Here is a 144,179-nt window from a genome sequence, read left to right as displayed (position 1 = left end):
AAGGAGTAAATTTTTACCATGGAGCATCGTACAAATCTAGTAGGCAATCAATTTAAACAAAATATACATTAGACATCAAGTATGCATTAAACAAAAAGTAATAGTACTTGAAAAAATATTTTTTAATATCGCGCAAAATTTTACTTTCAACGGGTTTTAAAAGTTTTACATTTTTTAATATAAAGTAATAAATTTTATATATATTTTTAACAAAACGTTCTCTGGTTAACTTTTATCAAGTTATATATTGTAAATACAAATTTTAAGAAATTTATAAATAATAAGTGAATATGTAAAGTGGAGATGATCTACCATGTTTGGGTATGGTGATATTCGTCTTGAAGTGTTACTATAAGTGAGTATTTATAATTTATTAATAATTTATTCCAAATTCTGAATCTATGCGGCTAATAGCTCTGTAGCCTTGCCCATTGTCTTAACTATTCTAAACTAATTTTTATCTAATTTACCAAACATTTGTTACTATAACAAACTACTAACTGGCTGCATCATTGTCCGAGTTATCTTGCCTGGATTAAATAGATGATTGATAGATGCCATTATCGATTTTTAGGCTTTAAAGATAGAGTTCTGATAATGCAAAATATCATTTCAACTATATTCAATGGTACTTTATTGAATTTTCTTACAGTTACACATTTATTTACAGATAATCTGTACGTTTTTTCGACTTTCAAATGGATGGTTGTCTGATTCAAGTCAAACTGCGGCCAAGTCCAAAAGAGTTACCAGCAGCAAGTTGCGCCAAACCAGGGTGGAGATACCATCCAAATTTTGTGACTAGTTCCCAATTTGACTGGGAGATTGCGCTGGAGAGCGAGAGCAAGTGAACCTGGTGTCGGTCTTTGTATATTAATTTTATGATTTGTCCTTAGAATAAATTTCACGTTTATGTCCTCTAACACTGCTCTACAGTGCATTGAGGAATACCGCTATATGTCTTTCGTACTGCTTTTCCAAGTAGGATAACCAGGCGATTGACATGGGCGGAATTTGTCAATGCATTGCAGGGCAGTGTTTCAGGACAATGTGAGATTTATGACAGGGATAAGTTATGAAGTTAGTATATCGGGGATTGAACCTAGGTTCACTTGCTCTACTTCCAGCTGGTGCTAACTCCCGGTCAATTGTGAATTAGTTTGTATGCATAACATCTGTACAATGGCGCCTTCTGCAATTTACATCTTCGTGTCAAACCCTGCCAGACCTTAATATCGCAGATTCTGGGACAACCCTCATGTGCCATCCCCTTAAGAATTTAAATGTCTGTCGCACTAGTATTACGCTATGGAAGCTTTACGAGGTCTTTCGCAAGAACTACCACTTCTTAAGAAGTATGAAGACTTCTTCTTGAAGTTTGAGACTTGAATTAAAATATGTATGATATTCTACTGAGTTATCAAGTTTCTACGTTAAACTCTAGATTTTTTTATTATTAGACGAGGCATTTCATCCAGTCGTTGTGCATAATTTTCCCAATATAACTTCCTTACGAGGATCCCCGAAGACGGACGGATTTTTCAACCTCTCAAAGCAGTCATCAAGAAGCAAACATTAAACTTATACATTGAATCATTCATTCTTTTTTATAAATAAACCTCCAATCAAACCAGTGTAATGTATCATTTCTGTTCTACAAATTAAGTTCTCAATTATCTATTCACGCTTTTGGCACAACACAGTGAATAATACACTATTTTTACAGAACATTTCATTTGTGTAAAGAATGAATTTTAATGTTCACAACTGATTCAATATTTTATTGACTTATCTCTAACATGCAAACGACATAACTATAAACTTGGAAAATTTTTACAGTAATACTATATTCTAAACAACTAACAATATTCAAAAAAGTAAAATTACTACATTTAGTATCAGATACTTTTTTGCACAAAGTCAAGTTTTATGTCTAAGATATAAAGATACCCAAAATCACAAGAAGTGAAAACGTAGAATTATTCAATCCACATTCCTTATAGCCGAATTAAGAAATTGTAAGATAAAAAATCTTGCTTATACGAAAATAGGGCTGTAAGTTTTCTTTTGCAAAACTTTCACAACTAAAATATTAATTTTTGTTCATTCGATTTTGCAGTAAAGTAAAAGACCAACATATGTAAATACAGACTGATTTAAAAATGATACTTATGTCGATATTGAAATTAAATTAACTTAATTAGGCAGGTATAAGGATTGTAAAATCATTATTAGAAAATATTGGAAAAAATTAAATATTGCAAGTTATGAGTTGCAAAAATTGCTGATTAGCTTCAGGCAAAATATCGGCACTGCCATTTCTTCTTCGTAATTAATTGTTGGATATTAGTTCAATTCAAATATATTTCATTACATAAATGAGGTATATTTACATAAGATATTAAACAACTCTAATATTTGTTTTTATTGCGATAAATAAAATTAATTGAAATAACATGTACAGGTAAGAAAAAAAAACGATAGTAGTTAGTAATTGATGGATTCGTTTTCGACGATATTAATGAAATTTTAAATAATGTGATAAAAGTTCGTAGTCTTAATGAACATCTTAAAATATTGTAGACCTAAGAAAAGTGATTTAATTATCAAAATGTAAGATATACAACGTAAATGCAATAAGCGCGTGTTCAATTTTCGTTGAATGATTCATAACATTGAAATTATTCATCGAAAATAACTAGTATGTTTGATGAATTTATATAAAATTTAATTAAGATCAATTGCTTTTAACATTATAAAGTCATACATCCACGCAAAACAGTTATAAATCATCCTTGTACTAAGTCTATTTTTTCTGTTTGCACATATTGGGAAGGTCATGCAACTTGCCTTGAGGCAAAGTGCCACTTACACCTGGCTTATTTATATACGTACTCAAATCTTTCTGAAACAGACGTAAATACAAACAGATGAGTAAAAAAACATTTGTATGTATTTTCCATACATCATTAAAATACTAAACAAAAATTCTCGTCATTTACATCGTCACCTGTAGTAATAACTGTACAAAATTCCTCGCAACTATAAATATTTAGACGTTTTAATTCAGCGTCTAATGAAAAAAATCTTTTCTCTTCCAATTCGAATTAATTATAAGAAAACAATGAATTTTTTTCCGCCTCTTTTGTTTGAAAATCAAAAGAATGATGACTGATGATGATGCTTGGCGTTCGGCGTAGACAATGTTGTGAATAATTGTCTTGTACGCTTATTAATCACTCAAAAAGCCATTTGGAATTTTCGAGATTTTTTTTTCATTTCATTTGTTGCTTTTTTTATTCTAAATGTGAATATTATGAGCGTTGAAAATGTGTGAATGAACTTGTAGAAGACGAAACAAGCGCCGGAATAAATTTTGTATGAGATGTAATAGGTTCTGGATAAATAAGCCCATAATAAGAATAAGAATTATATCAGATGCAAATTTGATGGGTGTCAAAAATGTGCTAAAAACTTGCCCAGTGGGATAATGCAACCTACAAAGTAATCTAAATCCAATTTTGACATAAATAGTTAAAACTAACAGTTGTGTCATTTTGATTTTAAATAAGTTTCCCGAAATTCCCGATATGTGCAAGTAATTGGCTTAATATTGTGAGTCATTTACAAGTGTACGCTATTTTATCTTACAACTTTTTTGAAAATAACTCATAATTTTAGATTTTGTCGTCTTGTAATTTAGGGTCCCTCGTTTCTTTTATGAAAATAGTCATATTGTTAGACATAAGACTAGTCATTGATTTTGCAAGAAGTTCAACGTATTGAATAATGGGTCTGTTAATATGTTGCCTACTTATTTTGTTTGTTTGAGATACTTTGACATTGGACAAAGTGTGAAATTTTAGCAAATGATTATTATAAGCAAGCAATTGCAAAGCAAATAGACCTATCAATGGTCCACAACAAATTTTAAGTCATTTTTATAGTAAATAAGAAAAAGCATGGGAAAAATGAGTTTATACCAAATAAAATATTTTTTTTATTGTTTTGCTTAATATTTGAATTTTGTATATACTATCTGCAATAAAATTACTAAATCAATAATAAAAACATATACAGTGAAATTTAAGGAGCTTCTCTTGTCAAAAACCACTTGACATATCACTTATTATTGATGCGAAGCTAATTTCGCAAAATTTGTGCATATTATATAAAATTTAATACAAATGAACTATAATTCCTTTAATTAAAAATATATTTAAATCTTTAAAATTTAAAATATAAAACTTTAATGCGTAAAACCATTTTTAAGTAAACATTTTCATGATATAAAAAATATTTGTTTTAAATTGAGTTACGATTTTGTTTAAAAAAAACGCCTTCTAGATTTTAAGCATGTACTATCACTAGAGGTTTGTGGATCAAGTAATCTGAAAACAAAAACGCTACTAGTATTCATGATATTATTTTCATACCAAAATTTTGCGTGAAAAATATTTTTTTATAAAAAGTTTTTAAAATTATTTTTTAAAATTCAAACCTTTTCTATAATTATTTTTCTATAACTTTCTAATAAGTAGGGAAGTTTTGAACTGTGGGCATTACGAAAATAGAACAATATATTTTTTGAAAAAATAAAATATGACATTTGGAAATGTCACTTGAGAAGATTGCAGTAAATTTATGAGATGTAAGTATTCATTTTTTTATCTTCAAATAATTTATACAGCATTTAAACCAATTGTCGAAAATATCGAAAATATATGGAAAATTTGTTCGAATTGAATAACTTGCATAATTCACTCACAAACTAGTGGTGCATGGCATCGTGCCTTAAGGCAAATTGCTTTTGATAAATTTTTTATTTTTTTTTTCAAAAATTTGAAAGTTTTTTAAAAGTTCGCATATTTTGATGAAAAATCTTTGAAAAATTTAGAAATTTTTGAAAATATACCGTTTTTAAAAAGTTTCGAAATATTCTCAAATTTTTGTAAAGAATTGTTTTTTTTTAAATTTTGATATTTTTCGAAATTTAACAAAACTAATAAATTTTTTGTAAAACCATTTTTTGTTCACACAAGCAAAAGCTTATTTTATGAATTAATCTAATCGGCTCCGTTCTCGCAAAAACTAACATAACATGTTTGGCACTTTTTGCCCCGTATCTCCAAAATGGCTAGACCTGCCTTTGCCAAAATCTAATCACCACGTCTCCTTTTCAGTAGAAATCGAATGTTTGTTGAATTATTTAAATCGGTTAATCCGTGTTCGCGAAATCGTTGACGAAAATTTGTACACACACACACACACACACACATCCATTCTAAGGTATGCCAGAATTTTCAAAAACTTCTGAAACGTACAGATATATAAGAATTATCATTTTCGATTTTTTTGCATTACTATAACTTTACATTAAAAACATTTTACTTGTTTAGACAAAATGAACAACTAATAAAATTCTTGTAAAGACAGGTCCAGCGTCTCCGAAGATCCAAGAAAAAAAATGCCATTTGGCGTTCAAAAATGAACATTAGACATATGTACATCGTATTATCAGATATTTTATAAAGATTATAATAATAAGTCTATTTATATGGGTTCCGTACCAATGTTTACACGTTAGACGACTACGCGGCGCTTATGCGCTTTGATATTTCGACTCCAAATCAGCTATGCAGCGCGATTGCTTTAGAAAAATGTTCAAAATAAATCGAAATACAATAAAAAAATTAAAATATAAAAAAAATCTAATTTTTCAAGAAAGTCAATTTTTCAAAAATTTCAAAATTTCTTAAAAATCCATTTTTTTTCAAAGTTTTGCAGATTTTTTTTTTAATTTCAAATATTTAGTTTTTGGTATGAAAAGTTCCAGCAACTTGCCTTAAGGCACAATATCATGCACCACTAGTAATTGATTAATTCGGTTATATACACATGTCGGAAACTTCATGCAACTTTCCTTAACACAAACTTCCACTTACACCTAGTTGACAATTATTTCAGCATAAGGCACTCCTCTCCATCCGCATATCTCTCGCCCACGCACCGAGTTGGCAGTTGGCAGTCAAAACCATTGACAACAGTTTTTGATTCTCCTGATCAGTTATTGTGATGTATTCAGTTACCTTGCAGCTGATTTGTGACGAAAGATAAAAAATGATTGTGATCGCGATTGTGCGATTGTGACTTTTCGATGAATGGGTCTGTCAAAACAATCAGGAGATCTTCACGCCAACAGAAGATGGAAGATGGAAGATCTCTTGGTGAATGTTATGGATGGTGAGTCAGTGCAGAGACAGTAGTCGGTGGAACAATTGGACGAGGTGGAGGACTTCTCAACATTTGGTAAGTTGACTAAAATTGATATATATATATATATATATATATATATATACATATATATATATACATACACACATATTAGGGTGATCCTTAATATGGATGTTGTCGAATTTCCTTGCTCTTAATCTTAAGGGCCCAAATCCTTAAATATGTATATTTTCGAATTGTTTTGCTCCCAGGGGTTCAAATGCTTCAAAATTGATAAAGAAAAACTCTCTGAAAGTTTTAGCCCTTAATATTAACTTTCAGAAAGTCCGCACTCCAATTAAAGTTTCTTGGTTCTTCTTCCTAAGTAAATACTTTTTTTTATAAAACATATCAAATTTTTCTTGCAAATTTTTTATTTATAATTAAAATTAGCAAATACAATTTTATGCTCTTAATTTTGATTTACTTGTCGCTAAGTTATAAAATTCTAAAAAACAAATGGATTTTTACCCATGTTATTTCCATAAGAAGCTTTGGTTGGTATCTTAAATTTAATATTAAGAGTTAAAACTTTCAGAGAATTGTTTTTTATCAATTTGGAAGCATTTGAGCTCCTGGAAGCAGAGAGAATCGAAAATATCTTTATTAACAACCACCCTAAAATATATATTAATTAGGTATAAGAGGCATAAAGAACTTTCCTTGAATGTGTAAAAATCGACATATTTTTTGAAACCGATATATAAACTTATGAGTAAGTAAGTAAGTAAACAATTGCAGACAATTGCAATTTTGTTCAAATTTGCCTAATTGATTAATAATTTTAACAAATAGATTAAATATTATACATTGATTAAGAAAAACCAAAGTAATGTCTAATACTACATACGCACTTGGTGTATTTTCTAAACCCGCGGTCCATTCTCTCAACTTTAATATAATTTTATAATTTTGGGTTTTTTTTTTCAAATAATCTTTACCAAAGTTTCATTAAAATCGCCGATTCAGATAATCTTGAACAAAGTTTCACTAAAATCGCAAAAACTATAATTAACAATCAATTACAAAAATAATCAGCAATATTCCTAACTTGTTTTTCAAACAGTTTTTGTATTCTCTAAATCGGTTCAGAACTTTTTTAATAAATTAATACGAATCAAATGTTCTTTAAAGTATTCAAATCAGTCATTCCATACTGTCGAAAATGTCGTGAAATTTAAAATTAGAAATCTTGGTACGGAACCCGAAAAAAATTACACAAAATGTGTACACAATATTAAAATCTCTATAAAATATCTGATAATTTGATGTATTATATGATTTGATTATTATATGTCCAATGAACATTTTTGACCGCCTTTTTGAACTTATTTTATTGAGAGTCTATAACCGCTAGACCTGCCTTCCCAACAATTCAATCATTTGTTCAGCTTGTGAATACAAGTAAAATGTTTTTCGAATTTTTAAAATCGGACGCTCCGTTCTATTAAAAACTGTTACCGTTTTTGGCACTTTTTGTCCCGTATCTTCGGAACGGCTAGACCTGCCTCCGCCAAAAAGTAATCAGCACGTCTCCTTATCAGTACGAATCGAATGTTTTTGAATTATTTAAATCGGTTGATCGGTTGATCGGTGTTCCCGAAATCGTCGACGTAAATCTGTACCCGCGCGCGCACACACACACATACACACATACACACACGCACACACACATACATCCACTTTTTCTAAGGTATGCCAAAATATTCAGAAACCTTTAAAACGTAAAGATATATAAAAATTCATTTTCGATTTTTTTGCGATTACTATAACTTACTCTACGGGAAGTTAAAAAGGGTGAAGCGTACTGCCTTGTGTGGATAACCAGATGCCACTTTTTGCTATAAAGTATTGAAAAAAATTATGTTACCGATTGGAAATAAGCTTATTTTAGGCACTGCGGTGCAAAATGGCAATGGAAAATCTCCCATACTGTTCTTCCCTTAATCGAGTTTGAATTCAACTTAGCTCAGGGACCTGCCTTAAGGCAGTACTACCCATTATTAATAAACAAGAGATTGTAAATGGTAATTTCTTTTATAGCTTTTGTCCACAGTATGTGTATTTCACTTTATTTTTTACCTTTCAATTTAAAAGCACTGTTCTCTGACAATCCCAAAATAAAAAGTCAGTCATTTGTCAAAATATTGTTGCATTGTCAAAGAAATTAGCATACGTCGTTTGGCTACTGTCAGCCGGTCAGGTGTTCAACAATAAAGTAACATTATACCACGAGCTAAAGATCCATATTTAAGATTATTTATGAAGTCTGTGTGGTTTATTTGTTTGTCTCCAGAAGTATTGTCAATTTCGGTACTAAAAAATTCACTTAATTGATATTTATAGTAGTAGAAGGAAAATTAGACTAATTTCGGCGAGTGGTCTCAGGAAACATGTTTTCCTAATTTGGGTTGACCCTATTTTCTTCAATTTAGTGACATATTTCAATTTTCAGAAGTTTACGTTCGTTGATTTTATGTTTTCTCGATCTCGATCTTTTACATTACTTCATCATTAACTTCCTGAAGAAAAAGTTATTTTTTTGCCAGAAAATCCGATTTTTCAATTTTATGTTTTCTCTACAGTTAAAGTAGTTATGAATTGTATGACCCTAAATTTGGAAGAAGTATGTAGGTGTCCATGTGAGCCGATTTTTGACGTGTCATTGATGTTTTGGCAAAAACAACTGAACTGATTTTGAATATTAAAAGCCATTCGATAAACTCGATAAGCACTAAAAAGAAGTAAAATTTTCACCAGAAATAGATTTTTCAATAATACGTTTTCTCAAGGTTGAAGTAATTGTGAATTGTTTGACCCCAAATTGGAAGAAGTATGTAGGTGTCCATGTGAGCCGATTTTTGACGTGTCATTGATGTTTTTGGCAAAAACAACTGAACTGATTTTGAATATTAAAAGCCATTCGATAAAACTCGATAAGCACTAAAAAAGAAGTAAATTTTTTTCACCAGAAAATAAGATTTTTCAATAATACGTTTTCTCAAAGGTTGAGGTGATTGTGAATTGTTTGACCACAACTATGGAATATATATCTGTGTATGAAGCAAATTGCTGGAGCCAGAAATTACATTACATTATGTATTAGAAAAAACTTCAACTTTTGAAAACTTTGAAAAAATGAGATTTTTGAAAATGGAGTTTTTTTAGAATTATTTTTATGAAAAATTTCAATTTTCTTTTTTATTTTAAAAATTTTACAAAAATTTTGAACTTTTCAACTTTTGTTAATCAACACGCCTCCTTAGCAACAGGAATTGATTGTTTTTTGAATCTGTGAAGTGCCATTGACATTTAGTCATATATCATGTTATCAGAAAACAAAAAAGCATCTAAAGTTTAATAATTTTGTACCAAAATTTTATGTGGAAAATATATTTTCATGTTGAAATATTTTCTTTATTTTAAATATATTTTAAAAATTCAAACCTTTACTATAATTATTTTTGTACAACATTTTATAAAGTATGCAATCATTTAAATTGCGGGGCACAAAAATTTTGACATTTTTGGATAAAATAAAACATGACAGTGGAAATTTTGTTTGACAACTTTACTATGTGAGTATTTGTTTTTTTTATTTAGTATTTATTCTGAAAAATTAATACGGCTTATGCACTATACAACTGTAGCTCAACTTGGCCTATGTCTCACTATTTTATATAAATTTTGGGCGTACTTTTGACAAACAATTATTACTAGGTAGCTACATCATTATCTGAGCTCTTGCCTAAAAAAAATAAAGTATTGATAGATGCCATTTCCAATTTGTCTGAAGTTCAAGCAAAGTTCTTAACATGCACATCAATTCAACATTCAAAGCTATATTATAGGATTTGCTTACAGTCACACATTTATTTACAGTTACACAGACTGGACGACAAACAATTATTACTAGGTAGCTACATCATTATCTGAGCTCTTGCCTAAAAAAAATAAAGTATTGATAGATGCCATTTCCAATTTGTCTGAAGTTCAAGCAAAGTTCTTAACATGCACATCAATTCAACATTCAAAGCTATATTATAGGATTTGCTTACAGTCACACATTTATTTACAGTTACACAGACTGGACGCTTTTTCGATTTCGAAATGGAAGTTTGCCCAAATCAAGTCCAATCGAAGCCAAGTCCAAAACGGTCAACAGCAGTTGCCCAGCGGTCACAGCAAGTGGTTACATTGCCAACAATATACTATCAAATCAAGTCTAATTGCAACCAAGCCCAAAATGGTCAACAGCAGTTGCTCAGCTGTCACAGCAAGTTGCATTGTTACATTGTCAACAATAAACTATCAACTCGAAGTCCAATCGCAGCCAAGTCGGAAACTCTCAACAGCAGTTGCCCAGCTGTCACAGCAAGTTGTTACATCCTTCTTAATAAAGTATCAAATCGAGTCTAATTGCATCCAAGCCCAAAATGGTCAATAGCTGTTGCCCAGCTGCCATAGTTACATCATCAATAATAAACCACCAATCAAGTCCAAATCAGCAGAAAAGATGCGCTGGACGGAGGGAATCGGAGACCCAGGTTTCGATCTTAATGTCACCATTAGATGATTTGTTCCTACAAACGAATTTAAGTTGAAGTGCCAAACACCCTGCACTTGAGAAAATGCTCTACCCGAATATTATGGCTGTAATCCATCCATACGGGACATCATTTTGTGCAAATGCGAAACCGGTGATTCAGGTTAATGCAAATTCGATTGTAGGGACAAATCATCAAATCGCGTTATTATTAAAACCTGACTCAGTTGCTCTCCTCTAGCAGTTGCGACATCAGAATAAAATATTTAAAATACTAACAGGGGATTTGGAATTATGTTCGATAACGAAATGAAACCCAATTGTGAGGTTTGTATAAGATTTAAATAATCTAAATATTTTAAATAGCAAAAATCAGTTGGAAGTCGTGCTAATTAGTTCAGGCAAAGATAAGCCAGGCCCCGTTTCTGAATCGAATGGAAAATGCCCAAGGCAAGTCCAATCGCAGCCAAGTCGAAAACGGTCAACAGCAGTTGCCCAGCTGCCATAGCAAATAGTTATATCATCAATAATAAACCCCAATCAAGTCAAGTCCAAATCAGAGAGAATGCGCAGGACGGAGGAATCGGAGACCCAGGTTTCGATCTTAATGTCACCATTAGATGATTTGTTCTACTACAAACGAATTTAAGTTGAAGTCCCAAACACCCTGCACTTGAGAAAATGCTCTACCCGAATATTATGGCTGTAAACCATACGGGACATCATTTTTGCAAATGCGAAACCGGTGATTCAGGTTAATGCAAATTCGATTGTAGGGACAAATCATCAAATCGCGTTTATTATTGAAACCTGACTCAGTTGCTCTCCCATCCAGCAGTTGCGACATCAGAATAAAATATTTAAAATACTAACAGGCGGATTTGGAATTATGTTCGATAACGAAATGAAACCCAATTTGTGAGGTTGTATAAGATTTAAATAATCTAAATCATTTTAAATAGCAAAAATCAGTTGGAAGTCGTGCTAATTAGTTTCAGGCAAAGATAAGCCAGGCCCCGTTTCTGAAATAGTATAGTAATAGTATTTTTTTTAAGTTTAATTTTCAGAGATACACCTACTTGTCCATTATAATCTTCTTCTGTTTGCTTCCTTTTGCGAAACTTAAACGCGTTTTTTCTCCAAACTGTCTTTTTCAATAAATGTCCACGATTCTTGAATTTTACTGAACGGATTCAACAGAAAATTTCGAGAATCTTTTTTATAGATTTCTCTCTGACATATAGAAGCCTCATCCCCAAATTTATATATTTCCTATTTTTTAAAAAATATGTTTTTTCTCATTCGAATTACAAGGAGGAAAATTGCAATCGTGGACACGGTTACACCTACACGGTAATTGTTTGTGACCCAACACTTAAACAACTGCTAATTTCAAAATTATTAACTTTGTTTATTTTAATTTTTTCTGTATCTCATAACGCTGTTGAATGAGTTTGTATAAGATTTAAATAATCTAAATCATTTTAAATAGCAAAAATCAGTTGGAAGTCGTGCTAATTAGTTTCAGGCAAAGATAAGCCAGGCCCCGTTTCTGAAATAGTATAGTAATAGTATTTTTTTAAAGTTTAATTTTCGAGATACACCTACTTGTCCATTATAATCTTCTTCTGTTTGCTTCCTTTTGCGAAACTTTAAACGCGTTTTTCTCCCAAACTGTCTTTTTCAATAAAATGTCCACGATTTCTTGAATTTTACTGAACGGATTCAACAGAAAATTTCGGAGAATCTTTTTTATAGATTTCTCTCTGACATATAGAAGCCTCATCCCCAAATTTATATATTTCCTATTTTTTAAAATATATGTTTTTTCTTTCATATCGAATTACAAGGAAAATTGCAATCGTGGACACGGTTACACCTACACGGTAATTGTTTGTGACCCAACACTTAAACAACTGCTAATTTTCAAAATTATTAACTTTGTTTATTTTAATTTTTTTCTGTATTCTCATAACGCTTTTGAATGAGTTATAATCAAATCCAAGTAAAAAAAATGTATTGCCTAATAAATGATTTAAAATTCATGGCTTTCACTAGAATACCCCTTTGAGAAACAAGTCGAGAATACCAATATTTTTCAAAACTTATATTAAAACCAAATTCACAAATTATTTTAATGAATTAAATTCATAATTTCAAGAAGTATCGCATATGCATATCATTATCTATTTTCCCGACAGAGATTGAATTACCACCGAAGTCCAGTTCTGAAGAGAAGCCACGAAGAGTGAAGAATATATATAAGATGATGAGAAGATGGAAAGATGAGAATATGAAAATATAGAAGAAGCACAGCAAGATCTTCTCAGAAATAACATCAAAATTATTCGCGGCATAATTACAAGGCCGCGGCGGCAAAACGCACGAAGCCAAACCACCACGTAGGACGAGGACGAGGAACAGGTTGGTAGAAGGTAGATGATGATCCTGAATTTTCAACGATGGATGTTGATTCCTGATTATTTTAAAATTTGTGTTTTTTTAATGCTCTTTCAAAAATTTAAATCATTCTGGTTATCTATTATATAAAAATAAGTCGGGTTTTCCTTCCTGACGATACAACTTCAGAACGCACAAACCGATTTCGACAATTTTGCATTTTGCCGTGAGGTTTACAGCCAAGAAAATTGAAGAAAGATTTGAACAGAAGAGCAGAAAACACTTTTTTTTCACATACAGCGTCATCTTTGATACTTAGCATGCGCTACAAACTAATATTTTTTGTTTGACTGCTACTCATTTTTTGACAGCTACTCATTGTTCTCTGCTCAGTTAATTTTATGTGAAACCGTCATTGTGTTCACTGTAAAATTGTGCAAAAAAGAACATACAAAATAGTTTATTCGTTTCCTAACATTTCAATTGAAAACCATCAAATAAAACACGTGTATTGTGCAAATTTTTATTCAATTTAAACAGCAGACAATTTTTTTTCTTATGTTTTAATCACCAAACGAATGTTACTTAAAATGAAACCATCTGGTGGTGAAACGGAGTTCGCCCGGTTTGCTAGTTTTGGAATAAAAATGTATCGAAAATATCTTTTTCATAATCCATCTAGATGATCATCACAATGCTTTTAAAAACGAATAAAGTTTTTGTTTAAAAAACTCAGTAGAAAAATAAGTGAATAAAAATTATGGTTAATTATTTATGAGTAAACTAAAGAATATTTTTACAAAATATTTTTAATTAAAGTTTGAATTATTTTTGACACAGAACAGAAGATTATAAAGTACAAAGGCAACTATAAACGAGGGAAAAAGATTGAAGATGTATATTAAATGCTGCTCTCACACCACGGTCGGACTTTTGAGGAAAATAGAGGTAAACCTGAGAAGAATTTTTTTTTGTAAAAGGACAAACATCAGAAAGTCCAGGATATATGTAAATTACATGAATTGGAAATAACCAACTACAATTCGTAACAACCAAGGAGATAATTGGAGAAACTGATCATCAAATTAGATGCGGATCAACAAAGATTTTCTCATCTGAAGGTCAACATCAAGAATATCCAAAAGCTCCTTGGCTAGTATAAACACATGCAAAATGTGAAGAACAAGTTGGATCCAAATAGAGAAAATGGTTTCAAAGAAAATCAACAAGTTTTTCGGAGCTTACATGGTTATTAGACAAAGGGCAATAGAGTTAAGTTCTTTAAACCTTAAAGTGAACACCTGTTTTTCCAACATATATTCTATCAACATTGGTATCTGATGTTGACCAAAAGATGAAATTCTTTAGAAAATATCAACATCATTGAACAATCGATGACCAAAATAGAGTAGACCAATAGAAGTGGATTTATTCTGAGGAATTACATCCAAAAGCCTCTAGATTGGAGTAAACGTAAAGAATCTGAGAAAAAGTGAGATCTGTATTTCAAGGAAACCAACAAGTTTTTCAGACCTCATATAAATATTAGACAAAGGATAACAGGGTAAAAATTTTAAAACACTAAGTTACCATCAAAGTTTTCTGTCCAACACATGTTATATCAACATTGAATCTGCTTTGGCAAATTTTTTCTCTTGGCCAACATCAAAGTGTTAAAAGTCTCACCTTCAACACATCCATTGCTTTGAAATGGATGACCAAATAAAGTATAAATTCTTCATCATTAATTTGAGGAACAGCTTCGAAAACATCCAAAAACTTCAAGTTTGGTGTGAACATATATAATAAGAACAAATTGGACTCGTGATTAGAAGCTAATTTCAGACAAACACCAAAGGGGTGAACATTGAAGCAAATCATAAAATAAACTGCCTGTAATTCCTAATTAAGACTATCATGGTTAATACGATTTCTTGTATACGTCACTTTAAACCAGTTCCTGCTGTTTGAATCACATTGTTTCAATCCAGCCTGAAAATCGTCTAAACGGGATTATATGTTAAAATATATTTTTAAGTAATAAATAAAGTAAAGATTGTAATATTAATTAGTTTTATTTATCTTAATATTAAATTAATAGAATGGTCTTTTTAAGTGATAAGTGAAATGCTGTACAAAAAAATGCCATTGCAAATTAATTAATAGGTTAATATTTAAATTACATTTTTTCTAAGCTAGCAGTAATTAGTCAAAACATTGTTCTCGCCGCCTGCCCTAAGCATTTTAGTTTGAATCAGCAAATACGTCTTTTCAAATCATTTTCGTTACAATTTATAATATCCAGAACAACGTTCATTTGGCGTCAAGATTTCTAGTATATTTATCTTTTATTTAAGACATTTTCCGGAAAATCTTCATTGAAAGAAACGACGGTCATTCTAGGTATCTGATGGCGTAAAGTGGATTCTACGCCAGGATCTGCTTTTCTGAGATAACATCTACTTTGCGAATGGAGAATGATTTGGTAACCAAACAAGCGGTGCATGGCATCGTGCCTTAAGGCAAATTTCTGGAACTTCCCGAATCGCAATTTAAAAATTTAAAATTTTCAGAAAAAAAAGATTATAAATTTTAATTATGAGGAATTTTTGAAAAAAATGACATTTATTATTGTTTTTTGATCAATTTGAAAATACTGATAATTGTTGAAAAAAAAAATTGTAAAAACTGAGCTAATTATTTCTTTATTTTATAAATTTTGTAATTTTTAGAAAGTTTTTGATTCACATTCACGTCAGTTGATCCGAAATCCTAATCTGCCTTTTTTAAAAAAATGTCATTTTTTTTTTTACGCCTTTGCAAGATATGTTTTTAAACCATTCAAATTGGATGCTCCGTTGCCTCACAAACTTAGTTGCCATTTGCTGCACATTTTGCTCCGTATCGCCGAAATGGCTGGACCTGTCTTAGTCAAAAACTAATCAGCACGTCTCCTTATCAAAGAGAATCGAATGTTTTTCGAATTACTTAAATAGGTTGTTCTGTGCGGCCGAAATCGTGGATAAAGACACACACTCACACCTTTCTTTTAGGGTATGGCAAAATGTTCAGAAACCTCAGAAACCTCAGATTCACGTTTCTGAGATATGCAAAAAATTTCATTATCGATTTTTGGCCCACTATTATAACTCACGCTACAAACAGTGAGAAAGACAAAATAATGAAATAAATGAATTATAGACACATTGTATAAATGCTTTAGTTTTAACATAAAATAGTATTTTAAATTGCATTTAACAAAATTCAAATAACTATTCAGGAGCACTCGGGTGAACGAAAATATAGCTTTAACCACGTGAACTCTTGCACTTTTTAATGTTAATTCTAATTTGATCAGATTGTCTTGAAACATGGTAACTACAAAATTACTTGCGATTTGAAGAAACTCGGTTGACTTAGGTCTTTGGAAAATAAATCGATGCATATATATATATATATATATATATATATATATATATATATATATATATGATACATATATGTCCAAATCTTTGATCTTTTATCATAAGGGACATCATGATATATGCTAGTGCAGGAGACGCACCCCATCAGACTAGCTATTCACCACGATCTGATAAAATTGCGACTCAATATATATATATATATATATATATATATCTCATATATATATATATATATATATATATTATAGTATATCTTATATTATGTATATTATATTCTGGCAATGTTGAAAGCCGAGCCAACGTAATAGTATCATATTTTAAGAAGTTTGTTCGTTTAGTCAATAATCATCCCTATCAATGAGCAAGGTTGGACAAAAATGGATAGAAACAAAAATCCAGCTAATAATTACAAAGAAATGACCCGGCAGATCCTTATCAAAAGTTAAAACAAACATAAAAAAATAACTAGAAAATTATGCTATAGAAAACTACCCATATTACAGTATACCATTTTCTTACAGAATCTAAATTCCAGTACAGTACAAAAATATAATTGTTTTCGAATTCTTATTTTATTAGAGTGATTCTTTTTCTAATTATCTGTTGTTTTATTTATCATACTTTTAACTAAAATCAGTCATACTAAGACATTCAGTAATTGTTCTGATAATTATGACATTTTGGATAGATGGCAACCCAGTAGTTGCCCAATCCAATTGTGACTGATTAACTATGGAAATAATTAAATATATAAAAAAATATTTCCATGTATAAAAATATTATTAAATTTTGTTGATTATATACTTTACAAGATGTCATGACTTGATTCCCACATAACTAACTCAGTATTTGTTGACATTTTATGTTCATGTATACATGCAGCCAATTTTGCTGTCTATTACCTTATGTGGAAAGTTGACATCAAAGCTGCCTGATGTCGGACTTGGCCCTGGCTAAAATCGAACTAGAAAACTTGGGACTAGTTTGGGCTAGCCCTTGACCGATTTACTACCCATGTACTCACAAATACCTACTTTAAATATTCTGAAATTTACCAGAATTGTATTCATGTACAAAATGCTAATAAAAATTGGAACAATAAATTGAAGGAACGTAATTTGGGTATTAGAATTGAAAGAATATCATTTTGATTGTCGCAAGCCACTTCTCCTCATCATTACAAATAAACTGTTTTTTGATCATTTAAATCGGATAGTCTGTTTTCTCAAAAACTTAATATCTGTTTTCTGCACTTTTTGCTCAGTATCTCCGAAACCACTGGACCTGACCTTGGCAAAATTAATCAGTATGTTTCTCCATAAGTAGGAATTTGAATTATTCAAATTGGTTGATCCGTGCGCCCCATATCGTAGACAAAAAATTATATCCATACATACATATACCTACACACAAATCCATTTTTGGTAAATATTTCAAAACGTTCAAAACGTTTGAAAGGTAAAGATATGCAAAACACAAATATTTTCGATTTTTGGATAATTACTATAACTGACCCCATGGAAATTCTCTACAGGAATGTCACTGATGATTATAAAGTTGATCTTATTGATTGATTTATTTATTTTCTGTTCGAATTGAAATTAAGAAACCAATTGAATTTAAGGTCACAACTAAAATTAAATAATAATAATGATAAGAATAATATAAATAATTTAGTCTTTTTCCCATACATCTTCTGCTATTCAATACAAATGAAAAGTAATCAAAAAAACAGCAAAACAGTCATTAACATCATGACGCCTGGCGCCTAGAATTAAAACAAGAATTTATTATCAGCATTAACTCATGCAAGTTCGTTTATTTCGGTAAAATACGAAATGGTCATTTATTTTCGTTTAAGGAATTAACTACTGATTACACACAGACGAGCAGTTAAAATCGTTTTTAGCGATTTTTTTTTTCGATTATAAAAACCGACTTATAAAATCAAGATTTATAGCGCCATTTGATGAAATTGCTTTCGGTTCAATTTCAGGAAATGAAGTACATGTAAGATGATATTAAAGATCTGGGAATGATATGGAGACTTTGTGAGTATAATCTCATTAGTTGTGTGTTTGGTAAAAGCGCGTGAGCGCCGCTTAGTCGTTTAACGTGTAAACAATGGTACGGAACCCACATAAATGTACACAAAATTTGTAATTATTATAAAACCTCTAAGTCCTGACAAGCAACCTGATAGTTTGATATGCACGTTCTAATGAGACTTTAGACCGCCCCATGGCATTTTCGTCTCCGAAATCGCTAGACCTGCCTTCCCAAAATTAAACCAGTTTTCATTCTGTCAATACAAGTAAAATGTTTTATGAATTATTTGAATCGGATGCTTCCTTATCTCAAAAACTAAAATACCAATTTTGGCACTTTATGCCCCGTATCTCCGAAACGGCTAGACCTGCCTTTGCCAAAAACTAAACAACATGTCTCCTTATCAGTAGAAATCGTCGACGAGTTTTTTTGAATTATTTAAATCGGTTTATTCGTGTTCGCGAAATCGTCGACGAAAATTTGTATCCGTACACACACACGCACGCACACACATACATCCTTTTTTTTAAGGTATGCGAAACTTTTCGAAATCTTCAAAACGTGTATATATGCAAAAAAAAATAATTTTGGTTTATGGACGATTTATGGACAAGTTAAAATTTTTTTTTCACAAAATTATAATTAAATTATCTACTCTATTGCAAAGAGGTTCCATAAGCTTTGTTTTAAAAAAAACTATAGAATTTTCCAAAGGTAAAAATAAGGTTTTGTCAGGCGTACGGTTGTGATTTATCGTCCAACAGGAGCGCAGTTGTTAAAGTTAAAGACAATAACATCAAATGCAAAACTGCATACAAGGCGGCAGATTTTTACGACGCGTCATTTTAGTTTTGCACGCGCATTTTCACTCAAGAGAAAGCAATAACAATAAAGATTTTAAGAGGACGAACGGCCGACATCTCTAAATGCATTCGCTGATCCAAAAACGAGGAGGAGTACCACGACTCACGAGGCGACACACCTGGCCGGAACGTGGGAAAAATTCACAAGAAGGGAAAATTGTTGGTTGAAACAGTTTTCCGACGCACAAATTGAAAAATGGAATCGACATAAACCTGATCATTTTTAGGGTTAGTTATGGTATATGAAAATAATATCTTAGTCTAAAATATTAGTCTATAATAATATCTTAGTCTAAAACAGTATTTTCCAATTTAGAGCCCAATATGGAGAGACGATTCAAAGAATGACTTCATATGAACTCAATTCTACACTTACGTTTATTTAAATGCTGTTTCAAACTAGTGGGGCGCATGGCATCGTGCCTTAAGGCAAATTGCTGAAACTTCCCGTACCGTAACGGAATGTTCTAGAAATATTGAATGTTTTCAAATAAATTTTTATAAATACTGTAAGTTAAGTGCTCAATCGATCACATTTAAAATGGAGGGCATTGTCTAATATTTATAAGAATTATATAAACTGAATTACATAGTCAAAATTATTTCCTTCATGTATATAAGCGAGCTTCAGAAATTTAGCCAGAATTTAAATTGAAATCTGAATTATTCTAGTTAACAAAATGAAAATTAAAAATAAATAGTTTTTTTCTAAAAGCAATCGTTTAACAAACACATGCGAAAAGCTTTTTGAATCATTCAAATCGGATGCTTAGTTCCCTCGAAAACAGCCACTTTTGCACATTTTCTCGGTATAACCCAAACGACTCAGTCTGCCTTTGCCAAATCTGATCACCACTTTTCCCCATCATTACAAATTAAATGTTTTTGAATCATTCAAATCGGATGCTACGTTCTCTCAAACACTAAATTTCTATTTTCTGCACTTTTTGTTTCGTATCTCTGTAATGGCTGGACCTGACTTTGCCAAAAACTAATCAGCATATATCCCTATCAATAGGATTCGATGTTTTTTGAACCATTCAAATCGCTTGATCCGTGCGCCCGAAAACGTGGACAAAAATCACAAAAATCAATGGACACATCATTTTTTTGTGAGGTATGCCAAATTGTTCAGAAATCTTCAAAACGTAAAATGCGAAAATTTTCATTTTCAATTATCGCCCCTTATTATAACTTACCCTACGGGAAGTTAAAAAAAACGGTGAAGCTTTTGCCAAAACAATCTATATTTTTATACCTGAAAAATCCTATTTCTCTTAAAATTATGCCGATTGAACCTATTTGTAATAAATTTGGTAGGTACATTAACTATTTGAACACTTCGCAAAAAAAAAAAATTATGAACATTTTACCCAATTAATCAAAATCATCTAGTTGGAAACTCAGAAGTGTATTTTTCTTTCTAGAAAAAAAAAGATTTTTCCAATTCAGTATTTTATTTTGGAAAACTTTACTAAGAGCTATATAAATAAAATATAGTGTGGCAGATTACCGCAAAAAGAACCGTGGTTATGAACAATGCCAACATATAGAAGATTATTGTAAACCATATACATCATTGTAAAATGAGGATTTAGTCCTCTTTCTTATATTATGAAAGCTTCTTCTATTTGATCCATTCATTATTATTAGAAATAAATTAAATGAAATGCTGTTTATTTAAGTTCATATAGTAAGTTCTTCTTAGTAGTAAGTAGAAATTTTACCATGATAAAAAATAACAAATTTAATTATTTTGAATTACTATAATTTATTATAAAATCAAATTTTAATTTTGAATAAATATAATTAATTTACAATTTGAATTAGAGAAACAAGTAAATAACTCGCATGAAAAATTCATTTCGAAATTTTATGTTATATTTGAAAATTCAAATTTATTGACAAATGTATACGAATTTATTTTTGCAAAATTTTAGACCAATTTTTACGCTTCACGTACCCTCTTTTTTATTGATTTGCTTATTAAACACATCATATAAAATATGAGCTGAGGGCTTTATTTGAAAAAAAAAATCCTTAAAATTTGTCTTAAAAATAATCATTATTTTTAGTACTGACTTCTCAAACGAAATTTTGGAGATGGCAGGCCAACCGGTTGCCTTATTTCTATGTAAAAAAATTATTAATACAATAGTTGCAGTACTGATGAATTTTTCCTTGGAAATGACTATCACCAATTGGCAAACTATTGCTATCCAGGTTGTCAAGTAAAAAGCGACCAAAATAACACCAAACTCAGTTTTATTTTATGTGACTAAAAACTTTATTCAAGACAAGTAGTTCTGGCAATTTCCTCCAAGGCACAACATCATACACCACTAGTTCCCACCATCAACAGCCTTAACTTCAGTAACCATCAGACGCCTCGTTCCATTCCAGGTTATTACTATCAATCAACATTTATACGCTGTTTGTTGAATATACAATCGTTTCGTTGCGTAAATGGAAAAAATTACCTATCTTATTATTTCCAAATGAAAAAAAATTCATAATTAATTTTCCGAGAAACGAGAGGTCTCGGATTTGTTGCTTTTCTTAGAACTTCCATTTGCATCAAAATGCACTTGGGTTATATTACTACTTATAAATTGCTTCATGCTTACGTGCAGGAATATGTGGGACACTGATGTGTACTTACACATGAGAAAAGGACGAGAGGAATTGTTAAAAGATTGGGAACTAGTGGTGTATAGAAATTTTGAACAGTTAATACATAACACAGGTCCACAAAATAAAAAGTTGTCTGTATTGGGTGTGCAACATTTGTTTTCCATGTAGTAGTTTTTACTGCTGAAGACAAATCTAAAGCTTCATTTGGGATCAAATGGCAAAAAATTGAAAAAAAAACTGTGGGCGCATGGCATCGTGCCTTAAGGAAAATTGCTGGAACTTTCCGTACCGTAATTAAATATCCGAGGAATGAAAATAATCAATAATTGTTTGGAAGATTTTAAAATAGATTATTTATTATAAATACTATAAAATATTACTAAATATTATAAAATATTTTAAATTAAGCGACGAGCGTATTCTACAAACAACTTTGTGTAATTTGTTCATTTTTTTGCAAAATTTAAAAATGTTAGAAGTTTGAAATTTTTGAATTTTTTATTAAAAAACTTTTTTTTTAAATTTTTTTGAGAATTTGTAAATTTTGAAAATTTAAAATGTTCTCAAATTTTGGTAAGAAATCGTTTTTTTTAATTTGATATTTTTTGAAATTATTCAAAGTTTAGTTTTTTTCTGAAAATGATGAAAAATTTCGAAAATTTGAATTTTTTGAAATTTTGATTTTTTTTTTGAAATATTCCAAAATCACGAAAATTTCTGTAAAAGCATTTTTTGCACACCGTCTACTCAAGTAAAATGTTTTCTGAATTAATTTTAATCGGACGCTTCGTTCTCTCAAAAACTAAATTACCATTTTTGGTCCTTTTTGCCCTTCTAAATAGCTAGACCTGCCTTCGCCAAAAACTAATCAGCACGTTTCCTTATCAATACAAATCGAATGTTTTTTAAATTATTCAAATCGGTTGATCCTGGTTCCCAAAATCGTCGACGAAAATTTGCATCTGCACACACACACATACATCATTTTTCTAAGGTATGCCAAAATATTCAGAAACCTTTGAAACGTAAAGATATATACAAATTTTCATTTTCGTTTTTTTGCAATTACTATAACTTACCCTAAGGGACGTTCAAAATTAATTTCTGTACTCGCAAATAAATAAATTAGTTGATTAATCATCTACTAGGTAAGTGACATTTTACACTTAGGTAAGTGGCTTTTTGTAAAGACAAGTTGCAAAAACTTTCAGAGATGTATAAGCAATCAACTTAACTAATAAGAATTGAGATTTACTAACTTTTCTAAAAGTGACAAAAAATTTAGAAATTTGAGAAGTCAATTTTTCCGAATGTTGACGAACTTTTATAATTAAATTTTCGTTCGGCCTACATTATATTCGAATGTTTGAAGACAATCTCTATCATCATAAAAATTCTGACCAAAATCTGATTATCTTTGAATAAACGCCATTTCAATTTTTCATACACAATTTTTGAAGAAAAAAGAAGATGACAGTCCATAACACATACACACATATTATAATTTCCAATTTTAATGTCAAATGATTCAAAATGTCTTGAAACGCCAAAAAAAATGTAAATTTTCAAGTTAGCACATTGGTAAAATAAACCTCACCGACAAAAAGTTTAAAAAAATTCTGAAGTTTGTATTCAACAGAAACTCAAAATTGAAATTAGCCAATCAGATTCTTGGTCAAAACCAAGAACTACTCTTGAGGTAGATTGAAAAAAAAAAAATAACTGAAGTGCCCAATATTGAATGAAATGATGAAAATGACTTGAAACGCCAAAAAATAAAATAATTAGCACTTAGAATTTTTTGGCAAAAACAAACCTCACCAACGAGAAGTTAAAAAATAATCTAAAGTTTGCATAGAACGTAAAATTATAATTAACCAATCAGATTTTTGGTCAAAACAATAACTACTCCTGAGGTAGATTAAAAAAAAAACAACTGAAGCGCCCATGACAGCCACATATGTAAATATAAGGTGTGGTGGAACTCTTCCTGTAGATCTGTTATCTCGGCACGACATTATTATACGGTAGGACCCACAAAATTAACAAATAACCACGAAAATAATAAAAAAAATGAAGGAACCCAGGGGAAAAAAAATAATCACAACTGGCATTGTGTCGGTCGGTAGTCTCTGCGGTAGATTCTTTTGCGGTTTATCGAGACAGGAAATAAAAGTTTAGGACAATTTTAGGATTAAATTATAAAGATAGGAGCGTGCAAGCCTAAACAGACATCGGTATTTTCGAAACTAATCAGCACGTCTGCTCATTAATAGGAATCGAATGTTTTTTGAATCATGCAAGTTGGTTGATCCGTGAACTCGAAATAGTCGACGAAAAATTGTATCCGCACATACATATATTACATGCGATTTTTGCGATTACTATAACTTACCCTACGAAAGTTATCAAGAGGTGTATGGCATGATGCCTTAAGGACAATTGCTGAAACTTCACATACCTCTAAAATTTAAAATTGATTTTTTTGTTTTTGAGAAAAATAGACAATTTCGAAAAATTTGAAGTTTGACAAACTTGAAATTTTTATTAAAAATTTCAAATTTTTGAAAAAATCAATTTTTTGATAATTTTGAAATAAGAATGATAGAACTCTTTGTTTCAAATTTCTATTTATTTTTATCACTCTTTGTTCACATCTACTTTTTTTATAATTTTGTAATCAAGTTTCTACTAATTTTAAATTCCATAATGCGGAATTAAAAATGCATACAACTCTAATTTTTACCCTTCTCTCATAAATCTCTATTGCAAAAAAAAATTAAAACAGGCATTTTAGTATTCGAATAATTTTCACCAAGCTTGCAGTGTGTGTTTTTTTTACTGAAATTTATTTTTACTGAAATTTAATTCATATTTTTCGGACATTTTGATAAAGCATGAATTTTACTTAAAAAGAAAATAGTTTATTTTTATTAAGGGTTGTCCACCTCTCCCATTTTCCCATTGTACAAATATTTCCCAATGCGCACAAACAGTACGGTTGATAAACAGTTTGGATAAAGAGCAATTTTGCAAAGAAATAGAGAGAATAAATATTAAAATTAGTTTTGATAGGGATATATATATACATAATACTCTACAGAAAGTATCAAAAATAGAACCAAAATATTTTCAAGAAATGCTAATATTATGTCTAACAATAGTAAAATATAAATTTTTGTAATGTTTCCAAAATACACCATAAGCAAAATTGTGACAAACAATATCTTAGTACCAAATATTTACACCCATTAGAAAAACAACTATTTTTTGAAAGCTAGATTTACATCTAACATTTTAATTTTTAGACATTTTCACCACGCCTTAGAGGATTGTATGTCACACCTTTCCTAAAATTGAATGAAAAATACCTACACAGGATCTAAATAACACATCAGAAGTAGGAAGTTAGAAAATAATAAACTATTGTGTTTTGTTAAACGAGGCACATTTGTTTTACTAATCCATTTGAGGAGATTTTGAGGTAAGATATAGAAAGAATGATGTCCCAGGTGAGATTCGGGACCTTTGTAGTAAAAGAATGACGTTCTTCATTTAATATGGTTTTAAATTGTTACCATTTACGCAATTAAGTATAATATTATATATATATTTTTTTCTCTATATTTGTCTTTAGTTTTTTCTTTTTTATATATTAACTATAGTAGATACACCACTGGCCGTATGTACTAATTTGTAAACAACCAATTGTAAACACTTGTCAGCATTCTCTGCTAAATATAATTATTTTTATAGATTGCAGAATGAAAATAAAATAAAAAAAAAGTATAATATTCAAAAATGTGTAAAATATTCAAAATGTATAAGTGACTAATAGATGAATAAATCACTCGTTTCAGTCATTGCTCTAATAGTAAAAAAATATATTTTTCAAAAAAATATCAAATATTTTAAATATATAGGTAATAAAAGTTCAATATTTTTGAATAATTGAGATATTTCTAACGATTTTGAAATATTCTAGACGATTTGGAGAACGTTTAAAAAATTTGAAAAACATTTAAAGAATACAACTAAAAACATTTGAAATAACTGAATTTTCTTTATTGTATAGCAACTTTTACACCTGTGCTGAAATGCACTAGTAAAATTAAAACAAAAACGGTACAATTAATAAATGATATAACTACAAGATCTTCTGACTATTGTTTGAGCTAAAAACCAAAAACAAATTTGAACTGAAGAAAAGTTCAAAGAAAGATAAAATTTAAATCTACAATTTTCATTTTAAATTTCAGGTATTCCAGAGAAAAGTTGTACCAAAAAGTTGTATATTATATATATATATATATATATATATATATATATATTGTATATTATATATATATATATATATACATATATTGTGCCCTTATTGCAGACAGAGCCATCGATATTAAGTCGATTAACTTTTGTTTACCAAAAATAAATAATTATCGATCGGGGTCCCAAAGCGCCAACGATAATCGATATCCGTTGCTAATAATATCGATAAAATTACATATAAATATATGTATGGTGGGTAAATTCGAAACAAAAATAAAGGGATATGCCTTCGTGAAATACAAAAAATATATAAAAAAGCGGATACGGTAAGTTCCGTATTCAGGTGAAGAGGGTTTCTCAATATTTATGAAATATTAAAATTATCTATAGTTTTTATAAAACATTTTTTGTTTCCATTAAAACATTTTATAAAATTAAATATAGTTTCTTATTTGCTACTGTACAAGATGGCATTTAAGTAAAAATAAATACATTATATAACAATTTTGAATATTGTTTACTAGTAATATGGTAACACTCGTAATACACACGTTTATAGAGTGTCAACCATTATACATATTTATATAATGATAAATTATAAATTATATATTTATAATAGCATTAAAAATATGTATAATATTTAAAAACAATGAAATTAAAGTCATACTTCAAATATGACATGATCGGTTTGTCATTGTAATTAGCATTTAGAAATGAACCTTCATTAGAGAAATGAAGTAATTGCTGATTAATAAATTCTATAATATTCATTCACACAGTGGATTATTGTTTTCGCAAATTCAATCATTATATAATTGTGTTTGAAAAACTTCATGCAATTAAAATTAACATACATTTATTGACTGCTTGTATTTTCTTTACTTTTTCGCTGGCGACATAATCTCATTCTTCGAACACTTGTAATATCTGTCTTGCCTAAAATATTTTCCATTTTAATAACTTCAAAGATTTATAGAAACTACGAATAATATAGAAATAATTTCTAATCAATAAACTTACGTTTAGTTCACGGCACAAATGTTTAATTCGTTTTATTATTTTCAAGGAACAGGATAAAATATTCTTCTGATGCAGGCACTTTTTATTAAATCAAGATTAGTACTACAATGTAACTTCAAAATGTTTATTATATATAGTACGCATACAACGTTGGTGCCGTTACGCATACAACGACAGATCTCTATTCACATACACGACGACTAATCACAATCGACCCGTATTGAAATGATTACATCGAGAGCGAATGACGTACAGTTCTGCCGTAACGGGCTTCCGTTGCATTTGTACGGATTTACACCCTAGTCGCGCCTAAAAAAGTTTTACTTCGAAAATTAAATTAGATTTTTTGAAGTGAAAAAGTCAATCAGCCGTGTGGTTCTTCTAATAAATATTCATAAAATTACTACCAAGCAATCAATTTCGATTAATTTTCCTTTGACATATGCTAGAATGATCATTTCAAAATATTTTAGAATCGCTCATATAAAAATATAAACAACCCTATTATTATTTAAAACGTTGTAAGCATTAAAAATGAATTATTACTTTCAAATTTTATCAAAATTAGTTTTTACCAGAAACGCGTAAATGGGTTAAGGACGATTAGACACCGAACCATCAAAACCTTTTATTTTATTCCTGTAATTATAAGAGGCCGTTATAATTTGATTATATATATATAAATATTTTTTTTAAATTCTGAAGTGGTTTTTACGTTTATTTGTGTCCACAAATTATTGTCTATTTGAGTAGCAACTTTGTCCGCCGTATGGTCTTTAGAGGTTTATTTTCGAAAAAGCGCGAAATTTGAAAAAATATTAAAAAAGATTTATGAATTTATTCATTAATAGTAACATTTATTATAATTTGATTTGTTTAATTATATTATAAACGTAGGCATTTTTGTAACACATATATGCGGCAATTAAAAAATATTTGAAAAGCTAAAGATATTTTAAAAAAATCGGTAATTCGAACTATGAGAATCTTGGCATAACTATAAATTTGTCGAAAAAGATTCTGACAACTCTAAATATTTCACAGCATCTGCATCAATTGTAAAAATCTCAAAGAATCTCAAAAAATTGTAGATCTTAAGGGAAAAATCTCATAGAATATCAAAGAATGAGTAAGGATCTCAAACATTCCTCGACAAACATCTTCAAAAATTTTAATTAATTCCTTATATCAAAAAATTCTAGAAATTTGTATGTAAAAATGAAAATAATCAAACTGGAAATGAAATTCCTGGATACATGTTGAAAATGTAAGAATCTCAGAAATTCTTGGATAAATATTAAAATAGCCACAATAATTCCTGAATAAATGTAGAAATCAGAAAAAAATTCTGATTGTTAAGATCGATCGGATAATTGTTAAGGTCGAAATTTTTTTGGATAAATGTAAGGTTCTCAAAAATTTGTAATATCAAAAATTCCTGGATAGATGTGAGAAAATTCGGAATTACTGGATAAACGTCAAAACCTCAAAGAAATGTGAACTAGTAAGGTCAAAAATTTCTAAAAAAAATGTAGGAATGTCAAAAATTCCCGGATAAATGTAATCTCTAAATAAAAATCCTGTATAAATGCAAGAATCCTAAAAGTTTTTGGATAAATGTTAGGATCTCAATTTTTTTGGATAAATTGTAAGAAAGTAAAAAAAATCCTGAATAAATATTAGGACCACAAAAATTCCTGCATAAATATTAAGATCACTAAAATTTGTGGAAATGTATAGATCACAAAAATTGCTGGATAAACGTAAGAATATCTAAAATTCTTCTATAAATATAAGAAAATTCAAAATTCTTAAATAAAGATGTAAAGATCTCAAACATTTCTTGATAAATATAATAAGAAGTCGGAACTTCCTGGTAAAATATAAAAATACCAACAATTCCTGGATGACTAAATGTAAGAATGTTCAAAATTTCTATACAAATGGAAAGACTTAAAAAAAATGTTCAAAAATGTAAAAATCTCAAAAAACATGAACCATGCATTTCTTGAATATTCGTGGATAATTGTGAAAAAATTCATAAAATTTTGTAAAACTTCTAGTAGGTCTAAGGATCATTAAAATGTTTTTACGTTTCCACACCAATATGAGATAAAACTTAAAAATCAAAGTAGAATTTTTTAAAAATGATCAGTAAGCACTTCTACATTTTTATGCCATCACAAGAGTGTCAACTGAAGTGTATTGATGTTGAGAGAAAAAATGTAGACGATTGACGAAAAGAAAAAAGATTAAATGAATGAATAAATAAAAATTAAAAGATTAAATGAATAGATGAATTAATAAAGAATTGTAAATGACAAAATGAAAAACACTGAATATGCGACCTTTGAGATAAGTACTAATTATTTCTATATATATATATATATATATATATATATATATATATATATATATATATATATATATATATATATATATCCATATAATTTTGCAATCCAAATATAACCATACCATACCAGGTAAATCATCCGCCCAAATCTGACATTTCATTATTGTTCTGTTGTATTATATGTTTTGATATTTCATTTGTATTATTAGGTACATAATACCAAGTAATATCAAGTTTCTAATATGCATATCTTATATTTGGTGACAGTTCTCATTTCAGTTGGATTATTAAACCCATATAACACTGAATATGTAGAGAAATAATACTGAACTCCACGTGTATAAATTAAAATAATAACCAAAGGACTAAGGAACAAGGACTACATGAGGTGAGAAATTTATTTATAATTTTTAATATATTATTTATGGCTATGTATTTTGATGTCTTGGCGTCAAATTGAATTTACGTGTTCTGTTTTCTTTACATCTTTATACTTTATATTCAAGATTCATGTACACAAATTTTATAGGAGCTTTAAATACTTTAGTAAAACATTTTAATTTCTAAATTTTGAGTATCAGGCCTTTATATCCTCGGACCTTTAAGCCCCGCTCTACCCAATGAATTTTTGATGCACAAAATTGTACATAAATGTATATTTTTATACAATCTTGTTTTTTCTCAATCCATTCATACCAACTCAAATTTCTCATAAGTTGACCCCAAACTTCAAAACCCAATTTAAAAATTAACGTCAGTCGCGTACACGATTTTGTTTTTTAGAAAAAATAACATTATTATATAAATGATCGGTTAGGTAGGCGGTTTTGAGAATAAAATCAGGTTCGAGCTATTATCTTCGTAACAATTTTATGAAAGGTTTTGGTTTTCATTCATAATATGATGTGTTTAATAAATAAACTGAAAAGTATTGAAAATATTGTATGGTAACTCAGGTAATTTAAAGCACACCGCAGTCTGTGTAGAGAAATATTTAGATTTAGGAAACACTTTGAAAATAAAATTGATAACTTTACATAATTTTATTAATGCGAATATAAAAAAATAGTAGTTTCAATAGCCCGAAGTATGATCAATATTTCTTTTTTAGAAAAAAAAAATTTTGTACAATTTTCATAGAACATTAACTATTTTATATTAGTAAGAAATTAAGTTTAAAAAAACATTTTATACATAATAGAACTAATTTCAAAATTACAAATAAAAATTTTGGACTATTCCCTATTTTTCATAATTGAAAAATCTAGTTTTGAAATTCAATTTTTTTTTAAATATTGAAACGTTGAGGAGTTTCTATAAAACGTTGAATAAATCCATCAAATGCCTATTTATAGCCCTTGCACGGCATTGCTGCACCAATAAAATGTCAGCCCTATTAGATTAATTATAATAACAAAAATCATCAAAGATGGATGTATTAATCATTGGGTTACCATCTAAAAATACGAAGGAAGGAGAAGTTTCAGCCCAACAGCTCATAGGACGTAAGGTTCTGATTGCTGTTAAAAATATAAAAAAATGCCTATTTCATCAAAAAACTGATCAGATTTGTTGATAGATTGGATTGGATTGGATTGGATTAGATTTGTCAACAGTCGATAGATTGAATAAAAAGCAAATTAATTTCTCCGAGTTCTTCAGAAAACCGACCGATTTCTCCAAAAATCCAAAAGAGTCTTCTAGTAATCCAACAAACTCAGCTCATCGGAAATTCAAACGAATACCGCTCACCGGAAATCCAAACGAGCTCAGCTCACCGGAAATCCAAACGAGCTCAGCTCACCGGAAATTGAAACGAGCTCAGCTCACCGGAAATTGAAACGAACTCAGCTCACCGGAAATTGAAACGAACTCAGCTCACCGGAAATTGAAACGAACTCAGCTCACCGGAAATCCAAACGAGCTCAGATCATGAAAAATGCAAACAAACTCAGATCATCGGAAATGCATACAAACTCAGATCATCGAAAATGCAAACAAACTCAGATCATCGGAAATGCAAACAAACTCAGATCATCGCAAATGCAAACAAACTCAGATCATCGGAAATGCAAACAAACTCAACTCTTCAGAAAGCCAGCCGAGCTCTTCAAAAAGTCAACCGAACTCTTCAAAAATCTAAGCGAGTTTTTCAAAAATCTAACTAAGAAAGTATTTCAGAAATATTTTCAAGAAATACAAACGAAAGTTGTTAAAACAAGGGTGGCCAAATTCAAGTTTGCTTATCACCTAATATCAATTTGCAAAACTGCAAGTTCCAGCCTTAAAGCAAGAACGCCATACACCACTAGTTATTCTTTTTTTGGTACGGAACCTTAATAAACCGCAACAAAATAAAACTAAATATAAATCCCCGGCCATCCATCGTCGATACATGATTTCATATACGAAAACCTCCAGATTGGAAGATGATCGGTGTTTATATGTTATTTTCCTTCGACTGGAAGTCACGTAGCAGTTGCTAAACTCGGCGTCTGTTCGTCCGCGAAACGTATAAGTACGAAACCGACGTAATCGAGGCTATTAGGATAATTATAAATATTATTTTATTCCCGAACAGATTTGGCTTTTTGTAAAATTAGAAACGTTTATCGTCGGACAGCACAAGAGATTTTGTTGAAATAAAATCATAATAATAATCGTCGCTAATACGAGGTTTCGCAGGACGAAGAAAAATATTTTATTATTTTCTTTTACTGTTAAGTACAATCTGCCTATTTTATGAAATCAGTTAGAATTGCTAACTTGCCGAAGGGGAAATTTATGTTTTAGCCAAAATTCCGATTTGCTAACTTTAAATTTATAACACGTAGCTGATTTAATAATATCCATAATAATTGATTTCCATAACACAGTTACACAGTAACCATAATTGTTTTTCTTAATTGTTTAAAATAAATATCCAGAGAATCGTTACTTTGAGTTACGACAAGAACGAATAGCAGCGTTCATTCATAACAAAAAACTTGAAAATTATAATAATGATTGGATTAGTATTATGTAGGTATCTATTTAATTTATTTCTATAATTGCAATACACATTAAATCAAAATAATAATAATGTTTTATGATCTTATAATTAAAATACCAATAGATTTTGTGAAAGCCACTTATATCTTTCAACACATTCATTCTGATTGGCGATAATGTTATATGAAAACATACGAAAGGAAAAAATATTCATGTACGTATAGTGAATTTTTATTTCAGAAATATTTCATTAATATATATATATATATATATATATATATATATATATATATATAATTTACCTTACTATTTTGTGTCCATTACAGCAGCATAAATAAACCAACTCACCTGAAACAAATAATAAACTTTAATTAATGTGTAATTTGCAATTCATGTAATATGTATCGTTTTACTTTTAATTATAATCTAATCTACAAAGACTATCAGTAATTGTTTTTTTTTCTATTTATTTCTTATAACCCATCTGAACCTTATGTTCAATGAGGTTATTTGCTGATGGGTACAGGGCTTTTACAAATTACCCCAGTGGAGAATTTCCTTACATAAATATATTGATAGTTAATTTATTAAATCTTGCGACCACTTTAGTAATTGTTTTGACACAATTTTATGGTATTTTTTTGAATAGATGGCAACCCATAGAGGTGGTTTTGACTTAAGATTTTGTTTGAGATCTATGACCCGAAGTAAAAATTTGACATCAATGCTGCCTGATTCGTAATGATAAATCGTAAAAAGTAGTGAATTTTATTTTTTCCTGTAACTGGTTCCGATACAAATTGTCATGAAATTCTAGTCAAATTTCGAATTTAAATTTAGAAAATAATGTCATTTATTCAGAATGATTTTAAATAAAAATATGACTCGAACGAAAAGCTGAACATACGATGAGCATGTTCCTTTATTTACCACACGTCAAAACGTCAATCGTTTTCAAAGGGTCCAAGAAGGGGTCTAAGAGTCATGATTTTTTTCCAGGCTGGTAAAAAAGCGTGATGATTATACATTTAGTGAAATAATGATACAGTTTAAGATCTGAAACCGGCAATCCACGATGTAAACATTTGATCTTAATATCATACAATCTTAATATCGTACAATTACATGGGCCAGGGAATGCTGTAATTAGGCGCACGCAAAACACCGAACCATGAATATGTAATGATGGACAAATTATTAATATATCGGTATATATATATATATATATATATATATAAACATAAATGATAATATATAAATTAGAATTAATTACGATTAGTATGAGCATTATCAAGAAATTACATATAAAAATTCTTGAATATGTATGATAAAATGTATTTCGATATTCATTAAGGGGTCACTGGTATTTCAGTGCAGAGACAGGAATTTTAGATCATTTTAAATCATTTTATAAAAAAGCAATACAATTTTTACTGTCATGTTTATATAATTTATTTATCAACGCTACAAGAGTAGAAAAAATGTAAAAAACGACAATTTTAAAAATTAGTAGGATGTAGGATGATTAGGAAAAAAATGTTTTGCAAAATGACGATTGCTTAAAAAAAAAAAAACTAACCACTTTTTCGAGAGGTTCCAATTCTTTAGAAGCAGTAAAAATTTAAATTTGGAGATGAGGCTAGTATGTATATAAAGAAGTCTATAAAAAAAATCTCTGAAAATTTCAAGTAAATTGATTCAGTAGAACTCGAGAAATCGTTGTTTTGAAAAAAATGAGTTTAAAGTTTCGCAAATGAAAGGAAACAGTAGAGGATGATCATGATCAAATAGCAATATCTACAAAAATAATTTATATTTAAAAACATCTCGTACACATATTCTTGAACACTTAAGCTTTGAGAAAATATGAAAAAAAAACAAAAATTTGAACAAAATTGAACATTTCCTTTTATTATTATTTGAACAGCAATCAGAAATTAAAAGTCCTATAACCTGGTGTGCTGATTTGACATTATTGTACATAATGTTTTACTGACCCTAACAGTTGTTCCAGCTCTGTAGAATAAAATTTATTATTAAAATCACTGTAATACCAATGAATTTATTTTTTTGGTGTAGCAATGTCGGCTAAGAACTATTTTTACTTAGAAACATTGCTATATCTATATTTCTAGGTAAAAACTGATGTCACTACTGCTCGACATCAGGCTGCTCAAAGCCAAGTATGGAACCCGGAATCTATTTCATGTCCAGTCAAGAAAGGAATATACTAAAAAAAATTATGTATTTTAATACCAATACTATAACCTTTCTATAAATTTCATAATACGTAGAACTAGAAATAACAATACATATACCTTTATTTCCTTGAATTTCATTTATATATAAAAAACAGCGTACGATACTAAAATGTTAAATAATAAATAAATATTCGGATCATAGGTCAGAAATTATTGTTTTACCACAATATTAAATAAGGGTTGGTAAAGAGGCATGAACTTTCACGTGATCACCTCGATCGACTTGTGGCATTTATTAATTATTTAGGGAGCTTAGTTACTGGATCATGTGGCCGTAGAAATATATATATATATATATATATATATATATATATATATATTAATAAAGTCTAGTAATCGAGCATAACATCAATAAAGCATACATTTCTTTCAAAAATTTATGTTACATCCATACGTTTCGGCTATAATCCTAGCTTTCATTCAGTGGAAACTAAAAATAAAAATATCAGTTTAGGTTTTTGAGAAAACGTCGATCAAAGGTCTAATTTTGAATTCCAAAAAAAAAGATACTAATTTTTACAAACTTTGACGAATTTTTAAAATTAAACGACTTGTCGTAGGGCCGTAATATTTTAGTATGATCTATAGGACTATGGTATCTCCCGTCAAAAAAACTAAAAACTAAAACAATTGAATTGAAGTGAAAAGAAAAAAATAAAGACTAAATAGTACTTGGATTTAATAATCCAAAGGAAAAATATGAAAGCATAAGTATGGAATAGAAAATGCATAAAAGTGTATACATATATAAAAAAGTGAATAGTGGTATGAAATGTTATTGGAAATAAACAGAAAAGGTAAAGTCATTTATATGTAGTTTTCTAACACCATGGACCTGCCCTTCGAGTAGACTACAATTTATTATTTGTATGGTCTGTGTGCGTGAATGGGACAACTTTATATAAATGAGACACCGGTAAATATGAATATAAACACGAAAACAGTCCCCAATAATCTGCCCTCCTCGGCACCGTCCCCATAATATTTCTGTCACCGTTCGGGGCGACTGTTATCGCCGTGTGCGCGCATGTGCTTTCCGCAAAACTCCGACGAACTCCCGACTTCAACATTGGCTGAAAAATCGAGTTCGCAGTGTCGGTTTCGCGATGCAAAAATATTGTTTAGTCGAAGAGCTAGAAGTAAAATTAATTATACACTAATATACATTTTTGATAAACTAATTTATTTAATAGTTACTTTGGCTTAAAGAGCGAGGTAAGAACCTAGGCCTTTCTACCCTAAGGACTTATATCAAAGCAGTTCAATTTTTATTTACCAAACAGAACTAAATATGTTTGCACGTGGAAACAGCTTTTTGGCAAATTGCTGCGAAAAGCTCATCACATTTTTTATATACTTGTTAATTACAATTCACATACTAAGATATTCAGTAATTGTTTAGACATTATTAAATGGCTTTTTGGAGGTATGGTACCTCCAAAGTCCGCAGTACCTGTCCAACCCAGTTGTGACTAATCAACTATACTCTAAGTATTTGTTGATATTTTATAATTATATATGCAGCTATACTGCGATCAAAATATTTTAGAGGCATTTTTCTAAGGTCATAAGGAACCAACCTCGTGAATATGATCAAAATCTGACCAGTGGGTCATGGCATGATTTCAGTTTTTTTCACATGACAATTCACCTGATATTTAATTAAAGCTTCTACGTGCACGGGAAGTCTGTGTAAAATTAAAAAACTAACTTATTTTTTACCATTTTTAAGCATTCTTGACATATGAAATCCTTAAACGCTTAAAACTTTTGTTTGATTCATCATAGGTCTTTGATGTTTTCAAAAGAAATATTTTAAATCAAAATATCTGTAACCCAGTATAAGATTTTTATGATACCTTTCACAGTTTGCGAGATATTAACTTCAACCTCAAATGGAAATTTTACATCAAAACTGCTTGATGTTGAACTTAGCCGTGGCTAACCCAGGACTAGATTGGCTAGCCCACGTCCCAACTAATTACGTCACCGTTGAACCATTGAAAAGTAAGTGAAGTTAAAAGTTCATCTAAAAAAATCTACAGAAAAAACAACCAGTTCCACTTTGATTAGAGCTAGATAGTAAAAAAAAACTTCACAAATATAGTTATGTGCAAAGCCTAATCAACTTCAAAGAACATCGACATTGGTAATAATCTACAGACATTTTTTTAATAATTGATACTTTTACAATAATGTAATAACCTGCAGATTAGAAAAAATTATACTCTTCACACTAGCCGTAGTCTAAGATAGATAACCAGCCTAGATCAGCATACACTTAGGGCCTTAGTATATGCATCCATTTTTTTAAATGATTTTGGCAATTAGTACATAGATATTTTTAAGAACTACATTTGCATGAAAACCAAATCGATTTTTTTACAAAAATTACACAATTCCTTACGACTCCTACTTTTCTTAGTCAACTTATATCAACCGGATATAAATATGGAGATAATAAAAGAAAAGGCAATTTCTTAATTATTTGACAGAATTGTGATTTTTGGGAGCCCGATTTTTTCAAAAGGATGAAGACATCTTCATAATTGTTTATGGTCTCATGGCAAGAGCTCTGGTGTTGTAACAATAAGGTTCCAGGTTTAATTCCCATTTCAGGCATCTTAATGTCAAGCAATAGGAACATTAGTTTACATTTGAAAATATGAATCCAAATATGATTGAAGTATCAAGTAAAAGAAGCGTTTTGGGGTATCACTATACTATCTCAACACTATTAGAAATATATAATGATAATATTATCATAAAGAAATGAAAACCACTGGGTTCTAATTATGATTGGCTATACGAAATTTGAATCACAACAGCTTAAGGAATACTGAGAATAGTTTTGATTACTGTTTAGAAAAAAAAAAGAATGAGAAGATCAAAAAGGTAAAAATAATAGTCAAAACTAATCTCTGTTACCAATGAGAAGGAACGCCTATAAATACTACAAAAATATAACCTCAATAAGATATTGGAGATAAAAGAGATATTAGAGAAAAATGGCTTAAAATATTTACTGAAAGGAAACTGCCAGAGAAAAAGAGAGATGAACAACACAAGCACACTTGAGGAATTCTACAAAAATCTCTGAATAAATAATAACGAGAAATAATTTTATTAATTTAATAATTTTAATTATTAATTTTATTTATTAAAAATATTGCATATTATAACACAACCAAAAAAATTCAAATCCAATTCGTCTCTACAAAACAAAAACCTCTACTACTCCTCTACTATTATCACCACACCGATCAGACTCTCCACATCCCCAACACCAATTCACGTTGCCTCCACGTTGCCCATCCCTGCGATTCCCGTGGAATTGTCCTCTCCTGCCTCCCAACACCCTCTTAACCAGTTTTCACCCTTAACGTCATCGAGAGGTAGTAGCGCGTACCTACACCAGCCAACAACCCCTATATGTGTGGGAATTGATGGAAATGTATGCGGTCGTTGAACAGTAGAATTGGAACAGGGTAGCTATGGAGTTTGTATGAGGACGGCGAGTGTAAAAGGTGGGTTTATGGCCACGGACAAATCGGCTGTTCGTAAATAGGTAGGATATTATATATATATATATATATATATATATATATATATATATATGTAGTAGTATTTATATTTATATAAATATGAGTGGTTTGTCCGGAGGCAGGTTCATGATCTGAGTTGTGTCAGGAAAGTTTAAGTTCAGTAAGAGCAGATTCCGATGATAGATTCACGAGGGCATATTGTATAAAACAAAATATCAACACATTTGTTTGTGAAAAAAATAATTTTGTGCACACTTCACACGTGAAACAACTAACCAAAAATAAAACAATTGAGTAAATAGAAATTACTCCATTGATGGTGATAGAGATTTATATTCTAGTAGTAGAAAAATATAAGTACAAGATCAAACTTTCTTTTTTTATTTCAATAAAATAACCAATCTAGATACAATGAAATCTTAGAAGATATTGTTACATAAAAAAGAAAAGCAAAGTTAAAATAAAAGGAACAAATAATAATTCAGATTTAACACCCTGGAGAGAAGTCTAATGTTTCATTTAAGCCATTCATATTTTTTCGGTTTCATAATACATTTTCCTTTCTTCTTAGAAAAAAATTAAATGTTTTTTATAATAGTTAAAATATAAAATTTACTTGAAGATTATTAACAGTCGTTTCTGAAATTTTGATTGAAACTTTTTCTTTTTAATATAATTTTTACTACTATATAGATATAGCTATCTCTTTATTTACCATAATGACAAGCTAAACTTTTTACAAGTAACAACATTTTTTTATCTATATTTTTTAATGTTACTGCTGCCTGATATCAGGTTGCATAGAGAGCGTTAAACGGAATAGGTTTTCGTCGCCATAAGAAAAATACATTTCTAATTGCTCAGACTATATGTTTATTGTTTACTCCTAAATTTATTAAATTTATTGAATAATGTTCATGTACATTACAATACATTTATAAATAATTTGCAGTTTTGCTATTTTAATTCTCTAAATTTTACTTATTTGCGTTCAGAAAATTACAAAAGCCGCCTCAAGGATTATCCAAACCCACTTAAGTAGGGACACTTAATAGGAATTTCAACGATATTGAAATAAAAATTTATGTTACATTAAAATATATCAATTCTCAATATCTCAGAAGATTTTGTATTTTCAAAGTCATTTTTCTCTATGCTTTTGATTTTCATAATACGTGTCATAAACCTGGATTTTGACGATATAACCTTAAATGATAGCAAGGTCGACATTTGACATTTCGTAATTCACATGGTTGTCGTATAAGACGATACGTATACGAAGACGATCTCGACCAATCACATCAACTCGTTTCGAATTATCACATCGATAACCAATGATGAATCAGTATTTGTGGCGTAACGCATTTCCGTTGCATTTTTGCTGAGATCCTTCCTAGTCGCGCCTAAAGAAGTTTTACTTGAGAAAACAATTATCATTATTATTATTATCGATTATCATTATCAATATTATTGATGCCACATTATCTGACTATTAGTATATAATAGTCGGAAGATTTTGTATTTTAAAGTAATTTTTTCCTACGCTTTTGATTTCGTTAAATCTAGATTTCGACGATATAACCTTAAATGATAGCAAAGTTGACATTTGATTTTTCGCAATTCACATGGTTGTTGTATAGAACTTTACATACACGTGACAGAACGATCTTGACTAATCACATCAACTAGTTTAGAAGAATCAGATCGATGACCAATGATGAATCAGTATTTGTGGCGTAACGCATTTCCGTTGCATTTGAGCTGAGTTGGTTGCTAGTCGTCATAATCAACATCGAAACAGGATGACCGTCCGACTTTTTTTCCTTATATAATCAACCATTAAAAAAATTACTGAATCTTGTTCATAACGACAGATTGTAATCCATAAAAGCAAATAAAAAAATTTGAGTCGCACCTAAAGTTTTACTTCAGGAAATGAGTATAATTGTGGTGATCTAGTTAAAACGTTTTCATGAACTGTAGAGCATTAAATCCGTAATTTGAAGTTTCGCTAAGAAACCATAAAGATAGAATTCAGATAGAATTTGGAAAATTCTACACTTAACTAATTTAATACTGTACTGTACTAATTTAATTTGTATTTACAGTTTATTTTTTATTTACAAGTCAATCATTTCTCACTTTAGCTTTTATCGAAAAGTATAATAATGTAGTGTTTCCAAAATTTTATAACCACCCACACTATTTAAAATCTGTACCAGCAACAATTTTTTCAATTCATTTGTTTCATCCCCTAACGCAGCCAAATACGTATATGTGTGTGTTTATAGATGTATGTATATATAATATTTCGTAGGGGAAGAGGCACTCGTAGAAATGTTTTGATCGCTTTTTGATCGCATTTCAAATTCAAACACGGGAACAAGTGTAAACAGAGGATGGATGCCTGCCTGCGCCAACGCCAACGCCAACGCCAACGCCAACGCCAACGCCACGCCACCAATCGCTCTACTCTCTCTCACTCTCCGTATGGAATAGTATGAATGTAGTGAGGGTGCAATACAAATAAATTGACACTTTCAAGGTGGATATATATATATATATAATATATATATATATATATATGGGTCCAACGGTTAAGCTCACGGACTCGTGTGAACGGCATCGTGAGTTGGAACACCCGTTCTGAATAACCTTATATCGTGCTGTACCAATGTCCATTCTTACTTAAAAATATAGATCAAAAAATATGTCTCCAATTGAAAGTAGCCAATTTCGAGCAATGCAATGGAAAGTTTTCCAGGACTACTCTTTCCTCTACCAAGTTCGAATTTAACATTGCTCACGGACTTGCCCTATGAAAGTACTACTTTATGAAGAATTGCTATATAAAATGATAGTATTTTAGATTATTTAATAAATTGTTATATTTCTTTCTTAACAACAAACTCCAAAAAAATGAACAGAAAATTAATTAATTATTTATTCTCGACGTTTCTAGATGATGGATCGTATTTTATTCCGAAACTTCAAGATTAAGCAACTGAAAAACTTACATTTGAGATTGTGGGTGAAATGCACTAGCAAAAATTGTGTCATTTCTCGATTTTTATTCTTTTACGCAAGAATTTTTATCATGAAGCTAACAAGTACTACACGTGATCATATATACCAACTTTTGGTAGAACTTGCCAACACACCATAGTACATTATTTTTCAAAGAATGGCCTCTCAAAGTAGACCGATTTAAAAAAAATTGAATTCATAATTCAAGAAAGTCTGATTTCTTAAAACTTGAGGCATTTTTTTATTCTCTATTTTATTTACAACTGTCCAGTTAAGGTATTACCTTAAGGTAATTTGGGGAATTTACAATTGTCAGTCTTTACAGGACATTTTATACTATATTGACATGTTGGAAAAACAACTCAATAGTTCCCATTAGTTTCAATATTAATAGTTTAATAACAATAATGTAATCTCAACTATTTACTTATAAATAACTTCTTATAAATAGTTTATAAATTTATCAGTAAAATTGATGACTTAGATCATCTTGGGACATTTCTGTCATTATTTTTGACTGTGTACCTAGAAATGTTATTTACGAATACGGTTCCAAAGTTTAAATGAACAAAAGTAATAAAAATTAACCGCAATAATCAAAAAATTGTCATAATTTTACCAAAGCTCTAGGTTGCACTTAAAATCTCATAATTTCCAAACAACGTGAAATAATTTTTTTGTCTATTTTGTCCAGGACAGTTACAGTCAATACTGTCACCCCGTTTAGGCCTGGCTTTGAGTTCTGGGACACCCCGTACATCATTATAAACAATGGTTTTTTATGCAAGCACCCACCCATTTTGTAAAAAAAACTATGTTAAGTTTTAATTTTTATCGTATTGTTCATTATAATTTTCATTATTTAAAAGTTTATTATAGTTCTCTCTACATTTCACGACACTCAGAATCATTTACGAAAATTTGGAACAAGCCCAATAATTTTTCCATATTTTTTCTAATTTTTTTTAATCTATATTATTTTAACACTTTTCTTCCCCGAGTATTTTATCATTATCATTATTTTCATATTATATTCTTATCTTGATACTGCTCTTAATTATTATTTTCCAGATTTGGGACTTAAAAAAAATTGCGTAACTTAAATAAAAATTATCATCAGAAGAATCTCAAGATTTACTAGCGTCAAATAAACTACATATCTCAATATCATATTTTTATTCAAGTTTTTGCATTGAATAATACTAATGTTAGGCTTAGTATCATTATAGTATTGTATTTCACTGCAATTAATTTAATTAAGATAATTTATTTTCTAGTAATTACTAAATTTAATCCCGTATCCGGAATATAAATAAATTAATTAATTAATATAAAGACCACAGATATCCATCAATTTATCTTAAGCATAATGATCAGTCAAGCCGTTTATTTGTAACGATGAATTTTGGATTACGCTTTGGATTTCCCAAGAAGTCTTAAACCAAATTCTCAAAAAGAGTTCAAGTCATATTAGTACTCGTGCTAAACAGTTTAGGTCAGGTAAAAGTCAGCCAGGTTTAGGTTCCATAAATATTGGACACTTCAGTTATTTTTAATTTATATATATATATATATATATATATATATATATATATATATATATATACTATGTAGTTGTCCGTGTCAAACCGCCAGTCATTCGAAAATGCGATTAGTGGCAGCCGAAGGCAATTCCTATTTTCTCAAATTGAAAATCGATAAGCAATCACCCAGTCAACGAAATAGAAAAGAAAATGAATCCCAAAATAGAACGAAAGGATCGTGAAACGTGGTTGGGTCGGATCGGATTGTGTGCCATTCCTGTGACCACATGGTGCCAACACCATCTAATGTTAGGTAAAGGAAAAACTGATGGTGAATGGCTTTACATTCTCAGAAAATACTGAAAGTCGTCATTACTTGGCAAGTAAGTAATGACTTTTGGTCATCATTATACCACTATCTTCAAATATGTGGAATTTTTTATAGTTAAAATCTAAATCAGGTACAATTTGCCTGCATCATTATTGATTTTTTTAAATTAAAAGGTTTTGTAAAGATCGAAACAAAAACTTATCAAATAGTGTAAGGTCAGAAGAATTGCTAAAATATGCTAATATGTTTCTCTCGAGTGACCAAAAATATTTGATGTCAAAAACGGAATAAACCACTGATTAGATTTGCCAATGTATGCCAAAAATTGATCATTCAGTTGCTGATAACAGTTTATAGAAGACAATTTATTTTTGAAAAATTTTATGTATCCTTACATTTCAAATGCTCCTCTGATCATTTTGGCATGCCTTAGAAAAAATGGTTGTATGTGTGTGTGCGCGCGGATACAAATTTTTGTCGACGATTATGAGAACACGGATAAACTATTTTAAATAATTCAAAAAACAAAAACATTCGATCCGCATTGATGGGGAGACGTGCAAAAGCAAGTCCAACCGTTTTGAAGATATGCAGCATGCATGAAAGGCAGGTCCACCAGTTTTGGACATCCAATAAAAGAAGTGGAAAAATACTATTTGGCTGTCAAAAATGATCATTAGACATATGCACATCAAATTATCAGATATTTTATAGAGATTTTAATATTAAGTACAAATTTTGTTTACATTTCTACAATTCTTCGATATTCGGTCTCTGCGCGCGCAATTGCTTTGAGAAAAAGTTCAAAATTTTCAAAAAAAAAAATCAAAATTTGAAAAAAAAAATTCATTTTTTTATTAAAAATTCTAAATTTTCAAGTCTAGTTTTTTCAATATTTTCAAAAAATTTAATTTTCATTACAGAAAGTTCCAACAATTTGCCTTAAGGCACGATGGCAAGTACCATTAGATCTTATTCGATTCAGGATGACTGAAAACGTCGGAAAAAGAAAATTTCTTGAGAAAACTTATTACGAGAGCTATTAGAACAATTGGTTGGTAAATAAAACAGTTGGTGGTAATTAGGCCATTTTTCACCAATTTGCAACAATTTTACAAATGCTCTTTATATCTTTATATATTCAATTAGATATTCTGCGTAGTTTTAATACCCAATAGTTGCAAATTTAGTCTCATTCGATTCAGAATGACTTGAAACATCAAGAAAATATTAGCAATTTGGATTTTCTAGCAAAAATATTATGAACTTCCTAAGAAAACTCGTTTTGTCAATAAAAACAACAGTCGTCAATTAGCCTATTTTTCACCAATGTGTACCAATCGTCCTGTCCCCTCTTCAAACCGTGTCATCTCTCCTCTCTCCGCGTTATCGTATTCATATGCGCGTGTAATTTGTCGCGTTACACGTTACACGTTACACGCAGCGGGTGTAACGTGTACCTAGGCGACAGCGGTGGCGGTGGCGACGGCGGAAAACACAAAAGCATAAAGGCATAACATTAGTTACGCTAACTGGCCATATTACAATAATTTCATAATAACCGCACTAAACTAAACGCGGCCACTGCGACTAAACGAAACGTGCGCGAGGACGAGGATCTATGAACGGAGCGACGAGAGAGACGATGGGAGGATACGATGCTCATATGCTAGGTTTTCGGGAGGCATAGCTTCTAAATTTTGTGAGAATGGGATTTGGAGGATGTTGAGGTTTGAATTGCTAGTACGGAACTTTGCAAAAATATATAGTATAGGTTATTGAAAAAATGTGAAAAAAAATAAGAACAATTCTAAAATTATTGTCTAATTTGGTTTTATAAATTAATTTTTTTTCAATAATTTCGAAATTCTCAAAAATCTCAGTTTTTTCAAAGTTTTCAAATTTAGTTTATATATATATAAGTTCATAAATTTAAATTCTTAATATAAGTTTTTAAATTTAAATTTTCGGTACCGACCAGTTACCATTTCGGTAAGTTCCAGCAATTTGCCTCGAAGCCCGATGCCATGCACCATATATAAGATCTAAATCTGCTCTCATTCGATTCAGAATGACTGGACAAACGTCAAAAAAATATAAAAATAAGCAAATCGTTAAAATTAGCAATCGATTTTCCTGAAGAACTTTATTACGTCAATAAAAACACCAGTCGGAGAGTTCCAGCAATTTGCCTTAACGCCCGATACCATGCACCACTACTAGATTCAAATTTGCTCTCATTCAATTCAGAATGACTGGACGAACGTCAATAAAAAACATAAAATTAGCAAATTGGATTTTCTTGAATAAAGTCATTGGGACAATAAAAACAACAGTCGAAAAGCTCCAGCAATTTGCCTTAAGGCCCGATTCCATGCACCACTAGATCCATATTTGCTCTCATTCGATTCAGAATGACTGGACAAACGTCAATAAAAAACATAAAATTAGCAAATTGGATTTTCTTGAATAAAGTCATTACGACAATAAAAACAACAGTCGTTAGTTAGACGAATTTTCACCAATTTTATGAATTCTCTTTATTTCTTTACATATTCAGTTAGATATTCTGGATAGCTATTATATTATGATTTTATTTTTCTGAACTGAAAACGCCTCCTTTTTTTTAACTTCCCGTAGGTTAGGTTATAGCAATCAAAAATGAAAATTTTTATATACCTTTACGTTTCAGAGGTTTCTGAACACTTGGCATACCTTGGAAAAAATGACGATGTATGTATGTGTGTAGTATATGTATGTCAGTATGTAGCGGTTTTCATCCAAAAATCGATTCCTATTGTAAGTAGATTAGCTGATAAGTTTTTAGCAAAGGCAGGTCCAGCCGTTTTTCGCAAAAAGTGTCAAAAATGGTAATGGTATTTAAAAGAGCATATTGTGTGTTCGATTTGAACGATTCAAAAATATTTTGCTTGTATGAACGGAATGAGGCATTGATTACTTTTCCAGGAAGGCAGGTCTAGCGATTTAGGAGATCCAATGAAAAGTAAAACAATGCCATTTGGCGGATAAAAATGATCATTAAGCATGCGTACATTAAATTATCAATATTTGTTACATATTTTAATAATAAGCACAAATTTTGTTTCTATTTTTGAGTTCCGTACTAAGATTATTATAATACTATACTTTTGAAGTTTAGTTATGTGGTTGAAACGAATGTTCTTTACGTGGATCAGTCGACTGGAATGATTCAAAAAACATTTTGCTTGGGTTGCGATGCGAAGAAATGATGAAACAACATTTTAGGATTTTCAAAAAAATCCTATATCATAGGTTTTTTCTCAAAATTTTCGAAATATTGAAAAATTTCAAAAATTTCGAAAACTATCAAAAAGTTCAAAAAAAAATATTCTAAAAATTTCAAAAATAATATTTAAAAGAAAAATGAAACAAAAATTGATTCTCGAACAATTTCAACATATTCAAACTTTCAAAAAGATCGTATTTATTTAAAATTTCTGAATTAGTCAATATGACAAATTTAAATTTTTCAAGAAATTTCAGGTATGATTAGGTTTTATTAAAAAAAAAATTTGTATACATTTTTACACTTCCAATTATTTAAAAACTATAATAACACACATTTTATCATTGAAGTATTAGAATAAAAATAAAACATGTGACTCTCGCCTAAATTTCTGATAAATGGCCAAATCTCGGATAACAGAAAAATGGTATGGTTGTACGGGTCTATATTCGTATGATGGTTACAAACAAAACTTACTGTCAACAAGCTATGTATTTGTTCTGCGATCAGGTGTTTTACACATAAAATGTAACCTACAAAACGCAAACTTTTATGTCTCTTTGATAACACATACGTGAAGTATAATCAAAGTTCAAAATATGACGTTTGTGTCTTTTGAAGATTAGGTTTTATGTGTAAAACGCCTAATCGTTAAACAAACTTAATTTTTAAACTAAAACAAATTATCATAAGCAAACTTAAATACTTTCAAGTATCTGACTAGCTATGCATATTTAAGGACCAATTTTGCTTTCACATTTATTTCTATTTATGACAATAACCTGGTCAAACAATTTATTCAATACAATTTTCAAATTTGCGATGCATACTATTCTTCATTACGTAAAAATTTTATATTTGCTAAATTTTTTATATTAAAAAAGTAAAAAAAAATCCAGTAAATAATTTTATAAATTTTGCGTTTTAAAAATCTAGTTTATTTATATTTATCACATGAATCAGCTCAAACAATTTCAGTTTATCTTTAAACTTTTTCTCCTTGCGTTTGAGAATCTGTTCCATTAAGGGGTGATCGTCGAATTCTTGTCGAAAGCTATTCTTTTGTTGTAACATAACCAATTGATGTTACAATGAATCATTTCGAAAACATAGCAAACAGGGGGATGATATGATATTCCAAACCGCCAGTACCGCCGGTACCGCCGGGACCGCCCGCCGAGCACCGCCAAATCTAAATACCATCTGTTGTCTAATGCGGGATGATAAATAGAAATTTTTACGGGGTAAGTGTTACACTTGTTCAAATTAAGTGTAGTGGATACACTTGAACAAAGAGATAGGAAGGTTTTGGGTTCGTCCGTCTGTTATAAAATAAATCTGATTTGAAGTAATTCTGATGATTTGGAATTCAATACAGTCTTATTTATAAACTGTACATAGAGTGGAACGAGGCTTAAAGGTCCTCGGGTAATAAGGTCTACCATCAATATCTCAGTACAGAAAATTTTAATGATACTATTTTAAAGTAGGTGGCAAAAGATGTATAACCATCTATAACCCCTTAATTCTTACGACGTCACTATCAAGAGATAGAAGACTCGTATTTAGTTTATGATACCTGACTGAAAATAATTTTTATGTATACGTTATTTAAATGTTCTGCAAAATGTGTTGTTAATTTTATGTTGGATTCAAGAGTTTATCATATATAACCTGTATAAAAGCTTACAGAGGGCGGGGGATAACTCAGGTTGTTGGGTTATAATTTAACCCTTGTAGCTGTGAAATATATTAAACACTGATTTGTTTTGTATTTGTATGTATTTGTTGCAGTTCTTATTCCAATCACTGATTTGTTACTAAGTTATGATTGAAGAATAAATATTTATTTATTATTTTTTACACATATTTTGCGGACTTTACTTTTAAAAGTAAACAATTAGTCCCATTAAACTTTGCGCTACTCCCTCTACCAGGGGTAGCAAACACTCCGTGTAAAAGCTCAATGCCATGAAGATTGCCACCTTCCTGGCCAATAGAGTAAAACAAATATACGCCCAAACTTAAACCTTTACATTGGCATAGGTGTAAGCAATAACAATAGTAAATGAAAAATTTAATGAATTACAAGAGAAAAATTAAATTAATTGTTATTCCTACTCTGCTGATAAATATTTCCTACTAAATACCAGATCAAGGTTATACATAGCGTTATCGCTGTAAAAAATGAAGGTATCCCTAAAATTTATATTTTGCATTGGTTGAATAATCCAGCTATTATTTTATAAAATCCCTTTAAAATTGAAAATAAGACATTTGATCTGTTTGTGGCTGTCCCATCTTGTCTGCCTCCACTCACAAAGGGGCAAAAACAAACAGGAATTTTCAAATCATAGTTAAATTTAAATTCTTCAATAAAATTTAAGGTTTTCAAAAAAAACCAAGTTGTTTAAAAAATGGCCGTTTTGTCGGAAAATTAGATTCGCTATTTTTCGATTTTTCGATTTCTCGACGTTCCAAGTCACTCTGAATCGTTTGGCACATAAAATGTAAAAAGTATGAGTACGTGAGCCAAAATTTGACTTTATATAGAAGTTTTTTCAAAAACGGCTTTGAATTCAGATTTTAAAAATTTAAGACATTTGATGAAATTCAATAAGTATAATAGTTTACAAGGCAATTGGCCGAGCAGTTTATTTAAAATTAATAGATAAACGCAAAAGAAATCAAACAGTTTTTGCCAGAAATTAAAAATTGTTTAAGTGACTAAACATTAAAAATCATGCTCATTAATTTTCGGTTAAGATGGGTAGGACATTTTCCTCGTAATTAAATTGTGAACAAAGATCTTGGACCATTTTAATAAAACATTTATAATCTCGACAACAATATTACAAATTATCACGAGGATCATTTAAGGATGTAGTCTAACCATTTTTGGTGTGTAATCATTCATATAATTATTAATTTTTGATCGGTCAATAATTACCAAAGTCTGCCAGAATTGTGTATAAAAAATTATGAATGAAATAAAATTTTCTAGAAACTAGAGAACTTTTAAATACTATCCCTGCTTGATTCATTTACCAAAATACTTTTATTCTTGATGGAAATCATCTAACTTCAAGGAAGTAACAAGATAAAAAAAAACTTGTATGAGAAAATCGACTTATATAAGTAAATTATAATTCAAGAATGTTAGTTATAATTTTAGAATTTGTACCACATCCTTATTATTATTACAATCCATCATTATTAACTGTAATACAAACTGTAAATCTCGTCCAAAGATAGAACACACCACCTGAACTTTGAAAATAAGTACACTTGCAAATTCTTTTGATATCTCATTCGAAACTGAAGAAATATATATATATATATATATATATATATATATATATATTTTGTATATATATCCTACTTGAACATATTTGGGTATATGTATCACCCACTTCATGGAGACTTGCTTAGGAGGGCATTTCTAATTTCAAGGTTGAGTGATTTTGTTACCACATCAAGATGTACAGTAGTAGGTGAACGAATATCATATACATGTTTATACACACATTATATATATATATATATATATATATATATATATGTGTGTGTGTGTGTGTGTATATATTTATATAGAATATGCTGACATAGGTGCTTCTAGATTTGTGTGCAGTCATTAGTCAAATCAACAACACATTATACGGCAATCAATTGAATTCCACAGTATAAACAGAAACAACACTTTCTAAACATTGCAATTAATAAAATAACTAAATATATTTTTTGATATTATATGTTTTGAAAAATGGTTCAAATCTTTAACCATTGGGTCGAGCAGTAGTGACATCGGTTTTCCAAATGAAAATATATATTTGCCCTATTACAAAAATTGTAATAATAAAATTTATCACGCAAAGATGAAACAACTGTTCGGGTTGCCATCTGTAAAAACGACGTATTAAGCCAAATTAGATCAAAAGCTTGAAGAACTTTTCTCAAGTTCTGATCGCTGTTAAAAAAAGCGATAAAGGAAATAAAAATAAAATAACTGAAAGTGTAGGTACAGATTTTCAAAATCCAGAATCTTTATTTTTTGTGATATTTATTTTCTATTATAATTTTTCATCACAGTGTTCTACAATGTTCTAAGATATTTTCCCTATAAGGAAAGCGCTACATGTTTCCCTCCACATTACATTCCAATCGAAAATAGATTTTCAAGATAAACCCATTGAATTAATTAAAAGAAACTTAAAAGGCAATGATATATGCAACATGATAATACTTTTAGTCATTATTGATATAAGGTAGATGTATTGTATATTTATGATGACAAATAAAAACCAGCAACAAGTATTGAGGCGAAACTTTTGTGGCATTCATCATCCTAAATAGTGAGTAAACATAATTTTATAGTAAAATAAAAGTGCTTTTTATATTATTTTTTAATCTGATTTCTACCAGTATATGTAAAAATAAACTTGTAATCTCTACAAAAAACTAGAATTCTGGTCTGACTGTTAATAATATATGTAAGTCATTTTTTTTAATATATTAGTATGGCATCCTAATGAAAAAGTTTTTACACTTTACCTAACCCACAAGTTTTTAAGAACTTTAAGATTGGAAAAATTCGAAATTACGTTCCAATAGTAGAAATATATGTTAAAAAATCTTGTGCTTTATCAGTTTTGAAAAATCTCATATCTAGACAAAAAATACATTAAAACGTATGTATATAATATACTATCATCTTATAATTTTATAATTTAATAAAAATCTATACTTGTATGTCAAATGTTGATTTTTATAAAGTTTTCAAACAGCCATATTTGCACCTTATACTCTGTATTTCCAAAATCGCCAATAAAGCTAATGCTTTTTGCAAAAATTTCATTCAATGCTACCCCAAATGTTTGAATTGAATTATATAAATCGTTTTAAAGGTACAGAACTCAATCTGCAGAATTTTAAATACTAGAGGCTTGGAAAAATGATAAAACTATATACCATTATTAGAAATATATGTTTAAGAATCTTATTATCTATGTGAGTTTTAAGCATTATTAAAAATATATAATTTTTGTCTATTTCAATAATTTACTAAATGCGTTCTTTAAAATTTCGTTGCTTTAAAAAATGTCATATTACAAAACTAATCGACATCAATATTTTTCAGAATCGACTGCATTGGATGCCTAAGCCCTATAAAAGACGAAAACCATTCATGGTTCGTTTACCAAAAAACCTAAGTTCTTGTACCAAGAAAAACTGGTTTTGTAAGTAAAACATATCTGCTTCAATACTGAAAAAAAAATTGATCCCATACCAAGTAAAACCTGATCCTGCACCAACAAAAACCTGCAGTGGTTCAAAAACCTTCTTCACCCCGACACCCTAAGTTCCAATGTCTATTTTCTGATGTCGTTTTCATTTAACGATCACGCAGGGTGGCTAGTTCTATACCATACCATACCATTCCATTCCTTTCTCGTACATCATGGTGAAAATATTGTTCAGTCGTCGTCGTCGTCGTCCTCTGTTCTGTTCTGGTCGTGAAATCGTTTTGCCCACATTACATCCTCATTGCATCCTACACGCGTCCCACGAACGCACGACACGGCCCGGTGGGGAGTGTCAGAAACAGAAATGAGAAAAGTATATGACTGCTGGCAATGCCAACAACGGACGAACGAACGAACAACTCTCAGGGGGGGTCACAGGGCAGGATGGGGTAATCGGTGGGGTATGAAAAGATGCTCTTGCTTTCACAGGGGCACTTTTGTGTTTTTTGCAAGATTGTTTCATATGCACTCGATGGTGTATTGCATTTATAGGTGAATATTGTTCAGTAGTTCTATCAAGTTTTTTACTAGAGGGAGTATAAATAATATCAGTGTTTCCATTTGAAGACAGGACGTTAGAGACTGCTGCGTGAAATGGCAATGGAAAAAATGTCACACCAAACTGTAACAGGGTAACCCTGGTTCGAATAAAACTTTATTTTCACTAATGAACCATTGTCTTCCCTTGATTTTCAAATTCTAGCTGAAGCTAATATTTTTAACTTCCCGTAGGGCATACCTCAAAAAATGGATGTGTGTGTATGTATGTATGGATACAATTTTTCAGCAAGGAGATGTGCTGAGTAGTTTTTGGCAAAGGCAGGTCCAGCCGTTTTGGAGATACGGTGCTAAGAATGCAGAAAATAGAAACCGAGAATTCATTTATAATAATCTATTTGAAAACATTAATCTGACCCTTACTTTTCATAGAGCATACTTTCAATAAATACAATATTTCGAGATATTTTAAAAGAAAATTATGAACTATCTGTGTTCTTGACTATTAACTAAATACCCGTATACTGAAGCTAAAGTACGGTAACCTATCATATATGTAACAGTAAATATACTAAAATAAATTCGAGCGCCTTACTAATAAGAATTGAATTATAATAGTGTAATATATAGAAATATATTGGTTTAAAATTAAAAAAAAAATAGTATTTTTGGTCTAAAAGAAAGACAAATCGGTGGTACTGCCCCCTAGGGCAGATTGCGTGAGTTGAGCACTACTCGATTCAGAAAAGAATATTGTGTGAGATTTTTACGTTTGCCAATTCACACTGCAGTGCCCGAAATAGACTATTTTTAATTGGAACATATTTTTGATTTATATTAATATCAGAATATGTTCTATCCACCACCAAAAGAGTATTATTTTCTCTAATCCAAAGTACACAAACATTGAAAGTAAGCAATATTTATTGACTTTCCGTAGGGGAAGTTAATGTAATCGTACAAAAATCAAAATTGAAATTGTTTATATATCTTTCCGTTTCAAAAGTTTCTAAACATTCTTGGCATGCTTCAGAAAAAAATGGATGTATGTATCTATGTATGTATGTGTAGATACAATTTTTCGTCGACGTTTCTGTAAGCACCGCTTAACCGATTTGTGTGATTCAAAAAGCATTCGATTCCTACTTATGGGAAATAGTGCTGATTAGTTTTTGTGAAAGGTCGATTTAGCCGTTTCGGAGATACAAAGCTAAGAATGGAGAAAATAGAAATTAGTTTTTGAGAGTACAAAGCATCTGATTTGGATGGTTAAAAAACATGTAATTCATAATGATGAGAAAACGTGGTTAGTTTTTGGCAAAGACGAACCGAGCTGTTTCAGTGAAAAAGAGTTATAAGTGTAAAAATTAGCAGTTTTTGATAGAACAAAAAGCATTCGTTTTGAATGATTCAATTTTTTTTATTCTTTAACCCTTTCGCTACAAGAGTGTTTTCCGCAGGAGTGTCGCTGCTGTACGGAATAGTGTATTCCTTAATAGTGCTACTTAACGATACTTTTACTATTTTTGTCATTATCAATAAAAATTGTGTTGAAAAATAAAAATGCGCTTCTAATAAACTAAACATTACATTAAAAATTAGAATTACAATAAAAACTAGATTCACCAATGGTTTAACTTATAACACATAGTTATACAAATAAGTTTGAAGCAAAGACTCCGACATAGAACATGTCGTCCATGGACGATACTCATGCTGATGTCCTCCATGGACGACACTCGTAGCGAAAGGGTTAACAAAAGAACTTGCAACTGACTTAGGCCTAATTATTTAAAGCATATCTTTTATGAACGATTTCAAGATTCAATTTGTACTGATGAAAGAATGTACTTAAGAAATATATATTTTAAATATCATCTGCATCAAAATCTAAACTTAATAATAATTTCGAGTCTCGAATCGTTTTTCATGCGTGTCGCGATGGTTGTCTACTATCGGCTGGCTGTTATATGTGCGGTTACGGCGGTGGGCCGTGGGAGGAAAACTGCTGCCGCCGATGGAAATTCGGATGTCGTGTTACTGACGTGAACCGGAAGTGGCGCAGGCATCGCCGATGGCGACAGGTGCGTCGTTGCCTTCGCACAACGACCCAACACAACCGACGATGACGACGATGACGACGGTGAAAATGGTAAAGGTAAAGGTGATGCGGTCGTATTATGTAAGAGGATATATACATATACCTATACCTATACCTATACCTATACCTATATATATATATATATATATATATATATATATGTCTATTAGGGTGGTCCTTAATATGGAAATTTTCGAATTTTCTTGCTTCCAAGAGCTCAAATGGTTCCATATTGGTAAACAATTCTCTGAAAGTTTTAGCTCTTAATATTGTTTTTTAGATAGTGCGCAATTCGAACTTCGTATGGAAATAGCATGGAAAAAAAATTGAAAATTAAAAAAAAATGATATTGTATTAGCGACAAATTAATTATAAGTGAAAATTCGTGTTATTTTTTATTGAAAATTCGACGCTCTGCAAAACAGGTTTTTTTATAATTTGTTTTGTAGAGCGTCGAATTTTGAATAAAACTCATTCATTTGTTCGCTAAATTATATCTAAAAAACATTTTTAAAATTTTTGAAAAAATGTTCATGCTATTTCCATACGGAGTTTGATTGAATTGCACGCTATCTAAAAGTTAATATTAAGAGCTAAAATTTTCAGAATTGTTTTTTATCAATTTGGAACCATTTGAGCCCTTGGAAGCAAGGAAATTCGAAAATGTCCATATTAAGGACCACCCTAATACACACACACACACACACATTTGGAAGATGAGTCTTAAATATGTACTAATATTTTCATCTCTAGGACATATGTCAAAAAGTTAGATTTAAATTTCGAAAAATTTTATCATTTCTCCATTTCGTCAATACAAATAAAATGTGTTTTGAATCATTCAAATTGGACAATCAATCAACAAAACAATCAACATGTTTTCTCAAAAACGGAATTATTATTTTTAGCCCTTTTTGCCCCGTATCTCCAAAACGGCTAGATCTGCCTTTGCTAAAAACTAATCAACATGTTTTGCTCATCAATAGGAATGAAATGTTTTTGAATTATCCAAATCGGTTAATCCGTGTACACAAAATCGTCAACGAAAATTTGTTTCCGCACACATACAGACATTTTAAAGGTACGCCAAAATTTTTTTTACGCCAAGAACATTTTTATTTTCGATTTTTTTCCTATTGCTATAACTTACCCTACGAGAAGTTGTTTGAAAATTTTAAGCTTTTAAGTACAACTTTGGTGAAACCATGACCATTTTAAAGTTATTGTGGTTAATTTTTATAAATATTCTTTATTTAAACTTTGGAAACGGAAGCGTGAATACCATTTCTAAATCCACAATTAAAAACATTAACACAATTGCCTCAAGTTTGCAATTAAGAATTAACACTTTTTCTTGAACTATAAATTCAAAATCAATTCGAGAGATCCTACTTTCAAAAAAAAGTACTAAAGTGTATCGGCAAGTTCCAATATAAGTTAGCGCATTTAATGAAGATTGCAAAATGGTAAAATACTTAAATTTCGAGTAAAAAAGTAAAAACCAAATATTGACATGATTTTTGCTAGTACATTTTATTCACAATTTCTGGACCAAAATTTGCAAACTAGAATCGATACAAACCCGTTTAAAGACAAAAAAAATAAGACTTAAGCCATCAATTTTGCTGATGTTAAAAATGACTCCAAAAGCTTGAATCATAACTTGAATTCACGAAACAAATCTTACATATAATGAAAATTTTTAATTGAAATTGCCCGACCAGTCATTTTGACCGGTGTTATTTATCTATTGTTAAAAATTATAACAAAACGTTGAATTGGAAAAATTCAAATTCTCTAGGTTTGTTCAAATATGTGTCTCACAGATTGTGTTTTAACTGTGAATTTGAAATTATGCGAACTAGAAGCGATACTAGCATAATGGTGACCGAAAACAGTTTATGGTTAGAACTTAGGCTATATCTGATCATTTGCAAACCAAATTCAAATCAAATTTAACAAAATGCACGTGTGCTGCAAATAATACTCTTTGGAATCAAAATTTTGTAAACTAGATGAGATGCACTGGCACACATTCTAGTTGTCTACTGATGTAAGTAATCATGAACATTTAAATTTGATAAACTTAACGGTGTTACTGAAGTACATAGCACTTGCAATGCAAACATTTTCTCCATCCCCTGTCTTTTAATCGAGAGGAATCTGACAATCAGTGCAGCTCAATAATAAATAATGTTCCCCAGCGCATTCCTGTTGCTCATTGCTTATTGTGACTCGAACGGAGTCGAATCGAGTCATTAAGTGGACGCGAACGCGAACGCGACGCCGCGATTCAAATGACTCCTCCACCAGCAAAAGCATGTTATGTCATGACGCGGCCGTTTTGTCAAACACGATCAAGGGTCGGGATTTTTTAACATAAGAGGGGTGTGTGTTAATAAGGGCTGTTTATACGCATATGTGTTTTAAGCGTGGATAAATTAATCTTTATTATGAAATTACAATGGAAGTTATTATGATATAGTTGATTATGAATAGGAGACAAGTGTTTTTGAGAAATCATGAAGTTTTTTTTTTGAGATAATGTAATTTTTTTTTAATTAAACGTAAAGTTTTTGTTTGAGTAAATGTAAAGTTTTTCTTTGAGAAATCGAAGTGTTTCTGAAAAAATATAAAGTTCTTTAAAAAAACGTTAAGCTTATTGAAAAAATGTTAAGCTCGTTGAAAAAAAACGTTAAGTTCATTGAAAAAAAACATTAAGCTCATTTAGAAAGCGTTGCATATTTTTAGAAAAAAAATTCTTATGAAAACGTTAAAATTTTATTGATTTTTCAATGAACGTTACGGGGGTATTCTAGTATAGAAATTAAAAAAAAATCGATTTTTTTCTTATTTCATATTTTCAAAGTTTAACTATCTAAGAATATGGGTACAAGAAGGTTTTTGATAATTAGAATTATTTTCGGAGATTTAGGCATTTTACTGACTCGGTTTCCATACTGGTTTGGCTTCACGCAAAACTTTAAATGCGTTTTTCTCAGAACAGACTTTTTCCATACTGTTAACACGATTTCTCGAGTTTTAATCGACCGATTCACTTGAAATGTTCAGAGAGTCTTGTTTATAAACCTATCTATAGCCTGAACTATGATTATCTCAAATTCTAATTTTTACTATTTTTAAAATATTCGAGAAACTCAAAAAACAGTAAAAACACTTTTTGAACATTCGCCAATTTGTAAAAAAAAAAATGTTTACTCATCGCTAGTTCGGGCGATTGCGACGTCATTGTAGATTAATATTTTTTTTATTTTTTGCATTTCCGATGGCTAGGAGGGCTGAAATCTTGAAAGACTGAGGTGCCAATTTTTTGAGACCACCTACTTCATCAGCTACAAGTTTTTACAATTTTCAACTTTTTTAATTTTCATTGCTTTCTTTTACGACACTTTAAAAATTACCTAAAATTCATTGCTCTACACTAGAATACCTCCTTGAGTTTCTTGAGAAATCGTTAAATTTTGTCGTTAGAAGTACATCCTTTTATAAAAGGGAATAGTTTTTTGTAAGATTGAGTTCCTTATAGACTTTTCACTATTGCTCAATAAAAGTAAACAAATCAGTTTATTAGTAGTCGTCAATATAATGTTTGTAACTAAACGAATTTAACATTTTTTTTTGTAAAATATATGAATTAAAATTTACGGGAAAAATGTGATTGTTTAATATGATAAACACCCATTCTATAGCCAATGACGAAAACTTTACAACTTCTGCACAATCTGTTTCCAAAACAAATCAACAAAGCGTAATTGTAGTTTTGCCTTGGAGAATGATATTATTAACCCTTTCTACTCGGATACTTCCGCCGCTCCGGCGACAAAATACATGTTAATTTCGCATTTAGCGAGTGAAAAAGGGTAATAATCGACTTAATAAGAATTCAGACTTAAATTTAGGGAATTGTGATGATAATATTTTGAAGTTTTGACTTAGCTTATGCCAAACTTTAATGATTTTTTTCTAAGCACATTGCATATAATATTTTTGAATGTTCATTGAGACCATGACTTATCATATAAAGTTTTATCACCAATCAAAAAACATGTTTTAACAATTAGTTACCTAGAAACGACAAAGCCTATCTTTACCAAAGCCTAATCTGCTTGATCTCAACTCATATTTGAAACGGTTTTAAAATTTTCAAAATCAATTCAGGATTTTTTGCAAAAATGAGGATAAAAATGTTTGAACTTTTCTTCTAATCGTCTTGCAAAGCAAATCAATGTGAGTCTTTATCGAGTTTCATCAAATGGATTATTAACCCTCCGTCGGGCGCAGTCCAAGTATGTACAGAATCGGGCGCAGTGTATCTGACAGATACAGATTATAAATATATTGACAGGAAGCTTTTAGTTTTATATATTTTTATTTAATTTGCGCTTTTACAATGCTGAATATGTATATTATGTGTAAACAAAAACAAAATATATATTCGATCAATATTATTTTTATAATATAGCAAAATATAAAAATCCGTACATGCGCTCAAAATGCTAGACGCACAAACCTTACTTTTTCTGAAATGAATAATTTAATTAATTATATAAAAACAATTGTCAGATTCTGTTGGAATGTTTATACAAATACTATATAAACAATTAGGACAGTAAAAACTTAGTGTTTTTTGTCATTTTGTACGTCAAATAGAATTTGGCTTAGTGCGTTTTTTTTAACAAAATTGCTACTAGCAAAATATGCGAAGTTCAAAGACAATCTTATATGAACGAATAAATAGTAGACATAAAATAACGAGGCTACTGAGATATGGAGATCTCGATGACATCAAATTATGGAGAAACATGCTAAAATGTTGGCCCTGTATCTGTCAGATCGGCTGCGCCCGACGGAGGGTTAATATCCTAATAGGATAGTTATAGTAATGGGCCGAAAATCGAAAATGAAAATTTTTGCATTTCTCGACGTTTTGAAAGTTTCTGAACATTTTGGCATAGTTCAGAAAAAATCGATGTGTGTGTGTGTATGTATGTATGGAAACAAATTTCCAAACACGTTTTCGGGTGCACAGATCAACCGATTTGAATGGTTCAAAAAACATTCGACTCCTATTGATAGGGAGATGTGCTGATTCGTTTTTGGTAAAGGCAGGTCCAGCCGTTACGGAGATACGTAGCAAAGATTGCAGAAAATACAAATCGAGTTTTTGAGAGAACGAAGTATCCGATTTGAACGATCTAAATACATTCAATTTGTAATGATTGGGAGAAGAGGTGTTTAGTTTTTAGCAAAGGCAGGTCCAGCCATTTCGGAGATACAGAGCTAAATGTGCAAAAAATGGCAGTGTTCGAGAGAAATAAGCATTATTCGAAGAAACTGCTTGTTTCAACTAAATAATTGCTTCTGGACAAAAAATTTTTTGTTTCTAATTTTTATTTTCAAAAATTATTTTTTGTATATCGAAAATAATTCAGATTTTAATTTTAATTCTGTTCTAGTATATTTTAAACAAATAATTTCAACTTTGCAATTCAGTTTATTTAATTCTTATAAATATTAGACAATGTTACAATATTTATTAACAATCTATTTGAAAACATTTCATATTCCTCGATCATTTCGTTACGGCACGGAAAGTTCCAGCAATTTGCCTTAAGGCACGATGCACTAGTTTTTAAATAGATGTATCAGTTTTTGCGAAAACGTCAACAAAATATGAAATTTGGAGTCACTTATATTTGGGTGTCAAATTATTTGGAATAACTTAAAAATTCGAGAAAACAAAATTAGCGCGTCAGTCTTTTTATTTGTCTACAATGAATTTTTCCTTCTGCAAGTACCCACACAGAACACCTTACACTCGTCCTCGTATTTTCCGATTTTCCACATGGCCGTGTCGCCTTGTATTCCTCTCTCCGTAAATACCAAAAAGAGTAAATCTACGAACGCCCCTAAATTCGGATCTTAAAAACATTACATACACGAATTGCTCTCCTCCGCCCGGCATGCAAGTAGACGTATAAAGCAAAGTGAAGTGAAAGCTCCGAGGTTTTATGCGTCTGCGGGCCGCTCGGCTGCCTAACTCATTTCACGGTTGAAGGGAGGGACACGACGGAAAACTCACCCCGTCGCCCGTCGACGATCATCATCATGTTCTTATTCTGAGGTGGGAAATAAAGTAAACTGAGGTGGACACGTTTGCAGAATTTGCTGGTGTAGTTTGTATCAAGGTGTGGAAACTTGATTAAATCGAATTAAAATTCTACTGAAAAAATACATTTTCAAAAAAAAAAAAACGAGGGAACGAAAATAACACGACAAATCTAGTATTATAAGTTTACTTTTTTAAAAAGTTGTGAGATAAAATAGCGTACATTTATAATTCACTCATAATGTAAATTCAATTACTGGCACATATCGGGAATTTTGTGCCACTTGCCAACTTGGCTAAACGACATTTGCAACTAGTTAACTATTGATGTCAACATTAGATTAAAGCTGGTAAGTTTATCTCAGTGGCTAAATTTTTAGAACATTTTTGACACCCATCAAATTTGCATCTGATTTAATTCTTAGCATAGGCTTATTTATCCAGAAACTATTACAAGTTATTCGGCGCATTCAAAACTATTCAAAATTAAAATTTTAATGGATTTATGAATCAAAATATGTTTTCACAGACGGGTAAAAAGTTCAAGATGCTGCAAAACTCCACTGTTTATTTACGAACCGAAATCTAGTTACATGTACTTTGTGTTCTTCCAAAAAGACCCTTCACCATCATCTCTTACCACCATCATGTGCCAAACAAAATATTTCCCGATTATCCACACTAAATTTTCCACTTGCTCAAATGTGAGCAATGTGCTTTTATCGTCACTTACACGCAAAAATAGTTTATTAGTAAATTTTCTTTCCGATGAACTTGCGGAATTTTTCGGGACAATTGTTGGTCGCAATCGCCCCAAGGAGAAATCGTGCACGTGCGTGTGCCTCTGCTAGTTTTATGCGTTCTCTGTTCGTTCGAGTGAAAAATATAAATAACAGACGGAACCCGACAGGCATTTGCCAATATTGATCGGTCGAATTAAAAACATGAATTAGGAAGCTTTGATCCGTATTAAGCCAACACTTGGGAAAAATAATATTACTATCGTCTTGTGTTGAAACTTTTCAGTGGAATTAACACGACATTTTCGACACTTATGAATCTGCCAACTTAAATGGGTTTCAAAATTTTCTAAAAATTTTAAAATTTTCAAAAAACGTGGCAAGAGTTGTGCCTTGAGGCACAGTTTTATACACCAGTAGCTAAAATGTTTAAATGAGTTATCTACGTATTGATAATTATTTTAATTTGAAACTTCCATAGATATATTTTTGAGTAAAATTTTGATTCAATTTAATCAAGTTTCCACACCTTGATACATGCTGCACCAACAGTTTCTAAACGTGTGCACCTCAGTTTACTTTATTTCCCGCCTAAAAATAAAAACACGAAGTGCAAAACTGGTAAAATTTTTGAGAAGGCAAAGAGATCCAAAGAAAAGTAAAAACTAGTGGGGTGGGTGGCATCGTGCCTTAAGGCAAATTGCTGGAACTTCCCGTACCGTAACGAAATGTTCGAGGAATACTGAATGTTTCCAAATAGATTATTATAAATATTGTAACATTGTCTAATATTTATAAGAATTATATAAACTGAATTGCAAAGTTGAAATTATTTGTTTCAACAAAAAACTAAAAAAAAAAAAAGAAAAAAAAATCGAACAAAAATTTTTTTTTCCAAAATCAATTATTTTGTTAAGACAAGCAGAAAGTTTTTTGAATCATTCAAATCGGACGCTTAGTTCTCTCAAACACTGCCATTTTTTACATATTTAGCTCCGTATCTTTGAAATGGCTGGGCCTGCCTTTGCCAAAAACTAATAAACACTTCTCCCAATCATTACTAATTGAATGCTTTTTAGATCATTGAAATCGGATACTCCGTTCTCTCAAAAATTCGATTTCTATTTTCCGCACTCTTTGCTCCGTATCTCCGAAACGGCTGGACCTGCCTTTGCCAAAAACTAATCAGCTCTTTTCCCTATCAAGAGAAATCGAATGTATTCTGAACCATTCAAATCGATTGATCCGTGCGCCCTAAAACGTGACTGGAAATTTGTATCCACACATACATACATACACACACACACACACACACACACACATCCATTTTTTCTGAGGTATGCCAAAATGTTCAGAAACCTTCAAAACGTCGAGAAATGTAAAAATTTTCAATTCCGATTTTCGGCCCATTACAATAACTTACCCTACGGGAAGTTAAAAAATGCCATTTGGCGGTCAAAAATGATCATTAGACATATGCACATCAAATTATCAGATATTTTGTAGATTTTAATGATCAGTACAAATTTTGCTTTGAAAAAAAGTTACGAGAAAAAATGAAGTTTTTAAAAAAGTCGTTTTTTTCTCAACAATGTGAAAGTTTTCAAAAAATTTCAAATCTTTTAAAAAAATCAATTTTCAGTAGGAAAGTTCCAGCCATTTGCCTTGAGACACGATGCCACGCACCACCAGTTGAATTATTGAAATCGGACTCTCCAGTCTCTCAAAAACTGAATTTCCATTTTTGGATCTTTTTGCCCAGTATCTTCTAAACGGCAGGACCTGCTTTTGCAAAAATTTCAAAACTAGTTGGGCGCATGTCATCGTGCCTTAAGGCTAATTGCTGGAACTTTCCGTACCAAAAATTATTATTTTTTCAAAAACGATTAACATTTTTTAAAAAAAATTATTTCAAAAGAATTAGATTTTTAAGAAACTAAATTTGACAAAAAATTACTTTTTTTTCTTTATTTTGACATATTTTGGAAATTCTGAACTTTTCAAAGCAATCGTACTGCTTTAACTGCATTGAGACAAAATGTCGAAGCGCGTAAGCACCGCATCGCCGTCTAACGGATAAACATTGGTACAAAACCCATAGGAATGTAAACAAAATTTATGCTTATTGTTAAAATCTCTATAAAATATCTGATAATTTGATGTGCATAGATATATGATGATCATTTTTTGACCCCCAAAAGGCATTTTTTTAAATTATTTTTATTAAGAGTTCATAACCGCTAGTCCTGCCTTCATGAAAATTTATTCAGTTGTTCATCTTGTCAATACAAGTAAAACGTATTTTGAATTATCAAAATCGGACGCTCCGTTCTCTTAAAAACGGAGTTACCATTTTTGGCACTTCTTGTCCCGTACCTTCGGAACGGCTAGCCTTGCCTCCGCCAAAAACTAATCAGCACGTCTCCTTATCAATACGAATCGAATATTTTTTGAATTATTCAAATCGGTTGATCCGTGTTCCCGAAATCGTCGACGAAAATTTGTATCCGCACACACATACATACACGCACACACACACACATACACACACACACACACATACATCCATTTTTTCTAAGGTATGCCAAAATATTCAGAAACCTTCAGAAAAAAGTAATTTTTTTCGAAAATTTAAAATTTCTCCAAAAACCTAATTTTCAAAGTTGAAAAAAAATTTAATAGTTTTTCAAAAAAATCATTGGTACGGGAAGTTCCAGCAATTTGCCTTAATGCACAATGCCATGCACCTTTGGGTTTGATTTATCCATAGAAAGTATTTATCCGTGATCGAATCGAATACGATGAATACTAGGAAGTGTGTATAATCGTAATGTAACTATGATACTGTTATATTCACACGTATTTATGTATTTATTATTCACGACCGCGAGCGATCTTTCAGACGTTCCTGACAGGGCCTGACGTGCCTCTAACGAACGTCTGACAGCCAGCGGGACGTCATTCGTGGCGAACGACCGACGGACGGACGGAGCGGGCACGCGATGTCTACAACGCAACAAACACCACGAGAACACGACATTGCAGGGATGTATAAATGACACATACGCATTCTTGAAACTAGTGGTGTATGGAATCGTGCTTCAAGGCAAATTGCTGGAACTTTCTGTGCCGTAATTGAAAATCTTGGTATTAAATGTTTTCAAATAGATTATTAGCCCGGTCAATTTAAACTTAAAATCAGGGTAAAGGTTACAACAATTCATAATATGCTGTAGCTTGGTAAAATTGTTTAAAATACAATTACCTACGGCTCGCCCGTAGGTAAGCGGTTAAGAGCGACGGGACTTGTTTCAGAGGTCCCGGGTTCGATACCCACTTCGAGCAGCCTGTTGTCAGGCAACATTGACAACGATCTTCACTTGGAAATATAGATAGCAATATGTTTCCAAGTGAAAATAGCCCTCAGCCGGCATTGTTGCACCATACTTGCCCTATTACAGAGATTGTAATAAAAATTTATCATACAGAGATGTGACAACTGTTTGGGTTGCCATCTATATTAAAACAAACGTAGTTTGTAAGATATTAATCAAAACAGCTCATAGAACCCATAAGTTCTGATCTCTGTTCAAATAAAATTATATTAATATAAAAAAAAAACTTTTTTTGCTCAGAGCTACCGTTTTAAAGATATATCACTTTGAAAAGTACGTGTAAACGCCACCTACGAAGTAGTGTTCTTAGGGCGTTTTTTAATTTTACTTTTAGCTCCGTATTTCTGAAACAGCTGGACTTGTCTTTGCCCAAAACTAATCACCACTTCTCCCCATGAATACAAATTAAATATGGTTTAATCATTCTAATTGAATGCTCCGTGCTCGCAAAGACTTTATTTCTATTTTCTGCACTTTTGCTCTGTATTTGTGAAACAACTGAACCTGCCTTTGCCAAAAACTAATCAGCACGTCGCCTTATCAATAGGAATCGAATGCTTCTTGAATAATTCATATTTGTTGACCTGTGCTCCCGAAAACGACAAAAAATTGCATGCATGCATCATGCATACATACTACATATACCCATACATACATACACTTTTTCTAATTGTAAGATATGCCAAAATGTTCAAAAGCCTCTGAAGCGTGAAGATATAAAAAGATTCCATTTTCGATTTTTGGCTGATCCTACTTACCCTGAATAAGTTTCAATAGTAGATAATATAAATACTATCCTTTATTTTGTATTCTTTTTTATTTAAATTTATGTTATTGTTCATTATTGCTACTAGATGTTGAAATATTTAGCAGTTGTAACAAATATTGTAATAAAAAAAAATGTTTATGCACTGAAACAACTCAGAAATTTCCAGATTTCACTTTTTGGGCTTATTATATTTCAATTAGACTAATTTTAATTGGCCCTGAAAATGGCCAAGAGATATTTAATTATAAATAAATTAAAAAAATATATATTGAAAAATGGCAAGTAAAAATAGGGGCATGTTTTTGGGCGTTCTGTATTTATTTATCTATTAAGTTCCGGTAGTATAAGTTATAGTAATCATCCAAAAATCGAGAATGAAAAATTTTACATATCTTTATTTTTCAGAAGTTTCTAAACATTTTGGCACACCTTAGGATAAATGGAGGTGTGTGTGTGTGTATGTACGTATGTATGGACACAATTTTTGTCCGCAATTTCGGGCGCACGGATCAAACGATTTGAATTATTCAAAAAGCAGTCGATTCCTATTGATAGGGTGCTGATTTTTGGCAACGACAGGTGCAGCGTTTCGGAGATACGAAACAAAAAGTGAGGATAATGGAAACTTGGTTTTTGCGAGAACTGGGCATACGATTAGAATGATTCAAAAAATATTTGGTTCGTATTGATGGTGAGACGCTGATTAGTATTTTGTAAAGACAGATCCAACCGTTTTGGAGATATGGAGCAAAAAAAGCAGAAAATAGCAGTAATTGAGAGAACACATCATATAATTGGAAAAATAATTTACCAAACATTTTTTGGCTTGTGTTGGCAAAGTAAAAAAATTATTAGTTTTTGGAGAAAAGTAAAATTTTTGTTTCTTTCACAATTTCATCATTTATCATTTCATCATTTAAAGTTCAATCTCGAAAAATATTAGTTGGTTATTAGTTTTTGGAAAATCGGCAGGACTGTTTTGGTTTTATGGGCAAATATTGATAAAATACATCATAATAATACACAGGTTCCCAAACTATTTGACTCCTCGGGCATTTGCCATATCGATGTTTATCATGAATCTATTGAAATAGATTTTTTTTACTTTGTAGGTCCTTGTATAAAAAAAAAAACGGAAATGCAATTTGTATATGACTTTATTATAAGATAGGATAGTATCGATAATTATATATTAATGTTATGTGGTGATTTTATTATTTATTATTATAGTGCCTCATTTCAATTTGTAAACCCCAATTTTTTTTCTTACTGACGTGGAAATCTTGAAAGTTGCCATGAGCTCTTGAGGGTAAACCACTTCCGATATCACTGGTAAAAACAAAAATTGTAAAATATTATAGACCAAACAAGAATATAAGAATTCGATAATGTTTGGAATAATAAACTATGTTCTCGAAATCAAGTGTTAAAGTTTTTAATTTCAATTCTTATTGAGTGATTGTGAGTTTTTACCGCGTTCAGGGAATTCCAAGTAACTTGCCTTCAGGCAAAGTGCCACTTGCACCTAGTTACTTGGAAATATTTACGTGTATGTGTGTGCTTATGTATGCAATATAGTTAGTTTTCTGTACCTCTAACTCGTTGTTCCCGTGTGTGTTGGTATTATTATGGTTTGCCCGTGGATAATACGGTTTGAGGATCGGACGGACGTGAAATTTTATTCGTTTTTAATCCGAATTTTTATTGTTAATAAAATTCTCGGTTTTATTCTTATCCTTTATCGTTTTATTTCCATCTTTTCCTCCGTTCTTTCGGTTTTGTCTCGGGCTCACCGCAACCGACTCTAATCGCAGACATAACATATTTATTCCGATACTAAGAAATGTGTCATACGACAGAATTTATAGAAATGTTTGAGATTTTATGAGAAAAATGAATAGACGGAGAGCTGGGCGAAATTTGGTTACTCGGCTTAAAAAAATCGGTTTACGTACTTACTAGTGGGAAAGTGGCTAAAACGACTGAACGTGATCAGAGGTCTCGAGTTCGATCCCGCTTCGAAGACCCTGATGTCGAGCAGTAGCAACATTGGTTTTCACTTGGGAATATAGATAGTTTCAAGTGAAAATAGCCTTCATCCGAAATTGTAATAATAAAAGTTAGCACATAAAGATGATACAACTGTTTGATTTGCCATTTGTTTAGTTAAATTAGCTCAACAGCTTTTGGGTCTCCTAAATTCCGATTTCTGTGCAAAAACAATAAGAAAGTATACACATACTCATACACACACATAAAATGATTCAAAAAACGTTTTACTTGAATTGACAGTGAATAATTGATTACATTTTTGGAAAGGCAGGTCCAGGTATTTAAATTTAAGGTAAAACGATTCAAAATCACTTGAAAAGAGAAAAAATAAATTCAGAAAATCGGATTTTCGGATAAAAAATAAATATCAGGAAAATAAACAATTTCATCAAGCTTCAAAATTATTTCCTAAAATTAGATTTGCTTTTTTAGTTATTTCACGATCAAGTTATTTTGGATATTTTAGTATGAGAAGAATATATGTCAATATGCTGATTTTGAAAATCTTGAAATCATATTAATAAAACTTATTAAGTTCGCCATTTGTCTTTGTAATTTGGGGGCGTCCTTAATCACATAAGCGAGTTTTTAAGGATTTTTGGACCCCCCCTTCCCCTTGGTAAAAAACTGTATAAATTTTGATTTTTTTTGAAAATGTTCGAACTTTAAAAAAAAATAGTTAAAAAATAAATACACGTAATATCTTACCCCTCTCTCCCCCACGTGATCGTGATATTTCGTGATTTTCTGTCAAATAGTCATTATTTTTTCTGCAACCCTTCCAGCAAAAAATACTTTTCCTTAACAAGAATTTTATGCAACTTGCCCAAAGGCAAAATTACACATACACCTTATTTTTTATTTTCACCAACTGTTACATAAAATCCCGAATCAACCTCCGCATTCCATCTACTGTAACATATTTCCCTAACGACCTCTCCTGTCCGACTGATGGGCGTGCACGGACCACGCCTCCGATCCGGCCCTGGCCTAGGGCTACGACTACCTCTATTCCTACCAAATAATAACACTAATAATAAAAATAATGATAATAATACCGAATTTGAGGAGATTCGCCCTTTTCACGCCCACCGCACGCATTCGTGGAACAAATGTTGCCACTTATTAGCCGCATGTGTTCAACGAGAATTATGAGTTGGGGAAGGGACACATGATCCATAGAAATACAATTTGATAATAGTTATTTGTCGTAATATTGGGGAATCTTTGCAAACTTATTTTGTTGTTGCTTGGTAAAGGATTATTTAGCTGCATTTTTTTCATACAAGCCACATCAGTATTTTAGGTTCTGATGCCTAATTGATACTACGCAATAATTTGAGGTTGATATGGTTTTAGACAGAATAGTGCTAAAGCTTTGTATTTTTTTTAGTACAAAAGACATGATATTTAAACCAAAAAAGAATGCACTTATCTGTGCAAAATAATGTCAACAAATACTTCGAGTATAGGTAATTAGTCATAATTGGATTGGACAACTATTGGGTTACCATCTATCCAAAAATCCATATAATAAAGTCAAAACAATTACTGAATGTCCTAAGTGTGACAGATTGTAATTAAAATTAAAACAAAATAAATATATGCAAAATGTTGATATTTTGAATTGAAGATGCACCATGTTTTGAAAATCTTTTGTACAATCTGATGTCTAACCGATACTGTGCAATAATTTTGGATTAATTTTGTTTGAAAAATAATCATTATAATGGCAGCAAAATCAGGCCAATTCTTCACCTTTTTCGTTACTAAAGGTATAATATTCAAACCAGAAAAAATGCACTTTTTTGTGCAAAATGGTGATGTTGAAGATGCACCAAGTTTTGAAAGTGTGATTATTACAAAATGATGAATGATAAACGTCGAAAAATTAAAAATATTAGCGATTACAACCAGTTTCTTGAAAAAAAAACATAGAATAGTTTAGTATAAATGTGTACATTCTTTGTTGTACTTTTTAAACCTTGTAAAACTTTGGTTCTATTTTTCTGACTTTTATCAATTGTTTTATTTCGAATGTATATTTACCAGTTTTGTCATTGATGAATTGTCAGCACATCCCTAAATAAAACGAAACATTTTTTTTTCCAACTACAGAATATTAGTTAAGGTAAAACTAGCAGGTATATGCCCTATATCCAAAAAAACAATAAATTGGCAGTATGCTACTTGTATACTATCAACAACATATTTCTTTGTAATTAGGAAGATTAATTTCTGTTCTTTTTATAAAATGTGAAATGAAACAAGATACGTACTGCTACCATATTTAAAAAATGTACCAAATAACAAAAAACTGAAGTTTTCTCACATAAGACTTGCTACACATGTTTTCTGAACAAAACAGCTTACCAAACAAAATGTTTTAAAACAATAAAAAAAAAACAAAATTATTAACCTTAAGATGACTCTTCCTGACGATGACTCTGAATTTCACGTATCTGCGGAACATAGAAACCCAGCCTTACCAAGTTATATAATTGTAACGTTGTAATTTTCCAATGGGCGTGTTTTGGCAATTATTGTATGATCTTTGTTAACACAGATGTTAGATTTTTGAAAACTTATTTTATGGGTAATATCTACTGGTTTCACAGCCAAATATGAAATTATGCAATATAATATTAAATTATAAATTGTCATAGTTATCAAAAGTCATAGTACAAAAATAAATACAATCAATAAAATTTTATGAATAATTAAATCAAATATGGAATTTTTGTGCATAAAAGCGTTTTTTATTTACTTGCTAAATTGCCACCCAATGTAAGTTTAATTAAGGCATTAAAAGAAAACTCCAAAAATATTTTTTTAAATCTCCAAGTTCAAAAAAAAATTATAACCCAAATTGTCTTAATTATCCAAATTCCCCAAATTGACAAAACTGTATAAATTCCCCAAATTAACAAAACTGTCCAAATTCCTCAAATTGACAAAATTGTCTTAATTGCCCAAATTGGCAAAATTGACCGAATTGCCAAATTGACAAATTGACAAGATTTGCAAAATTCTCGAAATTGACAAAATTGACGATATTCTTCTAATTGGCGTATTCTTCAAAAAATTCAGAGTTTGTTACAAGATCGAGTTTGTAAAAAGGTAAATAAAAGTAGTAAAAATACAATAATTATAAAAAATTTGAAAAACGATAAAATATTATAAGCATATTGCAATGTCGAATTTTGACTAAACTTTGTCGATTCAATACATTAATATTATGTAACAGAAAAGAAATATCGATCAATGTATCTACAGACACAATGGCAAAAACATCGCGTTCATCATTCAACATTATTTATAAAGCACGCAAGACACGAACAAGCCTAATTTCTCCACATAAGGTATAACCTCGTTAAGACGATTTTCAAGCATCAAAAACGCGTCTTAAGGGAGAAAACATTATGCAAGATGGGAACAATATGTTTCGAAATTTCAAATATCTGAGATCGGCGTAATTATTTAAGAAATCGTATTAAGCATGATCGTCTTAGAAAAAGGACAATAAAAAAAACTCGTTTTCAAACATAGCGTAAAATGTCGTAAAACATCACTAGTTTCATTTAACCTCAATACAAAGCACGTGGCATACAACATTTCATTTGTACAAAGTCGACTTTTCATTCGTATTTTTTCGTGACGATTCTTCGTGAACTGACCGAAAAAAACGCGTCTTAAGCCAGGAACGAGTATTATGCAAAATAGGAGCAACGTTTCAAAATGCATAGATCTGCGTAAAGTAGCGTAATAAGCGAGAAAACGTATTAAGCATACTTAGAAAGTGCTTGGAATAGAGACATCTGAAACTTATCTTCAGACATTACTAGTTTCATTTAATCTTACATACAAAAGTACGTGGCATAAAAATGTCGACTTTATATTTTAAGCATTATTTCTCCATATACTGTAGAACCCCGTTTATACGACTCCACAGGAACCAAACATGAGAGAGAAATCGTATTATGCAAGATAGGATCAATATGCTAGAAAGTACAGGTGTAAAGTGACTTATTATAGAAGAAATCGTATTAAGCATAATCGTATTAACGGGGTTCTACTATACCTCAGGAACATAATTCATAACTCAATATGCTAGAAAATACAAGTGTAAAATGGCGTATTATAAAACAAATCGTATTAACGGGGTTGTACTATACATCAGGAATGTAACTCGTAACTTAATATACTAGAAAGTGCAGGTGTAAAATGGCGTATTATAGAAGAAATCATATTAAGCATAATCGTATTAACGGGGTTGCACCATACATCAGGAATTAACTCATAACTCAATATGCTAGAAAGTACAGGTGTAAAGTGGCGAATTGCAGAAAAAAACGTATTAAGCATGATCGTATTAACGGGGTTGTACTATACACCAGGAATGTAACTCATAACTCAATATGCTAGAAAGTACAGGTGTAAAATAGCGTATTATAGAAGAAATCGTATTAAGCATAATCGTATTAACGGGGTTGTACTATACATCAGGAATATAACTCATAACTCAATATGCTAAAAAGTACAGGTGTAAAATGTGGTATTATAGAAAGAATCGTATTAAGCATGATCGTATTAACGGGATTGTACAATACATCTAGAATATAACTCATAACTCAATGTGCTAGAAAGTACAGGTGTAAAATAGTGTAATATAAAAGAAATCGTATTAAGCATAATCGTATTAACGGGGTTCAACAATACATCACAAATATAACTCATAACTAGAATATGCTAGAAAATATGCTAGAAAATATAGGTAAAAAGTGGCGTATTATAGAAGAAATCGTATTAAGCATAATCGTATTAACGGGGTTGTACTAGAAATCAGGAATATAACTCATAACTCAATATGCTAGAAAGCACAGGTACAAAATGGTGTATTATAGAAGAAATCGTATTAACGGGGTTGTACTATACATCAGGAATATAACTCATAACTCAATATGCTAGAAAGCACAGGTGTAAAATGGCGTATTGTAAAAAAAGTCGTATTAAGCATAATCGTATTAACGGGGTTCTACTGTACATCAGGAATACAACTCATAACATAATATGCTAGAAAGTACAGGCGTAAATTGGCGTATTATAAATAAAATCGTATTAAGCATAATCGTATTAACGGGGTTGTACTATACATCAGGAATATAACTCACAACTTTACGATCGTAATATGTGGTGCATTTAGAAATAGTAAAAATGTTTTCGTACATCGATGCATTTTATCAAGGTCATCAATTTTAGAAAGACGTGTGTAATATAAAAATAGCTCACTCACCTTTATAACTGCAGCAATTGTTGTCTCCTGAATTAGCACAAAAACACCTGCACAAATATTATAAAAGTTCTTAAATTTATTAAACTAAAACCACAAAATTCTAACTACGTAATTAAATATTCGCACGAACGCTCGGCACTAGTTCCTTCAGGAATAACTGTAAACGGGTTCCTTCGTGCACGATTTATTCACATTGCGTAAAACCGATAGATATTTACTTACACGTGTTTACCCGACGAACGCCGACGACGAACTGAAAGAATTATTGCAAATTTACATTAAAATTTTTTTTATTTAATATGGTGGTTGGTACTGGTACACATAATCCTAGAACAAAGATATTGGAGATAACTTCACTTTGCAATTTTGACAGGTCATAAATTATTTTATGTCTTGTATTATTCAGAGCAAATTTTTTATATACATATTTATATTCAATCAACCCTCCGATAACGTGGTGAGTGCATACCGTGTAATATAGAAACCGTGCTATAAGAAACTCGGATTTTCATACAATCCAGAATAAAGTCCATCGTTGAAAAGGGCTCTGACACAAATGATGTGATTGTAATGTAAATCACTTCGACTAATGAGAAATCACAACTGCTTCTTGATACAATTATTTTTAATACAATAATTAATACATTAAAGTAAATGAAAAACGATAAAAATCTATATATATACAACTGGTATATTACTATATTGTTAAATTATTATAATTTTTTTTACGTAGAATATTAGACATTTTACTGTTTCTTTATCCTTATCTTTCTAAAAATCTGCGCTAACTGCTGTCGAGGTTGAAGTGACATTTCGTTCTTGCCAAATTCCAGTGCTTGAAGTGGGTTTTGTCCTTTTATAGCATAACTCTACTTGACTAGTAAAATTAATGGGCCAATTCTCCGATAAAATAGAAATGTTATGGTAACACTATGTTACAGATCTGGAAATATAATTAAAATTAAAATTAAATTATATGGAAACAGTGCTATAAGGAACTAGGTTTTTTGCACAATCCAGGATAAATAAAGTCCACTAATAAGAAATTACAACTGCTTTTTAGTACAATTATTTCATTAAAGTGAACGTAGAACGATGAAGATCTATTCAACTGGTATATTACTATATTATTAAATTATTATAAAATGTTTAACGTAGAATATTAAAAATTTTATTGTTTTTTTATCCTTTCGAAGTGGCAATTTGTCCTTGCCAAGTTCAAGTGCTCGAAGTGGATTTTGGTCCCTTTATATATGTAGCTGTCAGATGGCATACCCTTTCATATACCAATAAAGTTATTGGGCCAAATCTCCGATAAAATAGAAATGTTATGGTAACACTATGTCACTATACGGTAAATCTTCCGTCAACACGGCATTATAATTACACGGTTCTCATACTACGCAGAGCTAAAAATCCGACATCCCTCCGACTACACGGACTTCCTATTATACGGTTTTTGTTCACAGCCCACAAGTTCCTTGCGCAACCTATGAATGATTCTAGGAATTCGATATCAAAAGGGTATTAAGGTAAGTTTTGTTAGCGACTTTTATCATTTAGGCATGCCTGATTATATAATAGCTGTCTAAGAACACGTTCGAAGTGACTACTGCCTCGCGCCAATTTTTGGATAAGATGTCTATGTCATACATATCATTTTATCCGTATTACTCCTACTTCAAGTTGTATTCCTTGGTCTCCATACAACACGATAAATATGGTGCGATTTGTACTAATTCTGAGTCTCTCATAGCGCGGTTCCCATACTGCACTATGTAAGTTTCCATAAAACGCACTATGAATTAGCCTGAATTGTATGTTGAATACGAGTTTCTTATACCACGATCCCCACACTGCACTTGCCGCATTAACCAAGGGTTGACTGTATTCCAGAGGACCGCGTTGTAGGAGGGTTGACTATGTCAATTAAATTTGATTTTGTATTTAATTTTATTTTTTGTTCTGTTCCATAGATAAGGTAATTTTATGTTGTATTAATTTGATTTATTTGTTATTACTGTGAGAGCAAACAAAAAATGTTGTCAAATAATAATGTTCAAACACTTTCGTATAAAAAGTTGAAGCAGCTAGATAATTTAATAAACTCAGATAACCTGGAAATAATAAAAAATGCTATAAAAATATTTGAAAATTTTAAAGTTGTTCTAAAGTATTGGGAAGACGTGTATAAATTGAATCCTTAATGTAGAAAATCGTTAAAATTGTTTCAATTTTTAATTATTTATTTAATTTATCCAACCTCTGGTAAAGCCAAATTCTCAACTATGGACTATTTTTTTTGTTTTTTGAACAGAATTTATAATTTAAGAGCTATATAAGCTTTTGTGATCAGCAACCCAATGGTTGTCCTATCTAACATATTTTTATCAGAAGGCAACCCAGTGAATGGCAACCCTTTTTCTAGAAATGATGAAATTAACTTACGCCAGCAATACCCGCAAAAGCTATTTTTACTTGAAAACGTAATTGTGAACTTTATTATTAAATGAAAATCGATGTAACTACTGCTTGATATCAGGTTGTCTGAAGCACTAAGTGAAATTTATTCATATAGATATCATAAGATATTGACAAAAAAAAACAAAAAAACAGGAAATCTTGCAACTCAAAATATCAATTCATTTTTTATATTTTCTAATATAATTTTTAGACTGTGTATGAATTCAAACATTCTATAAGAGTCGTTCGTAGTACGGTGATAAGAGCATCGGCCTCGCAATCAGAAGTTGTAAGATACAATTTCAATTTTTTTTGTTATAATTTATTTTTGTTAATCAAGAATTTAATGTCTTTTTTACAAAATTGATATGTGCAAAAAAAAGAAAAATTACAAAAAAATAAATTGACAATTTCAATGATATAGTTTGAATCAAGCGATAGTGATATCCGTTTTTACTTCAAAACAAAGACCTAAATATGTTTCTAAGTAAAAAATAACCTCCATGGACATTTTTGCATCACTGTTTACAAGTGTACAAAATAATATTATGATCACAAAAAGGATAGAAAAGGTTTAAGATACGATTTCAATTATGCGATGTGAATCAAGCAGTAGTGATATCCGTTTTTACTTAAGAAGATAGACCGAAATATCCGTTTTAATTGAAAATAACGTTGAGGGACATTTTTGCAATATATCATATCACATTTTACAAGTGTATGAAATGAAGATGTCATCACAAAAAAATGGCAATGACAACCATTGGGTTGCCAATTATCAATACTGAGGAGTAGAAAAAACAACCATTGGGTTGCCATTTAAGATTGTTGACTAGTAGAAAATACATCACAACTATTTGTTTTTATAAAAACCCTGAAATGTTCACATAAAATCCAAACACATTTGTTATAATTCTTTCAGAAGTTATATTATTATAATTTATATAATATTTACACGAAAATGTACACATTGAAATATTTGCAATAATTTAGTTTTTATATTTCTATCTATATTTTTTGTATATATATAATTTATTTATAATTTGTGTTGTATGTAAAGTCTTTCTTTTAGCAATAATTAATAATGATAATAATAATAATATAATACTAACAATAATGTTTAATTCTATTATAATGGTTTAAAATGTAGAGGAAAATGTGGGCAAGTAATAAAGGAAATTTGAATATTTGAAATGATTTGTTAAAGTTAAACTTTATCTAAAATTCGATGAAAATTGTGATTTATTGTTTATATTTTTATTAAAAAACAAGTCAATATTAATCATATTAATTATTTTAAACGCTTGTGCAATTTTATATTGTTAGCCATATGTAATTTATTATTTTTCAGCTTTTGATAAATCTAACCATTATAAATTAGAGGTAATACTTCAAATTTATATACAAAAAAATATTGATGAATTATATTAAAAATTAATAAATTTTAGTTTTGAAAGAAAATGCAAGTATGGAAATAATACATACCTCTTTAAAAATAGATAGAAATCCAAATACTATTTCAACTTATCTTTCATCCTCCACACATTTTCCTATACATTTGACAACCATTTTGCGAAAATTATATTTTCTACATTATATACATTTCTGTGTTTTAAATTCGGTTCATTAAGCAGATTTCAAAAAATTTTGACACATATTTCATAGTTTAACATATTCTTCACTGGTTTATTATAAAAAGAACAATACGCACACTCAAAATCTTTTGTGAATTTTGTTTATAATTTACACTTTATAAAACATTAGTGTTTGACAGGCGTCCATTTTGGAATTGATATAACCTTTTTAGTTTTAGTTTGTTCGGTTTTATGTTTATTATATATCAAACAGTTTATGAAATTAGTTAAGCGACACACAAATATTATTAACAAATTTGTAATAATTTTTGAATACTATAAATAATAACACATAATCCATAATTTGGATTTTTTGACGTCCTTGCACAATTTCTTGTTACATACTAACTTGTTAGTAACAATTGTTATCAGCCTTTGCTGCAGTGCAGTGCTGTGTTGCCATATTTAAAAATCAAGGCGCCAAATTTAAAATTTGAAATTACTCTAAGCACTTCTTTAAGTAAACATATATGTCAAATTTACATTGTTATGTATATATATATATATATATATATATATATATATATATATATATATATATATATATATATATATATATATATATATATATATATATATATATATATATATATATATATCATACTCAAAGAAGCAGTTATAGTATAAATAGAAACACTTACAATATTGTCCATATTAAATATAAGGTTTCATGCCGAAAGAGCATAAATTCGTTAAAACTGTAGCCCATTACCATTTTCTGATGATAAATCACATAATTCAGTAGATTATCCAAGATTTCACTTGTTGTCCTGAATCCTAGTTATGTATTCACTGATACACAACTTGTCTTATCAAAAAACCACCGTTGGAATTATTTATTTAAAAATTGAATGTTTAATAATAAACTTTTTTTTAACATAGGCTTAATAACTGTTCATCACATTCATCCAAATTTCTGGATAAAAATGTTGTCCCACATTGTTGACACTGAATACACTGTTTATCCATTTTATTTTAAATGTTTCATCTTCACTTGAACATTTCTTGGTCACTCTGAACTTTTCACACTGATTTGAACATTGTATGTGTCTTTTTTTAACAATAAGCCACTAATAATATTTGACTTATCCTTTAATGTCTGTTACCTCCGAAACTTAAACTAAACCACAATAATCTTTAAACTAAAATTAAATTTATCACAAATGTCACTTCCGTTTCAACTACCAAACCAATCCTTCACTGTGCATATTTTGGGGTTCGCTAAAAGCAGGAGGTACACCTCCGCCTCCACCGCCGCCCATAAACTCAGGCGAGGAACCTCCACCACCTCTTGGTGGTACACCAGGTCCACCAGGACCTCCCATATGGTCTCCTGCGGGTCCTTGCATAGGTCCACCTCCTCCAGCACCGCCACCAGGACCTGAAGGATTCATGAAGGCGCCTTCGAAGTCACCCATCATTCCACCAGCACCCATACCAGGACCTTGATCTAAAAAAAGAATTGATACAGTTAAAGACTTGTATTAGAAACAAATTATTTTTGGTGAATATGAATATTTACCTCCATGATGATGTACTCTATCTAGTCCCAACCGAAACCTTCCAAAATCATCCCCAAATCCGTTTCCGCCAGCTCCTCCCGGTCCTCCAACCCCATGCATTCCTCCTTGAGGGGGTACCGGCGGTCCTCCAAAGAAATGCGGAGGCGGACCTCCGTCTCCGCCATGATGATGGAACCCTGGGGGGTACGACAGACCGGCGAATTCAAATTTATCGAAATAGGGTGGAAACACGCCACCTCCCACGGAGTCTTCGTGAGGGCTCAGATTCATGGGGAAGCCTCGCATCTTGCGGGATCCTCCAAAGAAGGGACCCCGACCCATTGATGTCAGTTGCTTGAGACGACGTTCTTTCGAGCGTTTGTTTTGGAACCACACCTGGAAGAGGAAAGAAATTTTTGGTAAATATACGCTGGATTGCATGTTGGGTAAATATATACATGCTAATTGTATAGGTTCAATATTTTATTTCTTTAGTAAACTACGAATAAACGATAACAATATTGCCAACTCTTATTATTTACATAAGGCCCTATCGCCCAGGATCGGCTTGACGTTAAATTCTGGAACACCCTGTATACATATATGTTTGTATTAATTCCGTCTTAATTGACTCATCACGATTCCGCTCTTAGCTGAATCTGGCTAAACGTCTTCTCGTCCTATAATTTATTTTTTCCTTGTTTTCCTCGGCGTCAAACTTTTTATCGTTTTTTATTCCAACTATAATTTCTGTAATTTCTGTTTATTTTTCCCTCTGCTATATGATTTTCCCCATGTGGGGCGTTTGCGTTCCTCATTAGTAGCAAACAAAAAACACGTGTTTATGTTCAGTAATTAACGGCAAAAGAGTTTTGAGCGAATTAATGATTTTTGCACGAAACATACAGGCTAAATGCTGTCAGGGATTTGAAACAATTAAATAATCTGGGAATACGGTGATTATAATTTATAATTTATGTGGTGTTAAAGAGTTGTAATGAGAAGCGTGTGGGTGAAAATAAAATTATCACTGCCAGATGGATGCAATCTGTATGTAACTAAATTATTTATCCTAAATTATTTATCCTAATCACTGTCATGTTAATCACAGTTTTACTTTATTTGGGCCACTTCTTTAAAGTTTTTCAAATAACTTTAAAATTTTGTTCTAAATACTCTAATTTATTTACAGTAGCTAAAACTAGATAAAATTTACTAAAATTTAGTGTAATTATATATACTAGCATACTATAATTTTGTATAAAATAAATAATAAAACTTGTATTTTGCTAGTTAAAAAGTTATTTTATTAAATGGAGATTAGGACAATTTTTGGGATTTCTTGAAAAAAATATTCCAGACTTAATTCGCATTAGTGAAATCTAAATAAAATTTAATAAAATTCGTTACAAATGTTTATATATACTTCAATACTAAAATTTTGTATAAAACTATTTGTAACGCAGAATTTTATTAAATTTTGGGATTTCTGTAAAAAACTTGAAAAAAATATTCTAGACATTTTACTTCATAGACTCTAGCAAAAACTAGATAAAATTTAGTAGATTTCGGTATGAACACTTATATATATTTGGTTTTTTATGAAGGCAGGTCCAGCCGTAAAACGTAAAATGTTTACTAATGCCGTACGGAGTGAACATATTTATGTTTACTTGTACGTTTTTTGAACTTTGAATTCTATATTTGACAATTATTAAAAAGGAATAGTTTTACCATAAATTATCAAAAACTTATATTATCAGAATCTTATACGTTTAGAATCTTTAACTCTTTTTAATAAATAATCAATTTTTGATGATTAGACATGTGTGTACATCAAATTATACACCATGCATTAAAAATTTGAAAAAAGTCGATTTTCTTCAAAAAATTTCAAACAGTCTTCAAAAATTCTCAAAAAATCCAGATTTTTGGAAAAAATAAAGTTTTCGAAGAAGTTGATTTTTATAAAAATTTTAAATAATTTCAAAATTTTCAAAATGATCATATAAAAATAAAAAAATTTAACAATTTAAAGTTGTCGAAAAAACATTTTTTTTTTCAAAATTCTGAAAAAAGTTTGAAGTAAAAAAAATTAAATCACGGCACGGTTAGTTCCAGCAATTTTCATTAAGACACGATGTCTAGTTGTTGATAAAGATCAATCAAGCAGTTTCTTCGTAATAAAAGTTAGTCAAAATTTTAAATTTGAAGAGATTTCAACTCTTGATGATGATCTTAATTATTTTCAAAAAGTTTACGGAAAATACCACTTACTTTTACCACGTTTTATATTATTTTCATAAGCACGTTAATCATTTGGAATATTATTTATATTTTTTTAATTTCCCATTGATTTAATGTTAGTTATTTTCCAATTTGATGAATTAGGTATTAAAACAAGAGGTATGTCCATTGTATTTGTCTATTTTTGTTTAGTTGTTGTTTTTTTATACCTTCACGGTAATTACTCACTGCGAGTCAGTCGTAGGCTTACGAGCTGTTAATTTATCATTCACGGTTGCATCACTATAATTTCTACATCGTTATATGCAGAGGACATATAAAATGTTAATTAAGTGTTAAATACAGAAGTTGCTAGAGGTACTCAGGGATAGGCTTAATGATAGTTATCAGACACTACCATTTTTGGCAACTATTAGAAAGGAATAAAGTTATTATATATTATCAAGAACTTGTACCTACTAGGTCCAGAATTTTTGAATCCAATGTTCAAATTATTTTCTATAAACAATTCTAAGGATTTTAAGAAATCGGCATTTTCAACCGTTAATTTCAAGAGAACGGCCCGATAGATTTTTACTAAACTAAACTAAAACTAATCAGTATCATTCCCAACCAATATCTTTCGAAGAGTTTTTGATTTTTTAAAATCGACTTAGGATTCAGAGCTAAAACGTGGACGAAAATTGTTTCATTTTTCTGCTATTTACAGAGAAACGGCTCAGCCGATCAATGCACAAAACTGAGAAAAGATAATCCACATCGAAATACATTGATTTGCATTTAAATTTTTGAAATCGGTTCAGATGTTTTTAAGCAAACGTCGATGAAAGTTCTAATTTTGACAAACGCCAAACAAACGATACTAATTTTTGCAAACTTTGACGAACTTTTAAAATTAAACGACTTGTCGTAGGGCCGTAATATTTTAGTATGATCTATAAGACTATGGTATCTTTCATAAAAAAAATTCAATAAAATCGTCGAAGAACATTTTTTTAACACTTTATTACAAGAAAACATGCCGGCCGATCTTTACCAAAAACTAATCAGGTCGATTCCCAAACAATATCTTTCGAACGGTTTTTGAATTTTCAAAATCGATTCAGAATTGCGGGCTAAAACGTAGACGAAAAGTTTTTACTTTTCTGCTATTTACAAAAAAACGGCTTGGCTGATTATCGCGCAAAATTGATAAACGCTAGTCCTCATCGAAATACATCGAATGGCTTTTAAATTTCCAAATCGGTAATCGGTCCAACCATTTTTGAGAGAACGTCGATTTACGGCAAAAAAATTCTTCACACACACACATACTTTTTCCAAATTTGGTCTCATTCGATTGAAACGTCGAGAAAACATAAAATTAGCGAATCGGATTTTTTGGTGAAACATAAACTTCTCCTTCGGAAAGTCAAAAATCAAAACAAAATTAGTTGATGATAATAACGCAAACCAAAATTTTATAATACAACTATATTACTCAATGATGCATCTGCACACTTTTGTATGCTGCAACAGCTAAGGTACAGGAGCTTTTACAACATGATAATAATTTAATATTGTTTAAGATCCTATTGAAAAACGCCTGTTACTAATACTGCGTACTAATACTACTTACTCCTTAGACCCCTAGTACTACATTAATATGTAATGGTTAACATATTAATATGTAATAAATGTGTGTTTTAATATGTAAATATATTAATAATACTACATATTGTTAAATTTTACCATAATCAATAAATAACTCTAAAAATAAAAGAATAGACAGACATCAACTTATACAGCTCGGCAAAACACTAACCCACTTTTAATTCCATTCCATCGTCGTCCGAAAGAAGAATAGACACATTTTTAATTAACGCCAAACGAGAACGGGAACGAATAACTCATGAAATGGTAAAAAAAGGAATATGTTATGAATCTTATTATTTATTATAAATATAAATCTGCATTCGGCGATTTGCCCTCAGTTGGAAATGCGCATGTCAAATCCAAATGCCTTTTTGTATGCGAAATGCGAGAGAGCGCGGCTCTTGAATTTGTGATTCCGACCAAACGTACCCCAAGGGGCTGGACGACGAGAGCGGTCGAAGGCGCAGGCGCAGGCGCGGGACGACGATTTTCATATATCATCATCTGCATATCAATATATATATACATACATATATACATATATCAATACAAAGGAAACTATCTAGAGACGTAGTGCTGGAGAAGAATCGAGAAAATAAAATGGACCGACATGGTAATAAATGGAGAAGTACTGAGAAAAGAACTCTACTGTGTAAAGGAAACTACATCGGACCCATATTGTGAGGTTGTCACACGTCCTGGCCGAGACGGTTCTGGATTTTTAACTTATATACCAGATTTTTGGAAAACTAGTCCTATATTTTAAATACAGTCAACCCTCGGTTAACGCGGCAAGTGCGTACCGTGTAGTATCGGAACCGTGCTATAAAAAACTCGTATTCAACATACAATTCAGGCTAATTCGTAGTGAGTTCTATGGAAACTTATATAGTGCAGTATGGGAACCGCGCTATGAGAGACTCATAATTAGTACAAATCGCACCATTTTAATCGTGTTGTATGGAGACCAAGGAATACAACTTGAAGTACGAGTAATACAGACAAAATGACATGCATGACATAGACACCTTATTCAAAAATTGGCGCGACGCAGTAGTCAGTACAAACGTGTTCTTAGACAGCCATTATATAATCAGGCATGTCTAAAAAATAAAAGTCGATAACAAAACTTACATTAATGCCCTTCTGACATCAAGTTCCAAGAATCACTCATAGGTTGCGCAAAGAACTTATGGGCTGTTGAACAAAAACCGTGTAATGAGAAGTCCGCGTAGTCGGAGGGATGTCGGATTTTTACCTCAGCGTAGTATGGGAACCTTGTACACAGAATGCCGTGTTAACGAAGGGTTGACTGTACATTTCAACTAGAATTATATTTATAAAACGAAGATCTACAAAAACTGAGCATTTATAAATAAGTGCCTTCAAAGTTCAAATAGAGACACTGACAGCTATAATAAATTGATAACAGAACAAATAAATTCCTTATTATTTTACTTTATAGTCATTTTTACACATAAAACCTAACCTTCAAAATGTCAAATAACAATTTTATCATCCGCGCAACTTTTTGATGTCACTTTGATAATACATAGGTGAAATCTGCCCAAAGTTGAAATTCTGACGTTTTAGCCAATTGGAGGTTAGGTTTTATGTGTGAAACAACCGATCGAGCAGCAAAGACAAACCCTAGTCCCCTGATCAATCTTACTATACATACATATAAATTACATATTCATATATGTACGTAAATTTTTTCAGAAGGTCATTTTCAATTTCAATTTTTTTTCATACATGGTTTCTTTACGTAGTTTCTATTTTGTTATGTAACTATGCACTCTTTTAAATAATATATTCCAAATAGATCATCGTTTTTTTTAAGACTGAAATATGCCTATTTTTTAAAGACTGGTTTTCATTAACTTAGATAGACAAATTTTAAATCCACGTCTTCTGATAAAATATAATCAAAAAAAAAATATAATATTGAAAAATACATACTCGAAACTATATATTGCAATTCCATTGGCTTTTTATCGTTATTAGATATACATATAATTTAAAATTTGCTAGTCAATTTGATCCAAATATTTGCAATGTCACAAATATTTTGTATAGTACACCTTAAAACAAATTGCTCTGAATAATATGATAATCTAGGTATAGGTTTAATTTTGCTTTCAGACAAGTTGCAAAAACCCGACATGACTTAATCAATATTTAACTATTGATCAATAAGAATTGATAATTTAGTAACTCTTAAAATTGTAACAATTCAACGTTAGATATACCCAAAAGGTTCAGAATAACTTAAAACGTCAAGAAATATAGCAAATAAAATTAGCAAAGCAAACAGATAAATTATTGGATATACGAATATCGTATATTGGATTTTCTAGAGAAAACTTCTCCTTGGGGAGTTTAGCAACTAAAAATTTGAAATCTTCATAAATATTATACAAAAACTTTAAAATGGATCAAATAGTAATTACGAACAAAATCTATACGGTTTTAATTTCAATTTTTTGAAAAATAAAACCGTAGGTTTTTGAAAAAAAAAATTGAAAATTTATGTATTATTGAAAAGCTTTCTATATTATTAAAATAAATGAGCAAGATTGTAGTTATTCTGGTATATACATAATTTTTTAAGATTTGCAATATGAATCAGAAAATCTTAATATATTAATGCTTATAAAATAAATATTATGAGCAACATAATTGAATCTATAATATTTATAAAAACACCGTAAAAAATTTTATATCATGAAATTGATGTATTTCAAATATTAGTATCAGAATAAAAAAATATATATAAGATCGCTAAAAATTGATTTTTTATACGAAGATGACTAAATATATATAAAATTCAAAATTATATTGCATTTTAAGGTTTCAATTTTGTATATTCTGATTGACTATTGATATATGTAAAATGATTAAATATAAATAAATAAAAAAAAACTTTTAGATATCAAAGTTAGTGGTCAATACTAGTGTTAATAAGTGAAAAATTAGATTGGAAACAAATCCGATTAATAGATCAGCAGTTGATGGATGAAATGAAAACAGTGCAGAAATAAATTAAAATCTTCTTGCACCTTCAAATTTATAATTTTGTCTATCCTCATCCATTCCATTACAAAATACGAAAATTTTATAAATTTTAACAAACGATTTCTCGAACCGCCTGTCGAGTGTCGAGTTACGAGTCCAGGTATCGTTTTCAAGCAAAGTTGTGAGAGGCATCGAAGCGAATCAAAAAAATTGGACAAGAAAAAAATATTTCAAAAAGATTTGCCAAAAATGCCGACGAAACAGATATGTTTTCTCAAGTCAAACTATAACAACATGTTAAATCTTTAACATCTTTCTCGGACCCTACAAGGTGTTGCGTTTGCGATCATGCGTGAATATGTCAAAAGTTGAGATTTGCAAAAAATATATAGGTACACCTACATATATTCATATATGTAGAAATTTTTTGTTAGTATGGAAATAGTAAATTATATAAGAATTTGAAAATAGTTGAGTATTTGGGCTTTGAACCGCAATGGAACTGTACAACAAATTTTATAAACAATTATGAGAGGTTAAAATTAATAAAAAGCATAGTACTAAATTATAAAATAAACTAATAGTATTTAACTTACTTTTACTTTTACTTTTCAACTTAATTTTTTTTGTTTAAAATATGCTAAAATATATTGGAAATACTATGATCAATACAAAGTGATAAACAAAATATTAACGATTTGTAATGTAATTAAATTTTGAAGAAAAATTTCAAGTTAAAGTTATTCATTTAATACCTACATGGTCCAAATAGGAATATCTTTACTGTTAATAACTTAGTTTTAATTCAAAAATATTAATGTTGCATATTTTAATTCAAATATTAGGGTAAGGTGGGGTACAAAGGTCCAATTTGTCTTTAAGTAATTATACTGTCTAAATCAAATAAATTATATCACAACCATCTGACTATATCAAAGAAACAACTATCTAACTATGTTCAGTAAAACTCCCAGTTATTTCTTAATTATAGAATTTTGTTTACCATTTCTTAACTATTTGTCATCTGTCCCTTTTTACCCTACAGCCGGCCACAAACAGATGGAATATCTTATTTTTAATTTTAAAGCGATTTTAGGTAATAGGTACATCCTTCAACCAATGCAAAATATAAACTTTGCAAGAGTGCATTTTTTTCAAAGATTACACTGTATATAACCTTGATCTGGTATTGAAAATATGATAAACTAGGTGTATGTTTCATTTTGCCTTCAGACAAGTTGAAAAAACCCGACATGACTAAATCAATATTTGACTGTTGATCAATAAGAATTAATGATTTAGTAACTTTTAAAATCGTGAGAATTTTACATTACATACACGCAAAAGGTTCAGCATAACTTAAGACATCAAGAAAATTAGCAAATAAAATTAATAAAGCAAGAAGATGAAAAAGGATTTACTGGAAAAAACTTATCCTTGAAGAACCTTAACAGCTAAAAATTTGAAATCTTCATAAATATTATAAAAAACTTTTATAGAGATAACACTGTATAAATATAACCTTGATCTGATATTTTATCAGAAATATTCACCAGCAGAGTTGAAATAATTATTCATTTGATTTATTTATTGTAAAATTCCTTTTCCACTAACTTAACTTTATTATTCAATATTTTTTAATGTGTACACATTTGCCATGTTCATATGGTCTTATTCACCCCACCCCCAGGTGTAAGCTTTTATAGGGGTTATATAAAAAAAACTATTGAATCTAATTTAAAATTAACAATATATCTTATAAAATAATTGAATAACGTTAACCTAAAAATTATATTGGGGTCTCGTAAACTAAACAACAGTGCTCATAACCAAAAAAAAAACAACAACGAAAGAAAATACTTTTGTTATGGATTTTCAAACTTCGTCCTTTATCTCCTGACCGCAAGGTGATTGCTGGTTATACATCTTATGCCCTCTACTTTCAAATATTGTTGGTAAATTTTTTTTAACTTTACTTGTTTTTGAGATATTGGTGGTGGTCCTTTTTACCCGCGGACTTTTAAGCCCCGATCTACCCCAGTCAATTTTTTCAAGCATTTTATTCATGTTAGACTTAGATTCTGTATCAATTTACAAAGATGTTAGCTTCTTTAATAATTCCATTCCCTTAATGATGCAAGAACGTAGAACTTATAATTTCTTATGGAATATTTGTTTTGATTAATTACTTAAATCTACACATACATACTTACATCAGAATGTTCCTACTACTATGTCGTGTACCATTTTAAACAATGGACTGAATTGTAAGACGATTTGATTAATGATTATTTTTATACTTGAGTTTTCTGAACTCGAACTGGTAGAAAAAATGGTAAAGAGGGAGCTGGTAGAAGCTTTGGTCGTGTATTTCTACAAAACGACATTCGTGATAAGAAATTCGTTCTTGCAACAGCAAGGTTTTCAGTTCAAATCCCACATTACTGGTATAAAAAGTTGTAATGAAAATCGGGAAAATAGTTGGGAAAGTGAAAACAGCCATTCAAGGCATTACTGCAATATACAAAACACATTTTGCGAGGATGTGAAGTAAAAGATACATCATAAATAGAAAAGATTTATGGGTTATGAGTTACTTTCTAGTAAGGAGGCGTCCATTCTTCAATTTTTTTTTTAAAAAATGTTTGAATTTTTTTAAAAAAAATTAGTTAAAAATTAAATACACGTGATATCATACAAAAAGTTGTATAATACTGAAGGTGCTTATAACACTTGGCTCTAAAAATTTAATTTAAAATAAATAACCACATTTTTTTATTACGAGTAACCGAGTCCCCCTAGCTCTCCCTCTATATCAATGCTTAAGCAACTCTCTCAAACATTTTTTCTTCATTTTCTCTGTTAGTTCATCATGAATATTATTAAGTATTAAGTAGTCCGAACGGGCATAACCGATGTTAATTTAGTATTGTTGTGTTGTAATCTGTTTTTTTTTTCTTCACGTTCAAATGTAATTTTCGTATTTATATTTTTTCATTTTGCGGGACTGCTAATGATTTTTTCGGCGCTAACCGTGGAAGCATGAAATTTTAATATCAGAACGACCAACAACCAACAACGCTCTGATTGTCAGTACATCATATATCATATATATTGTGTTTGGATTTCAACAATTGGTCGCGTTTTTATAATTGTGTTTTGATCTTGCACAGCATTTGTTATTTAAAAACAGTTTGTGGGTAGGAAATTTTTCAAGTAGGGCAGCTAGGGGCTATCTGTAACATGGGAAAGTAGTAACAGGCGTTTTTCAATAAGATCATAAAAGATATTTAGAGATTTTTTGTCTCGATTGCCGACACAGTAAACAGAAGTGTACAGATGCGTCATTTTTGATTGTACTATCATAAAATTTTGGTTTGCGTTAGTATTATCGACTGTCGAAATCAAATCGAAATTTTATTCATTTATTTTCGTTTCAAATTTATCAATTTTTAATCATGTATAACAATTTTTGTGATGGCTAAATTGTTTAAATAGTTATCTTGATTAATGTAAAAAAATCACACCTGAGGTTAGTTAAAACAAAACCTTGGGGCTAGTTATAACATGCAAGAATTATATATAGGGTCAAGTAAAGGAAATTGGATGGAATGTGTGGTTTGATGTAACATGTAAATTGTGTTACAGGAGACACTTGGTATTTTATTTTTATTATGATAATAATTGTAATTTATATTGAATTGTGATAAAAATTTATATTACCGAAGAAATTACATATTTTATTAGTATGTATCTATTAATTATAGTTTACGTAGGTTTATGAAAACAAATTACTTAGAAACTAGTCAATATTGTTAAAAATGAGTGAAGAATAAATTATGAAAGATGTTATTGTCATTATCTTGTTATTACTATTTGCCCCGGTAGATGTTATAATTAGCTCCAAACTAGGGGTAAGTTGCAACATTGGACTTTTTGTAGAATATGGTTGATTGTGATTTAATGAGCAATAGTTATGAAGTTATTTTTACTGGATTCGGTAAAGAAATATTTAAAGCATCTAGCATCAGTGGATCTCAAGATATATTGATTTAAAAAAAGTTCCTAGCTCTATATAATATTTTGCTGTAAAAAATCGTATGTGTAACCACAACACCACTGTCCTCACTAATATTTATTATTATTTTTATTTTCGGCAAATTCCTATCATTCCGCGTTATTTTCCACCAGGAAACGATTGGCTTTATTGCACCGATATCGGTCAAAATATAAAATACGACATCGTAGTATAAATCCGATCGTACTATAAATAACTTTTTAATAATGTCGTCCTGTGCTGAAACTTCCAGACATAAATATATTTGATATTTATAATTTTTTTTTGTCCGGGTGACGGTTTTACGATTGTGGAAACATGCGGTCGCCTCGCGCAAAAGCACCGGAACAAATCGCTAACACTTCTTTAACAACAACTTGACTGACTTTGGACTTTTTTATACGTTATCATTTGTTATTGTTTTATTTTTATTTTTTATTTTTCGACTCATATTTTATTTTTCAATTCTTCATTTTGCTGCCGAAGCGAGCGTCAAGTCAAGAATGTCATTTATGGATGGAGAAGATGCGATAAAAACTGGAACGGCGGATTTGTAATAGATGAGGAGGAAAATTGTAGTAAAAATTCAGGTTAAATATTTTAGAAAAGCATTTTTTAGCTATAGAACAGAAGTAACATATAACAAAAATACTCTACATTTAACTGAAGAACTAATGGTTTATGGCATCGTGCCTTAAGGCAAATTGCTGGAACTTCCCGTACCGTAACGAAATGTTTAAGGAATATTAAATGTTTTCAAATAGATTATTATAAATTATGTTACATTGTCTAATATTTATAAGAATTATATAAACTGAATTGTAAAGTTAAAATTATTTATTTAAAGTATATAAGTGAGCTTTAGAACTTTATCGATTAGAATTATTTTCGATAAACAAAAAAAAATTGTTTTGAAAAAAAACCAAAAGCAATTGTTTTCCCAACATAGGCAGAAAGTTTTTTGAATCATTCTAATCATATGCTTAGTTCTCTCAAAAACTGCCATTTTTTGTACATTTAGTTCCATATCTTCAAACCGGTTGGACTTGCCTCTACCAAAAAACTATAGGCCACTTCTCCCCATCATTACTAATTGAATGTTTTTTAGATCATTCAAATCGTATGCTCCGTTTTCTCGAAAACTCCATTTCTATTTTCTGCACTGTATCTACTACATCTGCCGTATCTCTGTAACGACTGGACCTGCCTTTGCCAAAAACTAATCACCCCTTCTCCCTATCAATAGGATTCGAATATTTTTTGAACCATTCAAATCGGCCGATCCGTGCGCCCGAAAACGTGGACGAAAAATTGTATCCATACACACATACACACACACATATATCCATTTTTTCTGAGGTGTGCCAAAAATGTTAAGAAACCTTCAAAACGTGAAGAAATGTAAAAATATTCTATTTAGATTTTTGGACAATTACAATAACTTACCCTATGGAAAGTTAACAAGTAAATCAAAAGATTTTTAACAACAATATTTGAAAGTGGAGGGAAAAAAATATATAACCATTTTTCACCTTAATTCTTACGACATTGCTTTCGGGTGATAAACGACAATGTTTGAAAATCCACAATAAAAATGTTTTCTTTCGTTGTTAGTTGTTTTGGTTGTGAGCACTGTTGTTTAGTTGACGAGACCTTAATATAATTTGTAAGAATACTTTATATAAATGTTTCATAAGATGTATTGTTATTTTCAAGTTAGATCTAACATTTTTTTTATATAACCCCTATAAAAGCTTACACGTTAGAGGGGTAAAGAGGACCAACTGAACCTTTACCCTGGCTAAGGTGTGAACAATAAAAAATAGTTAATAAAAAAGTAAATTAGGTTAAAAAAGCTATTTTACATTAGATAAAATAAATAAATAGTTATTCCAACTCTGCCGATGAATATTTCTGATAAAATACCAGATCAAGGTAATATACAGTGTTGTCTCTCTACAAAATGCACCCATACCATTTATATTTTGCATTGTTTGAATAATGTAGCTATTTTTTGTAAAACTCCTTTAAAATTAAAATAAGACATTGGACCTGTTTGCCCCCTGGCTGTCCCATTTTACCCTGGCTATGGGGTAAAAAGTACCATGTTACACATTTTTGAAAAACAGCAAAAAAGAAATTCTACAATGATGAATTAGCTGAGAGTTTTACTGAACATAGTCAGATAGTTGTTCATTTGAAATGTATGATTTGTTGTGATATAATTGGTCTGGTTTTCCACATTATAACTGCTCAAAGTCAATTTGGACCTTTATGCCCCGCCCTACCCATAAATGTTTTATGCTTTCGTTCAAAATCTTTCAATATCCATATCGTGTAGTATATTAATTTTAAAATAATAAAATAAAATTTAAAAAAAAAACACTTTGCTACCGTCCGCAAAACAATTTTCTTCACACTTACATAAGTCGGAATTGGTTTTCGGAATTGACGCAACTCCGATCTTCTTCTTTGCCGAACTGACGCCTCTGATTGATTTATTATCGCGATTTTGAAAGACGCGCGTTTTTGCGAAATTCATTTTTATTGGTTCGCCGAAACGCCAAAAATGCTCAAAGTCGTAAAATAATACCAAAACTCGGTGGAGATGATTTGGAAGGATCCATGATTAAGGGATAGAAAAATATTAGTTGAATTTATATTTCAATTTATTTTTGGGTTTAGCTATCTGAAATTCTTGCATTTCAAAAAAACAACTCTTTTCCAATTTACCTCACTTTGAAATTTTAAGCCATTCTGAATCGAATGAGACCAAATTTGGAAAAAAGTATGTGTGTGTGTATGTAAACAGATTTTTTGCCGTAAATCGACGTTTTCTCAAAAACGATTGGGCCGATTTCAAAATTTTAAAAACTATTTTGCGCGACGATCAGCCAAGCCGTTTCTTTATAAATAGCAGAAAAAATTCGTCCACGTTTTAACCCGCAATTCTGAAACGATTTTGAAAATTCAAAAACCGTTCGAAAAATATTGGTTGTGAATCGACCTGATTAGTTTTTGGTAAAGATCGCGGCCGAACCGTTTTCTTATAATAAAGTGTTAAATTTTATTTTTTGACAATTTTCATGATTTTTTTTTCACGGTAGATACCATAGTCTTATAGATCATACTAAAATATTACGGCCCTACGACAATTTAGTTTAATTTTAAAAATTTATCAAAGTTTGCAAAAATTAGTATGGTTTTTTGGCCTTTGTCAAAATTAATGCTTTCATCGACGTTTGCTTAAAAACGCCTGAACCGATTTCAAAAATTTTAAAAACAATCGATGTATTTCGATGTGGATTATCTTTTCTCAGTTTTGTACGACGATCGGCTGAGCCGTTTCTTTGTAAATAACAGAAAAGTAAAAAAAAAAATCGTCCACGTATTAGCTCTCAATTCTGAATCGAATTTAAAAAATCAAAAACTTTTCGAAAGATATTGGTTGGGAATGATACTGATTAGTTTTAGATAAAAATCTACCGAGCCGTTTTCTCGAAATTAACCTTTTTTATTCATTACAAAAAACTGTTACTACCATCCATCCCCCAGCTCCCATATATGTGTGTATGTGTCTGTGTACGAGTGATTATAAATAATTCCATAATCCATAAATAAATAATTATAAATATACAAATTAGTTGTCATTTTGTTCGCAACAAATGTGTTTACATTTAAACAAAACAAATTGCAAAGCAATTACTCCGATTATTTCACCAAGTCGAGATATTCGCGACCACCTAATTCGAGTACCAAAATAGCAAGGAGCACTTTAAAAGCAATTTAGACGTTAAATTGAGCGAAATATTAAAGTCAGATGGCTGAAGCAAAAATATTTAGACACGTATGTGTCAAGTTGAATTGGAAATTTAATTATTTGCTTATTTATTTATGGAGAAACTGTTTTAAATAACTGTGAACAAGTTAGTAATTAGTTGTAAAACAATCAGTTGTTCAGTAAATAGGAAAACTATGGAATTTACTACTCAGATTGTTATTATGTTTATATTCTCATTTTATTGACTTTTATTTATACTTATCAAATAAAATTTAAAAGTCTTTACCATTATTGATTTGAAGTCACCCTTATATTTTTTACCATAAAAATTACCATGTATCTCCAAGAGACATTTTGAACTTGTTCTGACTGCTGTTAAATTATTGTTCAAAAAAAAAAAAAAAATTAAAAGATTACCCAATAATAATAAAGTTTAAAAAGGTTAATCTTTCAATAGTAAACAGTGTGTTGTCCTTAACTTGGTCATTTACTTTGATATATTTCAATAACAAATATGTTATTTATATCAAGACTCTTGCAATTTAATTCAAGTATTATTTCAACAATTGTCGATTGTTTTTTGAGAATAAATGGACTATTAATGTATGTTAAGGCTCATATGTTTTTAATTTAAATTTTCATTTATTTTTTGCAATTTAACACAAGTACTTTGCTTGAAGCATCAACCGCGATTAATCTTTGCTCTATCGGTCCATTTAGTATTCTGTGTGGCTTCACTCTTCAACGAGGATTTATATGCAAAACGAAAATAAAGTGATATATACTAATAGGGATATATATATATATATATATATATATATACATATATATTAACATAATTTTTAGATATTAAATCATTTTAAAAAAAATAATAATATTTTTTTACCAAACATATTGATATTTGGTAATTTGATGATTTCTAAAGTTAAAATATTATTTTGACAAACTTATTCTCACGCAAATGATTTCTTTTTATTTGTAATTTCGGGTTTTTTTTTTCAATTTAAATCAATAACTTTACCTGCATTTTATACAAAACAAAATTCTATTTTCAAAATCATTCTCTTCAACCTTTTCCACTCGCTAATTCCGGGATTTATATGAATTTTGCCGCCGGAGCAGCGGCATCCAAGTGGAAAGAGTTAGAATGTTCAGAAAACTATTATACAACTCTAAATTCGATAGGCTCTATAACAAGAAATACATTTTGGTATTCCAGCTTAGAGTCACCAAATTTTACGGAAAAAATTCTAGAAATCGTGAAAAATAGTTCGTAAAACGAAAAATTTAATTTTGTAATTTTTGAAAATGGCTTTTTAAGTCGTCGCTTAGACTTCTTACTCCGGTTAATTACAGAGATAAAATACTGAAAAATGGTGAAACGTTCTTTAACAAGACGTGTAAATTGTTTAATTTTTAACTGATTCTTTGATATTCAGATAGTTTATAATTATTTCTTCACAAAAATCAAGGAATATCTTTTTAAAAATGTTCCTTAAAACTTCACATAGACTGTTTATTCAAAATTGTTTATAACCATTTCTTCATATAGGGGGCGTCCATTAATCACGTGAGCTTTTTAGGGGGAGGGGGGTTTGACAAAAAATTACGAAATAACACGTGGGGGAGGGAGGGGTATAGTAAGATATCGCGTGTATTTATTTTTTAACTTTCTTTTTTAAAAAAAATCAAACATTTTCAAAAAAAAAATCAAAAATTTTACAGTTTTATCAAGTAACTAAAAATACACGTAAAGTTTGGGTAAGGAAGGGGGTTTATTTTAAATATCACCATGTATCATTAATGGGAGGGGGGGTCCAAAAATCCTTAAAAACTCGCTCACGTGATTAATGGACGCCCCCTAAAAGCTTGCACAATGATACTTCGACTAAATAAAGAGCTAGAATAATGAAAATTGGTGTACATTCTTTTGGAAGGCGCTTAGATCGTGATAAAGGATACTTTTAAATATAGTTTATAACAATTTCACCTAAATTTTAATATTCGATGATTTGATTTGTTGAAATGGAAATTTTGATTCGAAACAAATTTTGTAATATCGCCATGTATCACCATGGGGGAGGGCGGGTCCAAAAATCCTTAAAAACTCGCTCACGTGATTAATGGACGCCCCCTAAAAGCTTGCACAATGATACTTCGACTAAATAAATAGCTAGAATAATGAAAATTGGTGTACATTCTTTTGGATGACGCTTAGATCGTAATAAAGGATACTTTTAAATATAGTTTATAACAATTTTACCTAAATTTTAATATCCGATTTGATTTGATTTGTTGAAATGGAAATTTTGATTCGAAACAAATTTTGTAATATCGCCATGTATCACCATGGGGGAGGGAGAGTCCAAAAATCCTTAAAAACTCGCTCACGTGATTAATGGACGCCCCCTAAAAGCTTGCACAATGATACTTCGACTAAATAAAAAGCTAGAATAATGAAAATTGGTGTACATTCTTTTAGATGGCGCTTAGATCGTAATAAACTATACTTTTAAATATAGTTTATAAAAATTTTACTTAAATTTCAATATTCGATGATTTGATTTGATGAAATGAAATTTTGGATTCGAAACAAATTTTTGAAAAACAGCAAAAAAACATATTTCTAGAATGATGAGCTCGTAGTTTTACTGAACATAGTCAGATAGCTGTTTGTTTAATATGTGTTATTTATTGTGATATAATTGGTTTGGTTTTCACAATATAATTGCTCTAAGTCAAATTGGATCTTTGTGCCCCGCCCTACTCTATATATATATATATATATAATATATATATATATATATGTATGTATTAATGTATGTGAGTGTATGCATAGATTTATGTGTCTAAGTATATAGTTTTGTTCCGATGCCCGGTTGAAAATAATATAAACTGGCGTGACCGATTTTCATTCTGACCGATGCGTGAACAATCGATTTTTAAGAATCGTTCATTTTATTATTTAAAGGCTGAGCGGAGATTTTTTACGCGTTTTTTACTACAACGAACGTAAAAAATTTTACGAGGGAGCTGTGCTGTGCCGTGCGCGAACGGCGGACGACGGACGGACGTAAAATACGACGACGACGGCGATCACGATCACGATCACGATCACGGTTACGGAATACGAACGATTTTGACGACGAAGATCATTGACGATTTTTGTGAAATTGATCCGAATATCGAAGAATCGGATAAAATTCATTTATAAGAAATCTATCTAACAGATTTCCAAACTTCTTCGTATTTAACCGAAATCGATTTTTTATAAATTTCTATATGTACTAATATTTAGTATTGAACATTCAAATTAAAGATACAAATACAAGCTTAGACATTAATTAACTTTAAAATAATAATGAAAAATAGATGTTAACAAGGTGTGTGGTGATCTATTATCGTGGTTATCGAAAGTTTCTTTTCGCTGAAGTAGACTGACCATGTTCAGTATAACTACCAGCTCAAAAATTTGAAACCTGATCCTTTTTGCCCCCTAGGCCAGTGGGCAAACAGGTTCAATGTCTTGTTTTAATTTTGTACAAAATAATAGTTATATTATTCAACCAATGCAAAACATAAATTTCATGGATGTATTTTTACACATATATAACCTTAATATAGTATTTTGCCAGAAATATTTATCAGCAGTTTTGGAATAACTATTTATTTAATTTATGTCTTGTAAAATTGCTTCATTTAATTTCATTTACTTTTTTATTTACTTTGTTTTATTTTTTACACCTTTGACAGAGAAAAGGTTCAGTTGGTCCTTTTTACCCTTACCAAGGGGGTAAGATTTTGTGAAAAAAAACTGTTGAATCCAACTTAGAATCAACCATACATCTTATAAAACAAATAAATAACGTATACTTAAAAATTATATTAAAGTCTCGTAAACTAAACAACAGTGCTCACAACCATTGAAACAAGCAAATTAAATTAAAACAAACTAATATATTAATTTTTAACTTCTCGCTTCATTTGAAATATGATGAGAATATGCAAAAGTGACCCACACGAAGAATTAAATATTATTTAAAGTAACAAATTTTATTTGAAGACACAATAATATTTAGCATTCTTAAATAAATCTTAAATATTTCAGTTCTAAGTCAGTTAAAAAGTTCTAGTTCATACTTTTTGATCATTTTCATTAAATTGTTAAATAAAAGTTCAAAATTATTAATGTGAGATAACATCTCACATTTTAACCTAACTTCAGAATTTTACATGTGCAATTTTCCCATTTTTAACGTATAGTTTCATATAAGAAAACTCGTTTTCAGATATTTGATGGGTAGTTATAATTTTATTATTAGCTAATTGTAAAGATTCAATTCAAACCTATACTTTCCAAAAACCCGGAACAAATCCGAGACAAAAAACTTAAATCCTGGACAAAAGTTGCTTTTAGAAAAACCCAGGACATAAGGTGAAACCCGGACTGTCCCGGTCAAACCAAAACGTATAGTAATATACGACAAATAAATATTTATAAGTGCTCAACAACTTTTTTAACAATTTTTATTTTATTTTTGAACAATTTAACTAATTTAAATTTTGAACACACTTTAACTAATTTTTAATCATTTTTTCAAACGGCGTACACATTATTAAATTTGTCATGTATTATGTAGTTCAACTATTTCTCAAATCAAATATCGTTCCACTTTCTTAATACGTATTCAATATTATATTGTTTGATTTTGAGTTGGATATTAAATATTTCTATCACGAAGACACTGTTTGCACTATAAATTAAAACATAAAGCTTTATACATTCTTTACGCATATGATCTATCTTACCTGTATAACTCTCATAGGCAATCCCGTCTCCTTCGCCAGTTGTTCCCTGATATGTCTCGTAGGTTTCGGCGTCTGTCCGAAAGCCGTCTTCAGTATCTCCAATTGTTTTGCTTTGATCGTCGTCCTGGGACCCCTTCTCTTGCTGCCACCACCAGCTTCGTCGTCGCCTGCAGGCGATTTACCGCCACCAGCAGAATCGCCACCTCCGGAATTGCCGCCCCCAGAGTTACCGCCCGTGAGAGCGTCACCATCCAGGGAAGTCTGGAGTAGAAGGAGTTTGTGAGTGATATTGTTAAACTTTTGATGTAAATAGAGAAGTTGATAAATATAATTCAAGGAAGATATATTTGGAGTGTGGCTCCTTGAAGATCAGGGACAAGAAGTTCGAGGAAGGCCAACGTAGACTGTCTGGAGCGTTTTGAATTGAGGTGTTGGTAAAGGTTGGAGAAGTCACAAATTAGTGCTGGTAAAAAGAGGAAAACCTTTGAAGTGGAAAAAAACTTTACTGGTAATAAAGGTAAATGGTTTGGGCACATGTACCAAAAATGTGTCTTATGCTGAAAGCCATTAAAGAAGCTATAAAAGGCCTGAAAAGCTAAGGACAAAAAATATTGCACAACAACTTGCATGAGAAAATACAGATATTAGAAAGCTAAGGACTTAAAAAAGTGCATTGTGAACAAAAACGAGGCAAGAATATAATTGGTGCTCTAATCACCATGAATGTTCAAATCATCATCTATTTGTGTTACTATTTACCTGATCTTCCGAATCTTCCATCCCGGTTTTGGAATCGGCATTCATCGCCGCTAATTCGGCATCTGATCCAATAAGACCTGCTCCAATGAGTCCTGCTCCACCTGAAGCAGATCCTAGGATGCCGCCTGCTGATCCAAGACCTCCAGATAACCTCGGATTCGTTCCTGGGAGGTCATCATCGTCTTCGTCTTCGGAAGCTGAACCCATCAGAGATTCTGAAACAAAATGAAATTTATGAAAATATAATAATATAGGGTAGAACGGGGCTTAAAGTAAAAAGGTCCACCACCGATATCTCAAGAACAAGTAAAGTTGAGAATTTTTTAACAACAATATTTGAAAGTAGAGGGTAAAAGATGCATAACCAGCCATTACCTTGATTCTAAAGCCGTTGCTATCGGGAGATAAGCGACAATGTTTAATAATACATAACAAAAGTATTTTCTTTTGTTGTTAGTTTTTTTGAATGTGAGCACTGAAGTTTAGTTTGAGAGACCTCAATATAATTTTTAGGTATACGTTATTTAATTATTTTATAAGATGTATTGTTAATGTCTACAAAAGTTTACACCTGATTCAGATAAAAAGGACCAACTAAACCTTCATTCTGGCAAAAGTGTAAAAAATAAAAAATAGTAAATACAAAAGTAAATCAAGTTAAAAAAGCAATTTTGCAAGAGATAAGTTAAATTAGTAGTTATTCCAACTCTGATGATAAATATTTCTGACAAAATACCAGATCAAGGTTACACCTGCATCGGATAAAAAGGACCAACTGAACCTTTATTCTGGCAAAAGTTTAACAATAAAAAATAGTAAATACAAAAAGTAAATAAAGTTAAAATGACAATTTTGCAAGTGATAAGTTAAATTAGTAGTTATTCCAACTCTGATCATAAATATTTCTGACAAAATACCAGATCAAGGTTATATACAGTGTTACATCTGTGAAAAAATGTATCCATTAAATTTATATTTTGCATTGGTAGGATAATGTAGCTATTATTTCGTTAAATTCCTTTAAAATTAAAAATAATGTCTTATTTCGAGACCTGTTTGCCTACTGGCCGTCCCAAATTAGCCCATCTATGAGGTAAAAAGGAACAGGTGCCAAATTTTTGAAAAATAGTAAAAGAAACACATTTCTACAATGATGAATTTGCTGGTAGTTTTTGTGAACATAGATAGTTGTTTGTTTGATATGAGTTATTTATTGTGAAACAGTTTAGGAGTTACGTTTAGAAAAAGTTATAAAAACGACAATTTCAAACAAAGCTCAGTTTTTGATAAATGACTACTGAATTTTGGCGAATTAACATATTATGCTCTTATTCATGAGAGAGATATACTCAGAATAAAATAATAGATGATGTTAAGTAATATTACTCTAATTTCGTAATAGTATTCCATAATTTTGTAAGCATGACACTCAAAATTAGATAACTGATTTTTAATTTAATACAGTTATTTAAACTACATTAAAAGGCAAATATATCATTAAATCACAGTTCTTAAAGTTAATTATAATATTTGCATATAAAAACATGTATCTGGCATTTATGTTGGGCCTTCTAAAGCCGACAAATTTTGAAAATTTTAAATTCATATTTTAACAAATAGTTTTAATTCTAGAACACTTATGTTAGAGCAATTGTGTCATCATTTTTGACTGTGGTGCGAGAAATTTTATTTTTGATTATAGATACAAAAGTTAAGTTATCAAAATTAATTAAAATTATAACTACAATAAATGAGAATTAGACACAGTTTAGTCAAAGGTCTAGACTGCTTAATTTATGCCAAAAGCCAAAGACCAAAATTTATGCCAAATAATAAAGTAAAGTAGCTTAATGTACTGTGTGTATAGTTTGCTATGTACAATAAAACAAATAATAATAATAATAATAATATCCAAAGCTCTAGGTTGCACATAATTTTCGAACTACATAAAGTTTTTTTCCTAGTTTTTTATCAAGATAGTTACGATCAATACTACCACCCCGTTGCGGCTTGACGTTGAGTTCTGGAACATCTTGTCCATATAAATATATATATATATATATATATATATATATATATATATATATATATATGTATGTATGCACTCATAACAGAGTGATGTTTTTGTATGTATCCCATTCCGTCTAACATTTACAAGAATTATTTACGCAAATGAATATTCCCCGGTCGGCGGCTGCCATACGCGGCGACCTTGCCGATTTGATTTACAGCCCGTTCGCGTTCAGGTTTCGGAAAAATCACTCTTCTCCCGAGAGAAGAAAAGAAGAGGAGAATTCCTCACTCACAACTCGCGGCAACTTTTTTTTTACTTCGTACTTTAGTAGTTGTTCAGTTGCTGCTTTTTTATTCCTTGCCGCTCGCTTTGCTTGACGGTGCAGCATTCGAACTTTTATCATCTCGGCCGTCCGTCGCTGAGAAAACCGCAATAGATTCTAAATGTAGTAATCTAAAGATCGAAATCTAAGTAGTAGTGGAAAAGGACTGTCTATAGAGGACAGTACATTGAGTTCTGACAAAAATATTAAAAATTAAGCATATCAACTTCCTGTGGTATAACCAAACAATGTTCCACCCTACCTAGAGAAAAATCTATTCTTAAAAAATGCACCCTGGTACATGAGCAATAAAACTCTCCACAATGATCTGAATGTGCCATGTATTAAAGACTTTGTAAAAACAGGATTCACTTTGCATTATCACAAATTAGAAAATCACCCCAATTCACTCATTGCCCCGCTGCTTCATACACCAGAATTAAGGAGACTAAAAAAATTAGTTGGTATTGGTATTTTTTCTTGAGGTAATTAACATGAACTTCCCGATATGTGTAAATAATCGGCTTAATCAATAAAAAATAAATTAATTTATGAGTATTAAAAGTATTTCTAGTGGATTTATTACACATAATTGAAAACGAACGAACACGTTAATTCGGAGTATTTTCTAAAAACAAATTTTCACAAATCAATATCACAATATTTATAATTGAATCAGTTTCCGTAGGACTTTAATGGTTTAGTATGCTCATTAAGACCAAGTACTCTATAGTTATACCAAGTAAATTGTCTAATTTTAATTTTAACAAGCGTCAAAAAAACTATTAATTTTCTCAAACTTAGATGAATTTTTAAAATTAAACTACTTGTCGTAAGGCTGTAATATTTCAGTAAGTTCTATAAGACCATGATATATATCGCCAAAAAAAGTTTCATAAAAATCGGCTTAACTTTTTTTTTCAACAGTTAATTACAAAAAAACGGCTCGGTAGATTTTCACCAAAAACTAATCAGAATCATTCCCAACTAATATCTTTCGAACAGTTTTTGATTTTTTGAAATCGATTCGGTAGTATGAGCTTAAATGTGGACGAAAAGTTTAACACTTTTTTCCAAATTACAAAGAAACGGCTCGGCCGATCACTGCACGTAACTAAAAATAGATAATCTACATCAAAATACAACGCTTGGCTTCTAAATTTTTGAAATCGGTTCAGCCGTTTTTGAGAAAATGTCGATTTAAGGCAGAAAATCTGTTCATACACACAAACACATACTTTTTCCAAATTTGGTCTCACTCGATTCGGAATGGCTTAAAACGTCGAAAAAATATAAAATTAGTGAATCGGATTTTTTGATGAAAAGAAACTGCTCCTTCGGGAAGTTAATAATATTGATAATAGTGTTAAGCAAATAAAACGTTCAATGGTGTTTGTAAATAAATCTTTGTCTGACCACTCCGGACACCATGAATAAAATTATAAACCAATTTTTTGAAAATAATCCAAATTTTGACTAACAAGAGTTCAGAAAGAAATTGGTGTGTTATCATAGGATAAACAAGTATAATTAGATATAAATGTAGGTGCTTTATTCACCTTATCAACAACTGCCAAAAAGTCTGCAGCAGAAGAACTACGTTAAATGCCTTCTTTGGAAAGAAAGCAAAAAATTAGAAATGCAGATTAGACTGATCCTAGGATAAAATAGAAATGTTATGTTACCGGTCTATAATCGTATGAGGTGGTAGTCACAAACTGGTAAAAAATTCTCAAAATGTCTCTGCTGTGCAATTCAGACTTTTACTCTTAATCTACTTCTAAATCCTAACCTCCAAAAGCCACAAAAGTCAAATAACAATTTTATCATCAACTTTCTGATGTCACTTTTGACAAGACATACGTAAAGTTCAACCAAAATGAAAATTCTGACGTTTATGCCTTTTGGAGGTTAGGTTTTATGTGTGAAACGCTCTATTGAACAGCAAAGACATAGCTTTTTGACAGTTCGTGACTACCAATTCATACGGTTATATACCAGTAACATAACATTTCTATTTTATCCAAGAATTGGCCCCAAAATATGGATATTTAATTTTACAAATGAATGTAAATTATGCATGTATATCTTCATCCAAATAGCTAAAATTTCAACTGATCGTCATCTGACCGCGTCCGTACATTATATCAGCGTTCAGTTAACACTTTTGTAGCAGCGTCGCTCGGCTCCGCGCATTTGAAGTTTTTATGAATATTTAAATCATTTTTTTATTACATTGTGTATGGGGTTTTAATGTATTATTTAAAAGACGCCAACGTGCCGTAATTTCTTCGAATTTAATCGGTTCGCGCGGCTCCGAAAGGAAACAAGAGGGCTATAAAAATTAAGGATTCATAAAAAGTTTACGCGAGCCAGATATATACATATATACACGTTATGATATGAACGCGAAACAAAAACAAGCCTTGGGAACTGACAGATTAGTTTCATTATTATTATTGATAATATTTTGTTTATTTATCGATTCACAGTGGATCTTTCTTTAGAAATATATTTGGAGAAGCATATATGCAAATGCTTCTAAGGCAGCATTTATTTTAACACAATTGTGATTGCCCAAAGGCAAGATAATTTAATTTAACTACTTATGATTGATAAAGAAGTAAATTATTATTAACAAGTTTTTTTTATTAAATTATTTTATTATATTTTATAATGGGTGTTTTTTGGCGTAACGGTTAAGCGCACTGCCTTCGTTCGTAAGTTTAGACCCACGCTCTCGACAACTTGATATATGCAAGTAGTGATATTAATTTTCACTTAAAAATCTAGATCAAAAATATGTTTCCTCATAAAAATAGCCCATTTCGGGCACTGCGGTGTGATATGGCAATGACAAGTTTCTCACACTATCCCTGATTCAAATTGGAGTTTAACTCAGCTCATGGACTCTGCCCTTTTCTTGTTGTACTCTGTTCTAATATAAGACAGAGTACCCTTATTATTTTAAAGTATTACAAAAAAATAAAGTAGGCAGTAACACTTATCATTATCATTAAATTTTTATATTTTATAAATAATAATCGTAATATCATGTTTAAAAATTCAGAAAAAAATATCGTATTTTAAAATTTCACTAAAAAGTCAATTTTATCAAATTTAATTGGTGGCCTTGAACCGTTGTTCTACTCCCACTAGATAAAAATGCCTTATTTTAGAAAATTATTTTCCGGATAATCTAATATATATTTTCTTGTTTGCTAGATGATGATAATAACAAAAAACCATCAGTTTATGCAAATAACACACGTGGTTAGTTAGAGGTCAAGTTTACCAAATTCAACTGTTCAACAATTTTCTTCAATCCTACATCAAATTTCTTAAAAAAAAATACAGCCAATACAGCAACTCCAATACAGTTACTCATATGTATTGTTTTATGAAAATAATGGAAAAGAATTAGTTTAAGGAAATAACAACACCTGTTGCTAGATAGATGTCAATTTTTCAAATCCAATTGCTAAAGACCCCTTGAATAGCTGTTCACCAATTTGCTTTACGCCCATAAAATTAAAATTTCTCAAAATATAAAATTATGTTCTGAACCACCCAATATGGTAATTTATGTGTATTAATTGGTTAATAAAAATAATGGAAAAACAGTAGTTTATACAAATAATTGCTCTCGTATCTAATTAGAGGTCAGTTTTTCAAATTCAATTGTCAATTGACTTCTTGAACCACTGTTCATCTATTTCCTTGGCCTCCATAAAATTCAAATTTCTTAAAATACAAAATTATGTTTTAGACAACCCAATAAGTTATTCATGTGTATTATGAAAATACTGGAAAATCAATTGTTTTTACCAAAAACAACACTCGTGGTTAAGTTCAAATCAATTTTTCAAATTCAATTGTCTTTGAACCTCTTGAACCGCTGTTCACCAATTTTCTTGACGTCTATGAAATTCAAATTCCTTAAAATACAAAATTATGTTTTGGACAATCCAATATATTCAATATAGGAAAAGCAATAGTTCATACAAAAAACAACACTCGTGGTTAGTTAGAGGTCAATTTTTCAAATTATATTGTTAAAGACCCCACACTTCTTCACCAATTTTCTTGACGCCCACAAAATTCAATTTTTAAAATTAAATAGTTTAAGATCTCTTGATTCGTTGTTCGAGAAATTTTTCCACAATCTCTAAATTAAAATTTCTTTAAAAATAAAATATTTTTTTGGGCAAAGCAGTAAATCAAAGAACGGTAATAGTTTATGAATGTAACAACATGTATGAACGAGTAAATTTTTAGAGGGCAAGTTTATCAAAATCATTTTTAGACCACTTAAACCTTGAAAATGAAAATTTCTTAAAATTCGAAATTATTTTTCCTATACAGTATGCATTTGTTGGTGTGTGCATGTGTGTATTTATGTGTGCTGGGCCCGCAGCGGTCAGAATATTTAGCATGGAATGATATACGATAGTGTGTCGGTGCCGTCTGTTTGGTGTCGCAATAAACGACATGTTGGCAATTTCGAAAACGTGAAATATACTTTGTGGGGTCAACGGGTGCATTCCTGCCCCTCGCACACAATACCGCAACCTTAGGACTAAATAGAGAGCTGCTCTCGGCTGAAGAAAGAAAATTCAGACACATGTAATGCTGACAAGGACTCTGTCCAAAGGACAAAAGTGAAAGAGATTTTTGTCCAAATTTGTGACCAGAAAGTAATAATTATTCTGGTGATACATTTATACAGTAGTATATTTTGTTGTTTTTATTGCGTGCTCATCAGCAGCACCAAGACCATCTAAAGAATCCAATTGTCTAACATTTTGTACCCCCTAGTTTTATTTATAGTTGTCTACTCCAATATGTGTAAAACATTAAATACTGAGTAAATATACTAATTCATACTAACCCTACTTCTTTTCAACTAAGTCAGTAGTATAATTCTTATTATTCTAAATCGCCACTATCAAAGAATACAATTGACTAGTCATCAGTGATCCTTCATTCATCACTTCGTCCACCCACATTGATCAAAAATATTTAAAATATATAATTTTTGAAATAAATTTATAAACTGGTACTAACTCTACTTCTATTTAAGCAAATCCATAGTATATTTACCAGTATTTTTAATCTCTACTATCAGATCATGCAAAGAATCCAATTGACTTAAATTCTACATTTTAGTCTTATTCATCACTTTGTCCAATCACATTAATCAAAAAATCCAAAATATATAATCTATATAATAAATATATAAACTTATCCTGAATCTGCTTCTATTTAGGCAAATCCATGGTATATTTACCAGTATTTTTATTCTCTGCTATCAGATTATTCAAAAAATCCAATTGTCCTAAATTTTACGTATTAGTCTTGTTCATCACCTTGTCCACCCATTTAATCAAAAATATCCAAAATATATAATCTATACAACAAATGTATAAACTTGTACTAACTCTACTTCTATTTAGGCAAATCCATAGTTAATTTACCAGTATTTTTATTCTCTACTATCAGATCATCCAAAGAATGCAATTGTCCTATATTCTACTTATTAGTCTTGTTCATCATTTTGTCCGCCCACATAAATAAAAAAATCCAAAATATATAATCTCTATAATTTTATTTATAAAAATGAAGTTCGCTATTATGTTAGGTATGGTAAAACTCTAAAATAGCTGTACGGATTTGGCTAGTCTTAGGCTTGAAAAAATTGTGCTAATCCAGAGATTGTGCAAAAGGTGAGATATTATTTCGAAACCGCGTAGAAACTTATATCTTTAATTTGAAAATGTTTGTAGAAGCGTAATTCAAATGAAACAATGAACGGCGACTCATACGTCAAATGAGGACACAATATATGGACAACGAATATTGTTAATATAAATTAGTAGTAAGTAGACCTTGGGGTTTTATATATTTATGTATAGGATTCAAACAACACATGCTCACACACTTAAAATAAAGTAATATTTTTTTGATTCTCCAGAAATTGTTTAGATATACCTCACTTAGCAAAACAACGTTTGCTGGGTCAGCTAGTAAATATATAAACTTCTACTTCTATCTAAGCAAATCCATGGTATATACTTCCATTCTCTACTATCTAATCATCCAAAGAATCCAATTACCCTATATTCTTAGTATTATTCTTGGTCCTTAATCCATCACTTGGTCCACCCATATTATTCAAAAATATATTTTTAATATATATTTTTCTATTAACTCTACTTCTATTTCAGCAAGTCGGTAGTTTATTATTTGCGTCGGTTCGGCATTCAAATGATGTTTCGTTTATTTTTTACTCGTTCCTGATTTTGTGATTTCTTACTCGTTTGATGGACAGACCAACATGCTCGAGAAGGTCGTTTACTGCATATTCGCGACCGCAGATGGAAAATACAGTCAATGAGTACAAAAAGTACCAGAACACTGAGGGTATTAATTGTATTTTCCATATGTTCATTTGTTAGATGATTTTGTAAAAGATGGTGAGTTTCACAAACCATTAATGATATTATGATTGGTAATGAGGTATTAGAAATCTCAAAAGGATTTGGCTAAGCTTCACATTATACTAGGTTAGTTTTTGATCTGAACGTCATGTAAAACTTTTAAGTCAAATAAATTTGAACAAAATATGTATTTTTTTTTTCATTTGATTTACAATTGGTCTATTCTATAAAGGCAGTTGATCCTTGTTTTTATAGTTTGTACAAATTAGAAAAAAGTGCACTATTGGAAGGAACTGCACTATTAGAAGAAAATTATTTGGAACAACTTTCTTCATAGCACTGCCCAGAATGACTTTTTTACTTGGAAACATATTTTTGATTTATTTTAATAAGTGAAAACTGATATCCAACCTTTGCTAGGATATCAAGCTATAAGCATGCAGGATTTGAACTAGAAACCTTGTGGTTGCAAGGCCAAGACTGCTTACCAATTTACCAACTACTCAGAAAGTTAGTTCATGCAGAATGCAAATGAGTAGATCAAGAAAAATTGAAAATAGAAAAAAAATTATTGAAAAAATATTTATTTATACGATTTTAAAATAATGTATTTTTGAAAAATAGTTATACAAAATTTTCATAAACCCTTTGGCAAAGAGACCAGAAAATTCATTGATGATTTTGGCAAATAAACTACAAGTTATAACTTTTAAATTGCTCCACATGTTGATCCAAATCTTATAGGAAAAATTAACTTCAAATTTTTTTTTATTTATTAGAAAATTATGATTTTTTAGATTACCTAAAGTAATTTTTGTGCAAATTGGTATACTATAAAAGATTCATCAAATTTATCCAAAACTTTAACCCTTCCACTCGCATGCCGTCTCCCCAGCGACATAACACGTGTTACTTTTGCAATGTACGAGTAGAATGGGTTAAAATATCATGAAGTATTCAATTCAGTATTATTATTTGTGATTAATATATTTAGCACACGTTTCGACCTAATGATTCTGGTCATCTTATCTTCCGGTCAACTCAAGTGAAAAATTGGTTAACATTATGGATAGCACTGCTAATTATATTAATACAATGTAATAATGTTTAAATAAATTTACATTATACTTTAAAATATAAGAACTGAAAAGATTGGGAAGAAGAATGCAGATGATTGAGTACTTACGCGAGAAAAAAAAATACAGGGAACTGAAAGCCAAAGCACAGGACCAGGAAATGTGGAGGCAGAAGTTTGGAAAGAAAAATGCATAAAAATGAATGAAACGGTAGACTATCATTTATAAATTACATTAAACTTGCAATTAGTAGTCGAATGTATTAACTAATTGATTAAAGACATGTAATCAAATTCTAAAAAAAATTCTGTTCACCATCAATAAGGCGATTAAAATAAGATGCATTATGAAAGGTTAATTTAAAAAATCATATGTTTTTGTAGAAACTACAAGAATTATAAAAATTGGCGAAACAGGTGCCTCGAAGGTATAAAAAATCCAAAAATAAACCAGTTTTTTAACTTTAATATATATTCAAATATTATTTTATTTATAGTTTCCGTTATTTTATTTTAATGCGGCATTGTAAATTCTGCCAGGGAAGAGAAAATATGTCAAAGTTATAATATTTTGTAATATCAACACCAGAGTAACATATTTACAGATATTAATTTTTTATATAAGATACGAGTATCTTACTAATAATTATTATTGATTAAAAAAATACTTATATCAAAACAATTTTTTTTATTCTCAATTCGCACAAAACTAAACATTTACTAACATTTACCAAACAGAATTATTATTATTTATTATTCCTGCACATATTTCATAAGACCATTAATAAATACTGCAAATTCGAAGCCCCAAACCATATTTCACATACATCAGACCATATATGACAGATCGCAGTTCGGCATGGGGTCTCAAGACCTCTAAAAAAAATTATTCAAGCTGACCGCGCGATCACCATTAAACAATATTTTTTTGTTTATTCTGAATCTTAAAAAAATTATCATTTTTTTTCTAAAATTTTTCTATAACGCCGGCGATCCGAAAAGTTCGGCTCGCTTTTGTGCCGGAGTGCCCCCCGTGGTCACGGGTAAAAGAAATATGAAAATAATAGACTTATAAAATGGATATATGTATATATATACATATATATATATATATATATATATATATATATATATATATACACATATGTCTGATGAATAATAGGCAAAACATATGAAGTATCGTGTTTTGTATTGTTGTATATTGTATTCTCAGCCACAAATCGATATTATTAGAAAACTATTAATAATTTACATCTCGCCGGGTATGAGTGTTAAAAACAGAAAAGTTAAAACTAAATCTATTGTATTTTATTATGAAACAGCGGACGTGATTGAAAAAGCAATTTCATACTTCAAGGAAATATGGTTTGAATTTTGGTACGTGTGACACACATATGCTAGTAAAATGGATAATTTTAAATATCTTTGTATATCAATTTTAGCAAAAAAAAATACTAAGTATTGTTCATAAGTGGATTAAGGGACCGATTCTGCCGCATAACAGACCAATGTTATGGCAAGGTTATTATAAAGAACTTTCCGTACGAATTCATACAGCTTCATAACATACGAGTAACGTTGCAGTTTATGTGTAAAACGCCTGAATTAACAGCAAATGCATGACATTTTGACAGTATTCAGTATGATTCAGTAACATGTTATTGCCATAATATTTTTCTGTTATGCGGCAGAATCAGTCTCTAAATTTTAAACCTTTTCACACTTAAGCATAATTATGGTTATAAGTTATGCATGATGTATGTGCAAAAGTATAATTCATTTAAAAACAGAAACTATTTGGTATTTTGAACAGATTTTACATTTTTTCTATATAAAAGTAAAGGACTGTCCCACACATTAGTGGTTAGATTTCAATCCAGTTCGATGGGATAGAACGTTACACAAAGCTCCAATTTGACTTTAAGTAATTATACTGTCTAAATCCAATAAACTACATACCAACACATAACATGTATTAAACAAACAACTATCAAACTATAAAATTATTAGTTAATTCCTAATATGTTTTTTCACTATTTTTCTAAAATTTGTACTCTGTCCCTTTTTACCTCATAGGTAGGGTAAAATGGTACATTCAGGGGCCAAAAAAATCTAATGTGATATTTTTAATTTTAAAGAGGTTTTACGAAATAATAGCTACACTATTTAACCAATGCAAAATGTAAATTTCATTAGAACATTTTTACAGAGATAACACTGTATATAACCTTGATCTGGTATTTTGTCAGAAATATTCATCAGCAGAAATGGAATAATTTGTTATATAATTTATCTCTTAAAAAAATGTTTTTTTAACCTAATTTATGGTACTTTTGTATTCACTATTTTTTATTGTTTACACCTTTGGCAGAGCAAAGGTTCAGTGGGTCCTTTTTACACCACCCAGGTGTAAAATGTGTAAAATTTATAGAGCTTATATAAGAAAACTTTTGAATCTAACTTAAAATTAACAAAACATCCTATGAAACATATTATAATTAAATATTATATTAAGGTCTCGTAAACTGAACAACAGTGCTCACAACCAATAAAACGAAAGAACACTTTTGTTATGTATTTTCAAACATTGCCATTTAACTCCTGATAGCAAAGATGCTGGATTTAAATCGATCGCTAGTTATAGATCTTTGGCCCTCTACTTTCAAATATTATTATTAAAAAATTCCTAACATCACTTGTTTTTGAGATATATGTAGTGCAGTACCTTTAAATGCCGCTCTATCCTAATCATAAAAAGGTCCCAGATAGTAATTTTTTAATTTCTAAAGAATTGCATAATAAAATCTGCCAATAAAAAATGTTTAAAAACATATTGAATTTACCATTATACCCCAAATTATCGCCCATTTTCGACGAATTCACATCGCAAATCGCAATAAGACCCAGTCATGTATGCAGGAGAGTCTTATAAAATTTGACAAGAGTAAAAAGCGAGGCGAGTGTTAAAAAAAATAAAACAGAAATTTTAAAGGAAGATATTAAACAATAAAAACGCAAACAAGAAATAATCGTATGAGACGATGCGTTGACGGAGCGACAGACGTTGTTTGTTGTCTGGCGAAAAAAGGACCTCGAAGGATTATGACGTCATGTGTCAATTCTGTTTTCCGGGTCACTTGGCACACATCGGGAAGGATAACAGAAACTTTCATATGTACACACGCACACATATATAATAAGTATTTTTATAATAATTTTGATGTTGAAATATCTAAGCCAAAAACTTCAGAACAATACATGAAATATAAATTCCATGTATTAATATTTTTTTCTTTTATTTAATTCAAATATTATCTGTGATAGTTTTATTTCAATAATATAATGGCAATTGTGATAGCTGATAATTTTGTAAGCAATGATATTAATAATATTTCCCTGAAATAAATGTTCATAAAATCGAATCCACCTATTAAAATCGGTTTATATATTAAAAGGCCTATGTTAGGCACGGAGCATATGACATAAGACATTTGATCAATCGGGAAAGTCCACGATTGTCGTCGGCAAGGTTCGCTCAGACATATGACGTCACATACCCTTCTATGTTGGAGCACTATATACCATAGTAAAAACAGATTACACCCTTTCTTCTCTTCATTTACTGCACTAATTTCGTTGATCGTAGATAGATTAGTGCACATATGAACAAGATTTGACCAATTAATTCACTTAAAGTATGAACTTAAGTAATAAAGTATATGAAATTGTTAGTAAGAAAAATGTAATTTAGATATTAAAATTACTAAAAACCAGTTAAAATATAGTACGAGATTGTAAAAATTATAGGCAACATTATTGAATCAATTATTTTGAGTGAAAAAATCCAAGGTGATATTGTACCTTTGCTGCGGATACTATATATTAATTCTTTCTGAATTTGTTATATTGTTCAAAAGACTGCAATTTTCAATAAGTATATCTTATTAACGGAAAACATATAAGGATTAGCAGTCCATGCAATGTTTTTCCTATGCCCCTAGAGCACAACGTGTACTTAAAAATTCATCATAAACTAAACAACAGTGCTCACAACCAAAAAAAGAAAATAATTTGTTATAGATTTTCAAACATGTTCGTTTATCTCCTGATAGCAAAGTCGTAAGAATTAAGGTGGTGGCTGGTTAAACATCTTTTACACTCTGCTTTCAAATATTGTTGGTAAAAAATCCTAACTTTACTTGTTTTTAGGATATTGGTGAATCTTTAAGCCCCGGTCTACGCTATATATATATATATATATATATATATCTGCCTCTCGCCTGATATTTCTCCATATCTTCATATGTTCGTAATTTTATAATATTTTTTTCTCGCGCGCGTCAATCTTTTACCATTTAACGCGGAGACGTCTATATACCGATTCCTGACAAGTGTCCGCCGATGCGTGAAGAACAAAAAGGCCGAAATCGAAAAACAAAATAAATATTTATACATATTTATCTTTCTACATGTAATAAAATGACGTGTCGAGGAGATGTTACATGAATCCATGACACATTGTGTTTGTTTCGCGAAATATGTGAACGATGGATAAATTGTTTTCGCGCAGACGGATGGATATTTTAGAATATTCTCGGAAATGACGGTGGGATAGGTAAAAGACGATTGAGGGTTAAGGCATTCAAGGAAATAAATTTGATATCAATATTTCAAAAGTAGGTAACAATAAAACCATAGGGGAAGAATTTGCCTTTCATAATTTTGCAGAAGTCTAGGCTTGAATAAGCTTGGTTGTTTACCTTACTATAATTTTTGTTGCAGCTGTTTTTAAACATCAAGCAACATTAATGCAATTTATATTTGAAACACAAAAAAGTAAAGGAGAATTTGTCCATTACTACTCCACCTGTATGCTAAAATTTTTCTTTAAATCGATAAAGAAAAATAAAAAAGTATCAGCAAAAAAAGACGTACGCAGAGAGGTGGATTTTTTATGTATCTTAATTTTCATCTTTAATTATATATAATAGTAGGTGCTGCAAAAAGCTACTAAATGTAGTATAAAATTAAATGATCTCACTTTATTACCTAATTGTGAGCAAGCTTGATACAAGTTTTAAAAATTTGGAAAAGAAGTGTGTTTTCGTCAAAAATTCCGATTTACTAATTGTCTTGACGTTTAGAGTCATTCAGAATCGTTTGATACCAAAATTAGTAATAGTATGTGTGAGTATATGTGATCCAAAATTTTACGTTTCATCGTTGATGTCTCAAAAATAGTTGCATCAATTTCCGAAATTTAAGTCACTTGAAATTGAATTAGAAGGTAAGTGCAAAATCTTTCAAAAATTGTTCGAAAAATATCAATTGGTAATTAATGGTTTAAATTTTTTTTGACAATTTTATTAAAACTTTTCATAGTAATAAAGCAGCCATAATAACCATACCAACCATAGTAATAAAGACCATGGTTTGATCTAACAATAAGCACAATTTTAAAGTTGTTAAATCCAATTTCTTAGTGATTTATCCACACTTGCAGAAAAGTTATGCAACTTGCTATAAGACAAAATGCCACGCGTGTTGCACTGAAGAAGGGTCAAACTAGAAACTTTTTTGGATATAATTTAACTTTGTTTGATAGATATCTAAAAACAATATACGGAAATTCTGATGATAGACCATAACAAAACCCTGAAACATCATGAATAAATAAATATTTAGGGGCCAATTCTCGGCTGAAATAGAAATTTTATGTTACGAATCTAAAATAGTTTGAGTTGGTAGTCACAAACTGTATTAGGTGATTTGTCATTAGTAAAAAAGTCTTTGCTGTTCGATCTAGCGTTTTGCACATAAAACCTAACCTACAAAAGGCACAAACGTCATAATATTAACTTTGGTCAGACTTCATGTATGTGTTACCAAAATGGCATTAGAAAGTTGCACTTATGATAAAGTTGTTATTTGACATATGTGCCTTTTGGAGGTTAGGTTTTAAGTGCGATCGAACGTTTTGGACATAAAACTCCGAAAGACACAAATGTCAGAATGAAATCTTTAGTTAGACTTCACGTATGTGTTATCAAAGTGACATCAGAAGGTTGCACTTATAATAAAGTTGTTATTTGACATTTGTACGTTTTGGAGGTAAGGTTTTAAGTGCGATCGAACGTTTTGTACATAAAACTCCAAAACCCACAAATGTCAGAATATTTTCTTTGGTTAGACTTCACGTATCTGTTATCAAAGTGACATCAGAAAGTTGCACTTATGATGTAGTTGTTATTTGACATTTGTGCTTTTTGGAGGTTAGGTTTTATGTGCGATCGAGCGTTTTGGACATAAAATTCCAAAAGGCACAAATGTCAGAATAAGGTTAGACTTCACGTATGTGTTATCAAAGTAACATTAGAAAGTTGCACTTACGTTAAACTTGTTATTTGACATTTGTGCCATTTGGAGGTTAGGTTTTAAGTGCGATCGAAGATTTGTACATAAAACTACAAAACCCACAAATGTCAAAATATTTTCTTTGGTTAGACTTTATGTATCTGCTATCAAAGTGACATCAGAAAGTTGCACATATGATAAAGTTGTTATTTGACATATGCGCCTTTTGGAGGTTAGGTTTTATGTGCGATCGAGCGTGTTGGACATAAAATTCCAAAAGGCACAAATGTCAGAATAAAGTTTTTGGTTAGACTCCATGTATGTATTATCAAAGTGACATCAGAAGATTATAATAAAGTTCTTATTTGACAATTGTTCATTTTGGAGGTTAGGTTTTATGTGCGATCGAGCGTTTCGCACACAAAATCTAACCTACAAAAGGCACAAACGTCATAATATTAACTTTGGTCAGACTTCATGTATGTATGTGTTATCAAAGTGGCATCAGAAAGATGCACTTATAATATAGTTGTTATTTAACATTTGTGCCTTTTGGAAGTTAGGTTTTATGTGCAATCGAGCGTTTTGCAACCTCCGAAAAGTAAAAATATCACAATATTTTCTGTGGTTAGACTTTACTTATGTGTTATCAAAGTGAGATTAGAAAGTTGCATTTATGGTAAAGTTGTTATTTGACATTTGTGCCTTTTGGAGGTTAAGTTTTAAGTGCGATCGAACGTTTGTACATAAAACTACAAAACCCACAAATGTCAAAATATTTCCTTTGGTTAGACTTCATGTATGTGTTACCAAAGTGGTATCAGAAAGTTGCACTTATGATGTAGTTGTTATTTGACATTTGTGCTTTTTGGAGGTTAGGTTTTATGTGCGCTCGAGCGTTTTGCACATGAAACTCTAAAAAGCACAAATGTCAGAATATTTTTTTTGGTTAGACTTCACGTATGTGTTATCAAAGTGAGATTAGAAAGTTGCATTTATGGTAAAGTTGTTATTTGACATTTGTGCATTTTAGAGGTTAGGTTTCATGTGCGATCGAGCGTTTTGGACATACAACTCCAAAAGGCACAAATGTCAGAATAAAGTTTTTGGTTAGACTTCACGTATGTGTTATCAAAGTAACATTAGAAAGTTGCACTTACGTTAAAGTTGGTATTTGACATTTGTGCCTTTTGGAGGTTAGGATTTTTGTGCGATCGAGCGTTTTGCACATGAAACTCTAAAAAACACAAATGTCAGAATATTTTTTTTGGTTAGACTTCACGTATGTGTTATCAAAGTAACATCAGAAAGTTGCACTTATGAAAAAGTTGTTATTTGATATTTGTACGTTTTGGAGGTAAGGTTTTAAGTGCGATCGAACGTTTTGGACATAAAACTCCGAAAGACATAAATGTCAGAATGAAATCTTTGGTTAGACTTCACGTATGTGTTATCAAAGTAACATTAGAAAGTTGCACTTACGTTAAAGTTGGTATTTGACATTTGTGCCTTTTGGAGGTTAGGTTTCATGTGCGATCGAGCGTTTTGGATATAAAATTCCAAAAGGCACAAATGTCAGAATAAGGTTTTTAGTTAGACTTCACGTATGTGTTATCAAAGTGACATCAGAAGATTGCACCTATAATAAAGTTCTTATATCACATTTGTGCCTTTTGGTTTTATGTGTAGAACGCCTGATCGCACAGCAAATACATAATTTTTTGACAGTTGGTGACTACCAGCTCATACGATTATAGACCCGTAACGTAACATTCCTATTTTATGTTTTTTTACTCCAAACGCTTAAAAATCCAAGATCTATGAAATACGAATCCTCTATGTATATGTACTATGTATATATATGTATAAATTTCCTCGACATTCGCTCCGAGTGCAAACACTAGTTTCCCGTCCCCGTGTTCCGCTAGAGTCACTCCCATATTCGATAAAACAAATATCAGTCAGCGCAAAGATGTTATCTGCGGCAGGTACGTACACGCCGCGCCGCGATTGGTCGCTCGCCCGACACAGGTGAACGGCTGACGAATCCAAGGAGAGGAATGTGACACCCTGACACCGCTGCGCACTTTACGTGCGACGAAAATAAATTCGACTCGGGTGAAATGTTTGAGAAATCAAAGTGGGTACCCAAGATAGAGGATAGAGGATAGAGCCAATGACGTCTTTGCCTGAGGGCACGTGGGGAAATTTTTTTTTGTTATTCAACTAGTGGTGTATGGCAAACAAATTTTGTGAACTAGTGGTACATGGCATCGTGCCTTAAGGCAAATTGCTGGAACTTTTCGTACCGAAAACTAAAATTTTAAAAAAACTTAAACTTTTTTTTAACTTCCCGTAGGGCAAGTTATAGTAATCGCAAAAAAATCAAAAATGAAATTTTTCATATATCTTTACGTTTCAGAGGTTTCTGAATATTTTGGCATACCTTAGAAAAAATGGATGTATGTGTGTGTGTGTGTGTGTGTGTATGTGTGTGTGTATGTATGTATGTATGTACGTGTGTGTATGTATGTGCGGATACAAATTTTCGTCGACGATTTCGGGAACACAGATCAACCGATTTGAATAATTCAAAGATCATTCGATTCGTATCGATAAGGAGGCGTGCTGATTAGTTTTTGGCGAAAGCAGGTCTAGCCGTTCGAAAGATACGGGGCAAAAAGTGCCAAAAACGGTAACTCAGTTTTTAAGAGAACGGAGCGTCCGATTTTAATAATTCAAAAAACATTTTACTTGTATTGACAAGGTGAAGAACCGTTCATAAAAGCAGGTCTAGCGGTTTCGGAGATCTGATGAAAAAAGTAAAAAAAAAATGTCATTTGGCGGTCAAAAATGATCATTAGACATATGCACATCAAATTATCAGATATTTTATAGAGATTTTAACAATAAGTATAAACTTGGTTCACATTCCTATGGGTTCCGTACCAATGTTTACGCGTTAGACGGCGATGCGGCGCTTACGCGCTTTGATATTTCGTCTTTATGTAGTTAAAGCAGTACGATTGCTTTGAAAAAAAAGCTTAGATCTTCCAAAATATGTCAAAATAAAGAAAAAAAAATTTTTTTAAAAAAAAAAATAACAAAAAAAAAAATTTAATTTTTTTTTTCAAAAAAGTAATTTTTGTCCAATGTATAGTTTCTCAAACCTTTTATTTTTTCGAAGTAAAATTTTTTTATAAATGTTAATTGTTTTTAAAAAAATAATAATTTTTGGTACGGGAAGTTCCAGCAATTTGCCTCAAGGCACGATGCTTTAATTGCCTTAAGACAGAATTCCACTTACAGCTAGTTTACTTCAAAATTTTCAAGCATGGCTGTTTATCTCCTAATAGCAAAGATGCTTGATTTAGAGCGATGGTTAGTTACACATCTTTTGCCCTCTACTTTTAAATATTGTTATTATAAAATTCCTAACTTTACTTGTTTTTGAAAATTTGTTTCGTTATTCAACTATTGGTATGGCAAACAAATCTTGTAAACTAGTGGTGCATAGCATCGTGCCTTAAGGTAAATTGCTGGAACTTCCCGTACCAATAACTAAAATTTTTAAAAAAACTTAAACCTTTTTACTTTTAAAAAAAATTATATAATACTTTAAAAAAACATATACATTTTGAATGTGTTCGGACGTATTTTTATTTTATTATATTGGCCATGAAGCTGCAATCTTCATGGCAATGAGCTTTTACCCGGGTTGGTTGCTATCCCTGGAGAGAGAGTAGTGGAGAATTGGATAGGACTTATTTTTCTATATGTAATAAATAATCAATTAATATATCTTCTTTAATGATAACAAATCATTAGTGTAATTAGAACTGCAACAAATACGTAAATTATACCAACAAATCATTGTTTAAGTCCACAGCTACAAGGGTTAAATTATAACCCAACAACCTGAGTTATCGAAGAAAAGATTTAACAAATTCCATAAATACGCTATTTATTTATTTATTTAACTATTTTTAATCACGCTTTATAGCTGTTTTAGAGTCAAAATATCGAAGCGCCTAAGCGCTTCGTCGTAGTCTTACGTATAAACATTGATACGAAACCCATAGAAATGTACACAGATTTTGTAGCTACTATTATAATCTCTATAAAATATCTGATTATATAATGTGCGTACCACTAATGATCATTTTTGACCGCCAAATGGCATTGTCTTTTACTTTTTGTATTGGATATCCAGAGGCTCTGGACCTGCCTTCCCAAAAATTTCATCAACAGTTCATTTCAAAGTAAAATTTTATTTGAATCGTTAAAATCGGACGCCCCGTTCTCTCAAAAACTGAAATATCATTTTTGACATTTTTTGCATTCGAAACGGCTAGACCTGCCTTTGTTAAAAACTAATCAGCACGTCTCCTTATCAATAAGAATCGAATGTTTTTTGAGTCATTGAAATTGATTGAAGTTAATAATATTTTTCAAAATTATTGTCTTAAAATATTTAACACTTTCCGCTCTCGCGACTCGGCGCCGCATTCTAACGGAAACGTACCTGCTGCAAACTTGATATTATTTTGTATATTATGCAATTCGTTTTATATGAGTTTGTGGACATTGGAGAACATGCATTTTCAATAATATATAAATTTAATTATATTTATTTTTTTTTAATTAATTTTTCATGACAAAAAACGGTGCGACCGATCATTGCTCAAAACTACTAATAAACGCAAGTTATTATCGAATTTTGTTAGATCACTTTTGAATTTTTGAAATTAGTGCTATCGTTTTCTTTTTTTATTTCAAATCAATTTTTATTAGCACATAAATTTAATAATCTTAAACATGCATATAATAAAATAATTCCATAAATACAAATACTATACGGACTTTTTAAGTTCTCAAAATTTTTTCCTAAAATTTTCCGAGTTGTCGGAAATTTATTTCGATATAAAGATATAGCATATTTTGATATATAAAATTTCGCTTTTACTTTTATATTACACTTTTATGGTAATTATTATTATACCGTTATTACATTACAATTTTCACCACTTTTGTGATACTATCTCTATTTTTCTTTGGTTTTGAATAATATCTAGAACAAATATCTCAATGTTTATGAAACAATTGTAATTATTTCAAAAAAATCATTTTCTTACAATGACTAAGATTTTGAATTCAATCATTGCAAAGGTCTTGGATAAATTTGGCAGTTTAAACAGAAATTAGTGCCTGTAAATAAATCCAATTCAACTGTGTCAAATATTCGCAGATATTCATGACTTACATGAGCGTTAACATTTTTTAACCACCGCGGACAATTTTCCAAGAAAAATGAATAATATTCCAAATCTAGAGAATATTCTTTGAAAGGTATACAGGAGATTAAATCCAGGTCAGAACGTCATTCCTGTCAAAAGTATTCCTAAGAACCGGTGCGCTATGTTGGACTTCGAGTTTTCAAAGAAATCACGTTAATCCGTGGCATCCAGTGGAAGATTCTTTCGAGTTAACAATATGCAAAAAAAATCGGGATCGACCGTTTTGTTGAACAAAATATTATAAAAGTTCGCAGATTTCAAACATAAGATCTATTTAAGTATGTATTGTTGCGAAGTAAGTCAAGCAAAAATCAACAACTTCAAAAGTCGCCAGAAAAAAAACAACCAGGAATCTGCATGGGGACAAAGAAATATCGAGGAAATGAAATATTTTTGTGTTCGGCTGTTCTGATCTTTTTGGAACAATTAAAAGTAGTTACAATGCACTAGGTGTGCCTTAAGGCAAGTTGCCTGAACTTCCTGATATATGAGAAAAAGAATCATGACATATAAAAACCATGTTGTTAGAAATTGTTGTTAAAAATCTTGTAGAAAATGTAAAATTGTGCCAAGTGTTAAATACGAAGAAACTGCTTGTTCCACCTTTACTAAAAATTAATCAACAAAATTCCAGAGTCATATATTTCTAAACCTTCATAGTAACGAAGATCTTTACCAAAAACTTTGTCACCATAATTTACAGCTAATATTTTTTGAGCGATTTCTGAATTTTTAAAATATGTTCAGGATTTTTTTACGAAAAAGTTGTCATTTTTTTAAGTTGAATTTTAAGTTAATAAAGAAACTGCTAGGCTGATCATTATGCACAATTTATAAATGTAACTCATGTATTGAGATGTAATAAATTATATATTTTTCAAATTGTCTTACAAAGAAACTGTCCAGCATATCTTAACAAAAAAGTAATAGGCACTACTAATAACAAATATCATCTCCTAAACGGTTTCAATTTTTTTTAAATCAGTTCTGAATTTTTTTACACAAAACTTGATCTTTTTTTTAAATTAGTTATTGAAAGCAAAGAAACTGCTCGACTGATTAGTAATTATTAAGTTATAACCAACTTTAATCGTTTTCCCATCGAATATTTTTAATTATCAAAACACTTTATAAAAAAAATCTCGTACAGTTACAAAAAAACTGTTCAGCAGATCTTTACAAAAAAACTCATCGACATAATTCACAACAAATATCGATTTCTACATTTTTGAAATCACTTTAGAATTTTCTTACGCAAAGAGACTGTTCGACCGATCACTATGCAAAACTAATAAATACAAATAATTTATTGAGTTTTTATAAATTAATTTCAAAATATGAATATTGGTGAAGTCATTTTCGAATTATAGCAAAAAAAAATTTGGTTTCTCAATATTTTCTGACTCTAGGGGAGCTAGGGCCTTTTTGTAACTGGGGTAAGTAGTAGGTATCAGACGTTTTTCAATAGAATCTTAAACGATAATAAAATATTTTTTTTATTTCGATTAGACATATATTTACTGTCCTGCATAATAGCTACTGTCCTGCATGCAGAAGTGTGCGGGTGTGTCATTATTGACAGGCAATATAATTAATATAATATACAATATAATTAGTCTATCATGAAATTTCGGTTTGCATTATTATTATCGAATAAATTTAAATTGTATTAATCTTATTTTTTCTCACATATTACTGTTATTATCTGTTCAACTCTAATTCAATTATATTAAAAAAAAACTAGTTTTATTTTAACGGTTTCAAATCTCTATTTTTTTTCAATATAAATGTATTTGTGCTTCTTCTCCTGGTTGGTATAAATTGAATTTTTGATTATTAAAATTAGAATATAATAGAAATATTATTAGGATTTTATTAAATTTTTCTCATTATTAATATAGCATATTTTTAGCTGAATGATGAGACGCATATGATTCTCGAAACGTACTTTTAAAAAAAATGATTTTTATATTCTATTTCGACATTAGATGCTATAATAATTTCTATCATAATTTCTTTCTTCTTTTATTTTATTCAAACCCGCATCAATATAATACTATATTAAACCTAACTATTTTATAAATTGAGGCCTAAGGTGATTTTCATTTAGGACATGAAACCTCGATCGATTGAAGGTTGTCAAACAGATTGAATTTACTTCACAGTAAATTAGCTAACAATAAGATAAATCCAAGTTTTCTTGTATCCATAAAAAATGACAAATGTTTTCCTTAAAATGTCGTTAAATTCCTAACCCTACCATACAAGTAACAAATTAAATTCAGATAAAATTTCGCCTCTTGTTATTTTTTCCACAACGATACCTTTCTCCCTTTTATCCGTGCAACTTTTTTTTCTAATCGCTAATGTTTATCCAACCGCTACTTATAAACAACACTTTTATTTTGGGTTTGTGCCAAACTGTTTGGGTCTTTTAAGCCTCCGCCTTACCTCTAGTATTGGAGGTATCATATAATGTGCCCTGTAGATTAATTCCTGTATTTTTTTATCAAGGGTAAAGGGACCCCTTTGTATTGTGTTGTGCCATTGATATCGATACGGGGATAATCCTGCTTTGCCAGGAGTGCGGTCCTAGAGGTAAAAGCAGTGATGGTAAAAGATCCAAAATACCTAACAGTTGTTATAGTGAAGACAAGTAACAGTAAATAAAATTGTGAAGCGAGTTGAAACAGTAAATTTACAGAAGATAAATTAAATAAATTGTTATTCTAACTCTGATAATAAATACTTCTGATAAAATTTCAGGCGAAGGTTTTGGACAGCGTGATTTTTCTCAAAAATGTACCCATGAATTTGGTATCGCAAACAAAAGTTGCATTTATCTTGTTTATAACAATTGTATTTCCAAAATCCATAAGTCTGATTATGATATAGAAATATCTAACAAATCAAGAATTATGATGGCAGTAAGAGTTGATAAATATTTTTGTTTATTTTGTTTAACAATATATTTTTTTACTAAATTTTGTGTTGTTCCTAGCAATTAAACCACATTGGATTAATTAAATGATGTTTCTACAATTTCGTAAAACCCCTTTAAAATTTTAAAACAAATATTAGATCTTCTTGCCCTCTAGCTGTTCCTTTTAACCCTACCTATTGGGTAAAAAGAGACAGATTACACAATCTATAAAAATAGTAAAACAACATATTTCTATAATGATGAACTAGAATTTTACTGAAGTTTATTTGATAAGTGTTATGAATACTGATGTAGTTGATTTGGTTTTCACAGTATAGTTGCTAAAAGTCGAATTTGACCTTTGTGCCCCGCCCTTATTTAAAACAACCTTTATGATCAGTGTCCGATAGATTTTTACCCCAGTCTGTTTTTAAAATCATTTTGCATCCTACGTTCCAATTGTGAAAAATTTATTCAGCCTTGTTAGTTATTTATTTGTATGGAAATATAGAAGTAGCAGGCATTATTTTCGCAATATATGTTCAATCAATTTTCCTGCTCATTTAATAATTGCAGCAAAATGTTCTTCATCTATGTCTTCATCAATCCACTTTATCTTTTATAATTTTTCAAACAATTTCCATCGTATTTCTTAGTAGCCCATATTCCTGATCTGATAAATAGATACTAAAATTTACCGCACTGAGCTCTTTGGCCAGCTTTGAGGTTTCCTCCCATTATTATGTGGCTCACGGTACATTTAGAGTTTGCCAAACCTGGTATAGGCTCAAGTACGTCAGTCATTCAGCTTAAAATAACAAAATGCCTACCGCTGTACAAAATGTACAAACAGCCAAAGTGTTCTAAAATCAGTGATGAGGAAAAATATATCGGCACGACATTGACACAATAAAAAATTAATACTTGTATATATATATATATATATATATATATAAATGTACATATTTTATATAGGTATATTTTTCTCCGTCACCACAGAAAAAGATTATCGGAGCGAGGTGATGACTTGTCATGCGTGAGTTGAGTTCGAAAAAAAAAATCGTACAGAATATAAAATGCTATAAAAACATTCACGGATACCGAATACCGGTTCAAGACCGTTTTGCAAAACTGTGTTATTGTTATTCTTCTGTTTTTGTTAAAGTTAGATCTCTCTCTTCTAAGCTGTGTACAATTTTTATTTCCTATACTGATGTTTTTGCTAATCGTAAGAAGATCTGGATTTAAGAAACTGATTCTAAGTTGGATACATTTTTTCCGGGTATTTTATAAACCATAGGATATAAATTTTTTTTGAGAAATATTTGACTATTGAAGGCCTACAACATTTTTACTTATCTAGAGCATCGGTCAGGGAACTTTTTTAATCATTAACCCAAAATATATTTGTCTAAGTTGATATTACCCACATGGTAAAGATATACTACCCTCATAAGGACAACTACGTAGCAGATACAGTAAATATCGAATAAAAATACTTTACCTCCCAAAATTCCATTTTTATCCCATTTGGGGTAATTTACGCCGGTTTCCCGACCACTGGTTTAGAGGATTCAAAATCATAGCGCATTCATAAATTTATTTTGCATTATGGATTTTATTTCTGAATATAATAGTTTACTGACAATTTATCACAGACATGTATCTTCGGCAATCTTGTCGAAATTCGTCGAAATTCGTGCCATTTTAAGATTAGATTTTAGAAGTTAAGACAAAGTTCTTTACCACCCACTCATAGGATTATTCAACAAAAGAGATCGGTAACATAACACAATTATTTTATCTGTTCCCTAACTTCACAGTAGTGCTGATAGTAAACCCATCCAACCAACTTTTCTATCATTTATCATTTTCAATTTCTTTTAAATAAAATGTCCTTACCAGCAGCCGCAACCGCGTTCGCCTTTCCCGTCAGATAGTCGTCCTTGCAAACAAACTTATTGTCATCCAGAACGTACAATTGTTCACCCGTCGACAATTGTTTGCGGCAAACAAGACACGTGAAGCAGTTCAGATGGAAGACCTTGTCCCTAGGTTTCCTGACCAGGTCCGAAGGAGCGATTCCTTGACCACAACCACTGCATTTCGTACCGTATCGCCTGGTTAAAGGACATATTAGATAATGGTATGAAGAATTATTTTGATTTTTTATTATTACCTAAAGAAGTCGTTCCGACAGAACAGTTTCGCTTCCCTGGAGAAGCACTTGTCCGTCAGAGGTTGCAAACAGTCACAACACCTCACACAACTGGCGTGCCAACCTCGTTCGAGAACGTTCAGGAGGAATTTGTCCAGGATCGGTTTGTCGCAGCCCGCACATGGGGCCGCGAGACCCAACGGAGGAGGCTCCGCTCTACCTAGAAAGAAAAAAAAATAAAATCAGTATATTTCATTTTTTTACAAGATACTTTTATGGATAGTTGAAAATCTTAACCCTTTCGCTACGAGAGTGTTTTCCGCAGGAATGTCGCTGCTGTACGGAACAGCGTGTGTCTTAGTAGCGCCACTGAACTGGCTAGACACAACTAGATATTTATTTTAAGATATTTCTATCATTATTAATTAAAATGTATTAAAACATTAAAAATTATGTTTCTGATGAACTAAACATTACAATAAAACACAAAAATTCTCACAAGCTTAACTCATAGTGATAAATCTTGAAGCAAATACAAACGTTATGTCGGATGGATGATACTCCTACATGGATGTCGTCCATGAACGACACTCGTACATACAGCACGTCACATAGATTAGTCCAGTCATTATAGTAAGCTCACTTCGGAATTCGAGATACCCAGATGTAAGTCTGTAAATACTTGTAGATCGACACCCTAAAGTTGTCTCAAAACCTACATAGAGTATTGATACCCTACCCTATGTAGGTTTTGAGACAACTTTAGAGTGTCAATATACAAGTATTTACAGACTTACAGCTGGGTATCTCGAATTCCGAGATCATTACCTAATTTAAGCTTAAATGACTGGACTAGATGTCGTCCATGGACGACACTCGTAGCGAAAGAGTTAATTTCATAAGAAGATTATAATTATTAATTGAATTACAATTTGAATCAAATAATAGTAGTGAGTCTAAGAGGTCTCATCTGGTCAATCTGGTGTGAACTTGCTCAATCATTTTCAACTTTTGGTAGGATTAGTTACGAGATTTTATTGAAATAAATACAATTATTTTCCTAATTTTTATTTCATTATTTGGAAATATTTTTTGTAATTAGTTTATTTTATATTTTTAATATTTTAAGTCAATATTATTAAATGAGAAGTTATAAGGATTAATTCAATAATGATTATTTTCAAAATATTATTTGGTTATGATGAATATTTATAATGTTTGTAAGATTTGTTAAATAACAGTTAAATCAATAGTTAAATAATGTGATGTAGGTATAGTAAAATATAATGAATAGGTGATGTATAAAAATATTTTTAATTGTACTGTTAATGTTTATGTTTTCTATATTAATAATAATGATTATTAGAAAAAAATTATTAGGTTGAGATAGTTCAAGGTTAGCTTCTTATTGTTTAGTTATTTATTATAACTACACAAAATATTGTGTATGAAAATTACAAGAGCTTTAATTATTTAAATAATATAACACTTGTAAAAATAAAACCTACTATAAGTAAGAAGAGGTACAAAATATTATTTGAAAGAAAAAATTGTAAATAGTTTAAAAATATAATATAAAACTCATTTATTCATAAATAAAAATAAATTTAGCTCTTAATAAAGTAAATGTAAACGCCACATACAAGGGTGAAAAGGTTCAGGGTGAAAATATAGTATATTTTAAAATATATGTTTGGACTATTGCAAAGACTAAAATAGTACAAAATATTTATAATAAAAAAACAAAATATATAAAAAGTGCATAATATATAATAAAAAATATGCTTTATCTAAAATCGAAAATATTGTATGTCCTAAGTAAGTAACGAGTAAAAATATTAAGTTAAAGAGTATAAACTATCATAAAAGTGCATTATTAATAAAAATGTAATATTTAATATAAACAAGATAAATTTATTAAATATCAAAATGATGAATGTGCAAAACAGCAACATCATTAAACAAAAAACAAATTAACTAAAACAACAAATAAGTACACATTCATCTTATACAAATCGCAAGTACATTATTTTCTCATTTCCTATTTTTTACATCGAGAGAACGAGTTCGACTCGCACTTTTTTCTCATAGTAATAATAAAAAGATAGTTTATTCAAATAACTATAATAATTTTAAACACATACTAATAGACAGTATAAATTTCATAACAGCCATTTCACGCTGTCATTTGCATATAAATGTTAATTTTATTCCGAAGCATAGTTTAAAAAAATTATACTAACACGCAGAGAGCGTTGACAGAAGCATAAAATCGATATTTATAAGTAGATCGATAATATATATATATATATATATATATATGATGCTATGATGTAATTTATTTAGTTCAGACAGTGTAAATACATAAAGTTAAATTGGACCTTTGTGGTATACCTAATGGCTTCATATCATATATACAATAATACCCACAAAGTCAATTTCTATTCCAGATTATATTAGAGATCTATAACCTCAAGTGTAATTTTGGTACCACGCTGCTTGGTATCGAGTTGACAGAAGTTGCAGTCAAAGCTGAGAGAAGTTTGTGCTTTAGTATTAATTATTTGGTGTTTAATTCTAGCAATCCTTAATCAATTTTTTCTTTCAAACGAAAACTGAAACGTGTGGCTTTTAACTTCAAGTCTAATGATACTGCTTGATCGCGAACTGACAGGATCGCGATCGAAGTTGGAACTTGTTTGTGTGTCAATATCAAATATTTGAAATTTAATTCTTCTTGTAATCCTTTATCAATTTTTCCTTTCAAACAAATATTGAAACGTGAGGTTTCTAATGTGTTTGCAGTCAAAAACAAAGGACAACATTTGAAACCCAATAAAAATCATGGTCACCCAGCCTAATGATACAGTTTATCTCATCGATGCCTTAAAAATCGACATTTTTTTTAAATGCATCCACATCTTTTTCCCCAAACTGGTTTGATGGTCCCCGATGCGAGGTAGCCAGCGTCGACGGGGCGTCAATGTATTGATTTAATATCGTTTAATTCGATAATTACACAAAATCGATATAAAAAATGTTGAATTCGGAAGATGAAAGAATACGAACTTTTACATTTTTATGTAAATTTGATAGTTTTAAGCCTTCCAGCCATTATGCGTGAGATAATTGATGCGTTGCGTATTAATAATTCTGATGTTTGGTAACTGACGGTATGTTATTAAATTATAAATATTATTATACGGGAATAAAAACAAATGGTTTCGAGTTAAATAATTAATTGAGGCCGGTTTGAAAGGATCTATTGGTAATAATATATTTTTAACAAAATTAAAGTATTTTTTGGTATTTAATTATTTTGATAATGTACGAGACATCCTCGATTTGCAAACACTAAGACGCCAGGGCGTGGTATATTTTGAGAATCCTAATGAAAATAGGTGTATGAGGCATTTTGCCTTGAGACAAGTAACCAACACTTCCATATAATTTACATAATCAACAAGAATTGTGATGTAACATTGTCAAGATACAATTTTGAAATCTTGCTCATTATTCCAAATTTTGATGATTTTTTTGATAATTACTTGTTGTAGGCCTATAATATTCTAAGATACTCGTTAAAACCTTGAACTCTACTATCATCCAAAGTTTCATCAAAATCTTTATAACAAATATCATGAATTAATTACAAAAAATTGGTGCAGCCTTTTTCGAGAAAACATCGAAAAATGGTAAAAATTTAGCTCATACACAATTTTTCAATTCATTTTTTTTTCAATTTTGGTGTCAAACAATTCAGAATGACTTGAAACGTCGAGAAAACATAACATTAGCAATTCAGATATAAACTTCTTCTTCAAAATCTTTATAACAAATAACATGAATTAATTACAAAAAAGTGCAGCTTTTTTTGAGAAAACGTCCAAGAATAGTAAAATTTTGGCTCACATTCACCCTTGCAGTCATACACACATTTTTTCAATTTTGGTATCAAACGATTCAAAATGATTTGAAACATCGAGAAAACATAATATTAGCAATTCAGATTTTTTGGCGAAAATATAAACTTTTTCTTCAGAATCTTTATAACAAATATCATGAATTAGTTATAAAAAATTGGTGCAGCCTTTTTTAAGAAAACGTCTAAGAATAGTAAAATTTTGACTCATTTCAAACGATTCAGAATGGCTTGAACATATTGACATAACATTAGCAATACAAATTTTCTGACGAAAATATAAACTATTCCTTCGCTTCAATATTCCAATTATTTAATCCAAAAGTCAACTCCTATAAGTCAATTAAGTAATATTGTGGGTAATAGATTTCGTATTTTAAAACTAATAAGGTAACAACTATTATTATGCATTACAATGTCAATTATAAACCAAGACAATAATTATTATAAAATTATATTTAAATATAGAATACAACCATACGGTTAACCATTAAACACCACCATCCAACTTGGTCCATAAGTAATTTCCAAGAAACAACTTTATCCTAATACCTCCTAATTTTTATTGCCAAATATCAATATTTAACCCAATTTTCCTTTCCCTCAGTCATTACAAACCCATAATTATCTTAAACATTTTACCTTCTGACCATTCACGATTTTTTAGCTTGTAAAATTATTTCCTTGCCGAGATTTTTTTAATAGAGGTCGCATAACAGTATGTTTGATTTTATTTTGAGGTTCCTTTTTGCTTTTGTTTTTGATAATTGAGAGAGTTTTGAATAAAAAATACGCTTTTGATAACCGACTTTTTTGGCATAAATCAATATCCTAATAACACAACATTTAACGGGAACCGAAGGATAATGGGCGAAGGATAATTTGGATTATTTTTAAGTTGGTAAAATTCAGTTAAGAATATATAATATTCCTAACGGAACGTACATGGTTAATATTTTTATCGTTAATTTATAGATAATATTTTTATGGATTAGGTAAAAAGATCAAGGCAGTCTTTTACGAAAAAAGAACGCTACTGACGAGCAAACTCATGGTCAGTCTTGAGGAAGAAACTAATAAAATGATGAAATTTGGAGTATGGCTCTGTATAGATCAGAGATATTGACTTTAAAGAAGGCTGGCAAAAATTACCCCGAGAGTTCAAATGAACCAGCAAGTTACCAAATGAAGAAGTACTTACGAGTACTTGGTAAGGACGACAATCACTAAAGGTTGTAATTGTGGAAAAAAAGGAAAACTGGACTGGACTCTTAATTAAAAAAAGTGTCTTCTGGGTTATGCCATTAAAAGAAAAATAGAAAATCTAAATAGTTGAGGATGAAGAGGAATGCAAGTGATAGACTTCTACAAGAAGAGAAAATACCTGGAATTGAAGAATGGAAGACAAAGCTCAAGGCCAGGAGAATCAAACCAGAAGTTTGAGAAGTAAAAGGTAATACATTTAAAAAAAAAACAAGAAAAGATGGTCAAATTAAATGTAGTGCTATCATACATATCAAGAATCTGTCTTGAAGCACCATAAAATAATAATTCAGATGGTAACATTTTAGAGAATGTAATTTATAAATAATATTGTCGACGTAGATGCTAATCAGTATCAATTGTTATGAATTTTTTGAAACTGAGCAAAAAGTAGATCTTTAAATCCTGACAGACAGGATTATTTGTATTTTTTGCATCCAACTTTGAACTTAAATCACAAAATCATTACAAGTTTCTGAGAGCAAGGATTGTTGGTAAAAAAGCCATTAATTGATAGTGTCTTTCTAAATACATCAGTGAATAGCAATATTTTACATTTTATTATGAAAACTAAAAATGTTGTTCTAGCCAGAAGGAAATTACTGCAATTGGTTTGCAAAATTTCTGTGCGACAATTTTGTTGCAGAAGATGCACCATGCTGTGCAAAACCAGATTTAAGTTGATAAAGGCATTAGATGCAAGTGTAGAAATATTACTATGTATGATTTGAAAATTAATCGTTGTAATTAAAAGTAACTTGAACTGTTTATAACTTACTTGAAAACTTGATTCATTTTTATTTACTACTCCCACTGGATAAGGAAGAAATTATTTTATAACCAAATGTATGTACAGGGTGTTCCAGAACGCAACGTCAAGACGAAAAGGGAAACAAGATTGGTTGTAACCACCATGAGAAAAATCAGACAATAATCTATCCTATCCAGCAGATTGACTGACAAAAATCTATCCTATCCAGCAGATTGACTGACAAAAATCTATTCTATTCAGCAGATTAACTGACAAAAGTCTATCTTATCCGGCAGATTGACTGACAAAAATTTATCCTATCCAGCAGATTGACCTACAGAAATCTATCCTATCCAGCAGATTAACTGACAAAAATCTATCCTATCCAGCAGATTGACCTACAGAAATCTATCCTATCCAGCAGATTGACTTTCAAAAATCTATCCTATCCAGCAGATTGATCTACAGAAATATATCCTATCCAGCAGATTGACTTTCAAAAATCTGTTCTATCCACCAGATTGACTGACAAAAATCTATCCTATCCAGCAGATTGGCCTACAGAAATCTATCCTAGCCAGCAGATTAACTGACAAAAATCTATCCTATCCAGCAGATTGAATGAACAGGGTGACAGGATTAATTAACCATCATGAAAAAAATCAGACAAAAATTTATCCTATCCAGCAGATTGACAATTTTGGGCATTTATGGCCTAATAATAGGCAGGCTTTTCGATTACTTAAAATGTAATCAATAAAATAGATAAAAAATAGTGAAAATGTTAAATTTTGACGGCAGATGCTACTACTTACAATTGAACAAAAATAAATAATAACTTAAAACTTAAAAGTTTTAAATAAAAATAATTATTCCCCGTGATCCCGTTTACAAACCATCTGTCCTTCTCCTTCATTTATAATTCTCATTACATCTCATTATGTAAAATGTCTAGACAAATGCAACTGCGCCCATTGTGAAATACATTTGATGTTTTTTATTTGTTTATAACTATGAAAAGATCAAATGTTAACATTCTAACATTCTAATATTCCAGCAATAACTTTTGCTTGCAGCCAACAACTCAGAGGTGTCAACGGCGTCAACGTGACATTTAGAAAAATCTACATTCCTCATCGGATAGGGCTGCCAGTTGCATAATAAATGTAAAAAACTAGCGAAATGATTATTTTATATACAAATATTACTGCGATTTCCAAATTAATAAAATATATTTTACTAAAAAGAATACATCCATACTGATCACGCTTCTAAAAAAAGACTAAGAACAAAAATTACATAAGTGGAAAAAACGCGTCCGAAATCGTGCTTGTCGCCTGTTTCACTTCATTTGAATTCGTTCATTATGCATGAATTCATAACAAATGTAAAAAATACTCGAATGTAAATGGAACAAGAGCATATGTCGTTTTTGAAAAAACAAATTTTTTTGGCGTGAAAAAATGTCGTTTCGTCATTTTTCGCCAAGTTAAAATGCAGCGACCGTAGCGGCACGCCCGAAATTTGATTCGAGAAATGACCAAATCATAATAATGAATAAGAAAATATTTATATCATTTTCATAATATTTAAGAAAACTTAATCATTATTTACTAAATTCTTAAGATTTTTAGTTAAATTTCATGTAAAACATTTCCAAGTTCTGTATGAAATCGCCTAAAATTAGCTGGAACTATCCGTACCAAAAATGATATTGTTGTATTTGTATTTTGATATTGTATTTTTTTTTTGAAAACGTTGAAAAAATGAGATTTTTGAAAATTTTGAAATTTTTCGGTTGTGGATCTTGTCCTTTTCAGGATAAATAATAATAGAATAAAAATAATAGAAAGAATAGACAAAACAAAATTCAAAAGAGAAAAAAAAAAGAAATATTTGACACAAGAAAGAAGAATTTGTTTAAAATATTATGATTTGTTTTATATTGTTATATTTTATGCACAAGCTTTGTTTAAATTATTATGTTGTAATGTATTACATATTTCTTAAAATAAATGTCGTTACAAACCATTTTGGTGTTTATAGCTATTGTTTTCTAACCTATTTTTATGCCTGTCACAACCGACCTGGTGATGTGGACGGTTCTGACACTTGCTCCTTTTTTTATGATTTGATTTTATAACTAATCCATTGTATTTAAAGACAGTATTTCAGTATTTTCACATAGACAAATGTTTAAATTACCATTTAATTTAGTTTTCTCCCAACTAACTAGTAAATTAACAACATCATGGCTGATCAAAAATAAAAGTAGCACCACCGCCTCCCTTACTTATTATTAAAATCTCTATAAAGTATCTGACATGCACCACTAGTATTTATTTAGAGTCATTAAGATATTGATTTATTAAGTCTCTTCTTCTAAATATTACAATTTGTTTATGCAACAACAAGCTGCTCCTACTCTATCAACTTACAACAAGGCACAATGCATTAATATCATTTATTATTCTGATCATGAAGTGTCGATGAAAATTAAAATTGCGGTTAAAATTAAAATTCGCCAAATCCTGGCACGTTTTCAATGTTATTACAATGAAGCCGAAGAGATTCTAAGGCAATCTAAATCCATTTTGCTAACAGAACCGAAGTCTTGTTCGGCGACGCGACGAGGAGGCGCGTGAGCTGAATATTAGCAACGGTAATGAAGACGAAATCTTAAACGGCCGACGATTAAATTTCATATACATACATACATATATACATACATATATATATATATATATATATATATATATATATATATATATATATATTAATTTGGAAATATGAACAAACAACACTAATTTATTAAATAATAATTTTACAAAAGTTTCGAGACTAGGTTTGTCTCATCACCACTTGACCTTGAATAGAGAATTCAGACTCTGACTATCATTGGTGGGGCAGTAGGCAGTATATTGAACGCTTGTAACGGATAACATAATGCTAATTTAGGTTTCCATATTTTATATTTCAAATTATAACACATTGATGATGAGACAAACCTAGTCTCGAAATGTTTGTAAAATTATTATTTAATAAATTAGTGCAAAAAAGAGCGTTGTTTGTTCATATTTCTAAATTTATATCTATCTATCCACTCAGAATACATTTGTTATATATATATATATATATATATATATATATATATATATATATATATACATAAAAAGAACATTACTGACGAGCAAGCCCACAATCGTCTCAACTTGCGGAAGAAATTAATAAAGTTTCACATTTGAAGTATTGCTCTGTTGCGATCAGTAACACAGATTGAAAATAAGGCTGACAAAATTTAAGTTCATGTTTACGAAAAATTATGCAATACAAAAATGACTTAACGATAGTGTGATGCATAAAATTGTATACCTACTAACAATAAGTAAAAGCTAACTGAAATATTACTTTAAAAAATCTATAATCCGAATCTTCCGACATGGATGCCGTAGCAGCAACAAAATACGTGTAAAATACGCAATTTGCGAGTAGAAAGGATTAAAACTATGCAACTGTTATACAGTTAAAAAATAATATAAGTAAACAATATATTTGGTATATTTTTAAAGCTACTCAATGAGCAACATCCAGAAATAACAATCATATGTAGTCATATATAATGTTTATGAAGAATATGAATTCCAAAGTAAATTAAAAACAAGTATTAATGTATTGTGTTTTGTCTAAAATACAATTCCTCAAAGCTTCTTTTTTCGGAAAAAATCCTAGAATTTTAGGAAAAACCTTTAGGAAAATGTTTAATGCTTACAACATTCTATGAGCAAAATTACATTGTAGATTTTGTTGTTGTGTTTGTTTTTTAATAATGTTTGACAAGCTTGAATGTCTTTTGCACTCCAAAATTTTTGGAATTTTTTCGATGTCGAGATATTTATAGTTATGAGAAAATAATTGTAATTATATATTGGTACAATACCTTGTGTAAAATCAACGATACACTATTAATTTATAACCACAAAATTCACAATTTACATTTAACTAAAAAACATATGCATTATTAATCGCCAGAGGTCCAAGGACAATATTTACTCCTCTGATAAACTTATAATGCATTATATTTAAATTTAAAAAATGTAAAGTTTTAGGTTTTTATATTTTTTCAGTATACATAAATTACGTTAAAAAAAAAATAAGTACTTTGCTCTAGAAAAATTATATAAAAAATATGCGTATGCCTCTCATTTTAGCAACAAAAAATTGTAGCAACTTTATGCTTTGTGTGTCCGAAACGGATGGACCAGTCTTTACAAAAAAAATAATGGATAGATAGATTTATACATACATACATATATGGTACACACATACACTTAAATATTCTGAAATTCATCAAAATAATCAAAAAGTCTATAAATCTATAAATGATGTAAGGATAAAAAAATTGCTAAATGTATGATAATTGATAATTAGTACTTATGACTTCTAACAATTGATTTTTCAAGATTTTTTCAAATTTGTTTACTACACTTATAAGACACTAATTCTACACTATTAAACAAATTATATTGGCATAATAAAAATTATATGAAAAATTACTACAAATATAAAGCAGCACAGTAGCTCGATATTTCTGTTCGAAAACCGTTTTGAATATTTTAATAGTGTAAATATGATGGCAGATGATAATGTGAAATTAATGCATTCAAGAGCTCTATATATACATTATGAATAATATATTATTATGGTAACTATTTTTCAGTATTAAAACTACATAAAATATTTATATGAAAACTTAATGCTTTATACAGAATGTCCGACCTGCTTAATGCTGGTCTATAAGAAGTAAATAAATTAAAATAATAATGTAAAATAAATTTATTATCACGTGGGTAATAGATATATATATATATATATATATATATATATACATGTGTATTTTATATATAAACTTATATATTTATCAAAGCTATAAAATATTTAACGATCTTGTTCGGTATCGAATCGGCGAGTACAAAATAAACCAGATGATTATATCATTCCCAATGCTAAATCCATCGACATCTTAATTGTTCTTCCTTACATCACAAATAAAATTTATTTTTTATTTTTTCTTCATGAAATCAATATATTTAGAATTCTCCGATTTATTGCAAATTTTTACCTATCTTTACCAAAAACAAGTCAGCATAATTCCCAACTGATATCTATCTAACAGTTTTTGAATTTTCAAAATCGGTTCAGCAGTTTTTGCTAAAACGGGAATGAGAAATGTTGCTCTTATCTGCTAATTGTAAAGAAACGGCTAGGCTGATCGTCGAGTGAAACTTATCACCACGTGTTCTTATCGAGTGTTTTTAATTTTGGAAATCGGTTCAACCAATTCTCACGCCAGCGATAAGGCTCAAACATACTTCTTTTAATTTTGGTGTTAAACGATTCAGAATGACTAGAGAAGTGGCGGAAATAGCTCAGTCAGTAACATGCCCAATTCTCACGTCAGCGATAAGGCTCAAACATACTTCTTTTAATTTTGGTGTCAAACGATTCAGAATGACTAGAGAAGTAGCGGAAATAGCTCAGTCAGTAACATACCCAGCTCTCACGCCAGGGATAAGGCTCAAACATATTTTCTTTAATTTTAGTGTCAAACGATTCAGAATGACTAGAGAAGTGGCGGAAATTGCTAAGTCAGTAGCACGCTCGACTCGAAGAGAGTGGTGGTCGACGAAGGGTAAGAGACTAATTTATTTGTGGTGGCTTCCACACCATGGACCTGCCTTCCAGCTAACTGTCATTTATTATTATTATATGATATAATAAAGATAGTATATGATATAATAAAAATAGCAAAAATGTAAAAAGATTTTTTTAAGTAAACAAACTTAGAGAATACATGAAATTATCAAGTAGGATTTTCTGGCAAAAATAATCGGTAACTTAATATGATATGAGTTAAAATGATTTAACTTTTTATTCTAATTTTATGTGAATCGTTAAGTCGTTCCAATTATGATATTTATGACCGATTAGAAATATCGTTTGTTACAGTTAATAGTTTTGTGAATAAATAATAATGCATAAATTTAATGCATTTCTGTTTTAGCAATTAGAAATTTGATATAGGTTTATAAATTTAATATATAGACATTTGAGAAATTTTATGTTGTGATCAAATACCTAAACCGAAGAGATAGTAATAATAATAGTAAGCGTTTGTTTGTAATAAGGTCATACGGATGTTTTAGTTCAAATATATCTATACATATGATATTTCATAAGTTGATCAAACAAAAAACTGATAATAAACTAGAAAAAAAATAAAATATGTTTCTTAGAATAATTTTAATAGATCCATACGTTTCGAGTTTCAATTTGACGATTCCTCAATTAAACAAAACTACATGACATAAAAATATTTAAAGTTAAAATAAAAAAGTAAATTAAAAGTTAAAAGTTAAATTAAATCATAAAATAAGAATAAAAAATATTATGAAATAAAAAAGAACTAGATTTAAAAAAATCCCCATAAGTAAGTTAACTAACATATAAAATATATTTAGCGTAAAAATTAAATTAAACTAGTTGAAAGTGGCATTTTGCCTTAAGGCAAGTTGCATGAACTTCCTCCCGATAGGTGTAATCTTAATTTACTTAATCAATCAAAATTGAGATTTAGATATTTAAATAAAATTTTCTCGATTACGTAAATCTTGTACGTAGTTCTAGATATTATTTAATAATTTAAATAAATGCTAACATTTTTTACAAAACTAGAGAAGTTTTGTAGACTGTTTATTTACTTGTTTGTTAATTCCAGAACTATTTGATATTTAATATTTGTTGAATTTTTAAAACTAAACTACTTGTCGTAGGGCCGTTGTATTTCAGTATGTTCTATAAGACCATGATATCTATCGCTAAACAACATTTTCATAAAAATCGACAAAAAAAATTTTTTCTACATTTAATTACAGGAAAACGGCTCAAAAGATGTTTACCTAAAATTAATCAGTATCCTTCCCAACCAATACTTTAACGGTATTTTTTAAAATCGATTCAGGATTATGAGCTAAAACGTGGACGAAGAGTATTACACTTTTTTGCAATTTACAAAGAAACGGCTTGGCCAATTGTCTACTGACAAATTGATAGTCCTAACCGAGATACATCGAATGGGGCTCAAAAATTTTTTAAATCGATCCAGCCGTTTTTGAGAAAACGCCGATTTAAGGTAAAAATTCTGTGCACACATACTTTTTCCAAATTTGGTCTCATTCGATTCAGAATGGCTTGAAACGTCGAGAAAACGTGAAATTAGCAAATCGGATTTTTGGGCGTAAACATAAACTTCAACTTTGAAAAGTTAATGGAGTTGAAACAAGAAAGAAAGAATAAATGTATACTTGTGCACATATTTCTGTTATTTATTTTATTTTTCGCATACATAATTTATTTTTGCAACCAAGTTTAATTATCAAATCTTCAATTATCAGCATTTTGACAAAATTTGAAAGAAAACATGTAAAGCAAAAAACAAGCAAAATAAATGGAAAAATAAGTGGAAATTTACTTGCCTTACTACATTGACATATAAATGGATCAATAAATATTTATAAATCAAACTTATCTACTTAACAATTTACAGCGTAGATTTAATTGATTTTTTTCACACACAAGTTTGAAATCAGTTTTCTAAATTTAATGATATGCATCTTAAGTGTGAAATTGGTTGAACACTTAAAATTGATGTAAAATTTGTCGCCGAATAAAAATGTTTCGATAAATATTTGCCACCGTGTGCAAAACGGTGACGGCATGCGCACTTGATATCAAGTGTTTGAATAATATATATATATATATATATATATATATATATATATATATATAAATGTATAGATTATAGAGTGTGTGTATTTCTATTTGAATTATTCAAGGATACCATACATAGTGCCTACAGAAGGGCGACTCCACTCACTAGACTAAAGTAAACAACAAACAACAAAGTGTATAGACACAGGATCACAAATAATAATTGAGATCGGAAACTAACAGTGTGATGAATAAATATTTTCGGTATTTCAAAGTAAACATATCACGCAATATGTGGACGTACTAGGCGCTAACGGAAAAATAGAGAAAGTTTACTATGATAGGGGAAAAACGGCACGGAAAATGGAAAAATAGGAATGAAATTGCTCGGACGATTTGTTGACCTAAAGCATATAAATTTTCAAAAAAAATATCAAAATAAATTTTAACAGTTAATTATGATAAACAGCTCTGCCGATCTTTAGCAAAAAGTAATCTCCAGGATTTACAACTGAGCTTTCAAAAGCTTTCAAATTTTCACAATCAGTTCAAAGTTTTTGACAAAAATTTTGCATTCATCAAAGCGAGTCTCAGATCAAGAGTATCAGATAAAGATTATAGTCTTCAAACAGCAAAAATAAGTTTTTGAAAAATTCAAAATTAATTCGAAGAAACAACTCAGTTGATAGCAAAAAGTAGTCAGCAAGATTTCCAATGATTTCAAATTTTCAAAATCAGTTCAGAGTTCTTGGCAAAAAACCATTGACGAAAATTTTGCATTCCTCAATGCGAGTCTGTATCGAGTTTCATCAAATGGCTTTTCAATTTTTGAAAAAACGTTGATAAAAGCTCCAATTTGGGCAACTAGGAGCTTGTTGTAACAGTTTTTTTAATTAATTTATCTTGAAATCCACTGATTATTATTTCTTAGATATATTTAGATAGATGCTGTAACTATTCCTCTACCGAATCAAGTAAAAATAATTTTATAATTATTTATTATTTCACAATTAATGATTTGTTAGAAAAAAGGTGGTGTTACAACAGACCCCGTGTTTAGGACTAGTTGTAACATCTACCGGGGCAAGTAGTAACGACCAAATAACAGCAATAATAACTCTAATAATTTATTCTTTGTTTATTTTTAAGAAAATTGACGTGTTTCTATGTAATTCTTTGCATAAATCAACGTAAACTATAATATAATATAAATAAAATATATAATGTCTCCTGTAACAAAATTTAAAAATGCCCACATCTTACAAATTATAAATTCCACCTAATCGGTATTAATTATTATTAATTCGTTATCATTAGTTTTCAGCAACAATAAATTATTATCGATTGGAACATTATAGGAGGGAACCTTATATTGTATGAAAGAATATCACGGATTGAACCAAAATTTACATTACAAAATTTTTTAGAGGTTCTTTATTTGCTATTTAAATCATTCAATCTTCTTCACTTGAATCTGTATATTCTTGTATGTTACAACTAGCCCCTAGGCTTTTTTTCAACTGAACCCCAGGTGTGATTTTTTTACATTATTCAAGATAACTGTTTAAACAAATTAACAGTCACAAAAATTGTTACACATTATCAAAGATTGATAAATTTGGAAGAAAATCAGATATATAAAATTTAAAATCAGTCGTTAGTAATAACGCAAACCAAAATTTTATAATAGTACAATTTTATATCACATATCAAGAATGACGCAGTTGCACACTTTTGTATACTGTGTCGGCCCTGAGGACAATAACTATGCCAACATTATTCTTGACAATTTACGTGTTCTTTCGAGGAAAAAATATTTTAATATCGTTTTTTTTTAAGTTATTGACTTTGTATGCGAGTATATTAGCCATTTACAATATACACAAGTTTAATCTCAAATACTTCATTTAAACATTTCATACTATGACTACAAAATATCTACACAGATGTTTTTACACTATATATAGAGGTCTTGTTCTAATAAATCTACCTACTTAAGCATATCTTTATTTATAATCATTTAATTTTAATATCGTTCAAAATCCTATTGAAAAACGTCTGTAACTACTTACTCCTGTTGCAAGAAGGCTCTAGCTCTTTCAAATTTTGGTGTCAAACGATTCAGAATGACTTGGAACGTCGAGAAAACCTAACATTAGTAAATCGGATTTTCTTCTTCGGGAAGTTAAAAATTACGAATTTACCCATTTTTCATGACTAAAATTTCGACCCACAAAATATATATATCTCGGTCGTGTTTTATAATTGCGTCGCCCGGTCGGATTGACGTGCAACTTGTCCACAACAACAACAACAAGAACCGCTTCCAAATCGAAACTATCGTTCGAAAATCATGTTTAACTATTTATTATGCATAAACATGATTTTAGTGTCAAATGTTTATGCATGTCGCGCGTTTATAGTTTGTAAAATCGGGAACAGCTCGCGCTCGGAATGATTTAATGTTCGGAGCGTGTGTGTCCGCGTTGTTAAATTGTGAAAGGACGAAGGACACTCTTAAATAAAATACTAAATGTACACATTGTCGACAGGACGAACAGAGAGATTTGCGGACATTGTATTTGAATTTGTTTTTTGCATTGGATACATTGTTAGAAACTTACAAAGAAGTTGCTATGTTTTGCATTCGATAGTAAAATAGCTGGTCTTAGATGAAGATCAGCAGAGACGTTTCTTTATGACCAAGTTAAAGTGAAAGAAGAAATAAGGGTACATTGCATTTTGCCTTAAATAAAATACAAAACGGGTATACTGTCAACAGCGGCATTGTAGAGATTGTATTAGAATTGGTTTTTTACATTGTATACATTGTTTAAAACTTACAAAGAAGTTGCTATATTTTACATACGATAGTAAAATAGCTGGTCTCACATGGTGATCAGCAGAGCCGTTTCTTTATAACCAAGTTAAAGTGAAAGAAAAACTTACGTATGGCACTGTGCCTTAAATGAAATACAAAACGTATACATTGTCGACAGGACGAACCGAGAGAAATTTGCGGACATTGTATTTGAATTTGATTTTTGCATTGGATACATTATTAAAAACTTACAAAGAAGTTGCTATATTTTACATACGATAGGAAAATAGCTGGTCTTGCTTAGTGATCAGCAGAGCCGTTTCTTTACAATTAACTGACCATTGCTGCCGTAAATTAGACCAATGTTACGGCAAGGCTATGATACGCTGTGCTATAAAATGGTATTAAAAACTGTCAAAATATTTATAACTATTTATTTGGTGTGCTAAGAGGCCTATCATACCTATATAGAATCTAAATTGTTGTATATATTATTATCACTATTATTACACGTTTTTGCGTTTTTATGTTAGGTTTTATATCTAAAACGCCGGATTACAGTAACCACATAGCATTTTGACAGTTTTTAGTACCATTTTATATGAAAAACGCAGCGTAACAATTTTACGGCAAAATTGAACCATAAGTTTGAGTAAAAAGCTAGTAGTGCATGGCATTGTGCCTTAAGACAAATAGCTGAATCTTTCAAAAATTTTGAAAATTTGATTGAAAAATATTTTATTTTGACAATTTAAAAATTTTGGGAAAAATCGACTTTTTTTAATTTTTTGAAAATTATGAAAAATTTGCAATTTGAACCGTACTCTCGAAATAGTAAAAAAAAAGTAAATTATAGCATAAATTTCATTTCAGATTTTTTGCGTTTACTATAACTTTTTCTACGAAAATTTAATAATTTATTTTATGATAATCATTATATCATGCAAAATTAAGTCAACAAAGCACATTTTATTTAAAAAAAGGCTTTCGAATAATATCAGAAATGCGTCGTCGAGGATTAATAACAAAAAATTTTTAGAGTACATTTTAGGACATTTAAAATATTGTTTATATTTATATATACAATCTACAATACAATATATATTTTTGTACTATGCACCGTAATCATATTGCTTTAAGATTTAATGAATATTAAAATATGATATTTAGAATATTAAAATGGAAAAAAAAATTGAAGAATCTGTTCTATCTATTTATCTGTTATTATATTAAATTATATGGTTCATGTAAAATTTGTCGAATGACACAAATTTTAAAACCGGAGCGACGGAACTTGCGACGGAATCGAAAGTGTGTAGTATGCTTTAGAATGCAGTTTAGTTCATTAAAAAGTATCAAAAAGTTCATGCGAAAATATGAATATTATGAATAGTTATGTATTAAATGTTTCTTATTCAAAGCTACGAAACTTTGAAAGTTACAATGCCGATATTTTATATTTCGAAGTTACAGTAATTTACTTATAAAATAATAGTGAAATAAAATTGTTAATACAATATATATTACTATGATGAACATTCATAATTTTTAGTATTTGTCGTTATATTAGATGGATTGAAGTGCAATATACTAAATTTACATCAATCCGTACGACATAGAACTGATGTATGAATAAATTAAAGAAATGTGTGAAAAATAATATAATTCATGACCTAAAATATAAGAATTACGTAGCGCATGTGATTCAAATCCTGCCTGATACCAAGCAGTAATAGTAACAGTCACAATAATATATAATTGATTCCAAAAGAAAATGAAGTATATAACAAATTGTAAAATCTAGAATATGGAAATGAAAATAAAATATGAAAAAATCAATATAACATAATTCGATATTATAAGTAGCAAAAAAATTCACTGGGGGCAATAAATATGTATGAAATTATTAAAAACCTTGAAAACACTTTTACAAGGGCCAAGCATTTATTGCTTAGATACTTAAATAAAAAACTTAACTATATTATTTCACTAGCAACAATTTATTATAATATTAGTTATTATTATAATAGATTATAATTATTGGATTATTATATTTATTATTATTTATTGATTTATTATAATTATTGGTACAGACGTATATTTTAAAAATA

At 30.2% G+C, this 144,179-nt stretch overlaps 1 protein-coding gene across 1 annotated transcript; it reads right to left on the bottom strand.

Annotated features, from left to right (window-relative positions):
- Nucleotides 1–78,334: 78,334 nt before the first annotated feature.
- Nucleotides 78,335–126,173, bottom strand: LOC113374623 (LIM/homeobox protein Lhx5). Its single transcript, XM_026614601.1, has 9 exons — nucleotides 126,146–126,173; nucleotides 125,566–125,764; nucleotides 125,302–125,506; nucleotides 105,361–105,366; nucleotides 100,271–100,286; nucleotides 98,962–99,176; nucleotides 98,203–98,463; nucleotides 78,676–79,051; nucleotides 78,335–78,603 (listed from the first exon to the last, which is right to left on the bottom strand). Exons 1-9 carry the CDS (start codon nucleotides 126,171–126,173, stop codon nucleotides 78,335–78,337), a joined length of 1,575 nt encoding a protein of 524 aa, XP_026470386.1.
- Nucleotides 126,174–144,179: the final 18,006 nt, after the last annotated feature.

Source organism: Ctenocephalides felis, unplaced genomic scaffold (genome assembly GCF_003426905.1).
Source record: "Ctenocephalides felis isolate EL2017-DRISC unplaced genomic scaffold, ASM342690v1 CF-g0.4_SCAFFOLD_01886, whole genome shotgun sequence".
NCBI classification, from domain to species: domain Eukaryota; kingdom Metazoa; phylum Arthropoda; class Insecta; order Siphonaptera; family Pulicidae; genus Ctenocephalides; species Ctenocephalides felis.
Note: the sequence above shows the minus strand (reverse complement) of the source record. Positions and strands in the feature narration are given on the sequence as shown.

Bases quoted from the DNA above. Each gene is read 5' to 3' on its own strand.
- LOC113374623 (XM_026614601.1), bottom strand. From the start codon at position 126,173: ATGACTGGACTAATCTATGTGACGTGCT. The intron at 125,765-126,145 runs GTATGTACGAGT...TTTTCTTTCTAG, and splicing joins ACTAATCTATGTGACGTGCT to GTAGAGCGGAGCCTCCTCCG. The intron at 98,464-98,961 runs GTAAATAGTAAC...CTTCTACTCCAG, and splicing joins TGGAAGATTCGGAAGATCAG to ACTTCCCTGGATGGTGACGC.